The following is a 144179-nucleotide window of genomic DNA, read 5'->3' as shown; positions in this document are numbered from 1 at the left end:
TGTAACGGAACATAATATATGACTGGTAAATAGTATTTTCTTCAAAGTTGCTTTCACTGAGTTAAAATTGAATTGCCCAGTTTTACTGAGAATTGATAAGAATGAATTTCATTAAATCAGCTAGTGGATTTTTCCTGAAAACCACACCTAGTGTATCTCACTGTCCTACATAAAGCAATCATAGATCAATTTAGTGAAAGTCAATTCAAGGAATGTCTAATGTTGCAAGTTTATTTATTTCTGGCTTAACTCTTTAGTCCATTTTCTATTTTTCATTTCATTTTTATAAAACTATTATGAAGAATGTTTTGGTTGTCTTGAATTTAGCTTTGACTTTGTAGACAGCTTAGTCAAAGGGAAGGAACGCTCAAGTTCAGACAGTGGAAGACTGAGGAACAGAGAGAGGGGAGAATGTAGGACATAAGAATACATTCATAAATGGAAAATCAGTAAAAGAAAATCAGTAAAAGAAAACATAGGGGGAAAGTTATTTGACTTTGGTTTGGGCAATATTTTCGGATATGACCCCCCAAACCTCAGGCAACAGACATAAAAATAGAAAAATACATTGTGAGACCCAGTTTCAAAGAATAGTGCTTCCAAGTAATGAAAATGATTCTATATTTGCTTATAATTTTAAAAGCTAAGCTTAGGAAGAAACTGAAAGGAGCTGCTATATAGACAAAATGTTGAACTCTTACATCAGAATGGTGAATATTTGTAAGTTTTTTTCTATTTTCCAATTTCTTGTCATTGCATTGGTACTATTTTCACATTGAAAAGAAATAATGTAGTAAATTTGAACAAAATGCAAAAAAGAGAAAAAGATGATCATACCAATTTAAAAGGGAGATCTATTGTACAACATGGTGACTATAGCTAATAATGCATTATAGACTTTAAAACTGCTAAAAGAGTTGATTTTCAGTGTTTCCACCACAGATAACCAGTAACTATGTGAGATAATATGTGTTAATTTCACATATATGTGATAATTTATCTATTACTTCATTAATAGGCTAATTAAAATGTGTTAATTTACCTGTTTATTTCACAGTTTATACAAATCTCAAAACATTATATTGCATAAGTATATATAGTTTTGTCAATTAAAATTTTTATAAATGATACATTTATAGTTGTGCAAAATATCTGTGAATGTACTATTTATCCATTCATAACAATGTCTCATGATAAAAACACAGTCAAGAATACATTCAAGAGTATACTGGCAACTTAACATACTTCCAAAATTGTTATACAGATTTAAGGGAATCCCAATCAAAATACTAAAAGCCTACCTCACAGAACTAGAGAAAACAATCCTAAAATTCATTTGGAACCAGAAGAGACCTTGAATAGCAAAAGAAATCCTGCTCAACAAAGGCAAGGCAGGGAGCGCCATAATCCCTGATTTGAAGTTATACTGCAAAGCTACAGTGATAAAAGCAGCATATAATTGGAAAAAAACCCTGAGAATCGATGAACAGAATAGAAAATGCAGAAACAACTCCAAGCACACTCAGCTACCTTATCTTTGACAAAGGGGCCAAGCACCTTCACTGGAAGAAAGATAGGATTTTAACCAATGGTGCTGGGAAACCTGGCTTTCCACATGCCAAAGATTAAACCAAGACTCATATCTCTCACTATGCACTAAACTAAAATTGAAATGGATCAAAGATCTAAATATAAAAATAGAAACAATGCTGGAAGAAGGAATAGGTAATACTCTTTTTTTTTGGTACCAGGGATCAAACTCGGGTCCTTGCATTTGCGAGGCAGGCGACAGAACCACTGGGCTAAATCCCCGGCCCTGTACTCTTGAAGACATAAGTATAGGCAAAGACCTTCTGAACAAAACACTAACTGTACAGAAAATATTACAAAAAAATTAACAACTGGGATCACATCAAATTAAAAAGCTTTTGCACAGCAAAAGAAACCAGAAACAGAGGGAAGAGACAACCCACAGCATGGGAAAAATTTTTCACCAGCTGCTCCTAAGACAAAGGACTAATATCTAGAATATTTAATAAAGAACACAAAAAGCAGACACCCCCCCTAAATTTAAAGACTCAATCCAAAAATGGGCATCTCAAATGAACAGACACTTCTTAGATGAAGAAGTACAAACAGCTGATAAATATATGAAATTACTGGTCATCTCAGAAATGCAAATTAAAACAACACTGAAGTTCCATCTCACTCCAGAAAGAATGGCCATTATCCAGAAATAAACCAATAACAAATGCTAGCAAGGCTGTGGGGAAAAGGGAAAACTTCTCTATTTTTGGTGGGAGTATAAATTGGTGCAACCAATATGGAAATCACTATGGCGATTCCTCAAAAAAACTAAAGCTAGAGGTTTCATTTGATACAGCTATTCCCCTTCTAGGTATCTTCCTGAAAGAGTTAAAGCATCATGCCACAGTGATAACCATACATATATAGCAACACAATTTATAAAAGCTAAATCTTGGAAACAGCCCCTATTCCCATCAACAGATGAATGGATAAAGACAATATGGTATTTAGAATCAATGAAATACTATTCTGCCATAAAAAAAGATAAACTTGAGACATTTTTAGGTAAATAGAAGCATCTTGAGACCATAATTTTAAATGAAACAAATCAAACACACAAATTCAAATATTGAATTTTTTCTCTTGTGTGAGAAACCCAAAGAGTAAATAAGGAGCAAAATAGAGAATAGATATTGGGAAGTAGGAAAAACATGTTCATATAGGAAAGGGAACAAGGGAGGGGAAGAGAGAAGGGAAGGAAGGGAAAAAGGGTTTTTTGTTGTTGTTACCAGGGATCGAACTCGGGTCCTTGCACTTGCGAGGCAAGTGGCAGAACCACTGAGCTAAATCCCTGGCCCTGGGAAAAAGGATTTTAAAAAAGAGAATGGAAACAAATCTTTCATTAATGGGAAGTAGAACAAGGGTTGAAGGGGAATGGGAAAAAAAAAAAGAAGAATTAAGATATATTATGTACAGGTACAAATTCCCTATGATGAATGTGATCATTATGCATGCCAAACAGGTTAATAAAAATAATAAAAATAAATAAATAGTATGTTGGCCACTTGGTAAGTGGACTTCTGATAAACTGGTACTCTGTATAAAACACATGTGTTATAGTTTAGACTAAGAATGTCCTCCAAAGGCCTCATGCTCCCATAAACAGGGCTTTTGGAAGGTGAGGGGATATAGTAAACTTGCTAATGGGAGATGGTCCCATTGCTAATGGGACCTGGTCCAAAGAGGCAGGTCACTGGGGGCATGGCCCAGAAAAGATCTCCCTCCTGGCTCCTCCTCCTCCTGGAAATAAGTAACTTTTCTTCCCCTGCCCTCTGCCACGTCGTCCTGCATCAGAGCCAATGGGCTATAGACTGAAAATGTGAGCCAAAAAATAACATGTTCTCTTCTAAATTGTGGTTGTCAAATATTGTGTCTCAGCAATGAAAGTAACCAAGACAACATGTAAGAAATTTCAGAGTTCAACTCTACAGTAACCTTTATTTCTCTCTAGGAGCAGGTATATTTCCTCCTGTGGGAGGTGAGACCTCTATAACAGATATTTTTCCTGTTATCTTTTGTTGCCAGGAAGTTCAAAGCCAAATTTATGATTCAATTATTATATCTCATTGGCAAGTTTTGGTCTTTGTATCCATACTTTTTTCCCTCCTTGGATTATAATTTTTGATTTTATAGTCTACCTCAAAACACTCTTGTGGTTTCTTGGGTTGCAAGTTATAGAAGGCAACTTCAAATAAAATTATGAATACCCCTTCAGTTTGCTCATAACATCAGAAGAGTGAGCAAAGACAATCTCACTGCATGAAGACAAAATAACACGTGTGTGACATGTGCCACTTAAGTTTAATTATCAACTTGATTGGCTTAGGTGTTGCCTAGGAGATTAGTAAAGCACACTTCTAGGTGTGTCTGGGTGGATTTAGGAGTCAAGACTTTTGGTACTATATATATCTGGTCTCTGACTCCTTTCTTTCTGCTTCCTTACCCTGTTCTGCTTCCTGGCTACTATGAACTCAGTAGCTTTGCTCAACCATGCCCTTCTACCATGTTTTTCCTGTCTTGGAGCCAACTAACCATGGACTGAGTCCCCTGAAACCATGAATCAAATTAAACCTCTCTTCCTCAAAGTTGTAGGTGTTGCCATGTCCCAGGACAGGGATGCAACACAGAATTCAGAAAGTGTTGTAACCCTTTTTATGTGATTACATTTCCAAATACTTACTCAGGATATTAAATAAATAGATGTATGTCACTGGTCATTCTTCCAATTTTTTTCTTATTCCCATATTTATGTCCCCTTCCCCATACTCACAACCCATCTCTGAGCTTGAAGCAATACTCATCAAGACTACACCATGTTCTAGACCTGTACTGGAACCTAGATCTTGTTTACCCTGACAATAAAAGAGAAAGCCTTCATCTTTCCAATATTTGAGAAGTAAAATCTGCAAGACAAGATTTTTTTTTCTTGCTAACATTGGCCTACTCCTCAATGCATAACTACTGCCACATTTTGCAAGGGAAGATTTCATTTCTATTTGCTATCTCACTTAAGACTTTCTGAAGATAGAAAGAAGGGTGAGAAAAGAAAACTTCAACTTGCCACATGTATAAAAAATTAATTTATTGGGAATATTCTGGAGTATTCCCTATAATCTAAAAAAATTAAACAATCAGATCCATTACAGTTTTTCACTCTGTGTGCATCTATTTCCATGTGGCTCTATATTTAAAATCTGACCACTTCTCACCATCTTTTCCATAACCACCCCCATATCATCACCTCCAAACCAAAAGCCTGCATAGTCTTCTTCCTGGTCTCACTTTTTCCACAGCTGCACTCCACCTTCACCCACCCCATGGGCAGTTATCTTCCAGAAAAATCAGAGAAGTCCTTTTAGCATAGATCTGATCATGTTAAAACCCTGCATACAGCTTAAACTTCCTATTCTAATAGCTGGAGTGAAGAAACATTTTGCTATTCCCCCAGTAAGTATAAATAAAATAAAATACCTGTACATAATATATTGAAAAACTTAAGAGGACCATTAAAGGTAGAGAAAGAAGGCAGATTGGTTCTATGCATCCTGTGATATCAGGGGAATTCCATGGCTGCCTGGACTTGCAGCCCTCCCCTCCTGCAATGAGGCCCCTCTTCCCCTCCCTGCTAGAGCGATGTCAGAGGAGACCTGCTGGAGAGTCAGACCTTCAGTATCACTCACTGACAGCACAGCCAAGCCCAGTATGGCATCGGTGGGAACAACATGGGAACCTGGAATATGCATCCCTGTACCACAGTAATGAGGAACTTCCATTTTAGGTGGTGAAATACTTGGACTGGTAACTACATTTGGTGATGCACTCCCAACCTCCCTAACCTCCCTGCCAGAGCAATCTCAGAGAAATCCAGTTAAAACAAGATAGAGTTTCACAACCTTATATGAAAATGCCCAGGTTTCAATGAAAAATATCCAAACAACAATAAAGAGGATGTCAAGCTGAATTTTTAAAAATGACAATTAATAGATGTGAGCACTATGATGATCAAGATGTTAGAATTATCCAATAAAAGAATTTAAGAAAAATAAATAAATTTCCCATCTTAAAAAAAAAGATGTTAGAATTAGGTAATAAAGATTTTAAACAGTAATAATAAAAATGCTTGCATGAGCAGTTATGAGCACACCTGAAACAAACCAAAAGCCTTAGGAAAAATTACAAAATATAAAGAAAAACCAAATGGAATTTTTAGGATTTAAAAGTATAAATTTCCAGGGATGTAATCATGATATATACCTAAAATGTACCAATAGTCTTAAAGAAAAAAATAGCCAACATAAGAGGCTCAGAAGATGGGCTTAAAAGCAGAATGGAGCTGTACTGTCACCTTTCCCATTGGTGGGATAAAATACCCGACACTCACATCATTAAAAGAGGAAAGGTTTAGCTCATGGGTTCAGAGGTTCCTGTCCATGGGTTGTCCCAGGTGAAGACATCATGGCAGAATGGTAGAGTGGGTTGGTATGAGTCAGAGAAGAAGGGACCATGGGCCAGATATAGTCCCCAAGACCACAATCCCGTGACTCACTTTCTTCAACTAAGCCTCAACACCCAGCAGCCATTCAGCTGCCAAGCCCATGGGTTCACCCAGGGAGGTGGTTATTGCCCTCACAATTCAATCATTTCTCCAGTGGTCTCTTAGTCTAGTCAAGCTGATAATCAATATTAATTGGCACAGGAGGGGACAGAGGAAAGAATCTGTGAACCAGAAGAGAACAGCAGAAATTAGTCAATAGCAACAGAAAAGAGATTATATAAAATAGAATTACCCAATAGGAACAACAGAGAGAAGACAAGCTGAATGAAAAAAGAAAGAGAGAAAGAAAGAAAGAAAGAAAGAAAGAAAGAAAGAAAGAAAGAAAGAAAGAAAGAAAGAAAAGGAAGAAACAAAAGGAAGGAAGAAAGAAAGAGAGGGAAAGAAAGATCCTCAGGTGCCAGGGGGACTATACTAAAAGATCTTACTTTTCTGTCATCAGAGTCCTAGAAGGAGTAGAAAGAGGGTGAGGCTAAAATACAACTTGAAGAAATAATGGTTAAAACTCTCCTTTAGGAAGGGTTTTATGAACGTTAGTTCATAAGGGACATTAACCTACAGATTCAAAAAGCTCAACCTATGTTCAGCAGAAGTCCCCAAATCCATACCAATCCATATCAAAATAAGACTTATGGGAACTAACAATAAAGACAAAATCTTGAGAGCAACCATAAAAAATGACACCTTACAGGGAGGAGGAAAACATACTCAAATGAATAATAAATCCCCCAACAGAAACCACGAAGACCACTAGGAACTGACACAGTTTTTTCCAAGTCCTGAAAGATATTTCAATCCATAAATCTGTATCTACCAAAAATGGCTAGTTAGAAGTAGACTCCTGAGTCCTATACTGAACAAAACAAACTCACTGAATGGCAGAGGAACATGTGTCTTTTACCTTGATCCTGGTACATAATAGAGTGCATCTTTTTTTTTGGTACCAGGGATCAAACTCGGGTCCTTGCGCTTGCGCAGCAGGCGGCAAAACCACTGAGTTAAATTCCCGGCCCTAGAGTGCATCTTAAACCTGATAATAATTTGACTCTCCCATCTTATCTTCCACATCTTCAAAGTTACTTTAATATATGTCCTCACTGGTGTCTTGATGACATGTGTCTATCATACCAGAGTGGCATAAATAGGTTAAAATTGTGTAGAAGAGGATGTGGTGGTTTGTGTGGAGGGGAAACATTCAAAAGGTCATTGTCACTCATAATTAAACAGATGGCTTGCCTTTAATGGCAGAGAACATGGGCAAGTTTTAGTATAATAAATTCAGGTCCTTGGTTCTGAAACATTTTGAAGCTAAAATATCTCATCATAGCCATTAATATATCCAAAAGATAGAGATGCCAAATACATAATTGAAGTGTTTGCTGGATTTTATTCAATTTTTGAGAAGTCCTTTGATTCCAGGAACATGGCAAATCCCACTTACAAACTGATGAGCTATATTCAAGGTTCCTCCTGGACGGTATTCAATGATGATGTTGCACTGGCTAGCTGCTCACCAAACACATTTGTATTTCTTGGATGCTCAGCTAGATGACATTTCTCAGCCTCCCCGTACTCAGGCCCTCCATGTGACTGAGTTCTAGCCAGTCCAATGGAAACAATAAAAAGTGCTGTGTGGCATTTCTAGGCTGGATATAGAAGCCCTGGCACTTGACCCTTCAGCTTCTGTCTCCTCTTCTGTCTGACTTGATATATAGCAGTTTAGAAGCCAGACGTGAAAGATGGTAGAACCCAAAAAGGGAAAGAATCTAGGTCCTCGGTTCCTAACATGGGAAACTGCTGCTTGCCAATGAGAAACACTTGTGTGAACAGCAACACTTCATGTGAGTAAGACACAGGTTTCTCTTGGAGCAAACACCGGAACTTTGTGGGTTGATCTGTTTCTGAAACTAGAAGTGTGCTGATGCATGCTGTAGGGTTTGTCTCTATGGTCTCACTTGCCCCATTGTTTATCATTTTCCATCTTCAGTGCTCTCCTCCTTCCCTTTGTTCCCACTCATCTCCCAGAACTGTCGAGCTCCTGGCCAAGGGACAGCCTTCAGGCAGTGCTTCTTGCATTCATTTCCCTTTTCAACCTTGCACCTGAGGCCCCACTCAGAAGAAAGGGAAGACTGGGTTTTTACTAAGAGAGAATATAAGCCCAGCCAGGGCTCCTGGGGAATGAAAGTGAAGCAGAAATGGGAAGGTGGTGACTCAGGGTTTGCCGTGCTCACTGAGGGTTGAAGGCCAATCTGCAAACATTTGTGGCTGCAGCCCCAGCGCCCCAGGGAGAGGATGCCAAACACCCAGGAAGGAAAACCCAGCTCCTGTGCCTCAGGTCTAGTCTGGTCCTCAAGGTGAAGTTTTGTTGTTAAGGCCAGGGTGTGTGATTGCTACAATTTCATTGTTCTTTCTAAGATTCACCTGGCCCACCTCCTTTTTATAAACCCATGAAAAAAGGCACAAAAACAAACAAGCAAGCAAAAAGCTCACTTCTCTGCTGCAGGGTAACCCAGTCAGCCTTTAAATTAAAAATCCCAAGTTCCCAACAGTCTGTTCTGTATGCAGCCTTCTCCCTGCTAATAGGAGTGAGTCAGAAACTTTATCCTAGGAAAGAAGGGTCTGCAATAAACAGAAGCAAAAGACGAAGACTGAAAATCATCATGAAAAGAAGCTGCAGAGGAGAGAGAGGATAGTGGTGGCTTATTCGTGTCACCTGGGGGTGTGGGAAGGGGAGCCAGCTTTGAAGGGATGTGATTGTTTTGTGTTGCGTGTTAATAGATAAAAGATGTCAGCTTGAATGCAGGTTTTTTGTCAACAGTTTTGAGGAAAAATATATGTGCATCTTTAAAGAGTAACAAATACAGAGTAGATGTTCAATAAGGTTTAAATGATGGAATATTTAAAAGACAGTTTTTCATAAACAAAAAATAGAAGATGGCTACCGATCAGAGGACTTAATGATATTCTTTGAAGCCTTGGAAGACTGAGGCCAATAATATCTTTTTATATAAAGAACTCTCACTAAGCCATGTTTGATACAGGCTAATTTATTTTAGTACCATTTAACTCATAAATCAAAGGTTGGGCTGGCACAGAAGGTTATTCAAAATTCATAATTAAAGTAGAGCTGGCCAATTACTATGTAGACTGAACAATCTTCCTTTCCTTGTGTAGCTAAAATAAAATCTTTTGGTCTAGCTTCTCTACTTTCTCTTTGGTGCTATGATGGAGACTTATGATTATTCTTTCTGTTTTTTCTCCCTTGAAATTTCTTACCTAACCCTTAACTCCTTAGAGTAAAACCAATTTCAGTCTAAAAGAAAATAAGGAATACAATTTCGCCCAGTCAAGGGACAAGAGTCTTTCTTTTAAAGAACTAGCACAGTGTGACACCCCAGAGGAGGAGCCAGTAGCAAAAGTGGCTCTCCAAAGGAAAGACTGGCAAGGCCAGTCCAAAGCAGATGGCTTCTCCTGAGTTCCTGTCCTCAGGACAAATTAGCCCTGGGTACTCGTGCTGAGTATCCTAACAATTCCATAGCTCTTTGACCTTGGATTAGTCCAGCCTCTGGGCGTGGATTCCTCCTCTGTGAAGGGCGTAACTTTCCAGGTGAAAAGTCTCTGTAATAAAGAGAGCTGCCCCGACCCAGTTTGGAGGTTCAGAATCTTTGCCTAAAACAGAAATAGGAAGCATTTAATTTGCTTGCTCAGGATACTCACGGGCAGATTTGCTGCTTTCAGAGTACAAGGAATCACTAAAGACAGATTTGTTAAAAAAAAAAAAAAAAAAAAACATAATGGAAGACACAAGCCTGGCACATTTTCTTTGCATAGTGTCTATCTAAACCCATAGCACTGAGAAAAACTGCGGCACATTTCCGTCTTTTCTTTTAGTCAAGTCGTAGAGCACTCTGTTTTGCTCTCTCCCCTGCCTATCCTTCCTCCCTTGTACAGTTACTTGTGACCAGATTGTATAAATGCAGTGTGGGAAAGGCCAAAAATACTTCAACAAGTGCTCACACTTAAGATGCTTATAGTTGAAAAGATTTATATATGTGTGTATATACACACATGCACACACACGTATAATATGTATTATATATAATATAAATATATAATATATATATTTTTTCACCCAGTGCCATCACATATCTATTATACATAAAATGTGTGTGTGTGTGTGTGTGTGTGTGTGTGTGTGTGTGTACAGGTAGGAAATAAAGTGCTGTGGCAGAAGAAAAGTGAATCAGTAACTTTCATGGAAGAAATGACTTTTTCGAGCTGCCAGGGGATGGCACTTTTTCAATGTGTGGAGACATGGGAGAAACAATGTTTATGATGAATTAATGGGAGCTTACATTAACTTAAAGGTTTTATTTTGTAGTGAGTAGGAAGCCACAGATGATTTTCAAGCAATCTGGCAGCATGATCTAGATGAAGAATAGGAAGAGATTGGTGACAAGGGAAGCAGAGAGGAAGCTGCCAGGTGAGGAGAAAAGAGGATGTTAAATCGGCCTGGGGACTGTGGCCATGCAGAGGGGACACAAGCACAGACTCATCATCTGGCCACTCATTTAACTCTAGGAGGGAATGAAAAAGAAGAGTAGAGACAGAGAGGACAGTACTGGAGCCCCCAAAACTCACGAGGAGGCTGGAGCCCCACCGGTATCAGGAGGAGGGGTGGGAATGGAAGACAAACTGGTGAATTGGTCGGGGCAGAGGACCCAAGAGGTCCCGCCCTGTCTTTTAATACTGCATATAATGGAAAGACATGGAAGCAGAATTAATTAAAAGTTTTATTTATGACAGCTAGTGTACTCAAAAAGCACACTCACAAAGTCACATGGACCATCTAAACGATCTTTGGGATAATGTCAAAAAAAAGTCTAAATTTGCAGAACTCCTTGAAAAAGAAGCCCTTGGTCAATTCTGGAAGTGACCAAGAATGAAAAGCAGTGTGTGAGAGAGATCAGGGCTTAAGAGGCAACACGAAATCAAACCAAGAAGGAATGTGTCTCATGATTTGGCAAGGAAATATTAATATGCTACCTAAGGAGTTGTATTTTCAGCGTTTAAAATGGTTTGGAGTAAGCTTAAGAGAAATTGACATGGCCGAAATTTTCACTTATTTTCAAACTTATGTTTTTGTTTTATTTATGTAACATCGCTTTCTTTTTGTAATACAAATATATATGTAAATATAAGCTTCTTAAGAAATATCTTCTAAAGATTTTTCCACAGAATGACAATGACATAGATATAAGATGAAAAGAAATACTATTGTCAAGTGCAGCAGAGAAATACTGCCAATGATGACCTCATGCTATGAAAGAGTTCAGGGCACACTGGAATACAAAGGACCCTGAAAATTCTACCATCCACCAAGCTCACACTTTGTGAGGCCCTGGCTAAGCTCTGAAAGTATTTCACCCACCCGATCTCAGAACAATCCAGTACCTTGGCTGATACGATTGTCTCCATTTTTTTAGATCCAGAAATTGAGGCTTAGAGAAGTCAAGCAAATTGCCCAGGTCCCAAGGTCATTAAATTGATATGAAATATTCCCCCCCCCCCGAATACAAAATTAACTCAAGGAGCAAACACAGTTGGGAAACTCTGCCTGGGGCAGGTTGATTCTCTTAACCAAAAGCCATTCAGTCTGACTTCTCCATGCTGACTCTTCATCCTAAATGGGGGTGGGGGGTGGGGGGTAATGCAAGAAAGACTTCCTCAAACCTGAAACCCCAAATCCTCAAAGGGTGCTGCCAATGTTATCTTGAGTTTCCCCTTTTCCAGTACGGTGTGCTAGGCTTAGACTCCTTCTGATTAATTTTATAGAGGCTCACCACTTCGGATGCACCCCAGTTTAGGAATTAGAATACTAAGATGCATTAAATGAGCCCACACTTGCATTCCTAGCAAACAGAGCACATAAAAATAATTGCCCCCCAGACCTGAGGATCAGTGGAACAGATTAGAAGATGCAGCAGCAACTCCAAGCACACTCAGCCCTTGACAAAGAGGCCAAACACGTTCACTGGAAGAAAGATAGACTCTTTAATAAATGATAATAAACAGTGCTGGAGAAACTGGCTTTGCACATGCCAAACACTAAGCCCATGTCTCCCACCATGTGCTAAACTAAAATCAAAATGGATCAAAGATCTAAATATTAAAACAGAAACACTAAATCTTCTGGGAGAGAGAATAGATAGAACTCTTGAAGACATAGGTATACACAAAGATTTTCTGAACAAAACCCCAATTGCATGGGAAATACAAGGAATCAATAACTAGGATCTCATCTTATTAAAAATCTTTTGCACAGCAAAAGAAATCCCTATCACAAAAGAATTTCCAACAACTAAACAACTCTGAAAAGTGTATATGATGAAAAGAGATGTAAAGTAAAATGTGGTTTTCTCAAAATTGTTGTACCTTTGAGCAGCTGCTCAGCAAAGAGGAAAACCTGCGAATAGAGACCACTCAATTTTTAATCTCTATCTGCTTATTTGTTCTGAGCCTATCAAAATAATAATTTGTTTTGTGTTACACAAAAATAGCTTGTTGAGGCTTTAAGAATATTAAATCTGTATGTCAAACATCTCATTAAATTGGAAAAACTTTCATTTGCTTTCAGACAATGGAGTAACGTTCAAAATAAGAACCTGATATTTGAATTAAGAAACTGTGAGATTACATTTTAAATACCAAGGAACACATGTGATGTGTGTATGTGTTATGTGTCCTATATAATAAAAATGAATTTTATATTTTTCTAAGAGCATGTTTCACATTGTAATTATGTAGAATTACATGCACTTACTGTTTGTATAACTAATTTTAAAAAGAAAATTGAGTCAAATTGTAGGCAGACATTTAGAAATATGTATTATATACAAATAGCAAGTAGAATAGCATGTACTTTTGTATTTGTTGAGCTATGGTCTTTTGTATTTGGGGTAGGAAATGTACTCGTGTCATTTCAAGAATCCCATGTACATTGTCAATTCTGTGGCTATAATAAATACTGAGTACACTTATACTGAAATTTCATTTGTATCTCACTTTTTTGTTTCCTAAGATTTCTCACTCTATTCACTTTAAATTGTAATTAATCCCTTGGCTAAATCAACATTTGATTCTACTTCTTGGGATTTAAGAAATCATTATTTGGCGTTTTCTTCTCACTCTGATTCTAAATTTGCTTGATCATGTGTCCTCCATCCCATCTTACTCTGACGTCAGGTGGTCCCAGGTCTTAGTAAACACCTGCTTCTCAGCTTCTGCAGTTCTGTCCTTGATGACCGTTTTACCAAAACGATCAGTTACAAAGGCTGGTTTTTCTGTGTATCTGGTGAAAACACAGTGGCCGTAGTCCCCAAACAGATTTCTTAAATTAGAAAATACAGAAGATTAAGGTGTTAGAGCTCAAAAGACTGATGGGAGAAGTGAATTCAAGAAAACCCATTTGTGTCCTCCATGTTGGACTTTAATCTTCTATTCTTTCAGTGACACATTAAATGAAAAGGTATTTTTGGCTGCCTGCTGCAGTGCAGACTTACCTACACATACATACATACCAGAATCTGTTTTAATAATTAATCTAGGTGGTATCATTGTCCTTAAGACTTTGGAAAAGCCTGATCACCCTCCCCTCAAAACACTGGGCTTCCTACAATGTGCCCTTTTACCAATGCCCATTCTACTAGGCCTCAGACAATAAGAAATGAGCTTCAATTCTGAAAAGATGAAGCCCAGCCCATTACTAACAGATCATTAAAGGTAATATTGGGTCCAGGGTTTCACACGAAGTTTATAACAAACATTTGTAACCTAACCTGAGGTGAGATCCAGCCTAAGGCAGGGGCAATGATAGGAAATAAACTCTAAACCAAACCCCAAACACAAGGACTTGATGACTCTTCAGTTTAGGTCCTGTAAAGAAGGTGCTGCTCTGCCCAAACACTTTATTATACATGCAGGTATGAGTTCTGAGACCTTAGGGGCTAGGCCAGATCACAGCTCCGAAGTCAAGGAGATGCCTATAACAGGAATGAACACTTACTGAGAACTTAGGACTTGCTGGGCACTTTTCAAATACATTTAGCATGTGCTAATTTATTTCAGTTGTTTAATCCTCTCTTTACCTGTGAAGCAACTGGTACATTCAGTTACACAGCAAATATATGAGGCAACCAGAGCTGAGCAGGTGCTCTTCATCAGCTCCTAGACTCCTACCAGTATGTGGGCTTCTCTAGCTTTTGCCAGAAATAAAAGGCAGAAGAGAAGAAAGGTAAGTGACTTGCCCTCCTCCTTTCTTCTACCAAGTCATGGCAGGAGAGCTGCTTCTCTCTGCTGAAGGATTCAGGTTGTGATGGCCAACCCGACTCCACCTTGTGCCTCAACGTCATTTTTTACCTGTGCTTGGACAAAGTGCTTGCACTTGAACAAAGCACCCAAAACCCCCACATCCTGCTTGGCAGTAAACTTGCTGCAGTTGCAGGATGTTTTGTAGCTCACCTAGTGTGTGTGACACTTCCTTGTACTCTCCTCTAACCTGGCATGATTCTGTTTCTGTAAGATTCCACTTGCTATCCCCTGAGCCCTCCCCAACTGAAGGAGAAATCAAACTGCTTCCCATTGCTGAGGAAACTTTCTAGGCATTAGGCCCCCTCGGCCACCAGCTATAATAAATGGGCTCAAATCTGGCAAAGTGTGGCACATCTCTATTGTTTGAACTCGCTCATCTACAACAAGGTTCCAGGACCACACTTTCCCCTTGTGTCTTCATGGGATGTCGCGCGTACGAGCCCTCAAGACACCATGACACTGCTGTTGCTTCTCTCACGTGCTGCCCCACTTCTGTGAAGAGTCCTTTTGTAAATCTATTCTCATGGATTCTACAGGTACCTTCGGATGCATGGACTGCCAGCTGCCTCCTCCTTTACTACTTGCCATTTGGGAGGCAGCAGTATAGAGGCAAGGCAGCAATGCTGTGATTTCATCTGCACTGAAAGGCCACTCAGGCCATCCCTTGACTATCTCTCCAGGATGCAGGGCTCATTTGGGTGTCCCAACACATAAAGCCTTGTGGGAGGAATATCAGAAAGGTGGGAACTATCCCCGTTTGTTCATTTATTCATTCAAAACTATTTTCTGAACACTTCATACACGCTAGCCATCAGGCACTGTGCTGGAGACACAGCCGTAACAGGTAAGTTAGACTTGCTCTTATGTAACTAGCAGTTCACTGGGCAGAAATAGAAAACAATCAACACATCCAATAATTTGGAAATGGCTATGAAGAAAATAAAATAGTGATATAGAAAGCAATGGATGGGTTAGGGAGGCTATTTTCGACAAGGTGATCAGGGGAAGAGGTGACCTTTAAATCCAACATGGAAGGAAGAACCTGGTCATGTGAAGACCTGCAGACAACATTTTAAGCAAAAGAAACAGCAAGAATGAAGACCCTGAGTAAGAGGGACACTCTCACGGAAAGGAACAGATTAATGCACCCCAAACATGAAAAGGGACAAAGAAGGAGAGGTAGGCAGAGAAAAATCATGCAGGGCTTTCTAATTCTGTAGTGACTATTATGTCTTTGACTCAAAGCAAAATTTGAGACTGTCTACTGCCAATTATAGACAAGGCACATGTGAAGGGCTCTCCCTAGAAAGAATCCTGCTAAGGTGAGCAATCCAAGCAAGAGCCAGAAGCCTAAGCAAAAAGAATCGACCTTTTTTTCTCCCAAAGGCAGCAAAGACATTGCTTTTAGTTTTATAATCCAGGTAAGAGAATGATTTTCTCTGAGAATGTTGTTCTATGGTCCTGAGAGTTTTATATGTGGCTTCTGGCCATCTAGGAGACAGACTGAATCCTACAGTTCATGATTCTTTTTTAAGATGAAATGCATTCTGAGAGATATTTTTCTTTGTCTAGTCCTGTATGCAAATGTGCTAGTCCTATCTAACTTCTTGCCCCTTTCATAGACTCACTTCTCCTGCACTCAAATTTAGCATCCGAGATGCAGAAATGCAGAATAACCTACATGCTGACCAGAAAGAGCCAGGATTTCTGGCAGAAATTCTAGTGTACGAGAATAAGCATGTAGCTAACATCAAAAACAGATAATCAAATCCTAATGTCCTAGAAGACAAATCTAAAAGCAAGAAAAAAGTGACCATAAGCTAAAAGAGCCTATTGGGATTTTGTTACCTTTATAAAAATTTATTAATTTACTGACATGTTTAGGGGTCTGGTGGGTTTGTCCCAATGGTAAAATGGAGGTACATATGAGGAATGAACAGATTTTGAGATGATTGGAATAATTTTCAGATTTTGAGATTATTTTAAGAGTTCTTTTTCATGGGTCCTCTCCAATCCACATACATATGTAGCTCTGAGAACACTTGACTCTCTGCAAATACGTCAGCAGTACTGACAAAGCTTAATTCTGTTCTAGCATTTCAGTGTCCTTCATCTCTGCAAGACTTTATTATAGAAATATTTTTTCCTCTCTACCATTTCCTTTCCCTCCATTTCCTATTCACAAATCTTAATTTCTCTATTTCTGGTTATTTACAAAGAGTGATGACCCATAGCCCACACCGATAAAGAAAGGGCATAGTTTAGTGAAGTTCCACAGACTGGAATTTTGTATAAGGAATCCTGTGCTGTGGGGAAGGTACTTGTACCTCCTTTCAATAACTTCTTGGAAAAAAAGTCTTCTCAGTTAATTCCGTGTGTAAGAATTCCTCAATTCCATATAATCTTCCCAACCCATCTAATTCATCCTCACTGACTTGTATAAGTACGTGGTTTCCTAATAACTTACAGATGCTGGATTTCTTTGCCATCACGCATACTCACGTGTCTGAAAGGCCCATTTGCTGAGCCCGGTGCAGGCATTCAGCAGGAAAATGCAGCTGAGGTTGAGATAGGAGCAGCCTCTCCAACACAGCAGTATTAATGAGCACTTTTTCCATCGCTTCATTCCCCTTGTGAGATTGTCACTCTTTATCTCCCAGTTCTCCTTACCTCTTTTCTATTTTTCCTTTACTTCTGATCACATCTTTTACCTGATCTGCTCAAGATTCCTGTCATGCCTGCCCAACTAGCTGACATTTTTAGGTAACCTGTTTCATGCATGTAGCAGTTAATGTAGCTTGGGAGATTTAGTGAGCCTGTATTTCACTGATGATACACATTCTTGGAAGGAAGCAGGGAGGAATCTGAACACCAAAATTGGACTTAGTTAAAAATTTATTTAAAGGTTGTTTGAAAGTGCAAGCATAATTAGAAAGGGCTTGATAAGTTTAGAATTACTTTGTTGAAAATTAATCACCCTTCAGATTTAATTTCTCTATTCATCAGTGAAGTAAATCTAACTTATTATAAATGAGAACAATAAAGATGTTATTTTAAACTGTTTTTAGTCAGAGTAGTCTGATGACAACAGTAGGAGACCAAAGATACCATAAAAACCAATCTGGGTTTGGGAAAAATAGACAAATATTTCTCTGTCCTTAAATATTTAGTTTCCTTATATATTTGGTTTTGTTGGTAATGGTGGTGATAGTGATTTGTGTGTGTGTGTGTGTGTGTGTGTGTGTGTGTGTGTGTTGTTGGGACTCCAACTCAGGATCTTACACATACTAGGAAAGCACTTTACTGCTGGGCTATGCCCCAAGCCCAAAATGAATTTTTATATCTGGAGTTTATTTTCATGGCAATAATCACCTATAGGACATAAGACAAGCCCCCCAATTTCCTTTCGCATAAATCACTACACAGGAACATTCAACCCTGATTAGTTTCTCTTTTGCTCCAAGCTAAACACTTCAAAAACAAAGTTGTTCAAATGAACAAATGGAATAGTTCCCTGGTATTATCAGGCAAGGAGGAAATTTAATAAAATAAGCCTATATCCATCTTGAAGAAATGTCAGCTAAGTGAATATTTTCCAGTACTGAGTGTTTTTTATTCATGTCAACTTGAGAACAATCACTGAAAATAATCTAGTATCCAAAATATGTCAACATTCATTATTTGAAGAGAATCTTTTACTATGTAGAATTCAAAAAATAGGAATAATAGGAATAACTTGTTAGAAAGTGTAGGATGCTGTCATGTTGGAAAGTGGCCTGACTTCATGTGGAGGTGAGTGATTTCATGGGCCACAAAAAGAAATTTATTTTGAAGGTCACTCAACCTTTTCAAAATCATTAGAATATTAATATATGCTTAGGGAATTGTCATGTTATGCAGATGCAATTTCCTCCAAATTAAGTTAATAGGCAAACAAGTATCTCATAGCTACATCTCAGTTCCTGTCTTAAATGAGCTTATATGGCAAGGAAATAGCTGACATAAGACCATTTTTAGCAGAAACACAGAACTCCATGGGTAAAATTCAAGGTAGTAAAAGTAAATAGAGAAAAGGAACCTGGGTCATTTAAAAACTTTTTCACTACTGTTTTGTCTGTACTAAAGTAGAATAAATCCGTGGGAGCTCAAGATAAACATAACCTGAACTGGATTGCCTGCAAAAAGGTTTTAGAGAAGATAAAATCTATTCTCAAAGAGATAAAATGGGAAGAACATCTATGAAACAAGAGGAGCGCAGGATAAAATAAAAACAAAATGAAATCTGCAACAGACCAAGCAAAATTGCTGCTGGGAGCAGCTATTAGCTGGTTATTATGAAAAGCTGCTGCTGGATTGGTGTGGAAAGAGTATGAAAGTTAGAGTTGGAAATACTTGGATTAAAACTGGTTTGTTTCTTTATTCACTATGTGGTCACAAGAAATATCATTCAATCTCTCTGAATCTTCTTATGTAAATGAGCTGGTCCAAATCATTCTATTGTTGTACCCTGAGGATTAAAAAGAAGGTAATACCTTTGAGTCGAAGGACACAACAGGCTGAGTCTTACCCTGAAAAAATATCTGTTACTGTACCTATTCCTAACATTCAGTAGGCACTGGAAACATGTGAATTCCACCTGAAATCATTAAAATGACCACTCCATGACAAAATGAAGAATTGCAAAATACAAGCAGAAAGTAGGAACCATATCCTGGCCACTGAGAAATAAGTGCAAATATTAAAAATTTTCCAAAACATGATAATCACAGAAAGCATAAAAATCTAACCTAGAAAGGACAGTGTTTTCTAAAGCACACAGGATGAATGGACTTTATCATGACTAGTAAAAATGTGAATTAAGACAATTTCCAAAAATAAGAAAAATGGCAACTAAGATTAGAAACAAGCATCACCATGAATCAGGTTTTTAAAAAGAACTGACTGCAAAGAAAAATGATTTTGTACACTTAGAATCTGAAAGGAACATTTCAAGGCTATAAAATGAATCATAAAGACACTGTTGTCCTCTGGACCAATCAAAGCGAGAACACAGGTGTAATATCTGAAGCAATGTTACATATAAATGGTCAAAAGGAATGACTCGAGGTATTTCATCTAGAAAGAGAAATGAATTCCCAGATGTCTAAAATACCTGGGAATATACTAACCTTCTCAGAGAAACTACCAGTAAGAGATCTCTTATAATAATCAGTATGAAGATTAAACTTTAAATGCAGATGACACCATGATGACACCAACACTTAATGATTAGCACTTTTTTAAAATGTATTTTTATTTTTTTGTTGTTGTTTATTTTTGGGGCACTGGTGATCAAACTCGGGACTTGAGCTTGTGAGTCAGGCAGTGGAACTACTGAGCTAAATCCCTGGCCCCGGTTGCTATTATTTTACAAACTGGTTTTCTGCAAACAGAATTGTATCCAAACATCTCTAGCTTCATAGTTGGAATAGTGGTTTGGTCATTGATTTATTTTCTCCATCACTCCCATCATCTCATCCATGGATATCATCAGGAATACTTAAGCATTTAGGCACAGCAAACATTTTCTGTGAAAAGAAACTGCAATTGTTGCAAGCTTTGTATAATTTTTGACAGTATATAGACCCTACTTAGATGATCTCTTGTCTAATCATCAATTAAAACTTACTGAGTGGGTAGTCTGGCTGTGAATATATAACAATTTCAGGATAAAGATTAGTTTGTATTACAACAATGCTCCTGTATTAGTTGCCTGAGAGCAACATTATTATGTCATAGTTCCTTCCCAAATACAAAGCTACCCTTCAATCAGAAATATGGTCAGGTTTACTGTTGGCAGGTTATGGCTGATAGTGAAGTAAGAATGACAAGGTTGAGTCACATCTTTAAGAGGTTGCATGTCATAAATGGACTCGCCATTCTCAAACAGCTGGATGGTTGTAGACTCTGCAGTACTCACTGCCAAGTCTCCTTCCCACCTTTGCTTGGGGGCCGAAGATCAGCAGGCACCCCGAGCTACCACTGTCTAAACTCAGCCATGCCCAACAAGCTACAGTCACACCCCTGACAATTCTTTCTGACCAAAGTGCTAGCTGAGGCTGTTTACTCCGCCCCACTGATAAGCATGAGAAATTGGTGTTTTTCAAAAAAAACTAAAAGCGAGGATCTCTTTAAGTAGAATAAGCTTTAGGTAAACACTGTCAAAAGGAAAGGATTAGTAAATATTAACAGTGTGTCTTGCCCTAGGATTTAAGAAATAAATATTTACAGGCAAGGAATGGATTCACTCCTTTCAGAGAGAGGCTGCTGCTCTTAGCTGACGTGCAATGTGGCAAGCAGGACTCAGCCCCAGCACTTCTCCTGTCCCTCCCCATGCTCCAGCCCAAGGGCTGTGAGGTTTCAGAACCATGCACTTTATGCTTTATTATAAACAGTGCTAAAAGGGAATCAAATTCATTTTTCAAAAACATACATTTTATCTAAATATTTCATCTTACATTTCTATTTTTATTAAGACTTGGAATCAACAATTTTGGGGGGGGGGAAGGAAAACATCTCCAGTTAAAAGTTCAGAATCAGTGGAGAAAATATGCATTAGTTTTTAGAAATTCTGCCCTGGGAATAACTTTTTGCAAATTACTTGAATCTGTTTGGGGAGATACACCTGGGATATACATTAGCATCGGGCCTTGTGTTTGACTTAGAAAGTAGTAGCATCTTGCCAACTGCATGCTCTTTTCATGCTGTACATCTTGTTTTGTGTCTTCCATTTGGGAAAAAGGGTATAAGTTGGTTTGCAGGGTAAAGTTTGATATTTCAATTATCTTTCTCACTTTAAATATCTTCAAGTTTTATTTTTCATATATGGAGATTTTGGGTGGGTTTCCATTATTAAAACCTGAGCAATATTTACAAAGCAAAAGAGGAGTCTTGTAGTAACTGTTTTGGTACTGTGACTTCTGTAGCCTCATGGTACTCAAAGTTTGGGGCTCCACACCAGCAGCAAAAGAAAAGAGTGTGAACAGAGGAAACTCACTGAGTTAATTCATCCAGACGGCTCCTGAAAGGGTCTTGTGTATCCCAGGTTTGTTAGCAGCCTTTTCTTTGTCCTTTCTGTCCTGGCCAGCTTTTTTTTAAGTATTGCCCTCATATTTGGGCTATATTTTATTTCCCGGACTAGGAAAACTATTCTTTATTATGGCCATGTTCTCAGTTTGTCTATTGAAAATTTTAATCTAATCACTTATTATACATAAATTGTATGATTATATGTTTAATTGAATTTTAATACAGTGATTATATATTAGAGTTTTAATTAAATGATTATATGGTAAATATATTAAAATAAGTTAATTAAAATTTTATACACAATGTTTTCAGAAGTCCATTTTGTGTTCTAATTTCATATCTCTGAGGTTAATTTTTAATTTCTTTGTGTCATCACTACTTCCTCAAAGGGGACTCTCTTGTTTGGGGAGTTATCAAATCCAGGTAAGCCCCCTTGGAAGCTCCTTATTCTGTATGGTCAAACTGGCCTTTCTTCTTTGGATTGGAGTTTTTGTTCCCTTGCCAGCTCAAATGGTCATCCAGGGTGTTTTGGATGGTATATCACTGTCACTCGTGAGTGCCTGTCTTGTGGCTGGTGGTGAATGAGCTGGTCAGTCCCTGGGGGAGTGAGCTTCTCACTGCCTGATGGTGGTGAGCAACCTTCCATTGGTTTATTTGCCACTAGAGAGTCCTTTATATGAGTAGACGCAAGTCCTTTGTGCGGTGGCAAATATCTTCCTCCTGTCCATATCTTGACTTCATTTTCTTATCAGTGTCTTTTAAACAGAATACTTCCCACTTTTGATGAAATTTTATTTAAAAATCTGTTCTTAAATACTCCAAGTGTCATATCTAAAAAAAACTTTGAGTATTTTTCACAAAGATTTCCCATAAGTTTTCATCTAAAAGTTTTTAAAGTGTAGGTTTTACATTCAAGTCTATGATCCATTTCAAGACGGTTTATGTGCAATGTGTGGACTGGGATCCATTATACTGCACAGGTATATTCCCTTGTCCCAGTGCCATTTGTTGGAATGATTATCTTTTAGCCACAGAATTGCGTTTGCCCCTTTGCAGAAGATCAGTTGTCCATATATGCTTGCATGGATTTTTGTGCTCTATTCTTTTCTATTGAACTATTTTCTGTCTTTATGTCAGTACTACACTGTTTTGATTACAATGTCTTGAGGTGAGTGCTATATTTCAATAAATTTATTCTTATTTGTAAAGTTTAGGTCCTTTATCAGCTTGTTAATTTCTTTCTCTCTCCTTCCCTCTTTTCTGTGAGACTATGTTTACAATATATCATAAAGATAGTCACTGTGGGGAATTGGTATATATATCACAGCTTGATCCTTTTGAACTTGCCTTTCCCCTACCCTCTCTCCCATCTTTCTTCATTCCCAGATCCCCTTTCCCATCTCCATGAAGTCTATCTCATTGCTTCCTATTATTTAACTTTTATTTTGCTCCTACACTATGTATACTGTGGGTTTCTCATGTAAAGGAATCATAGAATATATAACCTTCTGTGTCTGATTTATTTCACTTAGCATTGTCAGTTTCTACAAAAACAAAAAAAATACAAGGACTCTGCTGACATTCCACTGATTTATAGATTAATTTGGAATAATTAACATATTAAAATACTAAGGCTTCTAACCCATGAATACAGTACTACCTTTCCATAAATAAAGATCTTTAATTTTTTTCATCAAATTTTTTCTTTTCTCTGTGTTGTATGTCTTGATCACATTCATCCTTAAACATAACAAATTTTTAATGTTTTTGTAAATGATATTCTACTGAGTATTTATTTGTGTATTTATTTATTTATTGGTACCGGGGATCTAACTCAGATCCTTGCACTTGTGGGGGCAGGCAGTGGACCTACTGACTATTTATTACTAGTATATATACAAATGATGTTTTATATTGACCTTGAATTCTTCAATCTTATTTAACCCATTTAATTATTTCAAGAGATTTTTTAATAGATTTCATCTGCAAAGACAATTTATTTTCCTCTCTCTTTCAATCTGGATGCATCGAATTTCTTTTTATTACCTTGGAATTCCTTCCTTTGCAGTACAATTTAGAGATCAGCCAAATATTTGAAAGGAAGTTTTTGTACAAATTCGAAGGCTCCATTTAATGAAGTCCTCCCTCATTTGAAAACTTTTCCTCTCACTTTTAAGGCACTCTGGCAGCCCCAAATTCTGTCCTTTGACACCTGTGATGGTTGAGTTTGATTGTGTCAACTTGAATGGCTTGGGAACTGCCCAGGGAATTGGTGAGCAACACACTTCTGGATGTGTCTGGGTGAGCCATGGAGTTGTGACACTGGGTACTATATCTGGCTGCTGGCCACTTCCTCTTTGTCTTTGTTCCCCTGCGTTCCTTCTCAGCTGCCCTTCTGCCATGATGCTTTGCCTTGGACCCACCTAACCACAGACTGAATCACCTGAAACCATATGCCAAATTAATGTCTTTTCCATTAAGTTGTGGATGTCAGATGTTGTGTTTCAGCAACGAGAATACTGACCAACACAACACCTTGATCCAATAAGATGTTTCCTGGTTAAATTCTTGCAGCTGTTACCTCTGTGCTGAGGAAAGCCCTCAGAGAAAAAGCTCTTAAAAGTGGGTCTTACCCAGTTCACTGGCTTCTTGCAAAGCTTGAATTCTTTACAATTTTGCTTCCTTTTGTCACTCTCTTATGCCTTCAGATATCTTTTTAATTTTTACATATCTGGATTTCTAATTGTTATATGCAGGAGAGAGTTACAGGGTTTTTTCTCCATGATGTTCTTACATACTTTGTGTCAGCTTTTGTCCCAGATGAACTTTACAAGAAGGTTTGAATATAAAACAGCCTTGGAAAATAGAGATAGATGCTCTATTATGTCATGAACAATAGAGCCCTGTGTTTTTTTTTAATCTCAGTCTTTTCTCTTATGCTATCATCTGTGAAACTGCAGCAGGCTAACTTGGTATCTTGCAAGTAAAGTTGAGACGCTCCACAGCCCCTGAGAAAGGGCTAATCCTACATGTGTTACTCCACTATTACCAAAATCTGAGGTGATTTCACTTTAATACATTTCATTTGATATTTCATGATGTGATGATATGCAAATACATTTTATTCAGTCATTTCCATATTGATGAGAATCCTGTTTCTCTCTCTCTCTCTCTCTCTCTCTCTGCCACCACAAATAATGAAATAATGGAGCAAGGTAAAAAAAAATTCTGTTCTGGGATTGGTATTTTCTTGTTATTGGTTTCTAGTTTTATTGCATTGAGGTCAGGAAGATACTCAATATGATTTCAATTTCAAAATATTTGTTGAAACTTGTTTTGTGGCTTATCCTGTGATTTATCCTGAGAATGTTCCATGTGTTGGTGAGAGAACCATGTATCAACAGCTAAAATCTGTTGGGTCCACTTGTTCTAAGGTGCAATTTAACTACTCTTTCCATGTTGACTTTCTGCTTCAATGATCTCTCTCCATTGGTGAAAGCGAAGTGTTTTATTTCCCAACCATATATTGCCATGGAATTTTATCTCTTTTTTGATCTATTAGTATTTGCTTTGGGTGTTCTGATCCTGGGTGTGTATATATTTAGAGCTGTTTTCCTTTTGCTAAATTGACCCCTTTTGCTATTATATAGTAACCTGTTTTTTATTTAAAGCCCATCTTATTTGACACAAATATGGCTACTGCTGCTTTCTTTTGGATTCTATTTACATGGAATATCTTATTCCATCGCTTCATTTTCAGTCTAGTATGTCTGTGTTAGTGAATCTTCATTGTCAACTTGATTGGATTAAGAAACTCCTGGAGAGGTGATTGGATCATGAAGATGTTATTCATCAGTAGATTCATCCACTGATGTTCATAGCTGATAGTGTTGTGAGGAAGTGGGACCCAGTTGGAGGAGGTAGGTCACTGGGAGGTGCCTTTGCAGAGTGTATCTGTCAACACTGTTCTTCCTCCATGCTGCCCTTCCTGGCTACCATAAGGGGAGCAACTTTGTTCCATCATTCTCATTCATGATGATGCTCCTGCCTTGGAATCAGCCAACCCATGAACCGAAAACTCTGAAACTGTGAACCAAATTAAGCCTTCTTTCCTTTACATTGTTGTCTATATTTTTTCCAAGCAATGGGAAAGCTGACCAATAATGTCTTTAGAGGGAAATTGAGTTCTTTTGTAAGCAATATATAGTTAGTCTTGTCTTTATTAAATCCATTTAATCAGTATAGGTTCTTTAATTGGAGAATTTAATCCATTTATATTTAAGGTAATTATTTATAGGCCAGGTCTTACTAATGATATATTGTTACTTCTTCCAAGTTTTATTGTACTTTTCTTTCCTTCTCTTACACTCTTCTTTTGTGGTTAAGTGATTTTTTTCTAGTAATATGTTTGATTCCTTTGTCTTTATTTTTGGTGCATCTATTATAAATTTTTGCCGTGTAGTTATCATAGGGGTTACATAAAAAATCCTTTTATTATAAGAAGCTATTTGGAAAAATAGCAACTAAACATTGATTGTAAATCAATAGAAAAGAAAATAAGAAAAATACTAGTGAGAAACTCTAGAGATCAGGGATGTATAGCTCAGTATAGAGTGGTTGTCTACTATGTACAAATCCATCATTTCAGTATCTCACTGCACTAGTGCTGTTACTAATCACCTATGTTTGTACTTCATTGCATATTTTGAATTTTCAAAAATTAATTTTATTGGTACATTTTAGGTATACAATATAATGACATTCATCATTGGAAATTTGTACTTTTTTGGTTTGCTCTCTTCTTGGTTTCCAGGTTCTTCTCATCTCAAAGAATTGAACAAGACAAAAATGGCAACAAGGCATATTTGAAAAATGAATAAGGGAGAAACTGTCTCTACAGAGTGAACTTGGACTGAATAAAAGAAGGAGAAAAAATCAAAATAAGAGTACACCCTAGTGAACACACAGTGGGGTGCCATGAAGGAAGCCACATGGCAAGCTCTTCATGGTGTCTGTGTCCTTTTATCCCATTCACACCTCATGGGTTCTCTCAAGCAGTCTACGTACCAGGTCCTGAGAAGTATTTTGCAATAGCAGACAGCTCCACAGTGGGAAAAGCTACTGCGGTTTGTTCAACTTTAATACAACTAAAACCACACTTTCTCCCAGAAGATGGATACCTGAAGTAGCACAGATGAAAAATTAGAGGTTCAGCTTTTGAAGCACTGGGAGAGAATGGAAAAGGAAGAATTAAAGTAAGACAGAAAATAAAACTGGGTGCAATGGCACTGGACTGTAGTCCCAGCTACTCAGAAGGCTGAGACAGGTGGACCACTTTGAGCCCAGGGATTTGAGGTCACCCTGGGCAACATAACAAAAGTGAAAAAAAAATAAGACAGAAAATGTATTTATATTTTGGTATTTAAATGCCATTAAATTTGCTTTATTTATTTACTGTGGCAATAGTACATAATTTTTAAATGTTTTCCAGATTTGAGTTATAATTGATAAAAATTTTATATGGTGTAAAATGTGATATTTTGATATTTGTATACACTGAAATGAATACCACAATCAAGCTAATTAGCATATGCCTTCCTTCTCAAATGTTGTGTGTGTGAGTGTGTATGTGGGGGTGAGAATGTTCACAGACTACTCTCATCACAAATTTTAACTGTACGAATCCCAGCACCCGAGAGGAGGCTCCCCTGCCTCCATTCCACGCTCCTAGGGCAGAGAAGCTGAGCCAATCCCACTGCCCAGGGGGAGGCTCCCCCACCGCCATTCCAGGCTCCCAGGGCAGAGAAGGTGAGCTGCACAGGCGCCAGAAGCACCACTTCCCCCCCACCCCCATGGCAATGAGAAGGAACATAAATAAGCCTCAAAAACAGACTTCCGGATCACCTACAGCAACCCCAAAGGGAAACGAGATGGAACAATGTAATACTCAACCACCTGGACTCTCTGAACTAGCAACAAAAGAGGATCTGGGAAAAATGAAATCAGAAATAACTCCTCACATAACAGCAAAGGTTGTGCCCATAGTGCAAGACATGATTAATAAATCTAGAGAGGACACAGATAAAAAAATAGAGGATCTGAGGAACATGATGGAATCCCAACATAGGAAACAAATGGAATCCATAAAACAGATACAAACAGATTTCCAGGAGATTAAAAACTCCATCGAAAGTCTATGCAGCAGAATGAACCAACGTGAGGATAGAATTTCAGATATAGAAGATAAGATGGCAATTAGTGACCAGGAAAAGAAAAATTGCTTTAAAATTGTAAGGGACCATGAGAAATCAACCCAGCAGCTGCTAGACGATGCAAAGAAGAATAACATAAGACTGATTGGAGTCAATGAAGAAACAGGAGACAGTGCAGGTGACATAAAAAAACCTGTTCACAGAAGTGATGGCAGAAAACTTCCCAAGCAGGGGAAAAGAACTTGACATACAGATAAGTAAGGCATATAGGACTCTAACTAGCCATGATCAAAAATCATCTACACATAGGCATATAATAGTTAGGATTCCAGAAACCCAACAGAAGAACAAAATTATACAAGCAGTGAGAGAAAAGAAACAAATGACATACAAAGGAAAGCCCATCAGAATCACAGTAGACTGGGCCAGGGATTTAGCTCAGTGGTTTTGCCACCTGCTGCACAAGCACAAGGACCCAAGTTCAATCTCCAGTACCAAAAAAAAAAAGGAATCACAGTAGATTTCTCAATGCAAACCCTCAAGGCAAGAAGAGCTTGGAGTGACATATTTCAAGCCCTAAAGGAAAACAGCCTCCAACCCAGATTGATGGACCCTGCAAAATTATATTCCAAAATTGATGGAGAAATAAGATACTTTCATGACAAAGAGCACCTTAGGAACTTCATGAATACCAAACCAGTACTCCAAAAAATTTTAGACAATATCCTAGGAAAACACAACAAGGATCACAACCCCAGGAAGCGCAACAGAATGACTCCGTCAGGTGCAACAAGAAATTAAATGCAAAGGGGGGGAATCCAACAAAAAAAAAATCATGACAATGATAAGTCAATATGGATCAGCTATAATCATCAATGTTAATGGTCTCAATTCACCAATCAAAAGAAATAGACTGGCAGAATGGGTCAAGAAGCAAGATCCAACAATATGCTGCATACAAGAAACACACTTAATTCAAAAAGAGAGTCACAGACTGAAAGTTAAAGGTGGAAAACAATGTTCCATGCTACAGGAACCCCCCCCAAAAAGCAAGAGTAGCTATCCCCTTTGCAGATCAAGTGGATTTCAAACCCACACTGATTAAAAGAGACAAAGAAGGACACTACATCCTTATAAAGGGAAGAATCCAAGAGGAAGAAATGACAATCATAAATATATATGCACCAATCACTAGTGCACCCAACTATATAAAACAAATACTAACAGACATGAAAAATCAAATAAGCACTAATACAATAGTAGTGGGAGATCTCAATACTCCACACTCACAAATAAATAGATCAACTAGACAAAATATAAGCAACAAAATACTAGAACTCAAACTCTTGAAAAAATGAACTTTACAGATGTTTACAGAGTGTTCCACCCAACAAAATCAGAATACACATTCCTTTAAGCTGCATAAAAGTCATTCTCCAAAAAGACAACACACTCACTTATAGAACATGTTTAACTAAGTGCAAAGGAATTACAGTTATCCCCTGTATATTATCAGACCATAAAGTGATGAAATTGGAGATGAATAGCAAAAGAAACAGCAAGAATTTCATAAACACATGGAAATTGAACAACACACTTCTGAATAACCAATGGGTCACAAAGGAAATTAAAGAAGAAATCAGACAGTTCCTACAATTAAATGACAATGACAGTACAACATATTGGAATCTATGAGACACAATAAAAGCAGTCTTACCAGGGAAAGTCATAGCAGTGAATATTCATAGTAGAAAAACACAAGCAAGCCCAATCAAAGAACCTGATGCTGAACCTCAAGCTTCTAGAAAAACAAGAGCAGGACAAAAATCAAAGCTCATAAAAAGAAGGGAATTATAAAGATCAGAGCAAAAATCAATGCAATGGAGACTAAAAGAATAATACAAAAAATCAATGAAGCCAAGGGTTCTTTGAAAGTATAAACAAAATTGACAAACCCTTAGCCAACCTTATCAAAAAAGGAAAGAAAAGGCCCAAATCCATGCAATTAGGAAAGAAAAGGGTGAAATTACAACAAACCAAGCAGAAATCCAGAAGATCATCAATACCTACTTGGAGAACCTATACTCCAATAAGATGGAAAACACAGAAGAAATGGACAGATTCCTAGACACTGCATTCAAAGTTGGACAAAGAAGACCTAAAACTACTAAACAACCCAATATCAATCAATGAAATTGAAAACATAATTAAAAACTTACCAACTAACAAAAGCCTGGGTCCTGACGGCTTCCCTGCTGAATTCTACAAGACATTTAGAGAAGAGCTACTGCCACTACTGTTTAAACTCTTCAATGAAATTGAAAGGGAAGCAATACTCCTGAATTCATTCCTGGAAGCAAGCATCGCCTTGATCCTCAAAGCAGAGAAAGACCCAACCAAAGAAGACAACTATAAGCCAATCTCACTAATGAACATAGATGCAAAAATCCTTAATAACATACTGGCAAATAGAATGCCAAAGATCATCAAGAAGATCATACACCCTGACCAAGTGGGATTCATCCCAGGGATGCAGGGATGGTTCAACATATACAAATCAATCAATGTAATACACTATATCAATACAGCCAAGGACAAAAACCATATGATCATCTCAATAGATGCAGACAAAGCATTTGACAAAATCCAACACATATTTATGATAAAAACTCTATAAAAAACTGGAATAGATGGTCTATACATCAACTTGACAAAAGCCATCTATGAAAAACCAATAGCCAATATCATATTAAACGGTCAAAAACTGAAATCCTTCACACTATAATTAGGAACAAGACAAGGATGTCCACTATCACCACTCCTGTTCAATATAATTTTGGAAACATTAGCCACAGCAATTAGAAAAAAGAAATAAAAGGAATAAAGATAGGAAATGAAGAAGTCAAATTGTCATTATTTGCAGATGACAGGATACTCTTGGAGAAGACTGCAAGAGCTCCACCAAAAGTCTTCTAGACTTAATAACCAAATTCAGTAAAGTAGCTGGATACAAAGTCAACACACAAAAATCAATAGCTTTCCTCTACATGAACAACTGTCGAGAGAAACAGAGCAAACAATTCCTTTCACAATAGCATTCAAAAAACTGAAATACCTAGGAATCAACCTAACAAAAGAAATCAAAGACCTCCTCTCTGAAAATTATAGCACTCTAAAAAGAGAGACTGAAGATGGTATTATAAAATGGAAAGACATCCCTTGCTCCTGGGTAGGAAGGATCAACATAGTGAAAATGGCCATACTTCCAAAACTGCTATATAGATTCATGTAATCTCAATTGAAATCCCAGCAGCATACTTTATAGTCCTCGAGAAAACAATCCAAAAATTCATTTGGAACAAGAAGAGACCTAGAATAGCAAAAGCAATTCTAGGCAACAGGACATGGTAGGGGGTATCACAACCCCCAACTTTAAACTATACTATGAAGCTACTGTGATAAAAACAGCATGGTACTGGCAAAGAAACAAACCTGACAACCAGTGGAATGGATTAGAAGATGCAGAAACATCTCCAGACACACTCAGCCACCTCATCTTCGATAAAGGAGCCAAACACCCTCACTGGAGGATAGATAGCCTCTTTAATAAGGGCTGGAAAAATTGGGTTTCAACTTGCCAAAGATTAAAACTAGGCCTATATCTCTCACCATGCACTAAACTAAAATCAAAATGGATTAAAGATCTAAATATTAAAACTGAAATGCTGCACTGCCTGGAATAGAGTTTAGGTAGAACCCTTGAAGACATTGGTGTAGGAAAAGATTTTATGAACAAAACCTTAGTTGCCCATGAACTAGCACAAACAATCAACCAGTGGGATCTCTTCTTTCTAAAAAGCTTCTGCACAGCTAGAAAACCACCAACAGTGTGAAAAGACAACCAACAATGTGGGAAAAAATTTTCACCTGCTGTTCCTCAGACAAAGGTCTACTATCTCGAATCTATAAAGAACTTTAAAAAAAAAATCAGACCTCCGAAATTTAAAAACCCCATTCACAAATGGGCATCTGAAATGAACAGATATTTCTCAAAGAAGTAGAAATAGCAAATAAACATATGAAAAAATGTTCAACATCACTGATCATTCGAGAGATGCAAATGAAAACAATGCTGAGATTCCACCTCACCCCAGAAAGAATGGCTGCTATCATGAAATCAAACAATAACAAATGCTGGTGGGACTGTGGGGGAAAGAGGAACCCTGCTCCACTGCTGGTGGGAGTGTAGACTGGTGCAATCACTGTGGAAATCACTATGGAGATACCTCAGAGAACTAGTACTGGAAGTCCCATTTGACCCAGCTATTCCCCTGCTGGGGATCTTCCCCAAAGAATTAAAGAATCATACCACAGTGATATATGTGCACCCATGTTCACAGCAGCACAATTTGTAATAGCTAAAACTTGGAAACAGCCCAAATGCCCATCAACTGGAGACTGGATAAAGAAAATGTGGGGGTTTTGGGGGTGGTTTTTTTATTTTGGTACTGGAGATCAAATTTGAGACCTTGTACTTGCGAGGCAGGTGCCAGAACCACTGAGCTAAATCCCCGGCCCTAAAATGTTTTTTAATAAAATGGAGTACGACTTAGCCATAAAGAATGAGAAATTAGAGACATTTATAGTTAAATGGATGCACATTGAGGCGATGCTCTTAAGTGAAATAAATAGGACACATATGTAAATACTGAACAGTTTCTCTAGTGTGAGAAACTGAAAGAGTAAATAAGGACTAAAAGGCATAATAGACAATGTGAAATATGAAGGGGCAAAAGAGAAGAGGAAGTGGGAGGGGTAGGGGAAAGAAGGGAATGAAATTAATATGAGAAATGAAAAAATGGAAACAAAGTCTTTGTAAATAGGGGGAGATGGAGGATGAAGGGAGGGCAGGGGAATGGGGAAAAAATAAGAACCAAGAGAGATTATGTAAAGGCACAAATTACCAATGATGAATGTCATTATATTGAATACCCTAAATGTACCAATAAAATTTAAAAACTAAGTTCTAAAAGGCTGTGGGATGTCTTCTGCAACCCTAGAAACTCAGCAGCCACCACTCAGTGCTTGGGATATGTAGGAGCTTGGTTATTTGCTGAGTGGAACAATGTACACACAAAGCTAATCCATGTGCAGAATTCTTGATAGCCAACCCAACGTCCCCTGAAGATCCCAAATTCTGCTTCCTTGAATATTTCTGTCATTTAAACTTTCACAAAGGCGTTTGCTCATTAGCTCTTTTTACATAAGAATTCCGAATGTAACTTCCTTCTAAATTTCAGTGTGAAGAAAAATTTTCTACAGACAAACTGAGGGGTCCTTTTATCAAGTGTAAAAATTAGTCACCCATTGTCTCTTTTGGCTAGGCTGCCAAGAAATTCAGAGATACATTTACATATAACTGCAATGACCATCCTATCTCTTGGTAAAATTTCTCCTTTAAATTATATCAGATTTTAATTTTGTTATAGATTTTAATACATTATTTTAAAATTTACCCTTTTTAAATATTATCTAATGTCTGCGATAAAATAATTTTGCTTTCTTTCCCCTTCCTCTGCCATCTCATGTTGTTATATTACCATTTCAGATGCTCCATTGGTTACATTTACTTTCACAACTTTGATAAAGTATGGTGCAAGGAAATATTCCTTTACCATTTTAACAAAAGGCAGATTAATAGGAGAAAAGCATATAAATTTACGTTTACATGACACAGGAGTCCTCATAAGAATATGAATACTCAAAGAAGGAATTAAAGAGTTGAGTGCTGATATACTGGACAAAGAGTAGTAAATCATGAAAATCCCACTACACCAAGAAGTTTGGGCTAGGGCAGTTAATGATGAAAAAGTAACAAGGAAGATAAAGGTTAGTTTAAGGTTTGTTTGTTCAGAATATTATTGGCCTGATGAGAAGGATGTAACTTTTCTCCTGGTATTGGGAGGGCACCTTCAATATAAGGGTTTAATCTAAGAGGAAAAAGGGGATGTCAGAGCGATCCTGCACGTTTGGGGGGTGGAGTACTGAGGACTGAATCCAGGGCCTAGTGCTGTAAGCACTCTGAGCCCCATTCCCAGCCCTTCTCATTTTTTTGAGATGAAGCCTTGCCAGGTTCACCTGGCTGGCCATCAACTTGTGATCCATTTGCCTCTATCCCGAGTAGCTTGGATTACAAGCATGCACCTCCTAATTTTTAAGTATCTTTAGTTCAAAGTAATCCTTATGATAAAATGGAGTATTCTGGGATGGCATATTTCATGACTTTCCAATACTCATATTAACCTCTACCAGAGATAGCATCTTTTAATTTCCCTCTTTCACTGATCCCCTCACAAGATGAGGCTATTTACATCCTTTGCCCCTTAGGTCTCCTTTTACCCTTCTCCTTCAGCCTTCTAATTTTTATGAAGTTGCTATGGTTTGGGTCTTAAATGTTCTCCAAAGGCCCATGATAAAGGCCTCCATTTGGGACTGGGGGGTGGTGGCAGCTTGAGGAGGTGGAGCCTAGTGGTAGGGAGTGTCTCCCTGGGGTGCAGGCCCTTGAGGAAGTTACTGGGATCCCAGTCCCTTATTCTGTCTCCTTGCTTCCTGGCCGTCACAATATGAACAGCTTTGCTCCACCACATACTCTGTGGTGACTCAATGCCTTTACCCAGGCCCAAAACACCGGAGCCAGATGACTATGGACTAAAGGCTCTGAAACTGTGAGCCAAAGTAAATCTTTCCCCATTTTAAGTTGATTTTCTTATTTTGTCACAGCGACACAAACTCAGTGGTCAAGGTCAAGGTGTTCTAACTGATGTGTACCATGATTTATGGACTTGTTCTAAAATAGGAAATTACTGTTAATCTTGGACATAACATTTCTGAGAATGGTAGTATACTTTGAAAACACTCTTATATTGTTTTTTGTTCTTCTGGAGCTCCTAAGTGCTTTATTTGTCCTACACAATGTCCATTTTTAATCCTTTGGTAGTGTACCAGAGCTAGAAATCATTTCAGTTTCCTCCTTGCCAGTATCTTTCTGTATGGCTTCATAAATTAATTACTTTGAAGTCAGCATGGAAAGTGGGGGCCTTGGTCTTTTGGAAAGTCATAACCCTAGCTGATTTCTAATTTAGGCATTTTTCAGGACTTCAAAGGAAATCTGTTCTTCATTAGTGGAAATTCTAATACTTAAATCAGCTTCATGAAAATATAAGGTTAAAAGCATTCCATATCACTAGCAGGGGAGAAAACCTTCATGCTTGAATGAAATTAAGACTTCCAAATTAAGTAGGAACCAAATTTTTAGAAACAAAGAAAATATTTTAAAAATACAGCTAGCGAAATAAAAAGCTGATGATATGACAAAACATAATTCCTAGTAGTGATGAGTATATGGAAACATTAAAAATAAAATTTCTGAACTTCTAGATAGGAAAATAAACCTCAAATACATGGTAAATATGCATTCCCCCTTAATCAAAATATACTTTATGTAGGCTTAAAACAATACAGACAAGTTTAAAGCTTTTAGCTAGCAAATTTGCTTGTCAACTGAGCACCTTCCATGTGAAAGGGCTATTACAGGCAAAAAAAAAAAAAAAAAAACCCCAAAGTTGTATTCAAGGACTTCAGTCCAGAGGTGGCAGGCATGAAGGTGATTAGTCATGAAGGATACACGTGATATGAGGTGTCCTGTGAACACGGGGCTCTGCACCTAACACAGGACATAACGGGGGAGGAATGTAAGGACTCAATGATGAAGCTGAGACCTGAAGAATAAGGAACTCTTGGCAGACAAAATGAAGAAAGGGCACCACAAGAAGGAACATTTCAACAGAGTGAGGATATAGGCATCCTAGCCAAGTAGATCATCTGAGTTTGGCTCACGTAAACAGGGCGGGGATGAGAAGAAGCTGGAGACAGGAAAGACAGACACAGACAGGTCACAAGAGGGCTTATAAGTTCCATTCCAAAATATCTGAAAACTTTTCAAAGAAATACTGTAATCATATTTGTATTTTAAATATCAACAATAGGCTGAGAGGAGTCAGGACTTGACAGAAATCCCCATGACAAAGTTCGAAAACCAGTGTGCATTAGTCTGCATTGCTAACACAACGCCACAGATGGGGTACCTTATACAGCAGAAATCTGTTTTTCCAGATACAGAGGCCAGAAGTTCCAAGAACAAGGTTCTAGTAGTGCTGTGTTCTAAGGTCTCTTTCCTTGGCCTTCAGACAACTGCCTTCTTCCTGCATCCTTCTGTGGCTTTCCTGTGCACTTTCAAGATGTCTCTCTTAAGGACATCAGTCACACTGGATTAGAGATCCACTCAACAGCCTCATTTTACCTTCATTCTATTTTAAAGGCCCTATCTCCAAATACAGCTATATTCTAAGATACTGGAGGACAGGACTTCAACATACAAATTTGTGAGGAGGCACTGTTTTTTTTTTTTGGTACCGGGGATCGAACTCAGGTCCTTGCGCTTGCACAGCAGGTGGCGAAATCACTGAGCTAAATCCCCAGCCCAGAGGAGGCACTATAAAGCTACAAAGCAGTGAGTGGCAGTAGGAAGGAAGTAAACTGAAGGACGGTGAGGAAGTAGAAGTCACTGTGATTTGACTGTGATAAGTCAGCTATACACAAAAGATAAGGAGGTCTGCCTGAGTTTTGATTTAGGCAATCAAGCAGGCTTCATCCTGACACATTAGGCAATATCTAAAAAACAAAATGAATACAGAAGGCGACTTAGTATGCCCAGGATAATGAAGAGTTCAACTTCAAACATGTTGCAATTCAAGCAGTAACAGGTAAGTGAAAGTAGAGCCTGGGAAAACACAATATAGATGGAGAAGTGTACCTTAACCTGTCCACAAAGAAAATGTAAAATAAGAACAGAAGGGAATGAAATCCTGGTAATTAAGCTAGGCAAAAAAAGCAGGTGCCAGACAAACACAAGGGAGGCAAAGAATCAGAATAGAAAAAAGAAAAGTGGTTCAAAATATTGAGACCAAAAAATTAAGTTATAGGTCATTGCTTAATTCTTTTCCAGAAACTTAATGATATTTTACTTCAAGGGCTATGATGTATGTTTTCTAAATGAGCTCTAATTTATGCAAATAAATTAGAATAATTTGTGATTATATTTCATTAACCAGAATGTGTTCAAAATATTCTACTGATATAGCTTTCTCTGTATCATTTGTAAATTTCGAATCTTTAGAATGAAACATATTTCTAAATGTTAATGTCATATATCAAAATGATCAGTAAACTGATTTTTTCAGGATTATTCTTAACACATTCACTTATGCTGGAACATAAATTTTGAGGTCATCTAAAAATAAATGACACCTACAACCATGTATACACCTTAAATGCTCTTGTAGAGGTGATATCTAATGGATTAATATTTCAGCAATATAACTTAGAATGCCACAGTCTTAAGCAGTTTGAATTTTTCAATGAAACCTACTGGAGTGTAACTAATAATTTTATGTAAAAAAATGAAAACAGTTGCATATGGGAATAACATTTACTTACCAGCTCTACTGTGAACACTGTTTTTACACAATCAGATGTAGATACTTTAAAATTCCACATGGCTCTGTATACACTAAAGCATGGAAACCAGTGATTTATGATTATGTTTTTAAAAAGCAACACAGGGGAATATTCTGGAAGATTTTAATCAATTTAACACCAGTATACATTAAAGAAAAACATTTTCCAAAAACATTCCCTCACAAAGCAGGTAGTTTTATATTTACATCACAGTATTACAACAATTTTAAATGTTAATCTATGATACAATAATGTCACTTCAGAAAACATAAAAAATATATTTCTTTTTAATAGTCATGCTCCCATTTTTGATGAAAGCTCACTTATCCTAATATTACTTTAAAACTATAGAAATGCATAGCAGGTATCCAGTCAGCTTCATAAACCCTTTACAACAGAAGGCTGTCAAACAGAATAGGCAGAAGGCTCCTCATCACTTAGGTCTGAATCTTCATCTATTCCTTCGATGACTGATTTCTTCCCTTTACAACAGGATACAATTAATCCAATCAGGAATACCTGTAAAATTAAATGAGCTGTTGGTTATTTCTCAAATCTAAAATCATTCAGAAGTAATGCATTTAGAATTCAATGGCAGTACTGTAATACTAATGAGTTTGACAAACATTTAACTTTTAAAAGGAAGGTCACATGGAGCTGGGATGGCTGTACTTACCCCAAGAAAGGCCCAGTTACCAAAATAGTACGCAGCACTAAAGAACCAGAACTTGTGAAGGAAGAGGTATGTCCGGGTAACTGTACACTGATCTATAAAAGCAAGTAAAAGACTATGGTAAGATACTTCCTTAGAACTGACAGTTCACTCTGTATCTAAGATGTTATTAACCATGCTAATTACCAAGAGCACACTGCCAGTGAGTGTTAGAAGACTGAGATGTAGGTTTCTCTCCAAAGCCCACCCTCAATCCCCTGAATGTAGTATTAAGTGCCAACTATTAGGGTCTAGTTTTTAAAAATGAATGCCACCATCATAAGGATCATAAATATTAAAAACATTATATTGGCTTGTTCAATTTATTTGAAATAGAAAAATAATTTCAACTGGCATATCCTGAAACAAAACAAAAATAAAATTTATCAATTTAACAATGACTGTCAAGAAACAATGGACAAAGTATCAGATATGGTTAGTATTAAGTTGCACTTTTCTAAAAAACCAATTCTCAGGATAGTTCAAACTTGAGGGATTTTGTTTTGTTTTGTTTGTACTAGGGATTGAACTCGTGACCTTGTGCTTGCGAGGCAGGCGGTAGAACCACTGAGCTAAATCCCCGGCCCTTGAGGACATTTTAAAAAACATTTTTCTCATTAAGAATGCTATTGAAAACACAGTTACTTCTAAAGAAATATAAAAATCATTATTTACTGTTAGGCTTCTTGTTTGAACTTTAGATAGCATTATAGCTGCAATTAACATAAATCATATATTTTCTTCATATAAAATGTAACTTATGCCTGGTATGGTGACACACTCCTGTAATCTCAGCACTCAGAAGGCTGAGGCAGAAGGATCACTGTGAGTTTGAGGCCACCCTGGGTTACATAGTGAGTTTAATGCCATTCTTAATTACATAGTGAGACTCTGTCTCAAAAAAACTGTTAAAGAAAAAGCAGCAGACATTATTTGACATTCATATCAGATTCCATACTAATGTTATCCAAATATATTATTTCCATTAGGTTATAAAGTTGTCTATATATACTGGCATATAGAAAATGATGTTTAAAGAAGTATCTGCTTATTTAAGTCACTTAGAAAGGCCTACATAGCACAATAAAATGTAACTGTGGAAAATTATAGCTAATACACAGCTAATAACAGATAATAACTTCACAAATTTCAGAGGGCCTTTATTCTTTATAAAAGAGATCATGATTTCTGATTTCTGCGTACTTTTATCCAAAGCAATGACAAAACACTGTCCATGCAAGTAGGAGACCAATATCATATTCCACAGCTGATTTAAAAAATACACCTTTTAGGGCTGGGGATTTAGCTCAGTGGTTTTGCTGCCTGCCCCGCAGGCACAATGACCAGAGTTCGATAACCAGTACCCACCCACCCCACAAAATACACCTTTTATTTTTATGAACTGTCTTCTCAGCTTCAATAAGTAAGGGCTATTAAAGCAAAACAGCTAGGGGATTTTTAGTCCAGCTTATTACATAAAAGAATCTAATAAACTTAAAATTTTTGTGGCTGACACATGGTTTTTTGAAAAGCAGAAATTAGGTTTTACTTTCCCAAAATACAAGACTTGATACCTGGATATATAAAAATTTAGATAACCTAAATCTCATCTACTCTAGTCCCTTCCACTTTCCTTCTGAGCTGCTCAATAGCAAACTGGACAAAGCTGTCTCTTTCTGGTAAGAAAACATGCAATTTATGAGAGAAGCAACCTCTTCCTTCCACAAGTGAGAACCACAAATCCAACTCCTGTGGATCCTCAAGAGCTTCTTTCATAGTCTTTTTATTAAATTAACAGAAAAGTGTAGAAGAAATATTCACAATTCTTTTTTTTCCCCCATTAAGTTTATTGGTACATTTTAGGTATAAAATACAGTTACATTCATCATTGGGATCTTGTACCATTACATGAGTATCTTGGTTCTTTTTTTCCCCCATTTCCATGCCCTCCCTTCACCCCCTCTACCCTTCCCTATTTGCAAAGATTTCGTTTCCATTTTTTTCCTTTTCTCATACTTTTTCTTTTCCCTTTTCTCCTTTCCCCACCCCTCCCACTTCCCCTGCTCCTTTAGACCTTTCTTCCTATTACACAATATCAATTATATATTTTTTAAATTATAATATCAATATCTAGGAGACATTACCACAGATTTTACAGAATTTAAAAGGATATAGAAAGCATAATACAAAAATCTTTTTTGAAATAAATTTGACAACTTCTAAGAAGTACCTTGGAAGACAGACTAATGAAACTAACTCTGGAGGAAAAATAAAATTTGAATAGCACCTATTAAAGAAAGTATATTCCTAGTTTGAAAACCTAGCTATATGACAACAGCAGGCTCATATACATTTTAACTGATAAATTATATCAAACATTTAAAGCAGAAAAAAGAAGGAACACTTCTCCCCTCATTTTAGGAAATCAACATTGTGCTAATACAAAAACTGGATAAAGATAATAGAAGAAAAAAGTATGAACATAGATAGACATTTGTTTAAGAAAACAAACTATTAGAAGTCAGATCTGGCAGGATGGAGAAAGTGGTTTTGTTATAGGGATGGCAGCAGTGTTGGTTCAGCATTGGAAGATCCACCCCCAAAAGTCATCATTTTAACAGAGGAAAGGAAAAAGCCATATGATCCTGTCACTAGTTGGAGAAAAAGTATTGGACTAAATTCCACAGCTGTTCATGGTAAAATCTATCAGGAGACTAGAAGTAGAACAGAGCCTTCTCAACACATTAAAGACATGTACTCCATACTTCCAGAGAGAACGCCTTATATGAATGGAGAAGATACAATGCTTTCTCCTTAAGGTGGGGAACAAGGGCAGATATGCTTACTCTTTATCTGTCCATTAAACTTTGAAACCTAGGTCCAACCAAAATAGTCTGTCAATAAAAGGACACAATTAGGTTAGGATTGGCAAGGTAGAAGCAAAATCTTTATATGTAGATGAAATGATCATCTACAGAGAAAATACTAAGAAATCTCTAGGAGCCCCTAGAACTTGTATTTGAATTTAGCAGGATTAGAAAGCACAAGGTATATATAAAAATTCAGGTCTGTGTATACTTGCTATAAATGAAGAATTGGATATTGAAATTTTAAAGTTATGTAGGAGTATAAAGGACCTAGAAAAGTTAAAATACAAAAAACAAAAAACAAACAAACAAAAAACAGTGTTGGAAGACATATAGTACCTAATTTTAAAACTTCTTCTAAAGCTACAGTAATCAAGGCAGTGTTGATGTAAGGAAAGACATATAGATCATTGGAATAAAAGAGAGAATCTAGAAATAGAACCACACATATATGGTTCACTGAGTTTGGAAAGATTATTTAACATTAGCACTTTATAGAATATAAACTCAATTTAAGAGCCAAGGAAGAGATAGTGTTTTCAGCAAACGGCACTAGAACAACAACTGGTATCCGTATACAAAAAATTAACCTCAACTCCTTATTTCCATACATGAAAATAACTCGAAGGGATCTATGAACCTAAATATGAAAGCCTAAAAGTATAAAACTTTAAGAAGAAATTATAAGGGAAAATGTTTATGAAGTTAGGGTAGGCAAGAACTACCTAGGATACAAAAATCATGATGTATAAAAGAAAAAAATTGATAAATGAGATTCCATCAAAATTTAGACCTTTAAATGACATCATTAAAATGAAAAGTAGTCCTTAAACAGACCATATTTAAAATGCATATAATCTATGACCAGAATATATAAAGAACTCTCACAGCTCATTAACAGACAACTCAATTAAAAAGTAGACATAAGATGATAAATAGCCAGTATAGCACAAGGAAAGGTGTGCAACTCTAGAATCAGAAAAATACTAATTATTACAATAACAATACTGAATTATACACTCATTAGGGAGATGAAGTTAAAAGTTTTAAAAGCCTTGTCATTACTTTTTTTGTTGTTGGATTCTCCCCCTTTGCATTTAATTTGTCATGCCCAATGGATTCATTCTGTTGGGTTTCCTTGGGTTGTGATCCTCATTGTCTTTTCCTAGGGTATTGTCTAAAATTTTTTGGAGTGCCGGTTTGGTATTCATGAAGTTCCTGAAGTGCTCTTTGTCATCAAAGTATCTTATTTCTCCATCAATTTTGAAAGATAGTTTTGCAGGGTCCATCAATCTGGGTTGGAGGCTGTTTTCCTTTAGGGCTTGAAATACATCACTCCAAGCTCTTCTTGCCTTGAGGGTTTGCATTGAGAAGTCTGCTGTGTTCTGATGGGCTTTCCTTTGTATGTGATTTTTTTTCTCTCACTGCTTGTAGAATTTTGTTCTTCTGTTGGATTTCTGGAATCCTAAATATTATATGCCTATTTGTAGATTTTTTTTGATCAAGGCTAGCTGGAGTCTTATATGCCTCACTTATCTGTATGTCAAGTTCTTTTCTGCCATCACTTCTGTGAAGAGTTTTTTTATGTCATCTGGACTCTCTCCTCTTTCTTCATTGACTCCAATCAGTCTTATGTTATTCTTCTTTCCATCGTCTAACAGCTACTAGATTGATTTCTCGTGTTCCCTTACAATTTTAAAGCAATTGTTCTTTTCCTGGTCACTAATTGCAATCTTATCTTCCATATCTGAAATTCTATCCTCACATTGGTTCATTCTGCTGCACAGACTTTCAGTGGAGTTTTTAATCTGGAAATCTGTTTGTATCTGTTTTATGGATTCCATTTGGTTCCTATGTTGGGATTCCATCATGTTCCTCAGATCCTCTATTTTTTTTATCTGTGTCCTCTCTAGATTTATTAATCATGTCTTGCACCATGAGCACAATCTTTGCTGTTATCTGAGTAATTATTTCTGATTTCATTTTTCCCAGATCCTCTTTTGTTGCCAGTGCAGAGAGTCCAGGTGGCTGAGTATCGGATTGTTCCATCTCATTTCCCTTTGGGGTTGCTGTAGGTGATCCGGAAGTCTGTTTTTGAGGTTTGTTTACATGTCTTCTCATTTCCACGGGGGGGGGGGGGTGTGCTTCTGGCACCCACACCGCTCAGCTTCTCTGCCCTAGGAGCCTGGGATGGCGGCGGGGGAAGCTTCCTTCCGGGTTCTGGGACTGGCTCAGCTTCTCTGCCCTAGGAGCCTATTCACAATTCTTGAAGAAAACAAGAAAGCTATCGAGCAGCGGTGGCTAAGAAAGTCCTTCCATGGCCCCCAGGCTGGCACCCAAGGCTGCAGCCTCACACAAGGGCCTGGAGTCAGCCTGTCAGAGCAGGGCACCAGCAGGAGAGGCCGCTCACTTCCTCTCTACTCCCACCACACTATTCTTACTTCAGCTGCACATCTCACTTCAGAGTAATAGTAGTTTCATTTGCCATCCTTTCCATTAGACAAACCTGATAATTTTAAAGTTCAGAGTACTCATATTCATTCATATTCAATATAACTGTTGAAATAAAAATAAATTTAAGGCAAGGGATATTCTACTAAAAATTCACATTGTTAATAGTAGATTTTCTAATATTTTTAAAAATTAAAATCTGATAAGATTACAAAGATGTCAAAACAAGACAATGGAACACTGTTAAAAACAGAAGTATAGACAAAAAAAAAGATGTTTGCTTTCACGAGAGGAAAGGCCTGGCCTGACAGCCTGACAGACCTGGGGGGGCCGTCACTTGACAATACACACAAGAATGGGTGCGTCACAGGATCTGTGAAGACCAAACAAGGCACACCAAAAGCTCAAGGACAGTGGCAGGTAGTATTAATTTTGCTCCATTTTTTTCTTAAGTAAAAGGAAACTCATGATAAAGAACATAGTTCTCAACAGCTACTCAAATGGTAGTAAGATAAAAACAACTCATCTTAAGCTTTTAGAAGTACACGTCCAACTTCTCAATACCTGTCCTCCAACTTGTTCAAATGGGAAGGGAAAGAAGGGAAAAGAAATTAAGAAAAAAAGAATGGAAGGAAAAAAGTAGAAACAAAGCTTTTGTAAATGGGAAGGGGAAGAAGAGTTGAAGGGAGGGGAACAGAATGGGAACAAAGAAGAATTAAGATGTATTATGTACAGGTACAAATATCCTATGATGAATGTGATCATTATGCATGGCAAACATGTAGTAATAAAATAAATTAAATTAAAAAGAATTACTTGTCCAACAGTAGCAAGGAAAATAATTATTTGGGGATTAGTTCATGACTACTTGTGCATATTCGTTATATTTTTCTCTACACGTAGTTCAAACAGACACAAGTCGACTAAGCAAAATTCAAATGTATGAATTCAATGACAGGATATACTCCTAAAAAGTATCAGTTCTTTAAGTAAATGAAATCTTTTTGAAAGTTTCAAAAATGAAGAGAGATGTAGGCTGGAGAACTATGAAAAAAAATGCTTGTTCACAATTAAAAACAATAGTACTATCCCTGGCTTATATATTGCCTGAGCTCCACTGCACAAGGATAAAATCTGTTTTTAAAAAAAGCCTCAATGCCGGAAACTAGCTGCAGTCGATGTAGGGTAGGAAGGGGAGATGTCCTGGGCCGGTGATGAGAAAAGAACCTTCACAAGCAATGTTCAGGTTCCCTCTGAGAAATCTCAGTGTCTGATTTATTTTTATATCTTTAAGCAATAGCTGGGAGGCATTGGGCGGAACATGTTTACATTTTAAATTGCCTTAGCAATTTTCTATAGAAGTAAAGGTTATTTTTTGCTAAACAACGTACAATTCCTCTAAGCTGTTTCATTTCATTGAACATCATGAATACATATTTAAAAATTACAATTGTCCCCTTATTTACCCACACCTAAACAGAACAGAAAGTAACTTAATCAAAATCTTTATATCAGCGGGGGTACAAGCAATATTTAATCAACTAAGTGTCAAACTTGTGGTCACCAGCTGGCCCTTGAGAAACTGCACAATGGTTAATATAGTTTGCTATTAGCTCTCTATTTTTCTTTACCTCTATTCATCTTAACTAAATGTCATTTGGGTTCATTGTCCATGAGCAGGAGATATTTACAGCACTTTGAGAAATATTGAGTAACTTGTCTCCTTAATGCATTTTCCTGTCTTAACTTTCTTTCTTTTTCCCATTTTCTACTATTTCTTTCATCTAAAGTCTGTCTTTCCAATCTTTTTGTAAGACCCCTTTCGTAAATAGAATGTCAGCAATAAGAGGGGGAGTCATAGTAGTGGGGAAACAGAGGGGGTTTTAGGAGAAGTTTTTTTAGAAGTGGATGTGGCAATAGAACTAAGAGAAACTGGAATTTGGGACTTGTGAGCCAGATCAGATTTCAATACATCACTGCCAATTTGCCTTATGGAGAGTTTGTTGTTAGTCATAAACACAATGACTCCTGTGACCAGAGTAACAATTATAAACATTATGGCAAGAAAAAATTAAACATGAGGGTACGATGTGTTCCACCCTTTCTTTCCCCCAGCTGGAACTTTGTCAAGCAGCATTGGAGGTCGGTTGGGCTTCGCCACCTCAATACTACCAATGCTCAAAACTTTAAAAATGGAAGTTCTAACATTCATTTCCATACTTAAAGATATTTTAAAAGTCAAAACTTGACTGAATTAGAAAATTCAGAACGAGGATTACAAGAGGCTGAGCTAGGAGAAGCAAGTACAATCAAATCACTTCCCCCAGGGGCCTAATAACCCGCTCAGTGATGTTTCAAATTGGTGTATGATCTGATTCTCTGGCCCACCACGAAAATCGTATCAGAAATATTTCCCCTGTCACACTGTTTACATGTTTACCACTTTTAAAGGTTGTGGACTTTGACACAAGCTTTCCAAAATAACATAAAAGGTAAAAAAAACACTATTAGTGTTTTGCTTTCTTGTTGAAAATCAGCTAGAATAAAAATATATACAGACAAGTATGTAACAGCTTTTTATAGTTAGCTTTATACACTGCATTTACTTTTACAGGGTGGCCTACACCCCCAGAGTAACTTTCTGTTAAGCTTCTCGCCATACTTTACATTCAGGGGATGATTTCACACGGAATAAATGGAGGGGAGCCTGCTTCGTCACCATCTGCTGACTGCCAGCTGCTCACCTCAATCACAGATATCTACATCTATGGATTTCTTTCAACATTTATCTGAGAAAATAGCAAGAAATATTTTGCACTTGCTTTTACCTTCAAAATAAATTTAAACTGGTAGGTGTTCCATTTAGGGACTCTTTTAAAATGAGAAGTGTTCAGGAGACTTCTGACTATTGTCACTCAAAAGGACACACCAAGGTTCCCATTAAACTGAAGACTAAACATTAACAATGAAAAATAAAAATATAATTTCTTTTACTTTCTGATGACAGAGTGGCTACACAGAAAATATCAAAATAAAATGTGTAAATGGGATCTGAAGTACAAGAAAAAAACTGACAGTCTTTAAATTCCAGTATTACCACCTTTCCTCCTATCAGAGAAACAGAGAAATGCAATCAAGCCATTTTTGTCATATATTAGCAATCTTTACTGATTTACCTAATAACTTGTATATTATATACTTATTTGCTTTTAGACCACTTTTTAATGTATGCTTATTACCACTAAGATAACAACAGTTATCAACTATAACAATTAGCACCTTTTACTTTAAATGTTCTTTCAAAAAGTATTTAGTGTTGATTTAAAGCACAACAGGGTCAAAATAATTACACTCTATATCTGTACTTATTATTAAACAAATCTTTGTTACATATGCATAGACAAAGAAGGCATTTGAGAAAACTGATGGACGATGGAGAAAATTAAAGCAAGTATTTTGTTTCACAAGTGACAAAAAAACCCCAACCTGGTAGAAAATCAAACTATTTAGGATGTTACTTTGTATCTCATTGCTGCCTAAGATTAGACTAACTAGGGTTCTACTACTACTGAATATTTATAAAGGACACAGATATTTTGTTGTTTTTCAGAGACAGGGTCTCACTATATAAGTCACTATGTAGTTTTTAGGTCAATACAATGGGTTTCATTTAACAAAGAAAGAAGCTAGAAGACATTCAATATATTAAAATTTTATGTTACTGTAATGAAGCTATTCAAAAAGAAATTTAAAAAAACCCAAAATGTGGTTCAATTTTATAAATTGTATTTGAGGGAGACAAAGATATACTTACACTTTTTTTATCCTCAAGGAGCTTACTTGTATTCATGTAAAAAGGGTAGTGAGAAGATACATAAATAACTATAAATTAAGGGAAAAATGTAAGAAATATAAATGCATTGGGAATTCAAAGGAGAAAAAGAGCATGTACACATTTTTGGAGATATTTTAAAAGAAGGTCTGATTTGAAATAGGCCTTGTAAGATGGTCAGGATTTTGATTAATGAAAATGGGAAAAGTGGGATAAAGACTGGTTGTGACCTATCAAGAAAATAACAGAAAAACCAAATAAGGAAAAGATGGCCTTATCTAGAAAGTGCATTTTAAAAAGCTAGAAACTTGTAGGATGGGTTAAATAGTGGCGGTCCTTACATCCTAGCCTGCATTTGTCAGATGAGGACACGGGAAGGACTTGCGATTTTTACTGGAGACCTGGTGTAATCGGAATACTTTCGAACGGTGGTTTCCATGATTTGGTTCCCAGACTGGAACCATGAGAAAACTTCCAGGGAAGAACCAAACTCAAAAACTTTGCAATCTGGGCTAAAAATCCTTACAAGTGTTTCTGATTAACGCCAGCGTTGGATGACCATTGTTTGCAAAGAGCTGAGCTAACATCATTTAGTGGAGAAGTAATGTAAAGTAACTGAAGTTAAAGGTGCCAAATGCAAGATTTGAGATTTGAAGGTCATTATAACAACTGCAGACAGGTGTCAGCTGTAGGGGAGATCTACCGAGCTGATATGTAATGACCAGCTGTGCAGCTGAGAAGTTATTAAGTTGTCCTATTAGTTCTTGATTTATGAAAGAATACCTAGAACACAACAAAGTCAACCGGGTTCAAAGGAATAAACAGATGTATAACTTGAACATCTCCAACTTGATTTTAAAGATTATTTCTCCAGATAGTATCAATAACAGAACATGAGACAATAAACAAATATTTCCTAATTAGAGCTCAAAACATGGGCATCACTTTTACTTTCTCTCTCACATCCTCTACTGGACTCATCAGCAAATCCTTTTGGCTGTTCCATTAAAATATCTCTAGATCTGACCACTTGCTGCCATGGCCACTATCACCAGAGCTCTCCTTTGGATTACTGCAAAAGCCTCCTGTCAAGTCTGCTTTTGCCCTTGGCTCATTATGGTCTATTCCAGGGGTTAACAAACTATGGCACACAGTGCCAATCACAGCCAACCCTAGTTTGCAAAATTATTTGAACACATCATGTATTGTCTATGGCAGCTTCCACGAAGCAAAGGCAGAGCTGAATGGTCATGGCAAACTATCATAGGTTCCACAGAGCCTAACATATTGCTTTCTGGCCCTTTACAGAAAGCATTTGCCAATTCCTGATCTGTATGATAGCAGTAATCAGAATAATCCCTTAAGAATGTAAGTCACTTCATGCTATTGTAGATAGGTAAGTTAATTAGGTATCTTGTAGGCAGTTAGACAGGGACCCCCTCAAGGTGCTAACCCTAAAGGAGCCAACACAGCCAGAACCCAACATAGAGAACAACTGAGGCACATCCACTGGTTAGCATTATAAAAAGAAGAGGCACTACTTCCCCTAGAGACAGATAGCAGTGATTGATATTCTAAATGGGAAATTCCTTGTATGTGACTTGTTTTTCCATTTGATCCCCATTTAATTAATATCACCTGGGTGACTGTACTTGTAATCTTATTGGTTGGTCGTGGTTTTGTCCCACCTCATGCCCGCCTTGTAAATTTCCACTTATAGTTCTGTCTTATAGTTCTGTCCCATTGTACCTGCCTCACCTCATGGCTTTGCTGTATAAAACACCTTTGAAAAGTGGGGTGGGTGGGTAACCCACTTTCCAGTCCCCCTTCTGTCTCTCTTAGAAGCTTTCTTTCTCTCAAAAAATTTTTCCTACTCTGTTCCTAGAATTCATCCTTCAATTTTAGAGAAGGCTAACTCATGTTTCGGGTACCTAACAGGTTTGGGAGTTTCTTCTCTTCCCCCCTATATCAATGCCATTTCTCTGCTCACAATCTTCCAAATACTTTCTTTTGAAAGTAAAAGCCGCAGTTCTTTAAACTTATCTGTTGCTGTTCTACTTTCCCACACACATTCCCACATCATACTCACTGCATTCTCTATCAGAATATTTCTCCTCAGAAAACTTTTGTTTCTTCACTTCCTGAAGGTCTTTCTGCTCAAATGTCGTCATCTTCTCAGTAACAATTTCCTTCTTACTTTACTAGAAATTTTATACCATCCCTCCTTCCAAGTACCACCTACCCTACACTTTGGTACTTTATTTTTCTCCACGGTACTTATTACCTGATATATTTGTCTGGCTCCTACTAAAAACTCAGGAGGTGGTGATGAGAATACATTACTGTTTTGTTGATGATATCCATCACTTAAATAGCACTCAGCATGTAACAAATGGTAACAATGTTTTCCACTTGGCATTGAATCCTATGCCTTGCACATGCTAGGCAAGTGTTCTCTCAGCTATAAACCCATCAAGAAACATTTACGTGAAAAAGCACAGGAATGGCACATAAGTAGAACTAAATCATATGGGATACTTAATACTAAAACACCTGTAAGTTTATCTTAGAATTTCAAGACCAATTACTAAAGATATGTCAGTATCTTCTAAAGGTGCTTGAAGTGCAACATAGTCATTACTTACGGTTTTATTCCACAGAGTAACTTTCTAAATAAGGCTACCAAAATTGTAACAATTCTATCAGAGTTGATTTATCTTCAACTTACTGACTAAACCTAACTATCCTTAACTTTCCCATGCCCACCCCCAAATTTGTAGACCATAAAACAAAAGGCCCATATAGCTCTTTAAAAGGCCACTGCCCCATGTTCCTGAGTCCGAGGGACTGGTTGACTTCTCCTGGAGTGGGTCATCTTCCTAGTTATGAAATTTCAGAAAGCCTAAATGAATTAGCTTCATTTAGTATGAGGTAAGAGATATTCAGTTAATGTTCTGTATTCAAACCTGTTTTTCAAATCAAAACAGTAACAGTCTCCCACCTTTTTTGAGCTCACAGAGATGCTGACAAATGCTATCACCACACAGCACCAGTCATTTTCCTGCTGAAGCCCTTATGGGCTAGTTTCTAGGAAAATCTCTATCAGTTTCATCTTCGGTCTGTTAAAACGAGCGTTCCTCAAAATGAACATTTTATGTATACCTATAAAGTCAAATATTAAGTATCAACTAGTGTAGTAACTCTTTTAGAAACTGTCTTAGTTGCTTTTCTCATTGCTGAGATGACATACTGGACATCCAAAGTTAATGGAGGAAAGGTTTATTTGGCTCAGTTTGTAGAGGTTTTAGTTCATAGTTGGCTGGTTCCAAAGCAAGGTGGCTTGGCAGAGGAGCATCAGAGAGGAGAAATGGTTCATGGCAGGCAGAAGGTAGCAAAGCAAGCAGCAAGCTGCAAGTCACAAGTGAAGACCAAGGACACGAGCCCTCTTTCTGTCCCTTATATTCTATCCAGGCTACCCACCCTTCGGGTGGAGAGCACTCACACCCAGGGTGGGGCACCCTTAATCCTCCCCAGAACTATGCCAAACCAATCAGTGGACTAATTTAGTAATCACACACCCCTGGTCCCAGCATCACATACTCCAGATCCAGCCACCTCTGAAAAGCCCCACCTATGACTGCATGAGGCTTTGGAGGGACATCTAGACATAAACCATAATAGTAACACTGGTTTTAAACAGAAGCAGAATGTGTAAAACTCATTTTTCTTTGCTTATAGGCCCAAGTGGGAGGGGGATTTTAAAGTCACTTGAATCCACTGTATATAACAACGTACAGTAAATACTTAGTACTGCTAAGTTACCTAGAATTTGAAATAAAATTTCCAGGAAAACTCAGAAATTTAAAGAGAAAGAAATATTCTGTTTTCTGGAAAAATACAACACAAAGAAGTTAAACAAATTTTTAAGAAGTCTCAGTAACTACCTTTCCCACTCACTTTTCAATAAACTAGAAGGAACAAAATTCCTCCCTGCCAGTATCTATGTGGCAGATGCTTGTCACTATCTTGTCTCTCATTGATTTTACTCTTCAAAATGCTTAATAAGTGTTTTTTAAATGACAAGAGTAATAAAATGTATTTATTTTTATAAGCCCAGAATGAGTATCTACTTCTTGCCTGAGGTAAAACCAGAATTTTAGACTTCTACTGTACACAAGAGCACTAAAAAATGTGATCATACACATACACACAAAGTATTCTTCTACCTGTCATCATATAGTATTTTCTTTTTAATGTCAAAACATATAGTGATATCATTATATTTTTGTATTGTTATTTAAAGCATCCTTATTGATAAAGCCTGTATACAAGAGCACTAAAAAATGTGATCATACACATACACAAAAAGTATTCTTCTACCTGTCATCATATAGTATTTTCTTTTTAATGGTATCATTATATTTTTGTATTGTTATTGAAAGCATCCTTGTTGATAAAGCCTGTGTGTGTGGTACTGGGATTGAACCCAGAGGCACCCAACCACTGAGCTACATCCTCAGCCCCACTTTCTTATGAGATAGGGTGGTCTTGCCCAGGCTGGCCTCCTATCTCAGCCTACTGAGTAACTGGGCTTACAGTTGTGTGTCACTATGCCCAGCTTGCAATTATTTTTGCTTTGCTATTTCTCATTTAAACTTTGTAAGACTTAGACATTGGTTAGTTATTGGGAGTGAGTGAAAACATGAAGATAGTTCAAGACTTCCATCAGAGGAAACAGTTCACAGGACAGAACAGGACCCGGACTACTCCTACCCATCCTATGACCAGGGTGGATTAAAAGAAAGAATTGTAAGAGAAAAGGAAAGGTGGTTGGTCAGCTGTGCACACCCGGCACATGCCTATAATCCCAGCATGCTGGTAGGTGTGAGATCAGAAGTATGAGCCCAGACTAGGCAATTTATGAGACCCATTCTCAAAATAAAAAATTTTTAAAAGACTAGGGATGTAGCTTGTTGTGAAGGCCCCAAGTTCAATTCTCATTACAAAAAACAAGAACAACAACAAAAAAGAGAAATGAAGAGAACAGAAGAGATAAGAAAACAGAAAACAAAGACACAGGTCATGTTAGCCTTGAGGTTTCAAGGTTGGCAAGACATATATGTCCATCCAAATTAACTAGCAAACAGAAAATAACAGTAGTTTAAGACTGAATTCTTGATGTTGCCTCCTAAATTACTTACAATGGCAAGTTTCTATGTTGTCAACTTTCAACTCTTCAAACACTAGAAAACTTCACTGATATAGAAGAGTGAAATTTGTTAAATTTACTCAGTGAGAAAGAACAAGAAGAGCAGAAAGACAGATAAGCAGATTTATAAGGTTATAGGAATGAGGTGGGCGGGCCATTGTACCCAAGTGTGGAGGTCAGATGGGAAGAATGAGCCCTAACTGGCGTCCTTGGTGAGCACTGAGAAGAAGGCAGGCAAGCTGTTCACACGCTGCAGGAAAAAGGAGAAACACTGGAGGTTAAGCTGTTTACCGGGAGAAGTACCATGGAGGGCGGGAGACAGATGAGTCCTGTTTCTCTAATTGCTCGTTCCTGTGTCTGAGTGAATAAAGCCAAGGGCCACCAGTCACTTGGGGCTCTATGTCAAAGGGAGACATGAGCCCTCAGACCCTCCAGATTTTAACCTGTTTCTGTGTCTATTTTTCATCTTCGTCACCCCTCGGCCAGATTCGAGCTCACCTTGTAGGCTGCTTCCTACACTCAAGGTTTTGCAAGCTGAGGGAGGAACTGCTTAGATCTGGACTAAATTTAGGACCATACAGTTTGGGGTTAGTTGGCGGAATGGAAGGAAAAGTCTCCTACCAAGTTTTATTGAGCAATTAATCTTGATAAATAAGCTATTTTAATTGTTTTATCATCGGGGTAAACTTTCTACAGTAAGAAGATAAACTGTTTTCTTTTTCTAAATATCACTTAACAAAGGGGCAGGGAGATACACTTGCACTCAGAATTATTCAGCATAGCAACATTATATTGGTGTCAGCTGCCTACATTTCACAGGGTTACAAAGTTTTAAAAATGTATTGATCAGCATTTGAGAAATGGTTTAATTTCATTATGAATTATTAAAATTAAATGTGGTATTCTGGAATGGAAAATGTGGTGGGTCTGACAAAGTGAATTTGGAAAATTACCAGAAAGAGGAATATCAGTTTGCTGATGCTATCATATTATTTTAATTGGAGAATTTGTTTCTGCTCATAGCTTTCAAAGCAAAAGCTTCACATAAGAAAATATAAAAATTATCATCTTTGCATTTAAATTGGTGAGTTATTAAAAAATATGAAAAATTCCTCAAAAACATTTAAAGTACGATATGCCTTTAGAGGAGTTTTAATTTTTGAAATTTTAATATGTTCTTTGTGGATTTAAACTGTCATTTTGTATAACAACTTCTAAAGGAACATATCCTGTAGGCCTAGTCAAAGAATGGCTCATTTTACATGACTATGTAGTAATTAAATCATTTTATTTGATGCTAAAAAATTGTATCAGAAATGTAGAGAATTATTTTATAGCTGATTAAAAAATAAAAGTAAATAAGATTGACTCACTTTCCTATAAAATTATGCCTTTTAATTTACATTGTTTAGGGAATCAGCAGGTAGCAATATATTTTATGTTCAAAATAAATTGTCATTTTGCATGTCAAAATACAAAATATTAAAGCACTGAAGATACAAACAAATTTACAGGATTTAAAAAAGTACATAAACGTAAATATTAAATGTATATAATTATATAAATAACATAGTGTATGATGTCTCCACGATGGTTATTTAGGTGAGGCCTGGCTGGGGGGAGGGTGCATCTCCCTTCCCGGCTCCTTTCTCTCCCCTTCCTGGCCACCTTGAAGAGAGCACTTTCCAACCCCACCGCTTTCCACCATGCCTTTTATCCCTTGGGACCTGCTGAGCAAGGTCTGCAACTTCTGAAACTTGGAGCCAAAAACCTCTCTTCCTTTAAATTGTCAGTGTCAGTTATGGATGGGAAAGTGACTAAGACAGTAAAAGTGTTTCAAAACAGAAGCAATATGGGTGGTGTATAGTGGCTCATATTGTGTTTTTTTCTGTTATTCTCTCAACATATGTAAATTTATTCTGACTTTACCTCTTGATGGTTAACATTTTTAAAAGAGAAGGATATTTCCTTGTGTACCTGTATTACAGGCATCAAATTCAGGAAATTTAACATTGATACTGTTTACTATACACTCTATTTTCTAACTCTGACACTTATCTTAGTAATATTCTTTATAGTACTTTTATCTTCCTGTATACAGGATCCAATCCAGATCATGCACTGCATTTGGCTATCTTGTCTCTTTAATACTCTTTCATCTGTAACAGCTCCTCAGCTTCTTTGTCTTTCATGACATTGACTTTTGGTAGGGCTTCTTTTGAGATAGGGACTCAATGTTCCCAGGTTGGCTTTGAAATCATGATCCTCCTGGCCCACCCTCTGCAGTGCTGGGATTACAAGTGTGAGCCACCATTCATGGCTTAACACTGACACTTTCGTATTATACAGACCAATTACTTTGCAGCGTATTCTTCAATTTAGGTTTGTCTGATATTTCTTCATGATTTAATTCATGTTATTCATTCATCTCAGGGTGGTATTTTATAAGACACACATAGCACATTTACTCCATGATGTTCATTTTGATCACCTGCTGCAGATATTCCCTAGCTTCTCTGATGTATAGCTACTGCCCCTCCCTTTTAAAAAATAATAAATAATGTATGGAAAGAACTCTTCATGGATTTAATCTGTAGCTTCCAACACTAAGTTTAGTTTCAATTAGTACTATTATAGTCATACCTAAACGTTTTACTTGGGTCATTTACAAATCTTCTAGGGTTTCATTTGTTCATTTATTCACTTAAAAAAGTTTTTTGTAATCTACCAGTATTTTGAGCTGACTTAATTCCTTTCCTTTAGTTAGCTGTTCTATAATCTGTGTTGATAATGCCAATTCAGGTCTTTTGCAAGTCTCTATTTGTGGTATTCTCTTGATGATCTTTCATCTAGTCTCACAGCTTTATTTTCCAGCCATTCCTAATATAGCATAAACTTTCTTCAGAACTCTAGATTCAAATCAAGATCTCTACGTGGATGTTTAGTAACATAAAAAATGCTCAAAACTAAACTTAATTAATGAACTAGGAAATTTATATGAAATTAATAATACATTCATTTTGCAAAAAAATCAAGAGGAATATATATATATGTATAACTATATATGTTTATATGTATATCATACTCAGTAATACCTACATTCTTTTAGTTCATGTGGCATTCAGTATGCACGGATTTTAAAAAGGCTGCTGAAAAACTGTGGTTAAAAATAAAAATCCCAAACTAAAACCACATTAGGATAAGGAATTTTCCTCACTTAAAAATTTCTTTACTTAATTCTCAGTTAAACTCATTCTAGCTTACTGAATGATTCTCAGAAGTCCAGGATTTGATACCTGTTAAATCTATCTCCAAAGCATTAACATGACTGACCACTGGCATGACATTCATTCGGGTAATAAAATGCTATAGTCTTAAAAAAAAAATTAAAAATGCTATAGTCTTCTGGTTCATCTCTCATTTATCAAAGTCCTATGTCTTACCCAGTAACTAGTTTGAGCCTTTTGGCTTTTAGTCTTTCTATTGTCTGTGACTTTTACTTCCTTGTGGCTTCAAACCACAATTTCCATTATATTTGAAAAGCACTAACAACACTTTATTTAAAAACTTTTAAAAGGTAGATGGTACAGTAGTGTTACATTTTCTGTTTCTGAAACAAAGAACAAAAATATTAAAGGTAGAAAAAATAAATTTGGAATCCAGGTATACTATGCAATGTTTAACTCTTATCTCTTAGAGCCCTCCTTTCTGTACTTACAAAAAAGATAGAGGTTATACTACTTAGATGGCTTTCCTAGCATTTTTTTTCTTTAGTACTTTAATTCATGTTTTAAAAATTACTGACAACTTATATGGCTCTTTATGGCCTTTATTTCCATTTCTGTGGCTCCATGTAAAAATCTGGGGGTGTTGTAAGATTCTGTATTGCTACATATGTAATAAAGTCAGCTATTAACATACATTTTACTTTATTAATTTTTCTTCCATATTATTATTCAAAATACTTCTCACTTTTCTTTGCACTTCCTATGTATGGTTATTTCTGCTTTAGCTTTTAATTTTGTCTGCTCACATTTTTCAATTTTCATAATTCATGTAGTTTGGTTTAACATATCAGTTTCTGTCTTGGCACCTAATGACTACCTTAGTCATTTGTCCTAGTATCATCATATCCCCAAGCTAAAGGTTCTTCTCTCTGTATGTTAACAAATACATCTAATCAGCACAAACCTACAAAAATAGTTTGACTTACAGACAGCATTTCATTTCCAGCTACCTTAATGTCCAAATAGACAACACAAATCTACTTCAAGAATAGATAAAAGTAATTCAATGGGATAGCAGAAGTAAGACTTTGAGTTCCTGGATTTACAAAACAAAAGTCATTTGGGAACTTTTGTCTTCCTTTACCCCTCACTATTCAAATATTTGGTGCTCCTGTCACAACTTATTGTTAAGGTAACATGCCAAGTTTATGCTTTTGTGTCTTGCTAATTCATGTTTTCTCTTTACTTGGAATATTTATAGATTGTTCTGTTTGTTCATTTTGATTTAATTTACTCTTCTGGCCCAAAGTGAAATGTTATACTGCCACCTGGGTGGAATAAATCATTATCCTCTTCTGCATTCCCACAGCATTCTGTTTATAATTTCATTATAGGTGACCCTTTAACTCTCCTCGTTGTCAATTATTTATTTTCACATCTAGTTCCATTAGGCTGTATGCTTCTTGAAGTTAGGGCTTCTGTTAAGTGTCTCCTCTGACATGTTCTTAAAATTTAAGCCAGTACTAAATGTCTACTGTATTTGTCCATTAGGGCATATTGGCCTTTAAGTTTCTTATGTTCCTTTTAATTATTCTGTTACTTAAAATCATTTTATTCAATTTACATATGAATTGTCTATATATTAACACTTATTAAGCCGTAATTAAAGAACATAGACACAGAACAACAAAGGTCTCTCTTCATATACAAAACCTGATTCTTAATTTGCTCAGCTGACTCACTTTAAACATATAAACAATGCAGGATTCTTGTCAGGATAATTAAATATTATCATCTTAAGGGAATTTTATAAATATAGTAAGAGTATAAGATTTCTAAATCTTTGTGCTTTAACATTATTTTAAGCACAAAGTAAACTTTTTAGATAAATGGCTCTCTTTTGAATACTAATCAAATATTCAAAACTAGAGTTTGAATATTTCTGTATGTTTAATAAATGTCAGATAACCCCAAATGTCTCTAAAATGTGTTTACTATTGATAAGAAATCATATAAGTATTTTTTAAATTGCTCCCTTAAATTTTAGAGGGAGATTGTCTTTTCTTGGAAGCAGTTTTAATTATCATACTATAATTTCATCTCTAAATCTAAAAATCATTCTCTAAAACTGTGTTACTTGTAGAAAGACTCAAAGGTCGCACTAAGTGCTTTACAGGTTATATATACGATCCCATCATCTACGCCACTCAGATATGTCCATGGATATCACAAAGACAGTGCTGTGTTGATCGTTACTCCATGCACTGAGATTTCCAGGTTCCACTTCCATGGATATCACTGCATCAGTGCCTCACCCCATCCTAACTGTATATCTAACTATGTCCTAATCTACTGCTTCATCTTTCACTATCAGTATTTAAAATTCTTTATTAAAAAAAACTACCTTGCCACCCCAAACTTAATTATCCTCTATCATACTAAGTGTGTACAGAAAATTTAATATTTAGACAGGTACTACAGAACAAAAGTTTGGGAGAAATAAATCCAATCCATAAACCTAATGGGCATGTTTTTGTACTGCAAAATACATTTCAAAGGGTGAGTCAACTAAATTGTTTAAAATTATTCAGTGGTTCAAAAAGAGTCATTTAACCACAGTAAATCAGATCAAACTGAAAAAGAAAAATATTAAACTGTGCCTCATTAAAAAAGTTACAGACAAGTGTATCATGTGACTAAAGCTTCTAATTAGAGCTGTAATACACAAATTCATTCAATTTGGCAAAATAGGAACATTTTAAAGTTGCCTGTATCAGCACAACGTAATTTTGAAACCTTAATTTTTGTTTTTCTACTAAGGTTTTATTATTACTGTAACAATCTGAGGAACAGAATCTACTTCAGCTCTTCATGGGTGTCCCTTTAAGAGAAAATACAAACCAACTCAACACTTACTTTTCATCCTATGCTAAATAGAATGATCCACAGTATTAACTGTTAGCCCTGTTTGTGATATGTTTAAACACTGCAAAATAAAAACATCTGGGGCTATGACCACTAATAAAGTAATTTGGAAAATTAAATGAAGTGATACTATTCTCATTAACAGCATTTTAACTGTCACTTCTTCATACAAAGTATAGTTACCCCTACTGCATCCCCTCCTCCACTGTAGCTCTTGATTTTGCTCCTGAGTTTTAATCTCTCCCCTTACTTCTTATGCATCTGGAATCTTTGATCACTTTATTTTCTAATGTTCAACCCGCACTTTGCTTTCCATCCCAATCCTGTCTTCCTTCCCTAAACAACCCAGTCATTCATGAAGAACAATCACAGTAGTATTGCAGATTTGTTCAACAAAAATATGATAATTTAATCCCTCTCCCTTAGCATATTTACCTGTCATTATCTTATCTTCAGTCAGATTCCTCTTCTGTTCCCTGTCCTGGGCTATCAAAAACTTTTGACACTTTCTTCAATTGTCTACCTCATGTTCCAATGAAGTCTCAGAAGATGATCTGAATTTACACTCCACAGCAAATTAAGACAATTACAGAGAAATGCCACTTCTTGCCCACTCCTAGACAGTAAGAAATTACTGTCTGAGCCCACATCTTTTCTTTCTTACTTGAAAGAGGTATTGGGAGCCATTCTATATAATTTTCAGGGCAAATCATTCCATAATTAAAGTATGACTATAGCTGGCAAAGGCCCAATGTTGCTTTGCCTTTGAGACCTGGGCGGGGGCGGGGGGGTGTATGTCCTATGGAAACAAAACTCTGTCTTGCCTCCAGTCACAGCTGAGATCTCAATAGTCCCGTGATGCTGTCACACTCAAGGGAAAGATTAAGATCAGCTGAAGACATCCTGGTTCCTTGAGAACTGAGTAGTAAGAGAAACATTTCACTTGGGGAGGAACAGATTCCTCATCAGCTTATTGCCTTCCACCTACTGTTGTTAAGAAAACTCTCCTTACAGCCTTCATCAACACTGGAACCTCGTGACCTAAGATCCTCATCAGCATAAGATCCCTATTGACATAAGATCACCTCTACCCCCTAAGTCACCCGATGCTCCCTCCAATTACTGTGTGTACCCAATAAATAGTGGCAAGCTTAGAGAGTCCCTGTCTTTGGCCATTCTGAGGCGCTGACCTCCCGGCCCCCAAATACTATGAAATTACACAAGTCTCTGTTGTCTTTTTTTCTTCAGCCCTTCCGGCCCCCTTTCTAGGCAGATGGAGGATTGATCGATAAAGAGGCATCTATCTTCCTTTCTAAAGCATTCCATCTTGAATATTTTTAGTATCAGCTCTTCTAGAACTGGATGTGATTGTTCCATTAGTCATCCTTTCTGACACTGTTCTCCAACCTCTTCTGCTCCACTAGTTAAACCCCATCAAGCTAAGATCTCTAATGTTAAAAAGAAAAATCCTTGACTCTGCATGCATGCCTTCTCTAGTTCCATCCACTCTGTCTCTATTCAGAATTTCAGTAAGGACTAATGTAAACTCAGTCACTACTTCATACTCCTTTTATGCAATGTAATTAGCTTTCTATCATTAATATTTGTCTTGCTTTTCAGTCTTCTGTACATTTTTTATTTGCTTGCCTTCAGAAAATGATTTTCCTGAGTTTCAGTCTCCATTCTCTTCTCATTCTATGCCCTTCTAATTTCTTACATATACAAAGATGTAATATACAAGATTTATATATACAAAGATTTAATTAAGAAATAGTGAGTTTTTTTAAATCATTAAAGGAAATGACCCAATATTGCCATTAACCCCTCCCTATCAAAACACCACCTCCCTCCCACTGAAACCATGTTTATCCCAGAGTTCCTGTCACCTTATGAAGTAGTTCTGAATGTCCTCTCTGGGTATGATCAAAAATACAGTGATGCTGCTGCTCACTGCCAGCCAGTGGAAAGGCAGGCTCATAAAAACATTTCCTTGAGGGGCTGGGGATTTAGCTCAGTGGTTCCATCCGCCTACCTCCAAAGTGCAAGGTCCAGAGTTCGATCCCCAGTACCAAAAAAAAAAAAAATTCCCTTGTGTCCTCATCTGCCTATTTCACTGGATCTAGCAGTGGATCTAGCAACTTCTGGCTCTTCCCTAAAGTCAAAATGACTATGAAAGGTAAACATTTTGAATAGATTCAGGACACCAAAGGATTTCTAAAACTACTTCAGAAAGTGGCCACAATGATGGGATAAGTAAGTTTTCTTATTTAAACAACATATTTCTTGCATATATCCAAGTGCCTATGCGATTTCTACCTGCCTGTCCCTGAGACATCTCAAGTTGACTCAATATTTCTTGTTTCTCCCTAATCTTCACAGATTTATCTCATCTAGTGATACCAAAGTTTACCAAACTACTCAGTAACTGGAGGGTCATTCTAGAATCTGTTTCCTTCATCACTGTTCTATATCTAAGCCCCAGAAATTCTTTAAATTTGATCCCTGAATTTATCTCATCATTTCACACACTGATAACTACTGTTTAAAGTTTTCATCATCTCTCTTGGATTACTGCAGCCTTCCTTCCCCTAACCTAGTTCCATGTTCTAGTGTCAGTTTCTCAAATTCCTTCTCTGTATAACTTATAAATAATTTACTGCAAATAAATCAGATCATAACTTCTGGTTTCTTATTGAGAGCCCTTCATCAGCTCTTTCATCATTTCCCAAGACCTTGTATGATCTGAATCTCATTCCTCTATCACTACAACCCTCGCTCTATTTTAAGAAAACAGCAAAACAATAGCAATGTTTTGAACTCTCTTGAACACATCCCTGGTGTGATTTGAGGTAATTTTCCTTGTGCATTTTGTTCCTTGGCTTATCATGGCCTTACCTTAATGCACACATCAGATAAATTCTTTTTCAACACTGAAATGCAGCACTAGCATCTCTTTTCTAAAATCTTGTTTTTTTCCTTTATTTTAACTGTTTTGCAGCAATTTGTACCACAGACAGTGAATCTCATCTTCCTTCGTTGAGGCCATCACTGCACTCTGTACTTGTTCCTATTAGTCTATTTCAAAACATTATATAGGTTACTCTGCTAAAAAGATTTCTCAGAATTTATATTTTTCATAATTGCATACACAAATTATTTATGAAGATATCCACTACATTTGAAACATTACCATGAAGGCATTTTGAAGGCAAATATAGAAACATGTTTTATAAATTTTGAAAAAAAAAGCCAGGAATTTTTAATCAGAATTAATTTCTATTCTAGTCAAAGAAAAAAAATCAAGACTCCAAAGAAAACAGGAAAAAATTCTCCAAAAATATACAGAAGTTAAGAGCATAGAGTTGAATTTTGTCAGAATACAGATTAGAAACCTAGCACAGTGCCTGAATATAACTGTTATAGTCCTAAAATTTAACTGCTGAGACAGGAGAGAACAAGAGGGCCCTTTAGAGTCTGGCAGGTTGAATAAACCCAGTGGTGCTATCCTCCCCACTGAGCACAGCAAAGTCAGACAGTTCCAACTCAGGGACTCCTGGAAGCCTCAAAGAGAATGGGGTAAACTTTAACTGTCATGCATGGTGCGCCACCCCCCCACCCCCCACCCTCACCGGGGCCAGCAGGGGCAGGACACCAGGAAGAGAAGAGGTTTCCCTAGACAGACACCAACTAAACAGAACAGGCGGCCTGATCCTCCCACTTACTAGGGGAGGTCTGCACACAGAACAGTCAGGCTGTACTCTGGCGGGTGGGGAGGAAGACCCAGCAAGGCCAGGTTGAGAAGGGGAGAGGAAGGAAAAACCAGTTCTGTGGCAATGATGTGGAGCCAAGTCAGGGAACAACAGGGCCCCTGGGCGACTGTGTGACCCAGGGGAGCCAGGAGAGAAATCACACCCCCTTGCTGTTTCCATGGGTGGGGCTTCTCGGCCTCGTAACAGACAGGAGCATAAGCAGAGGGAAGACCTGGAGGTCCACAGCTTTACTTAACTCCAGGTCCATCAAGGTCATGGGGTCCACAGAGGGTGGCAGGGGGAAAGTGTCTGAAGCTCAGAATGTCCAGAGCCCTCTTAGGACACAAAATAGGCGAGAGGAACACCCCAGCGGGCTTCCAAGAGGCAACTGTCTGGCTCACAGAGGGAAACTACGTGGCTAACGGAAACCAGGCAGATACCAGTGTAAAGGAAGCCACACTGCAGCTCTGGTTAATCTTATGAAAAGTATGTAGAAGTTTTAATACTACTTTGCTATAAAGAAGGATATAGTAGAATATTTGGTAGGAAAACAGATGCACCTTGAAAACATAATGTTAAGTGAACTAAATCAGACACCGCTTAAATATCACATGGTTTCTCTCATATGAGAAATCAAAAGTCTAAATAAAGATCAAAATAAAAGATAAAAGGAAACATGGAGATAGATGGGAAGGGGACCAAGAGATGAAAGAAGGGGGAAAGGTGGGGGGGTGGATAGAAGAGGCTATAAAAACCAGAAGATGTGCTGTGTAAATGTACCAAATAACCACAATGAATGCAGTGATCACAAACATGAACAAATAAGTCAACTGAAATTTAAAGAAGAAAAAGTTAACTGTGATTGTAATTCACTGTATTAGTATTAACTAAAGTGAACAGACGTGTCTGGATTAAAAGTTATTCTAGGTCATAGGTAATTTTGGTCTCAGTACTAGCAATGTACATTCCATCAAACTCTGAAGTTTTTTAAGAAAAAAATCATTTAAGTGATTTGTTATACTAATAAATGTGATATATAATAACTAGCTTTTTACTTTGAAGTAAACAGGTAATTTGTAATAGTTCATTCCTTGATTGAAATTATTCCATCACCAAGAAATTCTGTTAGAAACTTATCAACTTCTACTTGCTAAAAGTTCCTTTGTTACCACACATTAAAACAAATGCATCCAATGATTAACAGAGCACAATGCACAGCAGTTCTTTTCTTACCAAATTATAAATGCTAAGATAGCTGATAAAGGTGCTTTACCTTCAGGGGCATCTGCGTCACATCTCTTTGGCACAGAAAGGGTTGAATTGCTTTTGTGATCATCAGAAGTTACATTGCTCTGAATGATGAAAATACAGTTAAAATGTAAACGTTACACTAGTAAGTATATTTGGATTAAAGTATTCACATTATGAACTTTATACTGTTTTCTATTAACTACATGTAATATTCTAAAAGGTAAATTTAATGCAAATTCTCATCAGAAGAAAATGAAGTATGGTAATTTAATATGAGGCTTTTGGGAATAATCTTTTAGGTCCAACATTAAATAACAGAGATCTTTCCTAGAACACACTTCTAGTCCAAAGATGGCATCTAAAAAGAAATGGAGTACTTATCATTAGACCATGAACAGGCAAAGACTATCTCTTGTCCTTGCAAAAGCATAATCTGCCTTTATTTATAAAAAAAGGTGTATTAACCATAACACAGTGAGTGAGCTAGGTACAGGGGATGAAGCGGGAGAGAATCAGAGGCTAACGGAAGTGAGAAATGGTTCGGGTCTCCAGCAGGTGCTGCCCATGCTCCAGTCACTCATGCACCTCCAGGCACATGCACGCATGACCTGGGCTTTCTCTGCCCCACTTGCAGTATCAATTACCTAATATTTTTCGGTGAGCTGGCTTTTCAACATTTAGCAGTATTGTGGTACTGACTGAGGGTTTGACGTGCTTGCTAATTTTTTTCTAATTACATGTTAAATTAAAAGAGAATGGCAGAAGTATAGGTCAAATGGAGTGTCCTGGGCAGAGAGGAATGGTGCAAGATTCCACTAAAGCAATGCTTGAACTAGGGCCTGAAACATGAATGTGATGTGAATTCTTGAGAAGCAGAGCAAGAAGCATTTGAGGAAAAGGAAACAAACTAATCAAAGGTTAAACCAGATATGTTAAAATATTGTAAACTGTCAGAAAATCCAAATGTCTTGTTCAATTAAAGCTAAAAAGTTGGCTTTTGAGCAATCAACATTAAAGAATGAGTGGAACAGATAAGAAGACAACAATCCTGCTGAAAAAAGAAAAACCCAGCTACATACACACACACAAAATACTCAGAACACCATTCTATAGGATTCGTAGTAGCAATGAAGAGAAACAACTGTTCAACAACACTTTTTTGGAAGTCATATTATTAAAATTATTTGAAGCAGTGTTTTAGAGGAGGCATTATGAGTTTTAATAAAGTACTAAAATAAAGCCCAACAGCTTACTGCCAGAGGATCCATTCAAGGAAAAATTATAATGAAATTCTGTGTGCTATTTTTAAAAAGTATGAAGCAAATATTAAATATGCTCAAAAATTGAACAAAAACCCAATTTTAGCAATATTAAATTTAATCTGATGAGTTAATATGCTAGCCACCAAAATTAAGATTTACCTTCAATATCACTATCTTAAAATATAAAAATGATCAAATTTTAAATACAGTACTTACCTCTATTAAGTAATTTTGACTTCCATACATAACATACTGAGGAGCAAGACTATAAATCATGTAGCTCGTGTGCAGTACAATCAGCAGAAGTATCATGCAGAGAAATAGGAGTGCCTGAGGCCTGGTTCTGCCCCTTCTGATTTTATATAACTGCAAAGAAGGAAAGGACAAAAGTTCAGCAATATGTTTTATTTGCAAAGCATTCTGTTTTTGTGTGATGGGGAATGATTTCTACAGCTCAATCAACCATTTCTTTGACACAAAGTAAATACTAAGAATTCTTAAGAATGAAAAAGACAATTTTTCCCCTATGAAGCTTTTAGATTTAACTTTAAAGACAATGGAACAGCAACTGTATCCAAACTATACTGTAAGTGAGCCATTAAAAACCAAGGACTAGGGGGCTGGGGATTTAGCTCAGTGGTTCTGGCGTCTGCCTTGCAAGCGCAAGGTCCCCAGTTTGATCCTCGGTACCAAAAAAAAAAAAAAAAAAAACAGCTTTGTCATCAAAATGAAGCTTTTAAGACATAAAAACCAAGGGCCCAGAGAATTTATTAGTGTTCACAAAGTCTGCTTCCAGAAAACCCTTCCAAACTTACTGCGTAATAGCATTTATAAGAAGCTCCCAGAGCTGAGACTTGTGAACTACCCCTATTTCTATCTACAGGTTATGAGTTTAAACTGTATGAGTGATGTATTTATGGCTTTATATTACTACCAAGAAAAGTTGTTACATGCTCGTAAATATTCATTTCTATAAAATTCCCTAATGTCCTGAAAATTTAATTATTAAAATTTAGACTATGATATAGATATTTTCACAAGTATCTACAATAAGGAAATTAAAACAAATGCTAATTTTAATGTAAAGAACCGGGTGACTGACTTCATGTTAACAGGGAACCACACTTCCACTTTAGCAATTTAGGTACCACCCACCCCTGTCATCTTACTAGATTACAGAATGGTACAGACTAACAGAATTCCAATTCTGGATGAGATGACAGTAAGATCACTTAAAGATGTGTATTTCCCAGCTTTTCGTAAACCTACCAGTGGTCCTGTAATGAAACACTAATCATGGAAAGGAAAGCGAGGGATTTATGGGGATGTCTTGCCTCACTGATACAAATGTCTGCCTCTTACTTCCATATATTTTTCTTCTACAGAACATAGACCGGAAAAGTGCAGCTGCAGCAGCCATGAGAAAAAGACTCCAAAAATTTAGAGATGTTGGCCCCAACACTTCTGAGCTATTAAAATAATGCTAGATTCTTCCCCCCATACCAAAATATCTTTCATTAGTTCAAACTCCTACTTCATTTAATTTTCTTTTATTCACAGCTAGAAGTAGTGTCTACCTGATTTGGCTTCATAGAAGGGACTGGAGCAGGGGGCACTAAATTCCTCAGTGGTAGACCTAAATGTGCTGCTAGGAGCCAGGGCCTGGTCAGGAGAAGGGTGTCACCAGGGGTATGTTGCTGGAGGGCACAGCGTGCCTCCCCAGCTCTCTCTTCTCCCTTCTTCTCTCTCCCTCTCCATGTCTCTGTCTCGGTCTCCCCCGCTTTTGGCTGTCATGAGGTGAGCACCTCTCCTCCACCAGGCCCTTCCACCATACTGCTTCTGCCTCGGAGCCAGGTGACCATGGACTGAATTCCCCTGAAAACCATGGCCAAATTAAACCTCCCTTCTTCTAAGTTGTAGGTGTCAGGTATTTCACTCCAGCAACAGGAAAGCTGACCAAGACACACAGAGTTGGCCCTGGTACTCCTGAGGGACTGATCCCAGGACTCACTATCACTGTGATGCCAAACCTGAAGATGTTCCAGTCCATTACAAGAACGGTGCTGTATCTGCACATAACCTATGCACATCCTCCTGTGTAATTTAAGTAATCTCTGAATTACTTGTAACAACTAACACAAACACTGGTAAATAGTTGTTAGGCTATGCTGTTCAGGAAATAATGACAAGGAAAAACATCTGTACATGTGCAGTCCCACCATGAGTTTTTTCAAATGTTCTTCTGTCCATGGATGGTTAAATCCACAGATGTGGAGCCCACAGATGCAGAAGGGTGACTGTAGTAATCTTTACTTTCTAAAATGGAGGGCTATCTTTTGAGATTCAGTGGATCCACTGTGATACATGGTGTTCTCAAGCAGCCATACACTGAAGAAAATAATGTCTTCTAGATAAGGGTTTATTAACTTTGGCACTGTTGATTTAGACTGGCTTAGTCTTTGTCCCATACACTACAGGATTTCTACAGCATTTCTGGCCCCTATTCAGGAGATGCCAATAGCACTCCATAGTCACAACAATTAAAAATGTCTGAGGACAGGGGACAAATTACTTCTGTTCAAGATGCACTTCTACATTACTGCAATGTGAAAGAGCTAATACTCTCCCCAACCCCGGTACCAGGGATCAAATTCAGGACCTTGGGCTTGCCAGGCAGGCACAATGCCACTGAGCTACACCTCCGGCCTGAAAGAGCTAATATTCTTATCATGCTTGATATCAAAACATAATGTGTATTCCTAAATATAAGGTAATTTGCAATAATGGAGATCATATACAAAATGAAAAAAGCCAAAACAATAATGGAATATATACTTACTCTAACCCAAAAGAACCATATGCCAATATTTCGAATTCCTGCCATTGAAGTAAAAATGAAGTACATAATAATAATTGTTATAAGAATATAATCAAGAGGAAAAACCTGGAAAAAGATAAAATCAAATTTAATGTGTAAATTATGAAAGCCCCAGAAGCAATAAAAATTAATTGAAAATTTCATTATTTATATTTAACAAATGTTTAAAATATCCCTGATTTAGATTAGGCTACTGTGATAATACCATTAAAAACAGAAAATTCCTCAAAAGTCCTCAAACTATTATCAAATCATGTAGTACAATTATCCTATGAAAAATCCTGACACAAATTCAACTACAAGTTACATTTATATATGAAAAGAATTAAAAATGAAAATTGGCAAATTTCATCTTATATAACATATGAAATAAAATTATTTTTAACTAAAAGTCTAGCAACATATTAATCTTTAAAGCAACATATCAATGTAGAAATTATCTACAGATCAAAAGTCATATTAGCAAACAGCACAAACATATGTCAAGGAGTAGAAAGCTCGCAGCATAAGAATTGTAAATGGAAGAAAGTGTCAGAAGGCTTGCTATACTACAAAATGACTGATATGTACTTACTGTTTGTAGTACAGGCAAAAGCATATTCAGTGGATTACTCAGGTTAGTTCCAAAAATTATGAAGCCAGAATCAATTCCAGCTGAATGGAGAGCTTTATCTAAACTAAACAAAAATATACAGAGTGATTCTATGTTATACTATCACATTTCCAGTCAATCTAGAAAGAATATCAAACTCACCATACAAATGCAGTTGATCAAAGAAAACCAAGAAAAACCAATCAAACCCCACAGGTATTGTTCAATTAATAGAGAAGAAAGAAAACCTATTATTGGACCTTTAAGTCGATCTTTTCTTAATGCTGTAGAACACTTTAGGTGGAATAGCTATTTAAGATGAACTGGCTAATGGAATACAGCACCAAAAATGAGTAATATTATAGAATTTGTGTAAGTGCTTTAGAAAATGTGTCTGTTGTACTTACTTTGACAGGAAGAGAGAAATTACAAACAGCAATGCAACTAAGATGAAAAATATTCCCCAAATGATCTAAAAGCAAAAATATATTCATTACAATATAGTTCTAAAAGTTGATATTAAAAGCACAAAACCATTTTGCTCAATATGAGCTGCTAGCATGTAACCATTTTCTAACTAAAGTGATCCAAGTTACATTTTAATTTAGTATAGATTCCCAACCATTTGCACCTAAATTTCCAATATGAATTGAGACTATCTGGTTGAGAATCAATACACAAGAGACAAAGCATTTAAAAAATTTTCACTAATAAATAAATAAAACTTTTTTGATCAAATACAACGTTGTTATTCTATTACACTGAAATATAAACTTCAACACTAACTGAAAAGTATTTAACACTAACATATACAGAACACACACACACACACACCACCCCAAGAAACCTATCAGGTTATATTTCCCTGTTAATTAAAACAGGGAAATAGGGACTAGGAAACATTTTTCAACTGAAGTAACACTATATATAGTAGTTAAATTATATCACAGCTAAGAAAAGTCTATATAAATGAAACTACTCCTGAAGCATTGAAGTAGCCACCAATGTTTCTGTAGGTGAACGTGTTAAGTACTATAACTGTTTTTTTTTTCCTACTATATCAATTTATTATTAGGGATGTTAAAAAAAAGATATTGGAAATGAGTTTCTAAGAAACTGTGTCCAAAAAAAAGCTAAAATTTATAGTGGCAATAGCGTAGGTTTCATCTCCTAGTATCCTCCCCAAGTTTCAAGGACAAGTGGGCTACATAATAGGCAAGTGAGAGAAAAAGAGAGTCATACTAACACAGAGTAAGTGCTTTAGGCTTCTCCTTTGCCTGGAACTGACAGAACTGGATGAATAAAATCATGAATGTTAGAGAGGCTGCTATCTTCACACAACTGCTGAACTATATTTCAAATGGTAAGGGGATAAAAGAAGTAAAATAACCACGTCATCCAACCTGGCATATAACAATCTTTGGAAGCAATGTTAAATCTTTGTTCGGTGAATTTCTCATTTTGGACAGAGTGACTTTCCCTTGTTGGGAAGGACACAGTTGGCAAGAAGGAGCCTACAGCCATCTCTTGAACTAGCATTTACAGTGATAGCATAGTAATTCTGCCTTTATTTATCTTATATACTGAGATTCTACATGAGAATTCATCATTTATAAAGTGTTTCATTGATAAATAAATTGGAAATGATTTCTTTATAGTAATAAATGTTGATTAGTAGAGGGCATATAGGAGTTACGCATTCTTTGGGCACTTACATTTGACACTTAGGTAAGATAGAGGGCAATAGCCTCATACTGAGGATCAACAAGTGAAACATAGTACTTCCTAATTGTTTTTTAATACAAAATAGCTTGTATCATGAGGCAGTATAATTGCCAAACTCCAATTAATAGTTGAGAAACATGACACAGAAACAGCACTTGAAGTTAAGATTCTCTTTCCTTGATTGTGCATTTTGTCAAAAAATTAAAATTACAAAAGATCCTCAGCTCTATTTCCAATTGTTGGGATGAATGACCCAGAGTAAGACTGCTTGCTTAGCTGCTTAACAGGATACAGAATAAATGTAAATAATATATATACTTTATAAAGACCAAGAAAACTGCATATATTTAAATACAAGAACTGAAATTAGCACTTCAAGCATTGTACCAATGATGATACTAAATCTAGTTACTACATCAGTTTTGCAGATAACTGTCTTTTCCCCTTCCCTTCCCTTCCCTTTTTTTATTTTTTCTTTTCTTTTGCTGGGAAATGAACCCAGGGCCTTATGCATGCTAGGTAAGCACTCTGCCACTGAGCAATACCCCCAGCTATGATGTCAACTTTGAAATAAAAATGAAGCTATAAAGGTGACACCAGTAAAAATAGTGAAATAAGAACCTCTGAAAAAAACTTCTCCTTCAAAAAACAGTAAGAAAAAGATCAGAATCAAATTTCAACACTCTGAAAATTAACCAAAGTCACACAACAATCCAGGAGCATTTGTTCAAGAAAACTAAACGAGGTTATGAACACAGAGCACTGTAGCATTTTAACTTGCTCTGGTCTAAATTCTGCCTCTCTAAACCCATGGTAGCCTTGAAAAACTAGTCAGAAAAGCCACCAGCCTAGGAGCCACATAAGGAAGCAAAAGGGGGTCAAAGTTCCTCTAAAAGCTCATGCCCAGAGAACTGTCATTGCCTGACTGCCTGCTGGTTCTCGGAAGGTCCCCTTGCAAGACTGTCTGCATTTGACCTGAACTGGCACTCGTATCGCGCTAAAAGCCTTTTCCCAGGAGTGTTGTCAGAAAAAAATAAAAGCAATATGAACTTCTTGTCCTCAAGGCCCAGTGGACAACAGACAAAATTAAATTAAGCAAAAGCTTATAACAAAAGCCTAAGAAATGAGCTATCCATAGAGGTTGTGAAAAGGTCTGACTAATTCTGGAAACAGGGAAAATGTTGTGTACGCTCAGGGATGTGTGCAGGATCCACAAAGGCAGTTCTGCTGAAGCAGTGATGGACACACACAGAACCCTAGGAAAAGACCGGGAGACTAAGAGTTCCAGGTGTTATGCAGACCTCTGTCCAATCTTTAGGAACCAACTGAGCAGGGACTAGAGTGACCCCACACAACACAGAGCACAGACTTTACCAAATCAGTGCACAAAGCCACTGACAAATAAGTAATGATGACCAAAATAGTAACAGGAAATCCTGGGGGAAGGGGAAAAATTGAGTTTCAGAATTACCATGTGATTTAAAAACCTTCAGATTTTAACAACAACAACAAAAATAATTAAGAAACAGACCAAAGAAAAATGAAACAACAGAAGAAACGACCAACTAAAAGAGTATGACTAACACAGCTAATAGAGCATGGAAAATCTTCAATATGCATTTTTTAGGAAACCCAGGCATTGAACTTACTAGACAAACACTTTAAATCTGCTATTTTAAATGTGTTCCAAGAACTTTAAAAAATGTATCAGCAAATAACAAATACCAATAATGAGATAAAAACTTCCTTAAAAGTGAATTGAAATCCTGTGAAATAAAAAATAACTGCAATTAAAAGTTCATTAGAAAGATCGAGCAACTGGGCCAGGGATGTAGCTCAGTGGCACAGTGCCTGCCTGGCAAGCGTGAGGTCCTGAGTTTGATCCCTGGTACAAAAAAAAAAAAAGAAAGAAAGAAAGATCAAGCAACAGATCTGAACAAATAGAAGACTTAGCACTATCAAGATTAATCAATTGAGACGACGCAATCAAGTAACAGAAAGAAGAAACAGTAAAGAAAGAAGACTCTTAGGGACACGTGGGATACCATCAAGCAGACCAACATAAGTTGAATAGAATTTGAAGAAAGAGTAAGAAAACAAACAAAAAATGAAGAAAGGATGGTCAATGCCTTTCCAAACTTGATGAAAAACATTAATCTGCATACCCAAGAAGCTCAAACAACTCAAAGTAGACATCTACATCTATACACGTAGAAAACTGAAAAGGAAAAAAACCCAAACAAACCCAAAATCCCTATGTGGGAAGAGACTCATCATATAAAAATATCCTCATTCTGTCAGGAACCACTGAGATCTGAAGACAGTGGGGAAACAAATGGGGTAAATGGGATAAAATGAGGATTGGGATGTCAGCTCCATGGTAGAAGAGGAGCTTAGCATGCCAGCATCAAAAGAACAAAAAAGGACTAGGTAACATGGATCTATTCTTAGACACTACCAAAACTGACTCAAGAAGAAAATAAATCAACAGAGAGCTATAACAAGACCCTGTAGAGTGTGTGTAAATACAAAAAAAATCTGAATTTTACAGTATACTTGGATCAAGGATTTGTCTATGAATATTTATTATTATTATGGGATGAATGCATACGTCTCCAAATTCCTATGTCAAAACCCTAACTTCCAATGTAATGATTTTAGAAGGGTTTTTAGGAGGTAATCAGGTGAGAAGAGGAATCAATATCCTTATAAAAAGGACAGACAGAGACCAGAGCTTGCTCTCTTTCCACCATGCAAGGACACGGAAAGAAGGCAGCCATATGCAACACAGGGAAGGAACTCACTAGGAACTGCATCTATCAGCAACTTGATCTTGGACTTCCCAGCCTCCAGAATGGGAGAAATACATGTACGTTGTTTAAGACACCCAGTCTATCATAATTTAATAATCTGGGTTAGAAAGTACATTAAATATGTATAGTGGAATGAAGCTAACCTAGGTCAAATAAAAGGGAAACAAAGAAGACAGGAAACAGAAGTTGGGGTAAGGCCTCAATACAGAAAAAGGTCTACTATCAATGGGAGCAGAAAGATATTTAAAAAACAACTACCATTTAAAATTAAGAATACAGTTTAGCTAGCTAGGCAAAGTGGCACATGCCCACGAGGAAGCAGAACTAGGAAAACTGCAACAAGTTCAATGCCAGCCTGAACTACATAGCAAGACTGTCTCAGAAAACCAAACCAAAAAAAAGAATAAAGAATAAAGCTTGGCTAGAAAATTATAGGACTGAGAAGTCTCACTTCTACTCATTAATCTTCATTTTCACTTCTCACAGTAACTACCATTAACAGTTTCCTATGAATCCCTCCAGAAATGGTGTAAACTGGTGTGCGTGGGCAGGTATTCTGATGCACATAATAATAAACAAGAACACTGTTGCTACCACGGGCAGTATCTGCAACCTAGGCATTATTTTCCTTAAACACAACACATCCTGAACAACATTTTAAACCCTTTTTCAAGATATTATTTAAAAATATAAATACACATTGTTTCCATTCATTTTAATGGCTGTATAGTACAGTATTTTCTAGTGTGGAGGTCACAATTCATTCAGCCAGTCTCCTACTGACTGACAATGGTAATTTACACTATGTGGTTATTAGAAACAATGATGGAAAAAAAAGTGATTTCTAAAAATGTAATAGATTTATTTTTAACACATATTTAGATTTACAGAAAAATTGAGGTGCCTACAGAAGCTTTTATATAACCTTTCGCCACGTAATTCCTTGTACTCTTAACATCTTACATTAGGCTGGTACCTTGTTACAACTGATGAAACAGCACTGATGCATTATTAACTAAAGTCCTTAATTGACATCAAGGTTTAGTCTTTGTATTGCATAGTTTTATGGGCTTTGATAAATGGATAATGTCATGAACCAACCCTTAGGGTATCATACATAATACCCAGATTCACTGGCCTAACGTCCCCTGGGCTTCCCCTATTTATCCTATACCACCTCACCCTAAACTCCTGAAAGCCACTGAGCATTATATTGTCTCCACAGTTTTTCCGCTTTCAAATAGTATATAGTTGGAATCACACAGTATGCAATCTTTTCAGGCTGGCTTCATTTGCAGTATGTGTGTGAAATTCCTCAGTTTCTGTGAATTGAGGCTTATTTCTTTTTATCACTACATAATACTCCGTTACATGCCTACAGCACAGTTTATCCACTCACCTCCTGAAGGACATTTTGATTGCTTCTAAAGTTTGGCAGTTACACATAAACATCTGAGTACAATTTTTTGTAGGGCCATAGTTTTCAACCCAATTAGGTAAACAGGCAGGACGATGATTGCTGAATCCTACAGAAGTATGTTTAGCTTTGTGAAAAAACTGCCAAATTGTCTTCCACAATGACAGGACCCGTTTGCATTCCCATCAGCAATAAACGAGTTCCTGTGCTCTACATCCTTGCTAGTATTTGGTTGTGTCAGATTTTCTTTTCATACTTTAGCCATGCTAACAATAGGTGTGAAATGGTGTGTCATTGGTATTTTCATCTGTAACTCCCTAATGGCACATGATGCAGAGTACCTTTTTATACTCTTATTTAATTATCAGTACATCTTTCATTGTATCTCTATTCAAAATGTGCCTATTTTTTAACTGGGCTGTACTATGGCTTGTATCTAGATGTTCCCCAAGTCTCACAGTCAGAGGTGGGGTTTTTCAGAGGTGGCTGAATCTAGGGTGTGTGATGCTAGGTTTAAGGGTGCCCCACTCTGGGTGTGGTAGCACTAATCAATAGGCTTACAGCCTGGATAGAATATAAAGGGACAGAAAGAAGCTGCTGCTGCCGTTGCTTGCTGCTTGCTGCTTGCTGCCTTCTGCCTGCTGTGCTTTGCCATAGACTGTTTTTCCTCTTTGATGCCCCTCTGCCATGTCACCCTGCCTTGGAGCCAGCTGACTATGAAACCTCTACAAACTGTGAGCAGAAATAAATCTTTAACTTTGGATATTGGGCATTTTCTCTTGGCAACAAGAGAAGTAACTAAGACAAATTACTGAGGTTTATTTTGTCTCATGTTTCAGAGGTTTCAGTCCATGTCACTTGGCTCTGTGGTGAGGCAGAATCATTATGGTGAGGAGCAGAAGGTGAGCAGATCTGTATTTCATGGTGACCAGGAAGCAGAGAGAGAGAGACATCATTGTAACAAAACAAACTTTTGACCATTTTCTCAACTTGACTGTGCTTAAGATGCTTATTAACCCAAATGAATGTCTACTAGAATTCAAGCTGTGTGATAAAGTCAAACTAAAATTCAAAGCAATATGAAAATCTCGGGTGTTTCTTTTTTACAACACAACTCTACAGGTTTCATGAGCAAAGTGCCTATGTCCATAAAACAATATTTTTATATCCAGAAATGCAATAAAAATAGAAAATAAAGTTACCACACCTAGAGACCCAAACCAAAGTTACAAATGCAAAATAAAAGGTGATTATTGCTATACTTTATTACTAATACTGCCTTACATAAAATACCCATATTGCTTTCCCTTTTTGCCAAGGGCAATGGCTGATTTTAAATATGTTTTTTTCTTTCTCTCTCTCTCTTTTTCCACCTTAAGAAATGTGCTTTTTATGTAGATTGAAGGATCTGGGGAAGGGGAGCCTCATTCTAGTCTTATTAATCCTTAATAATGAGGACAGGAAACAGAAGTCAGTTATCTCTTTAGAACCATTCAGAATCTCGTCATTTGAGGCTGCACATGGCCTAGGAGCAAGAGTCATGTGGAATCCTACAATAAACACAGGATCTTGGGACCCACCTCAGGCTGACTGATCAGAGTCATTCTAAGGAGATTTCCAGGCAATTTTATGCATATTAAAGTTTGAGAAACATTGCCTTAGGAAAGTCATCCAGAATATTAGATGATTACAATAAAAAGATGCCAAGTTGATCCATGTTAAGAGTTTTAAAAGACAATTATATTTTAACCCACACCAAACATCTCTTCTAAGGCCATCTGACTTTCCATGTTCAGTTGTATACTGTGAATGGCCTGGGTCCCAGTCCTCCGATTTAAATTAAGTAGTAAACTGATTAGTTTTCAAAGATTTCCTCATTGGTGAAAGGGTAACCCATATGGTTTTCATAAGCAAATCTTGATAGGACATTATAACAAGAATTGTAATTATGTAAACAGAGTTAACAGAGGAGGGGTAGGGTTTCTTTACATATTACAAGTGCCCTGGTTCATAATTTTTTTAAAATGTTAGATCAAAAATATTCAGCTATTGTTACAAAACCTTATTTTGCAAGTTACAAAGATTCTCATGGTGATTTGTCAATGTAGCTCCACTTATCTTTTTATCACAGTTATAATTTTCCCCACTATTGATTAGAACCAACTTACTTGGTCTAATATCAAGTTAACGAAAGGTCTTGTAAAACCTGACACTGAAGAAACGCTAAGGACAGGGCCAAGATTTTGTCAGGGGTAGGGAGATGTACTCAAAGTTAAGACCTTAAAACTTTTTCATTTCAGATGTAAGAAAAGATAGTACAATGAACTGCATTATACACTTAACCCAGATTCGCCAAATGGTAACATTTTATCTTGCTTTTATTATTTTTCCCTATATATACAACTGAACTCCTTAGGCTGTAGATAAAGCAATTCAGTACCTATGTCTTAAAATCAAAGACACTTTTCACATGATCAGTTTAATTACCAAAACCAGGAAATTAATAGTGATGCAACACTCTTATCTAATAGTGAAAATATCCTAAGTCAATTGTTCCATTAATATATTTTACAGTGAGAAATTTTTTCCTGGTTCAAAATGCAATTCAGACCACATACCTTTATCTATTTTGTAGAACTTACTGGTATTTTAAGACCTAATTACTATAATGATCAACTCTTGTGTTCTATGTGTACTTGGAGGAAAGGTGTATTTTCCTATTACCCAGACATAAAGTCGTAAGATATAGATTGTGGATTATATTTGGGTTTTCTATATTCTTATTCTTTGTCCACATGAAGTGTCTTACCCTGGACATGGTACATTCAGTCTATTATTATTGTCTCAGCCTGTGTTTCCTTGGATCTCTCATGGTTTTTGCTTCATAAAAGACGAGTGCTGTATTATTTGGTATTCATAACAGATATTACTATTACATCTTCATTATAAACTGTGACTTTCCATATTAAAAAAAGCATTAGTTTTCTACTGTTTCCATGAGACTACTGCAACCCTATTGGCCTGAGACAACACCCACCTACTATACCTCCCAGTTTCTGAGGTTCGGATAATTGGGAACAGTGTGGCTCAGTTGCTTAAGCTCTCACAATGCCACAAAAACAAGATGGTGACAGGACAGTGTTCCCTTCTGGCAGCTCTGGGGAAGGAACAGACTACGGATAGAGTTCAGTTCCATGAGGCTGTAGGGTTGAAGTTTTCATTTCTTTGCAGGCTGTCACCTGGGAGGCTCACTCCATTCCTGAGACTACATGTCATACTGTCTTCTCCACCTTCAAACCAGCAACAGCAAGGACTGTCAATATTTGTTATGAAGTCTTTTTTGTCTTTTTGAACCATATAAAACCAACTGTCCTGCATGTAAGACAGACAAAGATAGTCATAGGCTGTGGAGGCCGGCTGTGAGTGCCATACTGCTCAAAGAGCTCCTACACATGTAGATGGAACCCCTAACAAAGCACATGCTAGTCTGGGGGATCCAGAGCTGTGCCGGGCCAGTCATTCTTACATCCGGATCTCTGTCTGAACAACTTTCCATTGCGCTCTTACTCTAATCAAGAAAGTTATTTTTAAGGGTCCAGGTTATTAGACTGGGCCCATCTGGACAACCCTGGATAATCTGCACTTCTTTCTCACAGAGTGCCAACACTGCAATTAAACCTGAATACTGAGGTTTTAGTTCAGAAAAACAACTCATATATTTACTCCTTTCATCTGAAAAACAAAATAACACACATGTGATAGGATCGCCACTACTGGATTAGGGCATCACTGGGAGATGTGGGAGGCATTCTTCTACCACAAAGCTCATCCTTTTTTGTTGCATTTCATGTTTTCTGGTTTGAATTCTACTCTGTCAAACATCAAGATCACTATCTCCTTTCTTATTGTTTCTACTTGCCTAGTACCTCTTTGAGTACTTCTTTCAGTTTTTCAGAATCACAGTTTTAGGTGTCTTTTATACAACATATACAGTTGGATCTTGTTTGTGGAGAAAATTTAAACATTTTTAACGTGGCTTGGTCCATTTATGTTTATTTATTCTTAACAATGTCTTCTTGATAAATAATTATATATAACATTTCCTGTGTTCTTTGTATTATGTACCTAGAATAGGTAAACCCTAAAGGACAGAAAGTACAAGAGAGGTCACCAGGGAATACAATTATTTAATGGATAAATTGTGACTGTTTGGGATGACATAAAAGATTGGGAAACAAATAGTAATCATGGTTGTACAACATTGTTAATATATTGTCATAAAATATATATCAGAAGATATATGGCAAATTTTATGGTATTTGTTTTACTACAATAAAAAAATCTAAAAAATATATAAACATTAATTGATAACTACCCCACAGAAACATAAGACGTATACATGGTAAAATCTCAAGTTATATTTAAAAATAAATGGATCTATAGGCTACCCAGGCCAAACTGTTTTTATAAGTGCTAAGTATGCCATCTGTCAGGGAAGAGTTTATTCAACTATCAAGTGAATATTGGACTGTATGCCTAGTAATGTGTTTTGGTATTACATATAAATGCTATTTTAAGGCACTATTAACTTGTTTTAATGAGATATTTACTTTTGTAATTGTCTTCAATATGAAACTAATTTCCCTTTAGTTTCATAATAGTATTTAAAAGTTGAAAAGTTCTATATATAGAACTAAAATAGGAGCTGTAATTTTCTGAGATGTTTATCTCAAAAGGCACTGAACTGCATGTATTATTTAATGCTCAGAAAAATAAGACAAAAATATAACACTTTAATTGGTTATGCATCTAGTGAGGAACAGCAAGGACTCAAACCTGGTGGTAAGTGACTGCAAAGCCCATGCCCAAAAGCCACGTGAAATAAGGTTCCATAGTGTAGGTCTATTGGTCAGCTTTTCCACTTCTGTTACAAAACACTCAACACCTACAACTTAAAGGACCAGGGGTTTAATGTGCTCATGGTTTCAGAGGTTTCAGTCCATGGTCAGCTGGCGCTAAGGCAGAAACATCATAGAGGAAGGCCCTGGGGTACAAGCTCCTTACTTCATGGCAGCTAGGAAGCAGACCACACAAGACAGCCAGCAAGAGATATACCTTCCAGTGATCTACCTCCAAAGGTGCCCCACCTCCCAGCGGCACACACAGTTATGAACACCAGTGGATGAATCCACCGATGAGTACACCTCTCCAGGAATCTCCTACTCTCATCATGTTAAGAGTTAAGTTTAACATTCTCACTACAGTATGGATGAAAATGTGAAATCACATGATTCACAGGCATTTTCATAGGGGAAAATATCTGCTCTACTCTTATGAAATAAAACTATATTTTTTATATTTGCAAAAATTTACCTGTAACATATATTTTATAATACAACAACCATAGCAAAGGATATAGTAAAGACAAGGAACTAGCCCATTTTGAGATAGAATATAGCATATAAAAAATTTTTAATCACAAACTTCCTAAAGGTTTTAAATCAACTTCATATACTGCACAGTGCAAAGCAGTAGTGGTCTTATCTCTACCTTCTTTAAGTTGACTGACTTGGATGCTAATGTTTAAGTGGAACTAACAACTTACAGCATTTTATTTGTGAATTACATCAACTGTACACAAACACAATGAAAAATGAGGTTCACGTCTCAGTTAAGAAAAAAAGCAGTGTTTATCTCTTCCACATACATGTGAAACATTCATTTAATAGTTTGTATTATCAGAGATTTCTTTCTATCCTATTTCTAGGTTAGCATCAGAAAATGAAAAAAACAGGTAAAAATTTAGAACAATATTTAAGAATGACACGTTTATAGAACCAGAGGAATTTACAGTAAAGAGATTATACTGGAGTTTCCAGGCAATAAAATATGAAAAGGAAAAAAAATAAAAACAACTGGAAATCTCATTGGTTTAGTCTACTTCCTATCACTATGACAAAATACTTAAGATAATCCACTTTTAAGGAAGAAAGGAATGTTTTGGCTTGCAGTCTCAGAGGGCTCAGTCTAGGACTGCCTGGTCCGTTGCTTTGGGGCCTATGGCACGGCACTAGATCATGGCACAAGTGCATGGCAGAGGAAGCTACTCACTTCATGGTGGCTAGGAAGCAAAGAGAAAGGTGGCCTGGGGTCGTAACATTCCCCTCAAGGGCATGCCCCATGTCCAGACTTTCCTCCACGAGGCCTCAGCCCTGAATGCTCTCCCACTTCCCAACAGTGCCCAACAGTGGGAGTGGCTCCAGTCCCTAACACAAGGGCTATCAGGACACTATGCAAAACATAGCACTCAGAAAGGAAGGAGAAAAACTGTCTCCTTCACAGCTGACAGGATCATGTACATCAAAATTTCTAAGAAATCTACAATAAAGTTACTAGCACTAATAATTCAGCCAGGTTACAGAATATATGGTTAATATATAAATTCCTACATATTAGCAATAAATACTGGAAACTGAAATGAAACAATATAATTTAGAAGACTGTAAAAAAGAAACACTTAGAATACCATAACACACTGCTGAGAGAAATTTAAGATGTAAATAAACAGGTAGATATGTTCCTGGACTGCAAATTCAATATTATCAGGATATCTGTGTTAGATTTTCATTACTGTAATCAAAGACCTGAGAAAAACAGCTCAGAGGAGGAAAGATTTACTGTGGCTCACAGTGTCAGAGGTTTCAGCCCATGCTCACCTGGTTCTGCTCATTCTGGGCCCAGGACAAGGCGTAAACATCATGGCGGAAGGTGTGGCAGAGGAAACTGCTCACCTCAGGGTGGCCAGAAAGCCGGGGAGGGGAGTAGAGAAGAAGGGAGCAGGGGCCTGACACAGCCTCCAGGGTCACCCCCAATACCCACACCTTCAGCCAGGCCCCCTCTGTCTCCATCCCCTCCCAGTGGTGCATCACATCATGGTCTCATCCCTGGATTCATCCCTTGGGGAAATTAGACCAATCACTCCCCCAAAGCCCCACATTCCAATACTTGAGAATTCCGGGCATTTTAGATCTAAACCATAACAATAATCAATTCTCCCCAAATTTACCTATAGAATCAAAGTAATCACAGTAGATATTTCATAGATTAGGAACTGATTCCAACTTGTAGACACAAATGTAAAGGATCTAGCAACTTCAGGATGCTTTTCACAAAGGAAGATAAAACTGAAGAGCTTAAACTGCCTAATTTCACGACTGACTGTAAGGCTCTAGTAATGAAGTATTGGCATAAAGACAGATCAATGGGGAAGGAAGAGTTCAGAAACAGACTCTGACATACATAATGAATTGATGTGACAAAGCATCTAAGAAAATAGCAAAGGATAGACTTGACAAGAAATGGTGCTAGAACAACAACATATCACTAAAAAATAAATAAACCTTAATCCTTTAGTCATAAAATTAACACAAAGCGATCACCAACCTAATCACAAGAATTAATATTCTAGAAGAAAACAGGAGAACATGTGCGTTACCTCAGGACAGACAAAAATCTGGGCCAAAAATAAACTGAGTTTTATCAAAAGTTAACAACTATTCACTTAAACAGTAGAGTTAAGGAAATAAACCACAAGCTAGAAAATGATATTAATAATACATATATTTGCAAAGTGTATACAGTATAAAGAATTCTTGAAATCCACTCAGAATAGAAAAATCCAATCTGATCAATACACATTCATTACATATATGTACTGATATGTCACACACCACATAAATATGCCCTGTGTGTCAATTCAAAATGGGTATTCAAAAAAGAAAAACATAACTTATTAAACAGAAGATTTAAACATATATTTTACAGAAGATATCCAAACAGCCAATAAACATATGACAGATGCTCGATATCATTAGTAACCAGAAAAATAGAAAGCAAAACCATGAGATATTATTGCACATCATCAGAATAATTCCTACAAACACTACATAAGAATGGACAAGGATATGAAGCAATGAGAAAATCTTATATTGCTAAGGGACTGTAAAATATTAGAATCAGTTTGAAAAAATACTTTGACAGTCTTTTATAATATTAAACAAACATTAAACATTATAGCCAAAAATTCTACTCCTAGGTATTTATTCAAGAGAGATAAATGAAATCATATACTTATACAAAAATTTGTGCAAAAACATTACTATCAACAATATTCATTATAGTCTCAAACTGGAAACAACCCAAATGTCCACACACCGGAGAGTGAATAAACAAAATGTGATATAGATGCACATTGGAATACTGCTCAGCAATAAAATGAAACGAACCACTAAAAAATGGAGCAACATGAGTGACTCTCAAAAACTTTGTGCCGTGCCAAAGAAGCCAGACAAAAAATTTTATATGCCCTGATTCCATTTATGTGAAATTCTAAAATGCTTAAAACTAAACCTTAATGACTGAAAGGGTGTCAGTAATGACCTAGCATCTGAAACCAAGAAATAGGGCAAGGCACAACATAGATTTTGGGGTTGTGGATCTTCTACATATGTAAAAAACTTTATAAATGTAAATAAATGTCAATCTACATATTTAATAAGATTCACTTAAAAATCTTTCTAAGCATATTCATTGAAATGAGACATACATGATTAAAAGAAGAGAGCTGATGACAGAGATTTAACTATAAATATTAATTATAAAGAACTTACATTAAAATAAGGATGGAGTTCATCAAACCTTCGGTGCTATGAAGACAAACCACTTTGGGAAAAAGGACTGGAGCAAGTCCTTAAAAAATTTATTCTTGGCTGGAGGCATAATTCAGTGGCAAGACACTTGCCTAGCATGCACGAGGCCCCAGGTTTGATTCTCAGCATCACATAAAATAAACAATTCTCACAGAAGGTTCAAAGAGTGAACACATAAAAATTAAATGATTTAACTGATTGTGATATATTTTGGAAAAACTCTTCCAAAAGAACTTTTTAGGATGAGCACTTAATGTATTTCTTTCCTAATTATAAAGGTAGAAAAAGCAGCACCAGAATTCTACCTGACTCATCTTTGACAGAGTTCTCTGAATTATTTGTTTTGCAATTTGGTTAAAATATACTTTCAAGTTTCATTGTGCCTAACTTCATTTTAAATCAATGCACTCACTGTACTGTCTGAAATATAATTGCGTACTGCTGTGTATAAATGTGTTTAGAATCCTCCCACATATGAAATAGACAGTCTGTGGCCAGAAGGCTGACTGACTTTTTAGTCTGAGTCATACTACACAGCCTGAATTCAATATTAATTCAGGTATGACAGTCCCAGGAGTTGGAAGCTGGTAAATATTGGTTTCCCAAAATGAGAAAATAATGTTTTTCGATCTCAATTATACTTTCACACATATTTTCGAAAGCATCCTCTAACAATGAAGCAGATGCCTTATTCTCAGTATTCTGGAGTTCTACTATGGGTCCCAGATTTCCTACTTACAGAAGAGTAAAACTTGGAAAATATGCTAGTAGCATTTTGCATTATTTTTCTTTAAATGTCTTAATAACTCAGTTATAAATCTATATTACATGAGCAAATGAAGCTCTGAAGAGTTATATACCTTGCCTGAACTACCAGGGAGCTGAGATTCAAAGCCAGATCATTCAAACCCTAAATGTACACACTTAAGCATCACGCAAGAGCCTCCAAAGGAGGACTCATCTCTCCAAAAGCCTCTGCATCAACTCAAGAGAAGAGTGACAGTGTAATTTTTCAGACCTCTACTTACCTTCAGGGGACGCAGAGCGCGGCAACATTTTGTCCACCAGCTGTTTTCAATGAATTCTAAGTGCCTCTCTCTTTTCTTAAGTGTTCGTAACCTTTCTTCAAATTGCTTTAAGGAGCGTTTATCCCTTGCAGGCAAAGGTCGACCATCTTTGCTCTGAAAATAACAGAAAAAATTAAAGGATTTTCTGTTCTGTTTTGTGTTTCACCATTAAAGTCTGAATAAAGTACCCATCAGAGTTAGCAGCTCAAACAACAAAGTTTTTTGTTGCTTTTTTTTAAGCTTAGGCACTCTTTCAGTAAATTTAAAAACTGAAAAACGATGGCAACTGCAATGTGACAATAAATGTAGCTAAACCAATGTCAGTATCAAAATACAGGCGTGTAAATTTAATAATGACCTTCCTCTTCTTCCCTCTTTTCAAAAAATGTGCTTAAAATTATGTGGAGATAATTACTTGTCAAAAACAGCCACGAAAGGTGTTTGTTTCTAAGAAGTGTTGGCTGTTAGGCACTTTAAAACTCCCCCCCCCCCACCTGCAAGCTCCTCTCTACCCTCGTTCCTGTGGCCCTGCCTCCGCCCACCCTTGAGTTGTGGCTGTGTCCCCTGGGCTCAAGTCTCTCAGCCCACTTCAAACACCACGAGAGGCATAAGGAGATAACTTCTAAATACACAAGAGAAGAAATGTACATTTGTTTGCGTTCATTGGAAAGATCAAGAAAAATACTTACATGTGACATTTAAACATGTAAAGACATTAGAATAGAGAATGTCTGTAAAATCCCTATTAAGGCTTAAATGGGTTCTTAGCAGATGCACAAAGTACTGCTCCCTAGCATACTGACTGCAGTCTCAATTTAAAATCTACAATGAAGATTTTACCCAAAAACCCTTTAAAAAGGAGATGCTCAAAATTATAAAAATCTCTTTACATATGTGTATTACCAGGCTCTTCTAAAGCCAACTATCCTTCTCTATGTTTTATTTTAAAGCTTCTCAGACTTATCATTCATTAAAATCACCTGAAAATCTTGTTAAACAGATTCCTAGGCTCTACTTCCAGAGAAGACAATTTAAGTCTTGCATGGGCCTAGGATTTGCATTTCTACCGAATTCCCAGAAGAGGCCGATGCCTCTGGTCCAGAGACTACACTCTGGCTTGAATTCAGAACCCAGTTTTATAAATAGGAGATTTCACGTGAATTCCATTTTTGGTATTTTATTGATTGTATTGAATTAACACCTAAACTTGTGAACACTGTCATCTGTGGAATACTGAGTCTTCTCAATTAGGAACTGATGAATTTCATTTGAGTCTTCTGTATGTACTTCTGTAAATTTTATCACTTCCATCTTGATAGTCTTTATTATTTTTATAACCAGGGCTACTGTGAATGGAGTAATTCTCTAGGTATCCTCTAAATGGTTAATATTTTTATATATTTGTATCTAGGTACCTTATTTCTAGCTTGTCAATTAATTCTCTTGGTAGATATTTGTAAACAACAAAGATAGCTCTCTTCTTTGCTCCCCTCCTCCCAGTGTTTTTATTTAATTCCTTCTCATTTGACCTAGATCTCCAGAATATGCTGAAAAGCTGCAAGAATACTGACATTATTATCCTGTCTGACTTTAATGGGAATATTTCTTTCCCTGTTAAAATATGATGCTCCCCCCCCCCGACAAAAAAGAAATGATGTTCATTAGAGGCTCCTCTGGTTCAGTATTTTCTTCTCTCTAATTTGGCAATATTTCGTTTTCTTTTTAATCATAACTACACATTGACTTTTACCAAATTCTCTTGGGCATCTATTAGGATGTCTGTATTTCTCATTTAATTTTAATATGTTAAACTACTTTAATGTATTTGCTAATGTATCACCTTTGGATCTCTGAGGTAAACCTAGACTATTATAAAATATTCTTTTATTATAGTATAAGTTTTAAATTGCTAATATTTTTGTTTCAATTAAAATATTTGCCTCTATTTCCATATCAGAGACAGTATGTGCTTTTCCTTTTTATGTGCTATTACTGATTTCTTCAGCAGGTCCATGCACAGTAAAATAATGTATGTTTGGGTTTTTTTCCTATGTTCTTTAAATAACATTTGTATGTTATTTGAAGGTCATAAAGGAAAAAAAACCTTTGTTTTTAGAACTATAAATGGCAAGTGATTGCATGTAATCTGTAATTTGCTAAAAACAAAACGTGAAACATAAGTCATGCAGTAAAATACAGTGTTACATATGGAATAATCAGAATAACTGTGGACTAGTAAGGTCCTCTCATAAACAGGCAGAAGTTTCATTTTTTAGTTGTTAGAACATTGACAGAAATCCTCAAACTGCCAATGTCCTACACTACACAGAAGATAATTTTTAAAAATAGGAACATGATTCTTGAAAGATATATTATAGACATTAAAACCATGTAAAAATTACGGGTTTGCCACTGTTGAAGTCACAGCTGGAAAATAATTTTATGCTTCCCAATTACAATAAAACACCAACTCACTTTGGATTTGATCGCTTGAATGTGTTGCTCCACTTCTTCAATGTCTTCAGTGTTTTCTAACCGTTCATATGCAGCACTTCTAGTGCCTTTTATCAGATTTAAAGGTAATGCAGACATACCATAGGCCTAAAAAAATGAAATGCTTCAATGAAGCTATTTTAAACATACACAATTTTCAGGTTAAAAATGTTCTTAGTCATAACTTGAAAGTGAGTAGTTGTAAAAGAGCAGAGTCACTGAAGAACAAAGTATGTGGGAGTGAATCAATTGTACTGCTTCATAATTCTCTTGTTGATCTCCACTTACTTGTATGCAGTTATGTTTATAATACTATTCCTGAACGGACAAGCTGCAAATTTAATGTAAACATAATACTGTATCAAAGTAATGAGTTACAACTTCAGGCTAATTAAGTTAGGGTAGTGTGAAAAAGTACAAGCAAGTTACAAAATGATTTTCTATTAAAAGAAATATAGCCTGGGATGTAGCTCAGTGGCATCGTGCCTGCCTGGCAAGCGCAAGGTCCTGACTCCGATCCCTGATACTAAAAAACAGTAACAACAAAAAGAAATATAATTTTCTCCAAGTATATATAGTAAGCCTTAAGAAAACACAAGTGTTTCAATACATACCTGGTATTTGATGAGTGTACTGATTATCTATATGTGCGATTTATTTAAAAATTCTTCATATTCATAACCAATCTTTTTGCTAAGTATTTTAAACATTTTCCAACAAGTAATTTTAACTATTAGAATATTAAGAATAATTTATTATATGTACTACCGAACCTCATATTCCAGTTTCAAATAACTTTTCATTGTAACCATTGATAGAACATTCAATGGCAATTGCCATGTGGCCAGTATTTGGAGTTTGACTGCTTCTGGTTTGGGTTTTGTTTTTTTGAGACAGGGTCTCAGTATGCAGTTCAAGCTGGCCTTGAACTCACTATGTATCCCAGACTGGGCTTGAACTTGCAGCTTGAACTCTTGCTTCAGCTTCCCAAGTGTTGGGATTACAGGTGTGCACCACCACACCAGGCCATTACTGACTTGTAACTCTTAGAAAAAACATTGACAACCATTATCTCTTGGTCACTACATCACACGGTGAAGCAATATAAAATTATAATTTTCAATCTTGGTCATTTTCTTCTGCGCATACAACCAAATTGCTTTGCCCAGTCTCTCCGTGGATGGATAGGGCCCCGAGACTGAGTTCTGGACAAGGAATATTTGCTTTTTTTTGGTACCAGAGATTGAACTTGGGACCTTGCGCTTGCGAGGCAGGCGGCGAAACCACTGAGTGGACAAGGAATATGGTCAGCAGCAATGACAACGCTGAAGCTTAGGCTTAATCTCATTCTGTACTGGACGGACTTTAATACTTCAGTACTCAACACTGCTTCCTAAGGAACCTTCTGGCCTGGTCAATATTAACAGCACAGTGCTTACTCAGGTCATCTAATTCCTCCTAACTAGTCTGCTAGTCTCATTTTTACAAGTCCGTCTTCTACACCAGTGAAAGTGAACCTTTTAGAGCCTTGCACAATACGCTGCAGGACGTGTGCCATGGGTTAAGTACCACTGCTCTATACTGCTTCCAATGCGATCTCACTCTAAGGTGAGATGATGTCAATCCCTAATTAATATCCTTTAAAATGCTCCTGGACTAAGAAAGATATCCATCGAAGTGTACTCACAGGAGTTCAATGTTTCTGGGGAGGTGACTCTGAGGCCTTTACAAAAGGCAGCTAGCCATTCAATGCCCTGCCGCTATTTTAACCGGAGCAATTCTATCCATTCATACCGATACCTCATCTCTATATATTTCTGATATGTGTGTATATATAAGAATGCATATATATAAATATATATGAATTTCATGATGGTTTAAAGAAGTTGTTCCACTATTTTTTCAATGAGAGGTAGAATTACTAGTCCCATGAAGAGACACAAATTACTATAATCTTGTGTACTCACCTACTTATAACCTTACTTATCTCATACTTATCTCTTACCTATCTCACAACTACTCATACTTCTTAAAAAAATCCAGTTTTGCACAACTCCAGCCTCTGTCCAGTACCACACTTTAATACCTTAAGTGTTCTTGTCTAGAACACCTACTTTCTTATCCTACTTCATTAGCAAATTTCAGTGCCACTCGATCTCAGCTTAATTAGACCACATCTGAAAAGCTTTCCCTCATTTGTAAATGTGCCTTGCTTAAGGTACCTAACAATGTGTATTTAACATTATTGGTCTGCACACTTGTTTTATTACTCAATCTGCCAAACTTGGCTATGCAGATTTCTCAGCCAGGCTAAGCATAGCAGGAGACTACTGAGGATGCTAGGACTAACTGTCTTTCCTCCTGCCTTTATTCCATGAACAAATGTTGACTAAAATAATTTTCCTGAGATGACAATATTTGGCCAAAAATCTTTTAAGAAGAGAGAGCTCTTAATTCACATGAAGTTATCACCTTATTTTAAATTGGTATGATTTACTAGAAGAGCTGAATCAAATTCCTAAATAGCTAAAGGATTTTAGAAAATAAAAGTACATAATATGAGACCAGAATACAACATTTTTTTTTTCTAAATTTTTAAATGTCTCTGAAGAGAGCAAATAGAAAAAAGTAACTACTCTTTGGTTACCAAGCTTTTAGTTTGTTTTTTAGATTGCATGTTTAAGTTTCAAGGATTATCAGAAAATTTAACTATAATATTTATATTTTTAATAAGGTTGAAATAAAAATTTACAAAGCATTAAAGTCTTTCAGTAATAATCTTTTGCATTTAACCTCAGACTTCTTTTTCAGAAATAAAAATTTTATTGCTTACTACTGCCCTCTAGTGAATTTCAGGAAAAGCAACAAGGCTAAAGAGATTATACAACAGTTTAAAATGCTTTGAGGATGCCTGTAATTGCTTACAATTTTATTTGATTTCCAATAATAAATTACCAACTAAATGTTTAAAAATAACATATTCAAACTAAAAACATTTCTTCTTGCACTGTTTGATTTAGAATGGCACCTTTTACCTATGTATCTCTCCTTTGTCCAGAATTGAGTTTCTAACTATAACCTGGATTACAGTAAAGGGTCACTATCAAGCACTATCTGTAGTCTACATAAACATCTACCACATATTTGTAAAACCCATCATTTAAGGACATACATCTTGTACAACTAATGAAACAATTCATTTAGTAAGCACTCAAGACTAAATGTTCAGTTCTAAGAAGAATATATATATTCATATGTATTTTCTCACATTTTATAGAGGTGAAACTGAGATGTATCTAGATATAGAAGGTATATTATAATCACTGGCTAGGCAGAAGATATGAAACAGTTCTAATTATCCGCACATTCACAAATTTGGCCACAGTTGGTTATATTACATAGTCATCTTTAGTCAAATTACATCCATTCTTCGTATAAATACTGAGTTTAACTGCTACTTATGTCTTGTAAAATAATATTATTACTTGACATTAAAATAAAAGTTAATGCGTAAGGAGAAAGAAAGCAAAGAGGCATAAATAGTAAGGCAAATATTCATTGAAACAAGAAGTATAATTCTGTATTTCTTACAAAGCAACAGTCAAGTGTTTTATGGACTTAAGAAAAGGAGATACTTGAAGGAAGCCATTTTGCATTTTTCTACTTAGTTATGTGCAAAGGAATTGCCTTTCACCCTGCAAGACAAGTAGCAAGAACAAAACAACTTAAATTTACAGATGGGTGTCTCAACAGCCTCAGAGTAAATCCCAGAAATGACAACATTCAAGAAAAGCTGTATCATTAATCCTCATGATACCATAAAGACAATATAGTACAGTGAAACACAGATATCGAGACCAAATCCAAAAAGGACTCGGAATTCTCACACTCAAATGTAAAGTTTTAAAAATACTTTTCCAATTTATTTCACTCATAGTTTGTTAGGTATACAGAAGAGTGGTATGATTTTTTAAAAGTATCTATATAAGCTCTAGAAATTTCTCCCACTAAATATAAAGCAAGAATTGTAAGTGATAAGAAAGCATGGTCAAGGATTTTTCCTTATTAATGGTACAAAAAATAACAGTGCACATTCTAAAAGAGATTGTTTGAAATTTGAATTATTCAAAGATGAGTTAATAATGGTTAGTTCAAGTCTGGAGGCTATGGATAGACAGACAAGCATTGTTTAAATAGCACTATAAGTACACTCAGTACAAATGTTTTGCTGCTAAACAATGATTTCGACGAAGTGTTTCCATCTTTATTTTTTTAGTATAGGTTTACTTTCACTGAGAGAAAAAAGTAGAAACTATAGTTTGATCCATATGAAACTATGAATATTTAAGTTAATAGTGACTATTGAGTGGTCAACATCTCCTAAAACTTTACCCGATTGTTTAGCTGTTTAATCAAATCCTCACAATTGTATTGCTCAAATATTATAATTATGTAATTATTATGTAAATTTATATATAAATATTATAATTATATAGTATTTCATCTTCTTTAAAGATGAAAAAATTTAGGGATCCATGAATTTGAGATCGATATTTAAGTTTCTCCTTGAAGTATTTTATTGTTTATGCTGCTTCAGGAAAACTCACAACTCAGAAGTAGTCTGACCCAAGCTGTTTCATAGGACTCTCTCTCTCCTTTGGCCTCTGGCTGTAAGTGGCCTTCTCTGCCTACACAGCAACTTTTCTGGGTCTTTCTGTTTCACAGCCTCAGTCTCATAATGAGGTCCTATGGTTGTTTTATCAATGTACTCAAGCCCAGCCCTGTGTATGCCAGAAAAGTAGGACATCTTAACTAATTCTGTGTGATTATTATACTTGGTTTAATTAATTAAATGATAATTTTCAAAGCTTCAATTTGAACAGTATAAAACATTATATATTTAATATTTATTATATAAAGTATTTATATTTATTATATATTTATATATTTTAAATATTTATATTTATATATTTATATATATTTAAAATATTTATTCTACAATAAGATTGCTCCTATGGGGAAGCTCTCTTACTATTTTAATAACTCCACTGATTTTTTTCCATTCCCATTCCCCATCTCAATAGCTTGTAATTCAGAGCTGTCAGGTAATATCTTTAAAAGTGAGATCTCATTATTTTTTCATTCAAAACCTTCCAATGGCTTCTAATCTGTCAGAACAAAAGCTCAAATTCTAGTCAGAGGCTTTAAGGTTCCACAGAACATGACCACACGAACTCACTAACTCACATGAAAACTTTTCCTTCTTTTTCCTTGTTAACTGAGCTCCATCCTTGATATTATCTGAATACAGCACAAAATGCCCACCTTGGGACTCTGTCCTGGCTTTCCCTCTGTTGTTCAGGACTCTTTGGATGTAAAGGCAGCCACCCCGATCCAACCCCAGCATCAATCTCCACTGCTGTCTGTCCCCTGTGCTGCCTTATTTTGTTTCACAGTATTTACCACTCACCTCTGGGAGACAATTTTCCATGGGTTTCACTCCCACACATTTTGTAACCCTGGCACTATCGGCCTTCCTTTCTGTACTCTTTTTAAGGAGGTCTCTAAAGCCAATAGCCTGGGAAGATGGGGAGAGTGTCTCCCCCCAGAGCACAGGGCAGCCATGCCTGCTGTCAACCTGAAACACGGCTTCTCTGAGCTCAGAGGTGCTCTTTGTGAGGTGCGGGCTGCTCAGCTTCTTAGTTCCCAGGGAACCAGGACTCAGCACTGGTACCTGACACGGTACTCAGACACAGCAGCCCATCACCTTCAGCCACAACCCATATAACTATGGCGAACTACAAGGAGGTAAAATCTCAGACATTCATCACTCTTGGCAATGCCATTATATATTGGTTTTCTCTTTTTCTGTTTGTTTCTCCTGACTAATCTTTCATCCACTGTTATCTCATATCCCTATAGTTATCAAAGCACTTTTATAAACACTATCTCCTGACCTTCAAAAATTCCTAAAAAGCATTTTCTATTCCTATTTAATTAGAAAGATACTGACCCAGGAAGGTTAAAAGACAAAGTCAACATCAGCATAACAAATCAGTCACATGAGCCACAGAATGGCCACTAGAGTTCCAGGTCTAGCTCTTAATTTGTGTCTGACACCTCAGTGCTTCCTGAAAGGTGAACACTACTATGCTATACATGTATTCTCTGTGATGGTAGGATAATCACCGCTAATATTAGACGGTAAACTCCATACAGCAAAACAGCATTGACCAATAAAACACTACTCATAAGCACCTGAAACATATTAAAATGTACATGTTTGAGGCTTCTTCTAATATGCATTATGACACATGAATGACTATGAACAAAACTAGATTCTGTTCTTATGCCAATGATCCTAAAGGAAGGTGTATTGAAACAATAGCCAAAAATGTCTTCCTTATAAAGTTATTTCTCTTACTTGCAAAAATCCAGATTGCTCTAAATATAAACTTCATTAATCGGAAAATGTTCCAGATAATTTTTTTGTACAACTCTGGAGGATAATGAAGAAGTATTTGTCAGGGTTTTTATCCTCTGTAATTTCAGCAAAAGTCTCACAGAGAGCACTTGTAAGTTTGTCATAATTTATAATTCACACCTTGCCACTTCCAGAAAAACTGGAAAAAGTACAAAAACTAATGTGGGAGAATATTAGATTGTGTATACTAGAAACACATCAAGCTAGGAAATAAAATGCCTGATTTTAAAAACCCTTTAATCTCTGAGAAACTGCAGCCCTGTCTTTTCTATCAAAGGGGGTAGAGTGCCTCCATCTTAGACTCTGAACCTCCTGTGTGGCCCTTCCCCACCCCTCACAATAGAATCTCGAGAATCGCCTGCTCAGTTTAAACTCAGAACACAGCTGCAAACCAAGGACAGCTTATCAAGAGAAAGGACTGTCTGTTCCCCACACCCACTCACCTTTGGCTCTTCCTTTGCCTCAGCAACCTGCTTTAACCCTTCAGCTTAAACTGGCCAATGGGATAGAGTGTAAGGCTTTGAATTCAGCCAATGAATTTAAAGGACAGCTGCTTCCCATCATGAAGGCTTGAAAATCCGGCTTCCCGCTGCTCACTGAGCTGGCTGCCAATTGTCTGAGCGCACTGGCGCCCTTCTGCAGAAGTAAACTTTAAACTCTTCCTCTTCTAGTCCTCCTGCTTGCTGACTGGGTGTATTCTTTCTTCCCAGCACAAACAATTTAAATCTGGGGTTCATTTCTAACATCTCCAAGTAAGATAAACCTACTGACTCGGTAACAGATATTTATTTATTGTCCAGAGTTCTGGTTGCTTAGACCTCAAAATCTATCATCATACAATATATATATCCATCTTATATCCACCTCAAGGTTCACAAGTCATAAAATTTGTTTTTGGATATTAAATTTCACAAACACAGATAAAATGATTGTAACTAAGTGCTTAAAACTTTTCCAGCCTCTACAGTAAACACAACTGAAGGAAAATTGACAAAGCACTAAGACATTTTAAAGAGGAAAACAGAATTAGGTTAAGTAGACTATTAAGGTAAAAAGGTTGCTTTATAAACTGATTCTTTAATTTTTAACCTCGATTATCACCATTACACTTACTGTGTAAGTTATAGCTGCCAACATCCCGATCAAGGTCAGAGAACTGATAGAGAACGACAGTGCCGCTAATCCATCTGCGGGGAAGGAAACACTGTTAAACACGGACACGTGTACTGCCCAAGTGCATACAGTACAGCAAGGCAATATAAAACAATAACTAGATTCCTTAGATTCTTAAGGAATAAAACAAATATAAAACCATGCCCTTGAAGTGTTAACTCTGAGTGGAGAGATTTTAAAGGGCTCTTTCACAAAATGATTTATAAACGCTAAGATTTTCTTCCCTTTACCTCTGAAAATTACTATTTAATTATTGGACTGAGAAAAGATAACTGAAATGTCAGATGCTCAAAAAGTGATGAAAAAGACCACCTAGACGTTCCCAATGGCATTCTGGTAAACAACAATACACAGAAAGGCCACTGATCTTACTCTTTCTTCTTTCTTTAATCAATCCTGATACATCCAGTTCTTCTGTTTGAAATTTTCAGATAAACTTTTAATGTATAGCATAAAACTAAAATCTTAAGAGTTTACTTCACTTTTAAACATGAAAGGATTAGTCTGGCGATTTAACATAAAAATAAAAGGAAACACAAACAGAAAATAATTTTAAATGTAACGTCAAAGACAGGAACACTTTGTTAACAAGTAAGATTTATAACATTATTTAAAGAAAAGCCACAAGTGAGGCACTGAGGTGGCACATAAATACGTCAGATTACACAAGAAAATACCACGCACGTCTGACTAGTGTCAAATGTGAATGAGAAGTTTTTCTAGTTTTAATACAGAGCCTATTGGGCATGTATTGACCTAGTTTAAACGCAGTTCCTGTGAGACCAAATATAAAATTCTGATTAATTTAATAAATTAACATGAATATTTTCATGAATATTAATAAAACTATGTATCTTCTTAAAGCTCATGTCTCAGATTTAACAGATAAAAAGAGCATACTAACAAATTCACAAGTTGTGCAAAACAAATTTTTAAGCTGTTTTTTTCTTTTTGCTTTTTTGGGTTTTTTGAGACAGGGTCTCTAGGTAGTTCGGGCTGCCCTTGAACTTACTATGTAGGCAAAGATGGCCTCAAACTGGCAGAGATCCTCCTCCCTCAGCCTCCTGAGTGCTGGGATTTCAAGTGTGTAATTTTTGAAAGTTTTTAAAGTATATTTTATCAAATCAAACACATTTTGATGCTGTTACTTACTTTTCTGATCTTAACAGAAGTCTTAACAAAAGATGTTCATACCACTAAGATACCTGGCTGACAGCAATTATAAAAGTACCATCATTTATAAAATACATATCAAAATCATATATATTAAAATGCAGACAATTATGTCTTATAACTGATAAAATAAAGAATTATATTAACATTTTTGGCCAATCAAAAAGTTAATATTATTAATATTAAAAATTACCAGAACCAGGGCTAGAGATTTAGCTCAGTGGTTCCACTGCCTGCCTCGCAAGCGCAAGGTCCCGAGCTCAATCCCCAGTTCCAAAAGAAAAAAAAAATTAAACTAAAAATCACCAGAACCAAAGATTCAAAATTAATCTTTAAAGATTATTCCCATTTTTTTTAAAGATTACATAAAAGACACAGGAAATAAATTCTTTTAATAAGGCAGGGTCTGTGATCTGGGCATATATCTAAATAAATTCTACTGATAAGGAAGATGTGATATATTCTTAAAATGCATCATGTGCTGCAATAGAAATGAAACCAACTACTTATATAGATTTTAAAACATTATTTAGTGAAAGAAGCCAGACACATTAAAAACAGAATTATAAATATACTGGCACAAACTATAACTGCTCTGTCTCTCACGTAAATTATTAACTGAATAGGCGTACCAAGGAAATTTTTGTAGTGATGGATACGTGGATATGCTGTATACCTTTATGGCAATCAATTACACTGATTGTATACATGCACAGATAGGATGCATACCTTTTGCTTCATGTAAAAACTTCATAGTTTTAAAAAGTTAAACATACTAGATACCTAAAAATTCAGAGAGATAGAGACAAAAAGACTAAAAATTAAGAATAGCTGGGTGACTCTTTTGGACCTAAAAATATAGCAGATCTAGAGGGATCAGTGAAATGTATTCTAGAATATGCTGTTTAAGATTTGAGACTATGGATGGATGGATGGAGATACACAGATACTAAAGAGAATGTACAAAAATTAGATTATTACCTATCTACTCACTGATTCAAATCAAGTAATACTGAAATACTAGTATAACTTATGAAATAATGTTTAAGGTAGGAGAGTAGTAACTTGGAAACCTGAAGGAGTTAACTGTAAGAAAAGAGGCTATCTATTTCTCAGCAATAGGATCACAGTGCACAAATCCTGACAATTCATCAACAGCAGACACCAGTCTTGCTATCCTTACTCTTACTGGTATCAGCAAAGTATGAATGAACCACAACTTACAAGATGAAATCTTAAGTGAAAAGCAGGAAAATTTAGAATTATGAAAATTATCTCAGCAAGAATGGTGACCAAAGAATGTGCAGTACCTATTAGAAAAATTATAAAAGCTCAATCCCCAGTAGCAAAAAAAAAAAAAATTATAAAAGCAACAAAATTTTCATAGAATTAAGAAAATGATCTCAGCAAGAATGGTGACCAAAGAATAACTATTAGAAAAATTACAAAAAGTTACAAAAGCAATGAAATTTTTCAGTATGTTTTTAAATGTAAGTATTCTAGGTTTTTTTTTTGAAAATACACTTACCATGTCCAAGTGTTAATGAAATTGAGTGTGTGTGTGTATATATATATATATTATATATATATATATATATATATATATATATATTTTTTTTTTTTTTTTTTTAAACAGGGCCTCAGTATGTAGTTCAGGCTGGCCTTGAATTCACTATGTACCCCAGGTTGGTCTTGTACTCACTCATAGCATGAGTACTCTCAAGTGATGAGATTTCGGTACATACCACCACATCCAGCCACAAATTTTTATCTGACACTACTTTCTAACAGTAAAGCTATTTTTCAATGAGTAATAACTTTCTTAACTTATCCACTGAACATGCCTATATTTTCCCTTCAGCAAACAGAACAAGACAAGGATATCTACTACCGCCACTCCTCTTCAGCACAGTACTCAAAACATTAGCAAGAGCCACTAGACAAGTGAAAGAAATAAAAGGGTTATGTGCAGGAGGGGATGAAGTCAAATTATTGTAATTTGCAGATTTCACGATCTTTGAGATAGAAGACCCCCAAAAAATACACCAAAGGATTCCTAAAATTAATAATCTAAGAATAATCAATTCAGCAGTATAGCAGGACAAAAATATCAATGCATCAAAAGCAATAGTGTTCCTTACACTGATACAGATATTCCTCATTTAAGACCTACCCGTTAAAAGTATTCGGACTTAGGATCCGCCCCTCAGACTTAAGACTTGTCTTTTTTTTTTCCCTACAGTTCTGTATATCTTGTTTATAGCCTCAATGTCTTGTTTTGTACAGTACACCTTGTTTACTCAGTAGGGTAATTTCTGCTGACTGTATTATACAGTACAGCACTGTAGTTTTATGTTGTTACACATTACAGTATTGCACATTAAGAGTTATACAAATAAGAGCAGTCATCAAGTTGGAATTCCTTTGGCCATTCCTTTGCTCTGAATATTGTAATGTACACATTACACACAATTCCTCATTTAGTGACCAATTTATTTAACAACCTGGTTGCTGGATGAACTCAGTTGTTAAACGAAAAATGTATGTAATGAATTCACTGAGAAAGAAATCAGGAAAAAAATCTTTAAATACTTTGAAAATTAAACTCTTTAACATACAACTTTATGCAAAAGTCAAGGAAAATGCCATATAGAGGCCTCAATAAACACAGAGCTCCTAATTTGTTTAGTATGCAATACTTACGGCTACTTCCAAGTTCTTCAAACAGGAACTTTACTTTTTCCCACTCTGTAGAATTTTTGTTACTGGGAACATTCAATGGAACAAAAGCACTAGAATGGAAAAAATAATTCTGCTTAATGGCTTTAGAATAAAATTTTGAACAAAAGAAAATGATCTGAAACTAAAATTTTAATTAAATTTTTAAAACTAAGATCAACTTTCCCTCAAAAGAATTAATAATCTGTATCATGCACAGAACTGTGAGAAGTTTCTTATCTATGTATTCACTTCTTAAATTTAAAGTTTTATTACTGCATTTAGTAAAATTACTTTCCTCTCTAACTCCATATATTTTATTTTTTACATTTTGTCAATTACACCTTAGTAGGCTGGGAAAAATAGAACAAAAAATAAATAAAGTAAGTAAAGGGCCTCTGTGTTAATAAGTAAAGCAATGTTAGTACATGAAACTAATTCAACATATTTATATGCATTGAAAAGAATAGAGGGTACATACATTACAATAAGTGGGAAACTTCACACTGTGGAATTATGATTTTTATTTTTTCTTACTACTTTTCTGTATCTTTCAAGATTTATCTAATAGAAATAATGAAAACAATATCTACTTTTTAGTCTACAACTGAAGGGAGACTGTGGAAATAACAGAAAGCTAGCTTCTTAAGATTTGTTCTAACAGATTAGACTGGAGAAGAGGCAAAAGAGAATAAATCAATGGCCACTTTACTATCTAATCCGGGCCAATAAACAAAAAGATAATTAGGAGATTAGGGTAAAGCGCTGAGTGTATCTCTCAGACGGGGCAGGTGGAGAAGCAAACCAGATGGCAATGAGAAAATCTAAAACCATCTAGCCCAATTTTAATTATAAACAAAGCAGGTAAGATCTATCCACTTTTGTAAAAAATAAATGCTCACTGGGTTCAACAATATACTAAGGCATCTGTTGTGATGTTTTCAAGTAAAACAATATAATTATTCTAAAATTTTGTTTTTAAATTTAAAATCCATTACCTCTTGGTACTATTAATAATATTTATAAAATAATGAATTAGAAGAATACATCAACAGGTCATCTAAATTTCTTATTTAAATGTGACTTCAATTTACTACCCTCTTCTTAGTTGTGGAAACTTAATTCTCAGTGCTTTTAGAAATGTTACCAATCAAATGAATAGAGTTACCAAGTTATAATAAAATCATACAAACAAAAGCAGTGATATACAAAATTTTTTAAATGAAATAATGTTTTATTTGAACACTTAGACATACTTTTTTTTCTGGATATCCCAGAAAGTACATTTTGAACTTTTTAGCTCAGAATAACTAATCTGTGGGTATGGAAAAAGTAAAAATTCTATGTTGTACAAAATATCATCTAAAGTACTATTAAAACAGAAATATTGCAAATATCTAAAAGTCATATTCATGCTCAGAAAGTTCAGCGTCAATTTGTTAGTTTTAGGCAATCAAAGGTATTATACAGTGGTGAAAGAAAATACCATTGCTGGTGATAATACTTTCATGTTCAAATTCTTAAGCAGTGCTATTTAGCAATTCAAACATTAAAGAAGTAACACCAGAGGAAATCATGTATGACTAAAAAAATTTATTTTAAATTAAATGTTCTGAATTATTATAAAATGACCTCAGGAAAATACTTTTGAAGAAATTCATCAGAGAGTTAACATCTGAGAATTTCTTTTAGGTAGAAACTAGAGCACAAACTCAAGTAGGTTCCTTAATTACCTCATCCACTATACCTTATAATCTAAGAAACAGACCTCAAATATTTTCTTATAAAGTAAGAGGAATATCCATAAGGAGAGCTCAAAATAATTACAACTAAATAAACCCATATATTCTGAGCAATAACATTCAAAATATTTAACCACCAACATAGCAAATGTTCTAATCAATGAACACATGTGGGCCTTAACTCTAGAGGACTCTTAAGAACCAGGATTTCCATTTTAATGGGACGAGGGTGAAGAAGAGGACTGGAGAAGCAGAGGAGCAGCTGACTGTGTGGACGCATTTCAACCTTTAACTGCTACAGGAGAAGAAACAAGCACTGTTTACAGGCCAGGCTGACGATCTGTAAAGACAAAGGAATACCTCCTAACAAAGGATAGAAAGGCAACAGAAGTTAAATGAAGGTATAAAGATAGATCAGCTCTGAAGAGGAAAGGAGCAGATAGTAAGATTATCAGGCATTTACTAAACGATGATGATGCCACAATAATCAAGAGTTACAGTGAAATGGGATTTATGCATACAGGTACTTTCTTAATCTCAGTCCTCAAAAAAAAAAAAAAATGAATACAAAGCACTTCAGTCTCCGAACACAGAGTGCTAGATCAAATTAAAAACCACAGCCGAGTAAGATTACAATTTTCCTTCAAGCCCTTGAAAATAATAAAACTGAAAAATTTCTTAGTAAAAATATTTTATACCCAATCTGACTTACTGAATTATTTTAATACAGATTATCGCCTCAGAAAGAGACAAAGAAAAGGCAAATGAATTTCAGGAGATATGAAACTTATGATGAATTCAGCAGAACTGAAAATAAGTTTTTCACCTTCTGCACTCTATCACCAACTCAAGTCATATTTATCCTCTAAACGGCCTGCCTCTTCCTCTCTCCATAACTATTCTAGCTCTGGCCCTCATCTCTCACCTGAATTATTACAGCAGCGATCTAGCTGATCTTCCTATCACTTAACACATCGCTTCTCCAACTCAACACCAAACTACCCTTTCAAACCACCCTTCACAGTGCCATTAACATTTAAAGCAAAGACACATATATTTACTTTGTTGTATTCCCATGTAGAAATACATACATGTCTTTATTTTCTTCCAACTGCTTTGTAGAACAAAACTCAACATTTCTTCCACATTGCATGTAACACTCAGAGCCTACCTACCTAGCTAATGTGCAATCTTGTCATAGGCCCATCACCACTTGTAACATCATATGCTTTTTTAAAAACATTTTTGAGAAGGGAAGGTTTAAATTTACATCATACTCTTTTCACCATTCTTCAAACATTCCATGCTAACTTCAGCCTCTGGGCGAATCTATTTTATGGACTGAATTGTATCTCCTAACCCCCTTAATATAATATACTTTACCCTTGCCCCTCAGCGTGATACTTGGGTAAGGTGTCTTAAGGCAGGTAATTATAACTAAGTTCGTAAGGGTGGGGCCCTCATCCCATTCCTTTATCAGCAGAGGAAGTGACACTGGTGAGCTCTGTCTAGACACAGGAAAGTTCATGTGAGCACTGAGTGAGAGAGGTGGACATCTACCACCAATGAATGGACCAAAGTTTCCAGCATACTGATCACAGACTTCTAGCTCCAGAACTGTGAGAAAATAAATGTCTTGTTGTTTAAGCCACCTGATCTACGGTGCTGTTATGCAAGCCCACGCTAATACACTATACATGTATTCATCTTTATTCTTTATCAACTTGGCTGACCAAGTGCCATTCCTTCAAATCTCAAGTATTACTTCCCCTTGGGTCTTCTAATTCTGCAAGGCAGAGTGAGAAATTACTCCTCCAACAACAACACCTGGTATTCATCTCTTATTAGAGCAGTGAAACACTGTACTCATAACTTATTTATTTACATCTCCCTCATGTGAACCTTAAGAACAGGGCCTATGGCCCTCCATTTTTGTTCCCAACACTTAGCAGAGTACCCAATACACAAGTGCTCCAAAAATGGATGATATGTATGAATGTTAAATCTACACCACGTTTGCCTTAAAATTATCTATAATTTCATCAAGCAACAAACTACATCACTGAAGCTGGACATGGTGGTGCACTCATAACCCCAGCTACTCAGGAGTCTGAGGCACAAGGATAACAAGTCCTAGGCAAACCTGGACAACATAGCAAGACCCAGTTTTAAAATAAAAACATAGCTCACATCAAAGACACTAAGCTGTGTACCTCCAAAAACAGTCAAGATATTTAATCAACTGCTTAATCTAAATCTGCCTCATTTACATATTTCCATAGGATAATGGACAACCAAAACACTAGTAGTCTTTATCACTCTATTCTTTCACTCTGACTGCTGCAGAGACCTACTGGGTTTCTGATGGTTCTCAGTCGTATTCTAATTTGCGGACTGGCACATTACCGGCAGCCTGTGTTTATATAAGGTTTTATTATAACACTTTTTGTTTACATATTGTCTTCTATGACTACTTAAGAGCTGCAAGATTCAGTTGAATCTACACAGACCAAATAGACTGCACACCTAAAATATTTATCTTGCCCTTTAAAACAAGTTTGGCCATCCCTGTTCTAGATACTTTAGGTTTACAAAGGACCTCCACTTTATCAAAGCAAATTAACGTAAGTATTCTTTAAAAGCCAAAAAATATATTTAAAATGTATTCATTAGCTAAAATAAATAGCAAAACCAGTTTAAAAAAAAAGTCCTTTCAACAAGTACTCTTTTTCATGACACTTTAAGGCAGGAAACAGGAACCGGAAGTATGACTGACTATAAAATACTTGCAATTCTACTTCCTGAAACTATAAAAAGTGACCAATTTCATTCCTATCACAAACTGTCATTTATAAGTGAAATGTTTTATTGTTATTTATTGAAATTTGTAATACCAAATTAAACACCAAAATTATTAAAGATTAGCATATATTTTATAACATAAAAAAGAATATAGACCTATGTTTAATAGAAAAATACAGTACCTACTATTAACAGGGACAAATTTCAGATGTATAAATAAATGTACAAAACTTTACTGGTATTGGTATAAAAATGAAGATCTAAAGAAAGAAGTCATTGACAAAGATTTGACTGATGGGTCAACTTTAAAAAGACAGACACACACAGATTTTCTTTTTTTATCGAAGTATTCTTTATAATAGTGAGAAACTGCAAACATAAATGCCCATGTAGTCACCACTAGATTGTTCAAATAAGCTGCTATAATCTAAGAAGAGACTGCAATGTAGACAAAACTGACAGCTGTACATTTACCACCCTGAAGAGATGCCCACAATATTCTAACGAGCAGATCACCAACAAATATACTTGTATAAAACTGAAGCACGAGGGTGCACTCAACTGAGGAGGGGCACCCCGCATGCATTCAGGCACACACAAACGTTCAGATGGAACACTACACCAAAATGTCACTTGTGGGGGTGTGGTGAGATAGAAGGCAATTTGTTTTTCTTTCCTGAATGAACGAACCTTTTGCTATTATTTAAATAATTCTGTTTCTATTGTCAAGGTGAAAAAGATCAAGACTTACCCAACTAAAAGGAGAAGTGCACAAACCACAGCAAATCCCAAACTGTACTTGAGTGCAGTTTTAATTTGCTAGATGTCAAGGAATGAAAGTGTATCAGTACAAGGACTTATATAAAAATTCTTAAAACAGTATAACAGTATCTTCACATCAAACATACACTTAGAATGAAAAGTGTAAAGCTTCACTTGTTGGAAAAAAAAAACCCTTAAATTTAAAGAGAAATAGTATGCTATATTTTAACTATCTTTACAATATACACAAGCTTTAAAAACTTTTTCAATGGTTAACCCCTTACGATAAGTAACGCTGTGGAGGTATAACTAATTATTTAATGTTCATTTTCAATAAGTTTATCAGAATATTTAATAAAATATTCTCCTACACAAGTAGCAATCAGAACCATTGTCAATTCATCAAATGGGTTATGATAATAAACCCTTAATATACATGCATATGCACATATGTGTATGCATATATATAATACATATAATATATACCTATATATATATTTACTTTGATATGTATTTTAAGTACATACCTAACATACATCATGCCAGGCACCTTCCCAAGAACTTTATATGTTAACTTGTTTAATTCGCACATCAACCCTAAGATACATGCTTTCATCCTTACTTTAGAGATAAAGAAGCCAAGGCCCAGAGAGGTTAACTAATTTGCCCTAAGCCACACAGGTCATAAATAATTAAACAAACACTTAAAACCAGAAACTTGGGAATTTAAAGGCTGTACTTTGTTTGGTGCCCATAATGTAATCAGAGGTAAAACAAGCATAAACCAAAAAACAGAAAGTTACATATTTTGAACATAGGAGTATTCTCAAAGAAAAAACTAAATCAATCAGAAATAACATTGGCCCTCTCAGACCAATCAAGTCTCTAGAAAAATTGCCCGTTAAAATTTAAATTCATGTTTCATATGAAAAGTTCTTATCCACAAAGGAGATAAGACAGTATTCAGGAAGAAAAAAAAAAAATAGAGAAAAAGTAATGAGGATCCCAAAATCAATCGCAGGATGGAAAAAGTAGTGACACACATCTCCCTGAGATGTTATTAAATGTGCAACCTTACCTCAAACACTTTCCAAATACAAGGTTATATAGTATCTGCACATTATAATTCTAACCTCTTTATAAATAAGATCCAAATGTTCTTAAGGTTTTAAGCATGTCTAAGCATGATGCTGTTTTCTGAATGAATACGGTTTTGTATTTACATAATAAACAGAGTATAAAATAAATTTCTGTAACTCAATAAAAAGATATTTATTTCTATTATACTGGTTTTGCCACTTTAAAAATGTTCTACTGTGACAAATATCTTTCAATAATTGCTTCTTGGTCCTGTTAACTGCTATATCTTAATAGATTTTCTGACTCTAAACCATCTATGCAACCTAGAAAAGAGGATCCACTTGTTTATATAATATCAATATATTTTAAGGTAGCCCACAATTACATTCATTTATATTTAATACAAATTTTATACCAATACGTAAATGATACTAGTATGTAGGTGTGAACACTTGTGTGTGCTATATACGTCAAGTTTTATATAGCACTGTCATGGATTAGCACAAAACACAGAACTTGCAAGTGTTCCTCCTTTATGCACTAGAAAAGGGCTCACAAACAAAGTCCTGTGTGCCCGTCTGGCGCAGCTCCTATTTCACTGCATCACAAATGCTCAGGTAAGCATTGTCTCTGGACACTTTAACACTATGAAGACAGCGCTGCACTGTGGAGACTTGGAGCACTGATGGCCCAGTCTTCTACAGAAAAAAAGGTCTGCTGATCCCCACTCTAGAAATGCCTTGTTTAAAACAACAGTCCCAAGCCATACGTGGCTACCAAGCACCTGAAACGCGGCTATTTCTAACTGCTGAGTGTAAAAGACAATCTAAATTTCAGAGACCTAGTGTGAAAAGAAATTTAATACCACAGTATGTTTTGACTAAAATCTTAATGACAGTATTTAAACATGATATTAAATACAGTGTTTAATTAAAATGAATTTCAACTATTTCTTTCACTTATTTCAGTGTGCCCACTAGAAAATTTCAAATTTTACATGTGAATAACACTGTATTTCTATTAGACAAAACTAACCTAAAATAAACTCAAATAGAATCATATTCTTTGAAAAAGAAGGAAATCCTCTTTTTAACTACAATGGGACCTCTAAGACAGAGATAACTTACGGTGCATTTGCTAGTATCATCATCGTCCTTCTCTTCATAGTAGAAGTAGACAAAAGGGATCCAGAAGAACACACAGAACAAGATAACAGAATACAGAGCTGTGGAAATAAATCACACACTGAGTGCTGCTGAACGCATATGTACTCATCCCAGTCACCCACCTGTATGTGCACGTGTGTGTTTACTCGTTCACTTGGCAAAGTCCCTCCCCGTCCAATTTCCTATATTCCTGTTTGTCTGTGTCCTATTCAGACAGATTCTGTTCTCTCCCATCCCAAGAAATCAATAGCACTATGAGAATAACACGTCAACTATGAGGAATAAGTAACAAACTGGTGATGATAATTGTGCCAACAATAACTGGCAGCTATCTTTGGAGCTTTTGTTGTATACTAACCTCAGTACTTACAAACATCCTATGAATCATCTCATTTAAATTAACTTTCTTATTTATGCCAACTTAAACTGAGGACAGATGACCCAACATTTACCAGTCACTCTGGCAAGTTAAAGAGCCAGCTATAAAAACAAAAACAAAAACAAAAACAAAAACGAACCAGCTATAAATATAATATGATAAATAAATGATACTGTCCTTTTGATATCAATAATTACCCATGCTAAGTTTAAAATAGGCAATATTATGAAACCGATATTACACAAGGCAAAATGAAGGCTTAAAAAAGGCAGGAACATTAAGTTCAAGATTAAGTGACAGGAATTACTATTCTTCTGCTTTAAAATAATGTGGGATTTGAGATATGAATATAGACAGTAGTCTAAATATTTCATTCAATAAGAGCTTAAATTAAAAAATCAGAGTAGCCAGAGATACAGTATATTTAACAGTAAAAACAGATGATCAACTTTTGGGGGCCTTACTAGGCCTAAGAAACCTGTTTTTAAAATCTAGCTTTTAACATGTATTTGCATATACAAAAGTTTATGAAACATAATAGTACCAGTGTAAATATACAGACCAACTACAAAATGATAATCATTTTATTTCTTTGTAAAAGAAAGAACGCATTTGTTGCTCGGTATGGTGGCATATGGCCATAATCCCAGCACTTCAGAGGTGGAAGCAGGAGGATTACAAGTTCAAGGCCAGCCTGGGCAACTTAGCAACTTAGTGAGACCTGTCACACAAAAAAAAACCTAAGAAAAAAACCAAGGATGTAGCTCAATATGAAAGCCCTGGGCTTAATCTTACTCACTACCACAACAAAAACAAAACAAAACAACACCAAGAAAAGGATTTAGAAGGATGTTTTTTAAAAAAAAGTGTTTGCAAGGATATGAAGAAACTAAAACTCCACACACTATTAGTGGGAATTTAAAACAGTACAGCCTCTGTGGAAAACAGCATGATGCTTCCTCAAAATATTAAAAACAGAATTATCATATGACCCAGCAATTCCACTTATTTTTTTTGGTACCAGGGATCGAACTCGGGTCCTTGTGCTTGTGCAGCAGGTGGCGAAACCACTGAGCTAAATCCCCAGCCCATCCACTTCTGACTATGTATCCAAAAGAACTAAAAAAAAGGTTTCATGTTCATAGCTACATTATTCACAATAGCTAAAATGTAGAAATAACCCAAATGTCAATTGATAGATAAATGAAGAAAATCTGGCATGATACACAAAATTAAACAAAGTTCAACCTTAAAAAGTAAGGTTCATGTGCTGCAGTATGAACTCTGAGACCATCATGCTAGGTGAAACAAGCCAGCTACAAAAAGACAAATATTGTCTGCTTACACTTGTATGAGATACTTAGATCAAAATCATTGAGACATAAAGAATGGTGGTTGTCTTAGTTACTTTTCTCACTTCTAAGACAAAATAACTGACACCCAAAGTTAAAGGAGGAAAGGTTAATTTGGCTCATAGTTTGTAGAGATTTTAGTTCACAGTTGGCTGGCTCCTGGGCAGATTAGCATGGCAGAGAAGCATTGCAGAGGAGAAACAGTTCATGGTGGACAGGAGAAAGCAAAGGTAAGCAAACAACAAACTACAAGTAACTAGCAGCAAGCTTCTTTCTGTTCCTTATTTTGTATCTAGTGCTATCTGTAAGGGTGGAGAGCACTCACGGCCTTAATCTCAGCACCCTTAATCCTACATTGCACTGTGAATCAATCACAACTCTAGAACCAGCCACCTCTGAAAAAGCCCCACCTATGACCACATGAGGCTTTAGGGGGGACAGCTAGACAGGAGCCATAACAGTGGTATATCAGAAGCTGAAGGGGAGAAAGGAATGGGGATTTACGATTTAATGGGCATAGAATTTCAGTTTTACAAGATGAAAAGAGCTGGTCAAGGATCAGCAATACAAGTCCTGAAGATCGTCTGCATTGACTCTTTCCCAACAGGAATGTCTGTATATTCATAACATTTCTCACATGATCAAAAACTGGAAGCGATCCAAGTGTCTATCAACAAATAAATAAGCGAACAGTGCTTATGATATGGTTCATACAAAAGACTGGTACGTTGAAAAAAAACAAAAAGATGAGGCACAGGTGATCTGACTGTTCTTTTGCAGTGTCCTTCATAAAATATTTCTTTAACCCATGGATGTAAAAAATTGAAAGATTGAATTTAACATTTTTATATGGTTTGGATCATTTGGATAATACAATGTTAGGCTTACAGATCAGTAAATGGAAAAATATATTGCTACTATTACTATCATGAAACAGAGAAATTGCTTCTTTTAAAGTCTTCAAACTCATAGCTATTTTCAAAGGAAAATTATTCTTAACTCCAATGCTATGATATATTCATATCTTAACATCTTTATAAAGTATGCTTTTACTTATAAATGCTTTTGTTAAAATAAAGCTATTAACAAATAAAAGATACAGTTTTTGTTTAATAGACCCACTAACATCCAAGAACACATTAAGAAAACTTAAAAAGCCTCATGTCTGCAGAAATAGACAAAGAATTAAACTCAAAAAATAAGTTCCTTTTTAAAAACAACTTATCAAGAATTAGCAAAAATAAGTGAATAGAGAGCCACAAATTTTTAAATCAAAAACTGTTGCAAAGAATATATAATACCCATGATTTTTAATATATACAAAAACAAGAAATTGATCTTTTAAGTGCTGTATAACTCACACAAAAATTAACTTGTACATACATTAGGCTGCTGAATTGTTAAAATTCAAAAACCATATTCTTTCTAATTACCAATGAGAAGAACTAACTTTTACAGAAAAACACTATGATAAAGAATACTCTAGTCAATACTGTGAAAGAACAGTCATCATAAAACTTTTTGCTTTAGAGGGTCAAAGTAGGAAGATATGCTAGGAACTCTAAAAGCCTTTTAACAATATCTATGAATCGAGTTGAAGAAATCAGGGATAAGACTGATGTTGCAATCCTGACATCCACTTTTCTTTCAGATTTTTATGTCCTTCCCTCTTCCCCCTACTTCCTTTTTGAAACTGATACGGGATGGCTTAAACTCTAGCACCATTTCACACTGGATGGTGGTTCAAGGTAGAAATCATGTGCTAATAGAGAACAGAAAATAAATGGAATTCAGAGCCTCATGATAGCGAGGTACTGAATACTAGTCCAGGACAGACAATGACTGGTCATTCCGCGGAAAAAGCATATCTCTTAACTCCATGAAAGTATTGGTTCATTCTATGATGGAAGTACTGTACTCCCAGATGGCTATTAAGAATTCTAAACCAGTGTGCAAAGTAAGAGGTAAGTTTTTTGAATCACTCAAAAATGAACTACTTATAAAGGAACTACTCCCAAATGAATTAGGAATGATAGTGCAAAATGCCACACTGACTTCTACCTCTGATATTAGTAACTGTGTACAGATAATGGGAGCAAACAAACTTGTTTGTGCACAGTGGCCCACAGCACTCACTAAAGCACAGAAAGATTTCTTGAGTCATTTTATAACACCAGCTGCGTCTAACAGTCCAACCTGACAAGAGTGATAAAAAAAAATTATAGCCTAGTCTAACCTACAAGTTGATTTTTCAAAGAGTGTTAATTGAGAGAGCACCAAATCAAATCCAGTAATAGATTCTATTAAAAATCCACAGTCATGACCGATTTGGGTACATCTTAGGAAGGCAAAATTGGTTTAAGCATAATCTATCCATGTAGTATGTGATGTATCACTTGAAATAATGAACCAAAACACAAAATTTATGATTACTTTAGTACATACAAAAAAGGCCCTTAATACAATGTATTCCATTAACAAACACCTGAGTATGTTTCAGGCATAATTCTAAGGATACTAACATAGCTAGTCAAAACACAGAAATCTCCACTTTGAGGAAGCTTAAATCTTTTTTTTTATATACCAGGGATCGAACTCAGAACCTTGTGCTTGCAAGGCAGGCATGGTGCCACTGAGCTAAATCCCCAGCCCAGGAAGCTTAATTCTCATGGGGAAAAGACAAGATATTTAAAATTTTAGTACATATTATTCAGCTTGTATTTTAAAAGTTTCCAAAATCAATTTAAAAAAACAAACTGGAAAAAGTTATTTCAAGAAAAAAAAATGAAAAGAGCAAAAACTTTAAAAAGACATGCAGCTTCATTTCCAAATAATCAAACTGCAGATTAGCTTCAAACACTTGCCAGACTGGGAAAAACTTAAAATGCATAGTAATACTGAATTTAGGATACAGGGCAACTAGAAGGCATATATGCTTCTGGTGGGAATGAAATTAGAGCAAATGCTTAAGGAACTACTTTGTCATTATTTACAATATCGAAGACATATAACTTGTGATCTATCAGTCCTGCTCCTTGTGTGTAGTCGGTGCACATGCATCAGGAAACACTAGAAAGCCCAATGTACAAATCTTACTATTAAACAGTCCACATTAATTAACATGTGATATACTCATACACAATGAAAATGAATTATACTTTACTCAATACCAAGTATGGGCCTCAGAAACATAAGGTTGAAAAAAAAAATTTCAAAAGAAGTTCAAAAGATGTAAATTAGGTAACAAGGTAAAACTATAAGGCCAAGTTGAAGAACTAACAAACTAATCTCAGAATTGTGATTATTTCCAAAGGGGAAGAGAAAGAAATGGCATCAGCAAGGGTACACCAAGGACTTCAAACTACCTATCTCAAACTTCACACCTTCTATAAATATTCTATAAGTATTAAGCATTATATGTCCTGTGTACATCAAAGCTGTCATTATCTGCAAGACTGCTGTGACAGGCAGCTTCTAAAATGGCTCCTGCTGGTGCCACCCATGGCATTCATGTCCCTGTGCAGCCCCTCCCTAGGGTGTGGGCTGGACCTGGTGACTCACTGCTAATGAAGAGGCTGTAACAAAGGTATTGGGATGGCACTTTGAGATTCGTTTACAAAAGCACTCTGGCTTCTATCTTGATCACTTTATCCCCTGTTGCTCTGGGAGACTCTGGTGCCAGGGTGTCAGGGTGCAAAATGCCCCATGAAGAGCTCAGGTGGTACAAAACTGATGCTGCTGGTCAACAGGGAAGACTTGCGTTTGCCTATGCCCTGTGTGGGAGCCTGGGAGCCAAGGGTCTCCCAGCAGAGAGAGGGGCAACCGCAGTCCCAACAGACACCCTCACTGCAGCTTGCAAGAGGACCTGAACCCAGGGACCCAGCTGATGTGCATCTGGGTTCCTGACCCACTGAAATAAAGACAATGTGTGTCATTCAAACTGCTAAATATTGAGGTAATCTATTAATGACAACAGATAACTAGTACAACCTATGATTATACCACAGGGTGATTCAAGCATTCTGCTGTATACATGTGCTGAGAATATATAACTTGGAGAATAAAATTATTTATAGATTTTAACTTAGAATTTATATTCTGAAGAACAGTCATTTTCTTTATAATTTTTTGGTCATTGTTGTCTCCCATCTTTGTGGTACTTATTTCAAGGTTGACACTAGAATGCCATTTCTATAACAATAAATTGTTAGATTAAGAAGCCAAAGAAAAGATTATATAATTCACAGACGCTGCAAATAAGTAGCAACTGATGGCCAGAACATTGACCCCAAAGCTACACAGAAATACAGAAATAACAGAAGATGAAAAACATATAAGGCAGGTAGCATGGCAAACTCATTATTCTTGTAGATTATGTTGCATCATACACAAAAAAGCTGATTTATAAGCTCTGGTCTTCATCATTTCTTAGCCTCATTTCTTTTCATCTGTAAATGAGGGGATAAGATTCTAACTTTAGAAAATAAAATGGACCTATAAAAACCCAAGTTACGGTAGGTTCACCTTACTATACAAATCTAAAAGGTTTACTTTGGCTCACAGTCCCAGGGCACTGGAAGAGGAGCAGGGTAGCAAGAGAGCAATGCGAGGGGAGCAACTGCTCACCTCACAGGCAGGAAGCAACAGAGCAGAAGGCGCCAGGGCCCCCAGCACTCTTCCAGGCACACTCCCAGCAGCCCTGGACCCCTCGGGCATCCTCCCTTCCCCCGAGCCTCCACAGCGCCTCCCAACAAAAGAGCTTTGGGACCAAGCCTTCAACAGGGGACCTCTGGGGGACACTTGTCCAAGCCTCAGCACAATTCCTCTAAATTTCAGGTTACAGTAATAGCACCTACCCTTTACTGACTGCGTATTACACAGACCTCTATTACATTATACTCGCTATTACATTAGCTCTCTACATTAGCTCATTCAATACTTTTTCCCAACTCTATAAAATTTTTAAGTAGTAATTTTAAACAATTTTTAAGTGGTAATTTTCTATTGCAAATTCACACATTATAAAGTGAACGGCTTTTAGTGAATTTAGACAGGTTATGTCACCTTTATCACATCCAGGTTTAGAGTATTTCCATTAACCCTAAAAGGTTGCCTATGCCAGGTGGCAGGTAAAGGCCAGTCCTACCCCAACTGGAGACAATCACTGATCTGTTTCCTGTCTCTAAAAACCTGCCTTTCTGGACACTTCATATACACAGAATTATACAAGATTCATTCTTCTTCATCTGGCTACTTTCATTAATCTCAAGAGTTAGAGATTTTTTTCTGTAAAGGATCAGTAATAAATATTTCCTGCTTTGCAGCCTATTTACAGCTATTCAACTGTACCATTCTAAAATGAAAGCAGTCACTGACAAAAGGTTAACAAATAGGTTTGGCTACATTTAGGTTGTGCCCATGGACCTTGCTGTGACTTGCTGATCTCTAACTTAGATTGCTAAATATGTATTTCATTGTCCGGAAATGCATTTTATTTAAATATTCACCATGCAGGGCATGGTGGCACACACCTGCAATCCCAGCACTCTGGAGGGTGAGGCAGGAGAATCACCATAACTTCAAAACCAACCTAGACTCCCTAGTAAGTTCAAGGCCAGCCTGAACCACACAATGAGACCTTGTTTCAAAATAAACAAATACATAAATAAAAATTATACTTTGGGATTCATTCCACTTTGAGGCTGTTATGCAAAATGCTGCTATGAACATTTGCATACTTATCTTTGTGTGGGCACTGTATTCATTTCTGTTGGGTACACTTCTACGAGTGGAAACTCCTGGGCCACTAGTAAGTTTAAAGTTTTGAGAAAGTTATAAACTATTTTCCAAAGCAACTGTACAAATTCCCATTCCCAAACTCACATCAACACTTGGACAGTCATCTGTTCCTTATTATACCCACTTGTGTACTGAAGGTTGGTGTCCCCTAAAATTGAAAAACTATTTGATAATCAAATTAGTATAGTTATAAACCATGGACCTAATCAGTCACCCCACCAGAAACACAGCTGGTTTGAACTGAAAGGGATGGAGATAGGATGAAATGAAGGGATTTCTTAGATCATACAGGAAAAGACCATAGAGCTGTCTGGCACCCAAGCATACTACTCCCCAAGACAAGGAATACCATGCCCAAAGGTTACTCAGAGATCAAGACACCTTCTAAGTTTCAAAAACTGAGGGGAAGGAGAGAGCACTGCCTAGGTTTCAAGGGCCAAACAGCAGCTGCCCAAAGTCTTGGGAGTGTGAACCCTACCCAGCAGAGTACTGGGGGCTCAACCCTCCCAGCAGAGTTGGGCAAGGAGAACTGTCTTCCAAGCATGCCCTGCAAGCAGAGCTACTGCCCACCGAGTCCAGAATACAGAACATCAACCCCAAAAGGATTTTTCTGAGCCTTGTAAGCCAATGGTATTTGCCCACATAGGTTCTCAATTAAGACCTTTTCTTCCTTCTTTCCCTATTCAGAATGGGAATGTCTGTCCTATCCCTGTACCACCACTGTATGTATTTCAGAAGCACATAGTAGTTCATAAAGAAGAATTCTGCCTCAAGATGAACTGTACTTAAGAGTCTCGCCCATCCCTGATTTAGATAATACTTAAATGAGACTTTGAACTTTAGAATTGATGTTGGAACAGATTATGACTTTTAGGGATGTTGGGATGGAATAAATGTATTTTACACAGAAGACATGAACTTTGAGAGGCCTAAAGTGGAACATTATGGAGCTTTATCCCCACGAAATTCCTATAGTGAAGCCCTAACCCCAGTGTGGTGGTACTGGAAGGCCTTTGGGAACTAGTTTTAGATGAGGACATGGAGCAGGGCACTTATGAGGGCATCAGTGTCTTCACGTGACCAAGAAGGGAGACCAGAGCACCCACACTTGGCTGCCATCTGAGGATGCAGTGAGAAATGGGTCCTCACCAGGAATCCAATCTACGGACACCTTCACCTTGACCGTTCTAGCCTTCAGGACTATGGGAAATAAATGTATGATGTTTAAGTCAAGGAGTCTATGGTATTTTGCTGTAATAGCTTCAGCTGAAATACAGCCATTCTAGTTTATGTTATATAGCTCACTGAAAATTTCCCCAGTGCTTAATAATGTTGGACAGCTTTTTATGTACTTATGAGCCATTCACTTATCTTCATTGCTGAAGTGATTATTCAAATATTTGGCTCATTTTTAATTGAGTGATTTGGGTTTCTATTGTTAATGAGTGACAAGATATACTCTCAGAGGGCCCCTTATATAATTTACAAATATTTCCTGTGTTTAGTTGTTTGTGTGGGAAAAGAAGGTCATGGTCTCACTATGCCACTTACATTGGTCCTGACTTCATAAGCTCACGTGATCCTTCTGCCTCAGCCTTCTGAGGAGCTGGGACCACAGGTAGGTGCCGCCATACTGAGTTTATGCACAGTTTCTTAAACTGTGTTTTTTCAAGGATAAAATTTTTTAATACTGAAGAAGTATAATTTATCAATGTTTCTTTTAAGAATCCTTTTAGTGTCACATCTAGTCTTTTTCTAACTTAAAGTCATCAAGATTAAGCCATTTATATACTTCTATAGTTTAAATTGATTTTTTAAGTTAATTTTTGTTAAGGCAAGGATCAAAAAAATTTTTTCCAACTTTCCCAAGAATTTTTGACAATGAGTTGAAATAAATTTGCAAAGCTATAGAAAATCAACTAACCAGAAATTAAAGACTTTATGTCTAGATTCTGAATTCTCTTCCACTGCCTCTCTATGCCTGCCTATGTGCAATTTAATCTTTTTTTTTTTTTTTTTTTTTGGTATCAGGGATCAAACTCGGGGCCTTGTGCTTGAAACGCAGGTGGTGGCACCACTAAGCTGAATCCCCAGCCCAATTTAATTTTAATACAGACCATGTTTTATAGAAGGTTTTGAGATTTAGTCACGTAATTGTGTAATTTTTTTTTGTTTTATAAAATCATTTTGGCAATTCTAAATCCTATTCATTTCTATGTAAATTTTAGGATTAGCTTGGTCAATTTCTCAAAAATATTCCTTTAAAAACCTGTGTGACTATGGAACAGATAAGTTTATAGGTCAGTTGAAGGAAAAACTGCCATAAACACATTTTTACAACATTGTGTCTTTCAATCCTGTAACGTGGAATTATAATTTATATCTTCTTTAATCTCTATCAGCAATTCTTTGTTGTATTCAGGTAAAAGTCTCATACTATTTTACCACTGATAGCTTCTAACTAAAAATGTTCTCAAGTTATTTAATTACCTGTTACAGTTTTCATATCAATCTTGGTAGGATCTTGGTTGTATGTGTCATTATATAGTAAGTGCCTTGAGATTTTTCTACCTGTATGAACTCACGTTAGCCATAAAAATAACTCTTAATTCTTCTCCCTTCTGAATATACCTTAATTTATCACAATCGACTTCTAGTAAACAGTAACAAAATATTAATGAGCAAACTTGCTCCCATATAGCCCTACTTCCTCGTCTTTCCTTTGTGCTATCACTACATACTAGGTCTATATATTAAAAACCCAACACTGCAGCATTTTAATTATTGCTTTAGGCAATGTTATATTTTTTACATAGTTAAAAAAATTACAGAACCTTTATATTAACCATTTATATTACCAATAATTTCAGGTGATTTTCCTATCTTCCAATGAATTAGACTATCTAGTGTTACTCTCTTTCATCCTGTAAGGCAGGTCTTCTAGAAGGGAATTCTCTCTAGTTTTACCTTGGCAAGTCTATTCTGCCTTCATTTTCAGAGGATAATTTTAGTGGACACGGTATTCTTGATTGACATTTTTTCTTTTTGCATCTCATCATTCTAGTGATTTTGGGTATTCATGGTTTTACATTTGAAATAATTCATTAATCATATAGGTCATGGAGTTTTTTTCCTCACTACTTTCAAGATTTCTCTTTTTCTTGTGTCTAGGCCTGGGTCTCTATTTTTCCTATTTGGGCTGCACTGAGCATCTAGGATGTATGGATTGGGTTCCAACAAATTCTTCTAATTCTTTTCTAGCACTTCTTCCTTCTCCTTCTGAATTGCCCATTTTACATACGTAAGTAAACTTGATGTTGACACATGGCCTCTGAGGTTCTGTTGATTTTTCTTCAATCTTCTTTTCTCTCTGATTTTCAGGTTAGTTTTTACTTTTGCCATGTCAATCCTGCTGCTGGGACCCTCTGATAAATTTTTCATTTCAGTTACTATATTCTTCAACCTCAATCTCCTTACCGAAAATCTCAGTTTGTCGTTCTTTCCTTTAATTCTTTAAACAATTATCCATTGAAATGACTTATAAAGCTGCTGTGACGTCTTTGTGTACTAAATCTAATCTTTAGAAATACTGTTTCTACTGGCTACTGTTTTCCTTACTGGCATATTTTCCTATTTCTCTGCACATTTCATAACTTTATTGACACATTTTAGACAACATCAAGTTTGGATTGTGCTAATTTGACAGAAAGTAGTTGTTCCTGTTTTGTTTCTTTGTTCAATGACTTATCAGATTAAAATCTGTGAAACCTCTATCCCACATAGCATGAAGTTGCCAGTATCTCTACTCAGTTGTTTAATTCTAGTTTTTACTTTCAAGCCTCAATTTCTAGGGACTGTCCCTGTCTCTCCATAGCTTTATGATCAGCTCATAATCAGAAAGAACTTTTATTTAAATATCTTAAGCCAGTCAGGCTCCAAGCCCCTGCCAATGCATCTGTATGTATGTAAGAGAGTGCACTACAAGTTGAGGGCCTGTGTGTGCTGGCCCAGCCTCTTGCTTTCTGGGGGACCCTTTGGGTCTTCTGTGTACCTGTGCACAGCCTGGACAGCAGGCAGGAGGACGTGACTGGCTTGGGCCCCTCCAAATCCAGTACACATGTGTGCAGCTTCAGCTAAGATGCACGTCCCAGTCATAACAACAGTTCCACGCTAGTAGAACTGCTGCCCTCCCCACTCACCTAACTCCAAGATCGTTACCTGCACCAATAACACTACTAGAAGAGACCAGGACCCAACTAAGTGAGTCCCTTCTAACTGCATCAGAACAGCTTCTGGTCCTCATGGCCTGCCCTGCCCTGGCAGATCTTCTGCAAGGACTAAACTGGGCATGGAGGCGGAGAAGGTAGCTGCTCTAGGGTAAAACTAGAGACTACTATATTGGTGTAACACTTCTCTGACTGTTACATGCTTCTGGCTGATTTCCAAAGCATTAAACTGTTTTTTGTTCAATTTTATCCAGCTTTATATTTGATTTTCTGGGAGAGAAACTACCAACCTTCTTACCTGGCCATTGCTGAAATGCAGCTCCCTACTCGCTCAATCTTAACAACATGAAAGTAGCTCCTTTAGGCTACCTAGAAAATAAGACTCACTCATTTTACCAGTACAGTGGACCCTTGACTTATGAACTCAATCGGTTCCCAAGGCCTGGTTGTAATTCAAGTTGGTTGTAAGTCAATACTGCTGAGATCTTAACATTTACCTAGGTACACGCTATAGATAACAAGAGGCAGATGAATCTTCCATTAACTGATTAACCCATACTGTTTGTATGTCAGGCTGGTTGTAACTTGAGGGTCCACTGTATTTGAGCACCCCCTTTTATGCCAATAACAATTCTACATGCTTGAAATACCTCAAGGACCTAAAGAGATGGAAGATCCTCGCCCTAATGAAATAAAAATTCTAGCAGAGGGGTTAAAAACAATAAATATTAACTAAATTTTATAATATATCAGAAAGTGACAAAGGGGTACAGGAAAGATAACCGGGGCTGAAAATGGTAGGCCACATTCACATAATGACATCTGAGGAAAGATGTGAGGGCTAAAGGAGTTTGGAAAAAAGACTAGTCAAGCAGATAACTGGAAGAAAATAATTCTAGCCAAAAGGACACAAAGTAAAGGTGTTGAGGTAGGAGTGACCCTGGAATGTTCAAGGAACATTAATAGTAACATTAGTATAATCAGTGAAGGAGAGATGTGTCAGGTATTGATTGCTATGCAAAAGGTTACTAACACTTGGTGGTTTAAAAGAACACTGTGTATCACAAATTCTGTGGGCTGGAAATAGCAGCACAGTATAGCTAAGTGCTCTAGCTAAGGAACTCTCCCAAGGCTGCAATCAAGACACTGGCTTCCTAGCAGCTATCTTTAAGTTTCCAGTAGAGGAGAATCTGCTTCCAAGGTCATTCACACAGTTGTTGGCAAGATTCTGTTTCCGCTGGCTGTTGGCTACAGGCCACTTTCATTTCCTAGCAATGTGGGCCTCTCCACAAGGCAGTATACCACATGGCAACCTGCTTCACAGGAGCGAGCAAGAGAACAGAGCCGAGGGTGCAAGCAAGGCAAAACTCAGGGTCTGTTATAACCTCATCTCTGAAGGGACATCCCATCCTTTCTGCCAGATTCTCTTTATCAGAAGCAAATTACTAGGTCCAGCAAGAAGAGGCGAATGCACAAGGGCATGAATATTAGGAGTTAGTGTCTATCTGCCACAAGGAGCAGGAAATGCAGTGCAAGAGGTTTGTGAGGTCAGGGAAGAATGCCAGATCACATAAGGCTCTGTAAGCTCTAGCAGTGATCCTGTCTTCTACTGTGAGGAAAATGGGAAGGTATACAGGGTTCTGAACAGATGAGTGGCAGGATCTGTCACGTATTTAAAGAATAACTACAACTGCTGAATTATGAATTTAAATGTGTGTGGGGGTGTGTTAAGAGGCTCGAGTAATAACTGAAAAAAGAGGCAATGGTGGCTTAAATAGGACGTAGCCAAAAGGTAGTGAAAGTAGTCAGATTCTGAATTTTCAAAATCAAGCACAAAAGAAGTTTTTGCCATATTTGACATACATTATGAAAAATAAATGTTCAAAGATGTCTCCAAGCTTTCTGGCCTGAGTAACATTATGCTTCTGGTTGTTCTCTACTATAACAAGGGGAATTATAGACTGAGGGTCAGTTGCTTTGGACATATGAATTTGAAATGTCTTCGATTTCTTTGTAAAATTCCTTTGAGAGTTGTACACAGGAATATGAAGTTCAGGAAATATTTGAATCTGGAAGTTTGGTATATCAATGATATTTATAGTCAAGGAACAGTAAAAAATCACCAAAGGATTACCATAGAGTATAGATGGAAAGATTAAACCACAGGGCATTTCAACATTGGAGAGGTCAAGAGAAGAAAACAGCAAAGCAAACTCAAAAGGCACACGGAGGAGGTATGAAGAAAAACCAAGAGCATGTGCTTCTTTCTCCAAACTCTGGCGTATGAAAGAAGATTCATAATATTAAGGTGACAAATTAACAATATGTTTAGTGATAGAATGTACAAGTTATATAGCCATAGGTGCAAAAGACCATTTGTTTCTCTAATGTCTCCATCTGGAAACAAACTCTGAGGCTACTAGGTCTCACGGAGTTTTTATCTAGATAATCTCTTGAGCACACATACCTGAAACCACTTAGAAGACACGCCCTATGATTAACAACACGTGAGGGAGGCAAGCGGGCAGGAGACAAGACACCACTCTTGTCACAAAGGACTTTATAAGCCTGAATCAAAAATTACCATTCCCCAAAGTTAATTTTCATCTTACTATATTGTGCGGAAAAGCACTTTTTGTCTTGTGTGAAAATATATTACTAAAGATATTTTCATAATAATAAAGTGTCAAAAAGATGGAAATTTGATGAGATGGTAGGTCAATTCTTTCAATATTAACTTTCCCACATCACTTCACAGAGAAGGTTTATTCCTCTTGTTCTCTTTCTGATTTGAATAAATAGCAGCAGATAATATATATTCAGGACTAGCCAGGTGCCTTATGCTCCTAATACTTTAAAGTAGGCACTGCTGATCACCATCTCACAGGTGGAGAAGTCCCAGCGAAGTTAAACGACTTCAAGATCGTGTGTGCCTTCTTCACACTGGATTCCAGGAGTGGTGAGCCCTGCTGTGTCTTGGATATGTGTCCCTGAGTTCCTGTGTGGGGCCCCGCAGCAGTGCTTGGAGGCGAGGACTAAGAGGAGGCACTGGGTCACAGCAGGGCTGCCTCCATGAATGGATTAGTGCCACTGTCTTAGGAGGACGCTGGGTACAAAAGAATGGTCTCCCCACCCTCTCTTCTGCCACAAGACGACACAAGAAGGAGAAGTCCCTCACCAGATGGGGCCCCTCTGTCTCAGGCTTTTCAGACTCTGGAACTGTAAGCCACTAAGTTTCTGTTCATTAAAAAGTATCCAGTTTCAGTATTCTATTTAAAGTAGCATAAAACAGACAAACTCAAGTTCAAAACACACAGGAAAGACTCCAGGCACACATTATCAGCAATTAACCAATGGGGGTGAGGAGAAACCTCCTAAAACTCTCAGGTACTCTAAAAGGTCCAGCATAAAAACAGGAATTTGAAAGCTTCCTGAACTGTCTCATTTTTTCTCAATTCCATAAATTAAACCATCCAAATCTATCCATACTTTGCCACACTCATACTTATTGCTTCGTCACAAAAAAAAATTAATGAACACCCAATAATCTGAGATTGTTTCATTAAGTTAGAACATTCATACAATAAAAAAAAAATGCGGTACAATTGTTTTAAGTGCACACACAGGCGATCTTCTTAGCAAAAGTACGTGAAACAGCCAAAACCTGTAAACAACCCCAAACATCACCAATACTAGCACAGATAAATAAACAACAGTAGTACGTTAATACAACACTAACAATCAACAGAATACTATTACCTGCATCAATTCAGTGAAATTTCAAATCTAGTGGTGAGCTCTAAAGTCAAACACAACAATACATAATTTATAATTTGGGGCCAGGGATTTAGCTCAGTGGCACTGCGCCTGCCTTGCAAGCTCAAAGTCCTGAGTTCCATCCCCAGTACCCCCAAAAAATTATAATGCAATTTACATCTACACACAAAACAATCACCTGAAAATCAGCGTTAACAGGAAAATGTCTTTGCAGCACTTCATAGGACAACTATAATTGAAGAGCAGAACAAAAACAATTCTGACTTAAGGGTTTTTTTAACTCATCATTCCTGTAACTTCTATATGCATGCAAAAACAAAAACAAAAAGTTAGGAAAATATCTCCAGGACAAAGAAAATAAACTATATTTATTTAAAATGAGTAAGTTAAATAATTTTTTTAAAGTAGTAATTAAAATTAGAATTTTACTATACTAGTGTTTCAAGTATGGCTAGAGCAGAACATAATAAAGGAAATATTTACAAAAGATTTGTAATAAAGAAAAGAGAAATTTAAAAATAAAAACGAATTTGAAACATAAAATGTTCAGACAAAAGGCTAAGAGAACACATCATAGACAAAAGGATTACATACCAGACTTAAAAAGAAAATTTGAGCTGAGAACTAGAATGCTTCAAATCAACAGTTTTATTTAAAAAACAAAACAAAACCCTGGAAGACATAGATGGAGAAATAAATAAACACATTCAAAAGGAAAAAGAAGGATCCTTAAAGTTTCTGGGTTGGGGAAAACATCTCCAGATGAAGGCTTCTCCTTCTGATGACAAGAGCTTCATGCATGAAGAGCAAAGGGGCAGAAATGAGCAAATATATGCTTTCACCTGCCACAGGCTCCAGGGAACGGCACCTGCCTTGTAGGAAGTGTCAGTTAACTGAAGATTGTTAATAACCTGTCTGTGGCTGAGGAGCAGCCACACACAGAAGCAGCAGTCAGCCAGACTTCCACAAACTTTCAGGGAAAAACACAAACTTCCACTAAGATAACAAGTGATCATCAAAAGTGTCCTGTCCAGACCCTAGGACCTGCAGATCTTTAAAGGGCATCTACATCATGAAAACTCTTTATTCAGATACTAAGATGTTATCTGCTTTCTACTGTTTAACATTTGAATTAATGAATGATGCAGAATCAACAGTGGATCAAACTGCTGGCCTTTTGCAGAGAAGCTGAAGAGTGGGCCCCACCTGTCCCAGCAGTTACTGTATTCTGAGGGAGGCAGAGGTGTGGGACTTTTACTCATCAAAGTCCCCTCTGAAGCAGTAAAATGTCAATTAAATGTTCGCCTCTGTGTGTCTTTTTATCATTCTGTGGAAAGGGAAGAGAACTTGATTCTTTCTGCAATTCTGGTCATAAACCAAGTTGGACGAGAATTGAATTAAATTCAACAGTGAGGTTCAATGTTATGGGGAAATTTGATTTGATTCTCGTCCAGTTTAGTTTGCAACAAGAACTGAGAAGAGAACTGAATTCATCAACTGAGGTACCACAGTATACTTAAGCCATACTTAGGTCTCACAATGTCTCAAGAGAATTTATTCTACTGGAATTGTGAGCTTCAATGCCCGCATTTTTCAAAAATCCTGATTTTTTAACTTGAAAGAGCACTGACAGATGAGCAACAGTTATCCAGACAAGTATTAGGCAGACTTTGTAAAAAGTAAACAGTGAACACTAAACATGGTGGCATGCACTTGTAGTCCCAACTGTGAAACCTCATCTCAAAATAAAATGAAACAAAAAACAGTGAGACTTTTAAAAAGTCAGCATTTGTTACAACTGATAAAACTCAACCTTCCCAGAGAAAATGAGAATTTGAATTTATTCTAATTTGAATTAGAATTTATCACTTAGAGACTGAGTTTTACAAGTTCTCAATATATAAAGACTTTTCTCTTTTAAATAGTGGTGATATTGTTTTTCAATACATAATGATATGTGTCAGATTTGAAATATCTGTGTCATTCAGTGGATCAAGATTTTAATCTAAATGAATAGGCGTAATGTCAAAAAATCATATATGGGTAAAAGATCTATTCAATCTATAAATGTGCCAATGGATTTTAATGTAATGTATGATAAAAAGGCAGTGAAAGCATAACTTCCAAACATTCCTAAACATTTTCACTGAAGAAGACAACTAAAACTACATGAGTTTTCGATTTGTTAGCAGATAGCTTTTCTCTTGAAAGCACACACTGGATCACGATGTAGAAGGTGATTAGTAGAGCACGGTCTGAAACAATCAGTGCTCAACCTCCTTATACCCCACACCTCTCTCACCATGCATGCACATGAAGCATCCTAGGAAAACCGCTGACCTGCACAATGGTTCCTACATCTGCCTGTGATAAAATCAGAATCAGCACCATTGACTCTTTAGTAGTAGATTACCAAGCTGCCTATCACAGCAAGCAAATCAGAATGTCTCTGGACATAAGCAAGTGTTCTGTGTTATTTAAAAGGTGCCAAGATGATGTGGGGAGCTGCCCTGGAGGCTCAATGCTGCTAATCATTCCCACAGGTAAAGTCCTAAAAGCATTAGTAAAAGGCAGCTCATTTCAAGATAAATAGCTCCAGCTTGGGAAACAAGATTCACTTTGGGCTCTGCCACCCACTAACCAGGTAATCTTTAACACCAATTTTCTCATCTAGAAAAGATAGAAAATACAAAAGGAAAGTGAAGAATAAGAAGGGACATGCACGAAAATTTTAAAAGGCATTGATGGTGAAAGACTTGCACATTGCATAGCAGGATTAGACAATAAAAAAATGCTGATATATTCAGAGATTAGAAAAACCACAAAATCTGACAGAGGCAATGGACAAAACAATGTTTTGGATTTTTTCTTTCTCAGAATCTCAGAGAAGACATCTAATAGGAAACCAGAGTATTCAGCATTTTAAGAGAAAGATCTGGCCTTGAGGACAGTAACTACATCGAAGCTACATAGTCCTTTCAGGTATCTCCCTGTAGGTCACTGTTAGTCAACACAAAAGGCCTATTAGTCACAGCTGATAAGGACATGACTAACTTTGTCATAGCCATTAATATCCATTAATTCTTTTGTTTTGACTTCATAGTCATCAAGAAATCTATGCATAATCTGGCTTTTCATATAAATTTCTTCCTGGGACTAATGTCAACCATCCTATCCCAAAGCAGTTATATTTTTCACCACAATATCAGTTCTATAGAAAATTAAACCCTAAGCCCCAAAGGCATCCACTGTTTGCAGTGATTAACTTACTTCCTATACATTTAAGAAGACATTATCCTTGAGAGGACCAAGAACAAACTATCCTTGGGAGAATTCAGAAAAATACTCACTAAAATTCTTTCCATGGAACCAAGCGAAAAAGGTTTTGTGAAGTAATAGTCTGACTTACAAGTCTTTAGAAGATTAGTGCCCTTTGGAGTCAGTTACTTCCCTAAAACATCAGCTGACCTATCTAGTCACATGCTCTACAGGATAACCACAGTGCATTCTGGGTTATGCAAGTGACAGACTCCCCCCACAAAATTGTTTTTGAGGAACTTACATTCCTCCTATAATAGTACTGAAAAGATAACATTCTACTTAGTAGTGAACCATTTCAATACTTTCAAAATTATATTTTAAAATATAAATTTAATGTATTAGAAATATTAAATTCTATATTAAAATACAATAACGATTTTTCTAAAACCTGTACCAAAGGGAAAAACTTTCCTAGGTCTTAGGTTTTAGAGCAGGAGAAAAGGCAAACATCAGAACTAAAGCAGCTAAATTAAAATCCAATACAACCAAGAAGGCTTCTGGGCTGGTGTACACCACCACCATGCCCCCATCGCCACCAGCACAGAGGAGAGGAGGTGAGCCACTCCCAGTGCACAAGAGGAGGCTTCTGGGCTGCTGTACCCCACCCTCTCACAAGCACAGAGGAGGTGAGCAGCTCCCAGCGCACAGGAGGTTGTTTCTGGGCCGCCATACACACCCCCTCTGCCGGCACAGAGAAGGTGAGTTACTCCCAGCGCAAAAGGAGGCTTCTGGCCCGCCATACCCCCCTGCCGTTAGCATACAGGAGGTGAGCCGCATGGGCACCAGCAGCACCCCCCACCCCATTGAAATGAGAAGACACATATAAACAAGTTTCAAAACCAGACTTCCAGATCATCTAAAACAATCCCAAAGGTAAAGGAGATGGAACAATGTGATACTCAACCCCCTGGACTCCCTGAACTGGCAACAAAAGAGGATCTGGAAAAAATGAAATCAGAAATAATTTCTCAGATAACAGCAGAGATTGTGCCCATACTGCAAGACATGATTAATAAATTTAGAGAGGACACAGATAAAAAAATAAGAGGAGCTGAGGAACATGATGGAATCCCAACACAGGAAACAAATGGAATCCATAAAACAGATGCAAACAGATTTCCAGGACATTAAAAACTCCATCGAAAGTCTACACAGCAGAATGAATCCAGATTAAAAACTCCATTGAAAGTCTATGCAGCAGAATGAACCAATTTGAGGACAGAATTTCAGATATAGAAGACAAGATGGCAATTAGTGACCAAGAAAAGAAAAATTTCTTTAAAATTGTATGGGACCATGAGAAATCAATCCAGCAGCTGCTAGATGATGCAAAGAAGAATAACATAAGACTAATTGGAGTCAATGAAGAAACAGGACAGAGTGCAGATGACATAAAAAAACTGTTCATGGAAGTGATGACAAAAAACTTCCAAAGCAGGGGAAAAGAACTTGACATACAGATAAGTTAGGCATATAGGACTCCAAGTAGCTGTGATCAAAAAAAATCTACACATAGGCATATAATAGTTAAGATTCCAGAAACCCAACAGAAGAACAAATTCTACACACAGTTAGAGAAGAAAAACAAATCACATACAAAGGAAAGCCCATCAGAATCACAACAGACTTCTCAATGCAAACCCTCAAGGCAAGAAGAGCTTGGAGTGATGTATTTCAAGCCCTGAAAGAAAACAGCCTCCAATGCAGATTGATGTACCCTGCAAAACTATCTTTCAAAATTGATAGAGAAATAAGATACTTTCATGAGAAAGAGCACCTTAGGAACTTCAGGAATACCAAACCAGCACTCCAAAAAATTTTAGACAATATCCTAGGAAAAGACAACGAGGATCACAACCCCAGGAAGCCCAATAGAATGAATCCATCGGGCGCAACAAGAAATTAAATGCAAAGGGGGAGAATCCAACAAACAGAAAAAGTCATGACAATGATAAGTCAATATGTATGAGTTATAACCATCAATGTTAATGGTCTCAATTCACCAATCAAAAGAAATACACTGGCAGAATGGGTCAAGAAGCAAAATCCAACAATATGCTGCATACAAGAAACACATTTAATTCAAAAAGAAACTCAGAGCCTGAAAGTTAAAGGGTGGAAAACAATACTCCATGTGACAGGTACCCAAGAGAAAAAGCAGGATTAGCTATCCTCTTTGCAGATCAAGTGGATTTCAAACGAAAATCTGAAACACTCTGGTCCCAAGAATTTCAGATAAGGGATACTCAACTTGTATGTACAAATCTATTGTGAACATGTGTTTTCATTCTTCTCAAGTAAAAACTTAAGAACAGGACTGTTGGTTCTTAAAAGTAATACAAGAAATTTCTATATTGTTTTCCAAAATGGTTTTATCATTTTACATTCACATTAGCAGTATTAGAAAATTCTAACTGGTTCACACCTAACCTGCCATTTGTTCTTTTACAACTTTTAACTTCATCTTCCTAATGAGTGTATAATTCAATCCTGTTATTTTACTGATTAGTATTTTTCTGATTCTAGTGTTGCACACCTTTCCTGTGCTCTACTGGCTATTTATCATATTCTTGTGTCTACTTTTTAACTGGGTTGTCTATTAATGAACTGTAAGAGTTCTTTATATATTGTGATCATAGGTTATATGCATTATAAATATGGTCTGTTTAAGGACTTTTCATTTTCTTAACGATGTCACTTAAAGTTCTAAATTTTGATGGAATCTCACTTATCAATTTTTTTCTTTTATACATCATGTTTTTTATATCCTAGGAAATTCTTGCCTACCCTAAATTCATAAACATTTTCTCTTATAATTTCTTCTTAAAGTTTTGTAGTTTTAATCTTTCATATTTAGGTTCATAGATCCTTTCAAGTTATTTTTATGTATGGAAATAAAGGGTTGAGGTTAATTTTTTACATACATACACCAGGTGTTCTAGTGCCATTTCCTGAAAACACTATCATTTCCTCTGCCCTTGAATTGAGTTTATGTTCTATAAAATGTTAATGTTAAATAATCTTTCAAAACTCAATGGACCATATATGTGTGGTTCTATTTCTAGATTCTCTGTTTTATTCTAATAGTCTATATGTATTTCCTTACTGCCTTGATTACTGTAGCTTTAGAGGAAGTCTTAAAATTAGGTACTAAATGTCTTCCAACACTGTTTTTGTTTTCTTTCTCTTTTTACTTTTCTAGGTCCTTTGTACTCCTACATAACTTTTAAATTTCAATATTCAATTCTTCATTTATAGCAAGTATACATAGACCTGAATTTTTATATATACCCTGTGTTTTCTAATCCTGCTAAATTCAAATACAAGTTCTAGGAGCTCCTAGAGATTTCTTAGTATTTTCTCTGTAGATGATCATTTCATCTACATATAAAGATTTTACTTCTACCTTGCCAATCCTATCCTAATTGTGTCATTTTATTGCCAGACTATTTTGGTTTAGACCTATGTTTCAAAGTTTAATGGACAGATGAAGAGTAGGCATATATGCCCTTGTTCCCCAACTTAGGGAGAAAGCATTGTATCTTTTTCATTCATATAAGGCATTTTTGCTGGAAGTATGGAGTACATGTCTTTGATCTGTCGAGAAGGTTCTGTTCTACTTCTAGCCTCCTGATAGCTTTTACCATGAACAGCTGTAGAATTTAGTCCAATACTTTTTCTCCAACTAGTGACAGGATCATATGGCTTTTCCTTTTCCTCTGTTAAAATGATGACTTCTGAGGGTGGATCTTCCAATGCTGAACCAACACTGCCATCCCTATAATAAAACAACTTTCTACATACTGCCAGATCTGACTTCTAACAGTTTGTTTTGTTAAATAAATTTCTATCTATGTTCATAATTTTTTCTTCTATAATCTTTAACCAGTTTTAGGATTAGCACAATGTTGATTTCCTAAACTGAAGGGAGAAGGGTTCTTTCTTTTTTCTGCTTTAAATGTTTGATATAATTTATCAGTTAAAATGTATATGAGCCTGTTGTTGTCATATAGGTAGGTTTTCAAGCTAGGAGTACACTTTCTTTAATAGGTGCTATTCAAATTTTGTATTTCCTCCAGAGTTAGTATCATTAATTTGTCTTCCAAGGTACTTCTTAGAAGTTGTCAAATTAATTTCAAAAAAGATTTTTGTAATATGCTTTCTATATCCTTTTAAATTCTGTAAAATCTGTGGCAATGTCTTCTAGATCTTGATATTGTGATTTTAAAAATGTATAATTGATATTGTATAATAGGAAGAAAAGGTATAAAGGAGTAGGGGAAGTGGGGGTGGGTAGGGGAAGGGTAAAAGGGAAAAGAAAAAATATGAGAAAAAGAAAAAAATGGAAACAAAGTCTTTGCAAATAGAGAAGGGTGGGGGGGTGTAGGGAGGGCAGGGGAAGGGGAAAAAATAAGAACCAAGATACATCATGTAAAGGTACAAGATCCTAATGATGAATGTAACTGTATTTTATACTTAAAATGTACCAATAAACTTAATGGGAAAAAAATCCAATGAAGCCTCTGAAAAAATGATACCATCAGGAGAAATTTCTGTATAATTTTTCAGATTCCATGTTAATGTCCCACTGAAATCTTATTTAACACTTCAACTGATGAAAAAAATGCCACCCCTTTCCTAAATTAGCAATTATACATTCTTATAAAAGCACAAGTCTTGTGAGTATTCGAGGAGAAAGAACATGTAGATGGTTATTATGAATCTTTTACAACCTAACACTGGATGAAAGGGAGGAGAAAGGGATGGCGGGAGAGGTCAGTCAACCACGATCCTCAGCTTAAACGGTTCTGCAGAGTACAATGAAACTGACAGTGAAAACTCCCAGGAAGTATACTCTTATGACTGCAAATACTTAGAAAAATGTCTAGAAGATGAGATTTTAAATCAAGAGTAAAGTGTGAGAAATTGGCAGCACTAACCATGATGCACTGTAACTTGACTAACCCACAAAGCAATATTTGAAGAGAACTTAAATGAAGCACAGTAGGTTAAACACAAATCAGGGAAAAATAAATAAATAAAAATAACGAGTAAAGATACTGAGGATAAATGCCTATTATTTACTATTCTGGGTACAGAAAACGGTAAGAATGTGTATGACATCAAAACTAGAAGTTTACACACCACTTTAGTCTATATTTTGGTTAGCAGCCCCAACAGGAAATGGAAGTGAAAGATACTTACTATAGTAACCATACAAGACAGTGTCCTCAATCTGTCTGCTGACATTAGCATTAGCCCAGTCCTGGAATAAAAAGGAAACAATACAAATATTAATTTTAACATCTATTTGCTTAACAATTATAGTTAGGATTTAATACGGCTGAACATCACTTCCAAAGTCTATCATTAAATAAGGCATGGACTATGTTGTCCAGAAATGAGAGGTGGGCAGATAAGCAACAAAATTCAATACCTAAACGCTGAGATAAGGTAACAACATAGTTCTAGGGGAAAACAAGGACAAAGGCTCCTAATTCAGGCTGAAGATGAAGGATAGCTTCCCAAAATATACTAAATGAGATCAGAAGGAAGACAAAATATTCTCAGGGGAAAGGAGAAAAGATAGAAAAGACAGTAGGAAGGAGGGAAGAGAGAAAGGAATATACATGGAGGGTTTTTAAAACCAGCAAAACGCTACATATAGACCCTGAGAGCTCCTGGAAAGCTGGAGAGAACAGGTGGGGTGAGGAGGGAGAGGCTTGGCAGGGGCGTCTAAGGGACTCGGAGTCACAGTAAGCGTTCTGGGCTTATCCGAAGGGCAGTGAGAAGCAGTGATGCATTTTATGCAGAGAGTGACAAGTCTAAGTTGTATTTTAGAGAGAAGACTTGAGGATATTACACTTTCCTAAAAAATATCTAAAAGTCAATCAAAAATCTTTTGCGTGCACCCCATACAAATGTTTAAGTTACTAAACTTAGAAAGTATGATTCAAATTAGTATTTTCAATGGAAAAAACATATACACTGAGTCAGAAATGAGGTGTAATAGGGAGTTTTATTAATATCCTAAATTCTGTGCATGTGAAAAATTAAACCTGGAGTCTAGGGGACTGATCACAGCTATTAAGTATCATGATTAACTGCTCTTAATTTATTAAGAATTATTAAATTAGAATCTAAGCCAATTTTTTATGAACATTTAAGAGCTAAGAATATCAATATTTAATTCTCTCAAAATAATGGGATTTTGTCTATAAATACATTTAGTAATAAGCATCTATGAGTTTGTTGCTGATAAAATAAGAATGCACAAAATCCAACCTTGTACAAATGCAAAGCCTTGACATAGAATGTACAAGAACAGTAATTTTCCAATAGCTATAAAGAATATGAAAAAAGAAAAAGTCAAATAAAAAATGTGCCAACTATGTAAAGGAAACACAGCATATTAAAAAATTAAATAAATGAAAAGTTACCTGTTCTCACATGAAAAGAATATAAATTCCAATTCCTTCCAAATTAATCTATAAAATATACATTGCCAATCAGAATCCCAATGCACTGAGCCATGCATGCTAAAGTGTGCCCTTAGTCCCAGGCACTTGGTAGGCTGAGTCAGGATGATTGCTTGAGCCCAGAAGTTGGGGCCAGCCTGGACAACACAGCAAGATTCCATCTCTTTTAAAAAATTCATTGCATTAAGAGTAAAGAATAGTGACATGTTGATTCTAAAAGTCATCTGAAGAAACAGGCAACTGCCAGGAAAAAGACCAGCAATAAGGAGTTTTCCAATTACTATACTTTAGTTAAAAACATGAAAATCTGTTATAATAACCTTTCATCTACCTAACTGGCATAATGTAAAACATTAATAATATCTAGTAGTGAAAAAACGTGGGAGAAAACCATCTCCTACACAGTAACAGTAAGATGGTCTATGATCGACACACTTTCTGTTGGCTCTATCCTAAAAATATCCATACGAGCTGAGAGAAATCAGTACATAGGTATTTTCAAAGCAGTATTATTCAGTGAAGGACCTTAGGACTCTGAGTTGCCTGGGAACCAGGCAAGCCAACTAGGGCCTTCTTTCCCACAAGGGAGGAGCTACACTCAATTTCAATTACTCACTGGACCAAGGAGCCCAAAATCTTCAAATGTGCAGCAGTTAGAAGGTCCTAGGACCCTGTGACAGCCTGTACCTTCACAGCTCAGCAACGATTGCTGGGTTTTGCTGAAGAGTTCTTTACCCAAAGATATTCAATGTAGTGGGCTTTGAAATATTTTTTAAAAGAAACTAGAGACAACCTAAATGTCCAGAGGTAAGACGGTAACACAGATTGTGCATTCATAACCTAAAATACCATATAGACATTAGTACAGTGAGATCTAAGCTAGGCATAGTGGTGCACACCTGTAATCCTAGCAATCTGTGAGACTGAGGCAGGAAGATTCCAAGTTGCAGCACAGCCAGGGCAACTTAGCAAGACCCTGTCTTAAAATAAAAAATAAAAAACAAAAAAGGGCTGGGAATGAAGCTCAGTGCAAAGGGCCTGGTTTAAATCCCCAGTACTGGGTGTAGAGGAAGAGCTACACAAACTGTTACTATTTTAAAGCTACAAATATGTGTAACATATACAAAATCAGTCAAGCACTATTAGTGTATTCTTATACACTGTCTTGCCTCCAGAGTATTTTAGGAACTGTCAAGAGAGCTTACTTTATGAAACTTTCTTCTTTCTACATCTGAGAACTGCTATGTTCTTGATGTGTTTTATAAACTCCTGCTTTCCAAAGTACAAACTAAAAAGAACTTCACGCACTTAAGACCCAAAGGAATGTGACACAACCAAACACTAATACTAAATAGATACTTACAGAAGAGTACTTCAGACAAAAGGAAAAGGCTATTTATGCCACAGAACAAGGATGTAGCAGTGGCTCACAAATATAAATTCTCTCTCCTAGGCTTCAAGATGCCTTTTTCAAAACCCCTGGCCAACTTAAAATTCCAACTTGCCTATCACTGCTGCGCTCCCCACAACTCCCTGCCCATATCTGACCCGCTCCAACCCAACTCCCCCGCATCCTGTGTCCAGGCTACACTTATTCTTCAGGGTCACCATGGACCACGTGTTCTCTTAGAATGCATGCTCTCCTCATTCTCTCTTCTGTTTTCCCTCCATGCAGGTCACAGCTTCCTCTCTTTGGCTGGCCTCTACATAACAGCACTCCTACCCTTGGCAATGCAAAGTCTTCTCAACTATGGACCCCCTTCCCCAGCTACCAGCCAGTCTGTGCTCTAACTATCATCTATATGTGCACCACCAAATGCTTTTCTGAGCATTACTGAGCACTCTTCAGTTTCAGCTCCCTCCTCAATACCTCCACTTGAAAATATATAATAGGCATTTTGAAGGAATGCCTCCTCTTTTTATATCTCTGCTCCTTCACTTGCCTTGTTTATTCCTCTAGGTTTCCCCATTTCTCTAAGATGCAGAAAAACCCAGGCATCAGTGCGCAAGTTATTTTTCCTTCATTCTCTCGTATCTAATCCATCAACAAATCCAAACACTCCTACCATCAAAGTATATATCGATTTTAATCAGTTTTCTCCAGAGGTACCACTCCAGTCCAACTCACCTTTATCATCCACCTTCCTTAAATTCCCACTGTAGTTAGGAGAAAAATTTAACTCATGAACTTGCTCAAGTCGACAGGATTGTCCCCGCCTTTCCCTAGTTCTGAGCTGGTACCACAACAGAGCCTCAGTACTGCACACACTTCAGCCAAATCAGCCAAATTCAACCTTGCCCGAGGGGTTTTGTACTTGCTGCTGCTTCTCCCAAAATGTTCCTCCACTGGCTCTCATCAAAGGTAACCTTAGCAGTCTGGCCCTCCCAGGCCCATCTCTGAGTTACCCACAACCTAAGGAGACTCCCTATTAATCTATCACATTTCCTTGTAGAATTTCTCACTATGAAGTCACCTGATGTGTTTATCTGTTCACAGCTGGCCCAGCCTCACACACTGTAAGCTCTGTGTGAGAACAGCAACCTCATTTGTTTCCATCGTGATCTTTAGCACCCATTCTGTTCAGGCTTCATAAGCATTAAGTAAGTGTATGGAAGGTTCAAAGAGGAATACTAGCTTCTAAGATATAATCACCATCATTTGAAAAATAGGAAGGAGGCAGGAGTGGAGTTCAATTGAGACACGTGATAATAACAGGCCATAAAGAGATTAAGCATTAAGGGTGGGGGTAAGATATGAACAAACACTGCGACACTGAGTGTCCTGATGCCATATCTTAACTACTGTTTAAAAATTCTTATGTGCTGTAAAAAATAAAGAGTATCTGTTCACATTTGCATCAATCAACAGTGTTTATCAGCGTGCTCTTTGTGTACCACTCTCCGAAGTCGCTGGGCAGCCACACAGGACTGTTTCATGGCACACTTAGGGTTAGGGATCGATCCCACTGTATCTAAAATGTTCATTATTTCACTAAAATTAGAAACAAAGAAATTAGCTCAATAATGACATATGTTACAGGAATGCTAACAGCATTAGCATACTCTCCTGCCTAAGAAGGGAACTGCGCCAAAGAGAGGCAGAGCTGACCCATCGCCCATAGAGAGCTCAGCACCTTCCGCACTTAAGCAAAATGCTGGCGACTACGGATGGGTGGAGCTGCTAAGGAACTTAACTTCACAGGTGAACCCATAAAGAATTTAGAAGTTTCGAGATGGCTGAGGTAGAAATGGACATGGTTAGACAATGCATGTGTTTAGGAATAAAGGTACATTAGGGTACAGTGTCATACAGAAGGCAATGCCAACTTGTACATTTAAAACCAACTGATAAAGCTGAAATAGATTAAAGCCATTGTAGTGTGCCTTTACTCCAGCAGGAGTAAATTTACCACTGTGACAAAGTCTGAAGAAGAAACTGTGAAATATTTGCACACTTGTTTTTCACTAAGTACCTAGACAATTCAGCAGTAAATTTCTAGAGAAAAGAGTTTAACCAAAAAGTCTTTTCAGTTCTGCTATTGACAGTAAATAGTCTGGCTTTCAGTGAAAACTGTGAATTTCATTAATCAAAAAGAGGGTACAGGGAGGGAAGGGTGACAAGAGAGACACACACAAAGAATGTTTCAATGAATTGTGTCAAAAACTTGTCAAAGAGCATGACACAGTGGCACACGCCTATGCTCTCAGCACTCAGGAGTCTGAGACAGGAGGGTCACCACCTGTTCAAGGCCAGCCTAGGCTCCATAGTGAGTCCAAGTCCAGCCCCAACTACACAGTAAGACCCTGTTTCAAAAAAACACCCGCCCCTTTTCAAGTATAAAAAAAAAAGTGATATACTAAGTTGAAAATGGTAAAAGTAAACAGAGCTAGCAACAATAAAGTAGAACAAAGGAGAATCTACAGCTGCTGAATAATATCCTAATAATTTTTAAAAAGCTGTTTATAAAGTAGAAAAATATCATGGTAGGCATGGTACTGCACATCTGTAATCCCAGCACTCAGGAGGCTGAGGCAGGAGGATCGCTGCAAGTTCAAGGCTAGCCTGGGCTACACAGTGAGTTCAAGGCCAGTCTGAACTACACAGTGACACCCTGTCTCAAAAACAAAAGAAAAAAAATATTATCATGGATTTTGTTCCCTTCTAAAGTAAGCACATTGATTACAGATGTGTTTTGTCTCTTTTCTGTTAGGGGCCATTTAGTAAAACAAGCACTCAAAGTTTTTCATAAGCAATATTTTTGTTTTGTTAGGATGATGAATTCTTAAAATCTTGCTCAAACAAGTACAACACAATCTCACAAAATAAAAACAAAAAAACAACTAGGACTGAGAAAAAATACAAATTAAGCATGGACATCAAACAACTACCTAATCTAAAAGAAAATTCATAATTTCATGAAAATATTATTTTAGAAATTTTAAGATGAAAACATTTCCCCACAAAATCTAAACAAATAAAATATTCTAAATTCAAAACTAAAAAATTTCCTATTTATATAATAAGTACACAAAGGATGAATATATTGCTATATGTCAAAGAAGTTATTATATACATTTTTTTAATTTTACAGTTTTCAGAGAGGAAAATATCCTGGAAGTTTATAATTATGTATTATACATATGGTATTACACTATACTATTTCTTTTTTTTTTTTTTTTTGGTACCAAAGATCGAACTCGGGACCTTGCGCTTTCGAGGAAGGTGAGGGAACCACTGAGCTAAATCCCCAGCCCTACACTATACTATTTTAGAATGAAAAAAATACTCAAACATTCTTACAATGCTAAAATCAATCTCCCCCCAGAAAAATAGCTACAAACACAATCATAAGAAAGGAAACATTTTTATGGAATTTAACTCTAAAATGACACTTTTATTTTTCTCAGAGGATATAACCTCATCATGTTAAGATCAATTAATAACATGTCAAAAATTATTAAAGGTATATTACTTCTTGCCCAATAATAAGCCAAAAATCGAATACAACTAAAAAGTCATTTTCTCTTCAAATAACATTTCATCCCAAAATACAAAATGCAAATTAAATTTAAATTACAAAGAAATACAGACTCACCAGTAAACATCTTATTTACTGACCTACTTGGAAGTATCTTATACTTTGTAATAAGTTACTCCCCACCCCCCAAAAAAAGTCATGAAAAAAGCTCGGGAGCCAGACTGTAGAGCCCCAAATTCCGCAACAGCACTCACAAGCTAAACGTATCCACTCCAGCTGATACTACCTACTTCAAGGGGTAGTTTGAGACCGTGAAGAAGTTTGCATATGTTAAACCACTTACAATACCGACTGATATATGCTAAATACTCACAGATGCTAGTTATTATCTCCACAACACGACAGTTTGGTACATACTATGTGCTCAATTCACACTTGCTAAATGGGTGGCTAACCTATCGAAGAAACAGTTTTTAGATCAGTCAGAGCATATCTAAATCTAACCACAAAAATTAAAAAAATTACTTAAGTCATTTGGACCAGATTCAGGGAGTTAATGAAGGCACAAGGCATTACTGAGATAACTGAAATAATATTAGTTCTTCAAATAAGTACCATGCAACTCAGAGAGAGATATAACAGTTCCTGCTTTGTAAAAACTCGGGCTAACAAGAAACAAAATTGGCAAAACTGAAAGGAAACTTGGAAATCTTCCAGTCCCTACCCTTCATTTTTAAAATGAGGAAACTACAGCCCAGAGAAGTTAAGTGATTGGCCAAAGTTACACACCTAGACAGTTAAGAGTCAAGACTGAATTCAGGTCTTTTAATTCCCAGGCTATTGGTCTTCTCACCATACTGAACTGATTCAAAGTATTCTATATAAAAAAAAAAAAAAATGAAGGCTCCAATCTGCCACTGGTCCTTCTAAATTATTTATTTACTGCATTAATGTAAATAAAATCAAATAAAGCTTCATGGGAGTTATGGGAGGCACAAAATCTATTATGATTACCTAAAATATTTCCAGATTCCCGACTATCTCACCTTTACGTACAGGGTTGTCAAAGTTAACAGTCTGTTTCTAGTCTATGATGTTGTGTTCTCAGCCTATGCTACATTTTCTTATTTCCAGAGACAAAACACAAAACACAAAACATACTGGACTGCTAAACAAATTTATATTTGCTAACAATTTGAAAAGGGGAAAAAAATCATAGCATGATAATACTTACCTTAAATGTACCATTTTGATTTTTCATGTAAGAAACCAAAAATATATCCACTGGCAGAAGGGCAGATGTGATGAGTGCAATTGCTAGAGAAAAAATTGCCGTGATGGTGGAGACAACCTCGCTCTCCCTCTGACTTTGGTATTTACGAACATATATCCAACAAAATGCCAAAATAGCCTGAAATAAAACAAAAACAAATGGTCATTACTATCCTATGTATTCTCTAATGCTGTGTTCCCAATGGAAACTTTCCATTAGGCAAAGATTTTTTTCTTTTATATTTGTAAGGAAACCCAAAGTCCATCATAAACTTTCTCAAGATTTACAATCTTCAGAGCCTCTTTCGTGAATGCAGTGAAACCCCTCAGGTGTAAACATACACGTTATTAATAACACTGCTCAGTTACATATACTCCTCACCAGATACAATGTACTATTAATGGTTACACCAAACACAGTGACACATTAATGGTTCCACATAATGTCATAATTCCAACTAGCTTCAAATCTTTTTCCCTCACAGATCTCTCCAACTTAAGGGAGATACAACGTGTTTTTCTATCTCGACTTATTACTGAAGCATAACAGAATATAAACTGGATGGAAATTAACTTTTGCTCAGTTAGGACCAATCGGTTCAATACCAACCAGCTGATTAACACACAATTACTATAATTCAAATTCTAAAGATCATTAAACAAGGAAAGTCAAAACTGAAAATGGATTCATGTCACAGCATGGAGCTTTTCAGTGGGAAAAGCACACCAGATGTACTGAAGTTGCCACCACTGATCAGCCAGGAGCTCTTCCGCATCCAGGTCTTTCCAGTGACTAACAAGACAGGACCTTAGTGGGTCCCTAACAACAGGGAGCATCAGAATCTGGTACAATGCTCCACAAAGCAGGTGTTGGGCCTGCCCCCAGAATTTCAGATTCAGGAACCTGGAAACTACATTTATAATGTGTTGCCAAATATTGACTTTTTTTGAGAAACTTTGCTCCCTTGATAATAGGGGTTGCACACAGACACTGCATCGATGGTTCTCAGAATTGCCTGGGGAGTTTTTAAATACCTGAGAGCACCCTTACTCCCCATCAAGTCAGCCAGTTAGACAGGAAGGGGCTTCCAGGAATCAATACTTTAAATGCTTGTGGGTTCCAGCCTGACCCAAACTTGAGAACCATGGTTCAAAATAAGCTTTGGGATTAAAGCCTTGTTTTGTCCTTTCACTGTCAAGGTTCATTTGTTACACTGCTTCTTTCTGAGCAGAGGCCTGAATGGAACTAAGAAAACCATCCAGCTTTACAGTTTCCAATTAGCCCTACAACAATCAAGATAAAAAAGTGTGACCAAAAAATACAGGGTGCACCTAAATGTTTCTAAATTACTGTATTAAAAGACATATTGGGCCAGGGATTTAGCTCAGTGGTTTCACCGCCTGCTGCGCCAGCGCAAGGACCTGAGTTCAATCCCTGGTACCAAAAAAAAAAAAAAGACATATTGCCATTAATCCCCCTAAAAACACTCCTTGCTTTAAACACACTTGTCCCTGGCCCTTGGCACTTTCTGGAAGTCCTCATTCATAAGTGTCCTTAGTGGAGCTCTTCTGGCTGCCTTATGTCCTGAATCAACTCAAAAACACTTCCCTACCATGGTCATTTTGACCTTGGGGAAGAGCCAGAAGTTTCAGGGTCAAATGTCATGAAAAAGGTAGAAGAAGACACACAGCCATGTTTTTACAAGCCTGCCTTTCCGATGGATGGCACTCAGCAGCAACAGTCACTGCATTTCTTACTGCTACCTTGTGAAGACACAACAAGAGGACTTCCTGGAAGTGCCAAGAATGATGGGATAAGTGTGTTCAAACTCAGTGGAAGTATTCTGAGGATTCATGGCCATGTTTTTCACTAAAATAAATTTTTAAAGTAAACATCAATTGTATTTTTTGATCACCTTTTGTAGTACTGTCTTTTTGAATCTGGCTTCTTCACTTGGAATAATACACTTGAAAGCTATCTGACTTATTTTAATTGGTGACAGAATAGCAGGAAAAAAGCTGAGAAGGGACTTTGGAACCTACACAGTAGAATCAAAACAAAACAAAACAACAAAATTACCTAGGCACAAATTTTGATGTAACTGCTTACTTATATTTTGTTTTGAGAAACACAGTAGTCATAAAATGTTCATATTAACATTTTGTGGGTTTGTTTTAAACTGAATTTATAAACATTTTAAACATTCCTCAAATTAGTTTTGAATTCACAGGAAGCTAAGTCTTATTCTTCTATTCTTAACAGTACCAGTGTCAATTAAGTTTTGCTGGACTTAAAAAATTAAAGATCTGCACTTTTACAAACTTCAAAGCAATGTGTATTATCACAAAAGAAGTGTATCAAACAGACAAGCTAAAAAAGGATAACCACGCAGAACATTTAAACCAGAGATGTGGACTTTTTGCTCTCAGAATCTCTTTAGTTTTAAGAGAGCTCCAAAGAGTTTTTTATGTAAGTTAGACTTAGTGGACATTAGTAACTGTTATCATAAAATAAATGTCTCCTTTAAAGTGTGAATAGGGACATTCTGAGAGCAAGTTACAAGGATTTAGTACAGTGCTCTGCCATAGCAACTGCTTAAGGAGTAGTAGTAACTGTTATTAAACATCATATGAAATAACATCTTAGAGCATTTTATAGAAGAAACTAATACATAACTTTGTTAACAAGGAAAAGTTTTTAAACAGTCTGCAAAGAACTGGTCTGGCCCTTCAAATTTTACAAACTTCCTAGGGGGTTTTAAATGAGTGGCCATAGTTGAAAACCAATGAGGCAAAGGAGAAAGTGAAAATAAAGAAATATTTAATAAACTAATAAGCATACATACTTCCTGGGATGATCTTAAACTGCAGATTCTGAGTCCACGAGGCTAAGGCCCTATAGTTTGCATTTCTAACAAGTTCCCAAAGATGACACATCCCAAAGATAACACCCACTTTGAGGAATGAGAGTAAACTTGCTTTACAGCAATGAAGACTATCTCTACAGTAATAAAGAAAAGTAAAACTGGAAAGGTGGTGCGAGCCAAATTACTGATGATTTTGGTAGCCAAGTACAATACAGAAGTTTAGATTTGACGTCGTGAGCACAGTCAGAGTGTAAGCATGAGGAACCAAATCTAATCATTCTTCACTGAGTAGAAGAAACTGAAATCCATTCTGTTTGCCCAACATCACAAAAGTAGGAATATGTGCTCCAAGGGCCTGGGCCCAAAACCCTTTCTGGAGATTCAAAAACTGAAAATTATTATCACAATAATGCAAAGATGTCTTCAGCATTTCTTCACCATGCTGACATTTGCACTGATGGTTTCATAGCCATGGTGGCTAAAACTGCTGGCGCATTATCATGAATTAAGGCCCTGGCACCAAATTCACCAACAATCATTGCACCTAGGGCTGGAAGGAAAGGAGGGAAGGCAGGAGGGAGGAGAGAAAAAGGGAAGGAGGAAACTTATGAGTATGGTTGACAAAGCAGACAAAAACTAATTTTAGTAAACTCTGACCCATCCATTTCTTAAATACTCTGGAGTATGGGATCGGAGATTTAGCTCAGTGGTTCCGCCACCTGCCTCACAAGCACAAGGGCCCAAGTTCAATCCCCAGTACCAAAAAAAAAAAAAAATACTCTGGAGTAAATATGAAGCATGCATGGAGTCCTTCTGTTGCATACCATCACGCCAAGGTTGCTACCAGGAAAGCTGAAAGCCAAGCAGCCACTCTTCACTTTACTTGAAAAAAACAGCTGAAACTACGGTAATTCACACTTGAGTATTTAGCAGATTTTATCAAATGAAAAAAAAATTATCACTTGAAGAAAAACTAACAGTATTTGTCATCAATGATAAAATTCAAGCTTTCAAACGAAAACTTCGGGAAACTTGTGCCCACCACTGTAAATTTAATAACAAAAAACCTTAGAACTTTTAAGATAAAAAATCTAAAAGCCTGCAGATGTAGCTCAGTTAGAAGGTTTTGGGTTCAATCTTCAATGCCACCAATGGTGGATATGGTGGTCCACACCTGTAATCCCAGCATTTGGGAGACTGAGGCAGGAAGATGGCCAGTTGGAGGCTAGCCTGTGCTACAAAGTGAGTTCAAGGCCAGTTTGACTCTGTTTCAAAACAACAACAAAAAATTTTTAGACATTTCTTGGTGGTGATTTAACAAATGTGGCATTCTGAGTTGTGTAATGCGTCCAGGCTTGAAAGACATGCATTACTCAGTTAACCAGTATTTTCTAGGTGCCCAACACATCATTTGATAATACCATGAGTAAAAGATCTATTCAAAGTACAAGATGAACTAGTGGATTTTAATGTAACAGAATGAAAAGTTCATTGATAGAGGTTTAGATTCCATATTGCAATTAATGTTAAGAAACTTAGATTTGTTAAGCTTTCACATAGTAGCAAAGAACATCCACAAGGATCTGAAAAACATTTCTCTACTTTTCAACTACTTAATGAAACTGGATTTTCTTCAAACTCTTCAACCAAAGTAACTTATCTCAAAGGCTGAATGAAAAACCGACATGAGGATCCAGCTGTCTTCTAATAATCTAGGAATTAAAGAGATTTGCAGAAACAGCCATTACTAAATTTTTTTCCCCACTCCATCCAAGTTTCTATCTCCTTAATTCTTTTCATTTCTTCCTGCTGTAAGTTCACCAACTAAAACAGTTTTCCTTCTGCATCTTTCCAAAGTCTGTCTCAGTCTGGTAGACAGGCAAAGACAGAGAATTTTCCAATTACCGAACAGGGTGGCTCTAGGGACCACGGCCAGCCTTTAGGGTTCCAGTTCCTCCAGAATCCAGAGGAGAAAAGCATACTACAGTGCAAAAGCCTCTGAGAAACTGAAGGTGGCAAGAAAATCCTTTCCCTAACTTCTCAATCTTTCCCCTTGTTTTTCTGCTGCAAAATTTTACTGGCAGGAACTACGTGTATGATAAACTGGTAAATCTCATTTTCAGAACTGAAGATTCTTGTCCTATTTTGTCTGTAATGTAAGAAGCCAAAGTACGTTGGAACACGGAGTGACAACGGGATGAAGATAATGAGGAAAGAGTTCTGAGAATGTGGAGGAGTATAAATAAGACACGGAAACACTGTTTTCACTCGGGGTAGGGAAGTACTGACCAGGCTACTCTGGCCGTGACAATACACGTTTTGTTCACCGACTAGAACCAAGACAACTGGAAAAGAAGGGCCGACCGGGAAGAGCTGCACGGTCACGCCGCCCTCCGCTTGTCCCACACCTGGCCGACACCCGAGGAAGGACGGTGACCCTGGTCGGGAGGACGCTGTCCCCAGGCGGCTCGCAGCCGCACCGACTGGGACTCACGGACCGACCACTGCAGGCCGGGGGTCGCGGGGAGCAGTGGGAAGCAGCCCCGGCGCCGCCGCCCCGGGCTGAGCCTCCACACCGACCGAGAGCCGCCCCGGCCCGGCCCGGTCAGGACCAAGCGGGGTCTCCGAGCTCCCACCCCGGACAGGCGGGCCGAGGGTCTGGGCGGCCGCCCTCCCCTCTCCCTGCCAGCCCCGGGGACGCTCAGGCGCCTCCCCTACCAGCAGGAGGAGGCCGAAGATGCACCAGCCGATCACCAGCTCGGCCGAAGCCGCACCCGAGGGGGCCGCCGCCATTTTCGCTTCCGGTCGGGCGGGGGCTGCGCCGGGGGAGGGCGGAGGAGGGACGGGAGGGATGGGCGGGAGGGACAGATGGCAGGGCCGCGGAGCGCACCCTAAAGGTTAAAGGGCCGGAGGGGCGGAGCGGAGTGGTTGTCACGGAGACCCGGCCCGCAGCGTCCCCTGGCGGCGCCGTGCCGGGAGGGGCGGAGCGAGCCAGACGCGATGATATAATCACGCTGCGCTCTCACGCTGGCTGGCTCTGAGGGCGGAGTTGTCTGAGGGTGGCCCGTCCTTTTGGGGTGTTCCCTTAGGAGGAACCTAAAGGACTAGAAGTGTAACAAGTTTTAGGGTTCAGCCTCCCCAAAATGAAGTCTATGCCTAGTGTTCAAGGCAGAGTGGACTGTGAGTGGAAACACCATCACTAGGCTGCAGGAGCCAGCTGCCCTAAGGACTTTTCTCTTTTGCTGCCCTGGGGACCAGGCCTGTGAACCATTTGGCTATACATGCTCACCACGTGATCTGGCCCTTCCATTTAGATATATGCCTGTGACTCTCCATAATGGCTTTAGAGACTAATGTTATTGTAAGCTCTGGGACTAGTCAGCACTGAAACGAAACAGATACTGCCACAGGCACAGAGAGAAGCAAAGGGAGAGAATTCTTCGTATGGCTTACCTAGATCTACTGTTGTTACGCATCTACCCACCAGAGTGAACAAGCTAGCCTGTGCTGTAGTCACAACACAACTTTATGAATGAATGTCACCATCTCTACAGTTTTTTTTTCATGGCGATGTTATCCCTTACATAGGACCTACACCTGGCTGAGCCTGCTGTAGCTAGAGGGTGGGGTAGTCCTCTCCCAACACTCGAGAGAGAAGAAAATAGGGGAGGACTGTTTACACCAATGCTGTGGTCACCGGCCTGGGTCTGAGGAGGTTCCTGAAGGTGAGATGAGGAATTTAACCCACCCTAAACATAGAACGTTTGGAGGTTCACTGACTCCTATCAAAGAAAAAGGGATTTTTCATGATGCATCAGTAAGAGGCACGGGAAGGGTTTGTTAGAAATGTTTGTACACACAAGAGTGGAGTGTGGGCTGAGAAGAGAGAGGGAGCGGGGGAGGCCGCTGCAGTTTGGAGTTGGGAATATGTGTTTTTGGTGGTGGAAATCTGTTGAACTTCACAATCTGTAGTCTGGTCTTGGTTTAGTGGGTGAGGGAAGATGGCCCATCGAAAGAAAGATAATGGTTTATTCTCGGGGCAAACCTATTTTAGTGGTGAAAGAGTGGTCTCTTCACACTTGCAA

The 144179-nt window shown here is 36.8% G+C and overlaps 1 protein-coding gene across 1 annotated transcript; it reads right to left on the bottom strand.

Moving 5' to 3' along the window:
• Positions 1 to 37474: 37474 nt before the first annotated feature.
• On the bottom strand, positions 37475 to 143096 carry Lmbrd1 (LMBR1 domain containing 1). The gene is made up of 16 exons (XM_087205148.1): positions 142813 to 143096; positions 137190 to 137366; positions 129703 to 129763; positions 105605 to 105702; positions 103387 to 103454; positions 98077 to 98165; positions 94141 to 94214; positions 86526 to 86651; positions 84012 to 84164; positions 68728 to 68792; positions 68303 to 68405; positions 67690 to 67794; positions 65067 to 65216; positions 63611 to 63689; positions 38042 to 38133; positions 37475 to 37884 (listed from the first exon to the last, which is right to left on the bottom strand). The coding sequence occupies exons 1-16, from the start codon at positions 142885 to 142887 to the stop codon at positions 37771 to 37773; spliced, it is 1629 nt and encodes a 542-aa protein (XP_087061274.1). The 5' UTR covers positions 142888 to 143096; the 3' UTR covers positions 37475 to 37770.
• Between the last annotated feature and the right edge of the window lie 1083 nt (positions 143097 to 144179).

Source organism: Heterocephalus glaber, unplaced genomic scaffold, assembly GCF_053883595.1.
Source record: "Heterocephalus glaber isolate CG9 unplaced genomic scaffold, H.glaber_assembly_v1.0 deba00000594, whole genome shotgun sequence".
Classification (NCBI taxonomy): Eukaryota; Metazoa; Chordata; class Mammalia; order Rodentia; family Bathyergidae; genus Heterocephalus; species Heterocephalus glaber.
This window is presented reverse-complemented; position numbering and strand designations above follow the sequence as displayed.

Excerpts from the sequence above, each read along its gene's own strand:
- Lmbrd1 (XM_087205148.1), bottom strand. The coding sequence starts at position 142,887 with ATGGCGGCGGCCCCCTCGGGTGCGGCTTCGGCCGAGCTGGTGATCGGC. Across the intron at positions 84,165-86,525 it reads TTCAAGCGATCAAATCCAAA|AGCAAAGATGGTCGACCTTT; the intron begins GTGAGTTGGTGT and ends TGTTATTTTCAG. Across the intron at positions 63,690-65,066 it reads GTCAAAATTACTTAATAGAG|AGCAATGTAACTTCTGATGA; the intron begins GTAAGTACTGTA and ends TTCATCATTCAG.